Source organism: Stenella coeruleoalba (genome assembly GCF_951394435.1).
Source record: "Stenella coeruleoalba genome assembly, chromosome: 3".
NCBI classification, from domain to species: Eukaryota; Metazoa; Chordata; class Mammalia; order Artiodactyla; family Delphinidae; genus Stenella; species Stenella coeruleoalba.
Genome location: NC_137148.1, coordinates 135,408,786 through 135,552,964, shown reverse-complemented (window position 1 = coordinate 135,552,964; position 144,179 = coordinate 135,408,786). Strand labels below are relative to the sequence as shown.

Below are 144,179 nucleotides of genomic sequence, written 5' to 3'. Positions count from 1 at the left end.
TGTTTTTCTCCATTTTATATCCTTGCCTCCTTTGTCATAGATTAGTTAACCATAGATGCATGGGTTTATCTCTGGGCTTTCTATCTTGTTCCATTGATCTATGTTTCTGTTTTTGTGCCAGTACCATATTGTCTTGATTACTGCAGCTTTGTAGTATAGTCTGAAGTCAGGGAGTTTGATTCCTCCAGCTCGGTTTTTTTTCCCTCAAGACTGCTTTGGCTATTCGGGATCTTTTGTGTCTCCATACAAATATTAAGATTTTTGTTCTAGTTCTGTAAAAAATGCCATTGGTAATTTGATGGTGATTGCATTGAATCTGTAGATTGCTTTGGATAGTAGAGTCATTTTCACAATATTGATTCTTCCAATCCAAGAACATGGTATATCTACCCACCTGTTGGTATCATCTTTAATTTCTTACACCAGTGTCTTATAGTTTTCTGCATACAGGTCTTTTGTCTCCCTAGGTAGGTTTATTCCAAGATATTTTATACTTTTTGTTGCAATGGTAAATGGGAACGTTTCCTTCATTTCTCTTTCAAATATTTCATCATTAGTGTATAGGAATGCAAGAGATTTCTGTGCATTAATTTTGTATCCTGCAACTTTACCAAATTCATCGATTAGCTCTAGTAGTTTTCTGCTGGCATCTTTAGGATTCTCTATGTATAGTATCATGTCATCTGTAAACAGAGACAGTTTTACTTCTTTTCCAATTTGTATTCCTTTTATTCCTTTTCCTTCTCTGATTGCCATGACTAGGACTTCCATAACTATCTTGAATAATAGTGGTGAGAATGGACATTCTTGTCTTATTCCTGATCTTAGAGGAAATGCTTTCAGTTTTTCACCATTGAGAATGATGTTTGCTGTGGGTTTGTCGTATATGGCCTTTATTATGTTGAGGTAGGTTCCCTCTATTCCCACTTTTTGGAGAGTTTTTGTCATAAATGGGTGTTGAATTTTGTCAAAAGCTTTTTCTGCATCTATTGAGATGATCATATGGTGGTTTTTTTTATGTTTGTTTTGTTTTTGCGGCACGCAGGCCTCTCACTGCTGTGGTCTCTCCCACCGTGGAGCACAGGCTCCGGACGCGCAGGTTCAGTGGCCATGGCTCACGGGCCCAGCCGCTCCGCAGCATGTGGGATCATCCCGGACCGGGGCACAAACCCATGTCCCCTGCATCAGCAGGCGGACTCTCAACCACTGTGCCACCAGGGAAGCCCTATCATATGGTTTTTATTCTTCAATATGTTAATATGGTGTATCACATTGATTGATTTGCACATACTGAAGAATCCTTGCATTCCTGGGATAAATCCCACTTCATCATGGTGTGTGATTCTTTTAATGTGTTGTTGGATTCTGTTTGCTAGTATTTTGAAGATTTTTGCATCTATATTCATCAGTGATATTGGTCTGTAATTTTCTTTTTTTGTAGTATCTTTGTCTGGTTTTGGTATCAGTGTGATGGGGGCCTCATAGAATGAGTTTGGGAGTGTTCCTTCCTCTGTAATTTTTTGGAAGAGTTTGAGAAGGATGGGTGTTAGCTCTTCTCTAAATGTTTGATAGAATTCACCTGTGAAGACATCTGGTCCTGGACTTTTGTTTGTTGGAAGTTTTTCTTTTTTCTTTTTTTTTTGCGGTATGTGGGCCTCTCACTGTTGTGGCCTCTCCCGTTGCGGAGCACAGGCTCCAGATGCACAGGCTCAATGGCCATATCTCACGGGCCCAGCCGCTCTGCGGCATGTAGGATCTTCCCAGACCGGGGCACGAACCTGTGTCCCCTGCATCGGCAGGCGGACTCTCAACCACTGAGCCACCAGGGAAGCCCTGTTGGAAGCTTTTTAATCACAGTTTCAATTTCATCACTTGTGATTGATCTGTTCCCATTTTCTATTTCTTCCTGGTTGAGTCTTGGAAGGTTCTACCTTTCTAAGAATGTGTCCATTTCTTCCAGGTTGTCCATTTTATTGGCATAGAGTTGCTTGTAGTAGTCTCTTAGGATGCTTTGTATTTCTTTGGCGTCTGTTGTAACTTCTCCTTTTTCATTTCTAATTTTATTGATTTGAGTCCTCTCCCTCTTTCCCTTGATGAGTCTGGCTAATGGTTTATCTTCTCAAAGAACCAGATTTTAGTTTTATTGATCTTTGCTATTGTTTTCTTTGTTGCTATTTCCTTTATTTTTGCTCTGGTCTTTATGATTTCTTTCCTTCTGCTAACTTTGGGTTTCGTTTGTTCTTCTTTCTCTAGTTCCTTTAGGTGTAAGGTTAGATTGTTTATTTGAGATTTTTCTTGTTTCTTGAGGTAGGCTTGTATAGCTATAAACTTCCCTCTTAGAACTGCTTTTGCTGCATCCCATAGGTTTTTGGATTGTCGTGTTTTCATTGTAATTTGTCTCTAGGTAGTCTTTAATTTCCTCTGATTTCTTCAGTGATCTCTTGGTTATTTAGTAACGTATTGTTTAGCTTCCATGTGTTTGTGTTGTTTACGTTGTTTTCCCTGTAATTCATTTCTAATCTCATAATATTGTGGTCAGAAAAGATGTTTGATATGATTTCAATTTTCTTAAATTTACTGTGGCTTGATTTGTGACCCTAGATGTGATCTATCCTGGAGAATGTTCCATGCGCACTTGAGAAGAAAGTGTAATCTGCTGTTTTTGGATGGAATGTCCTATAAATATCAATTAAATCTATCTGGTCTATTGTGTCATTTAAAGCTTCTGTTTCCTTATTTGTTTTAATTTTGGATGATCTTTACATTGGTGTAAGTGAGGTGTTAAAGTCCCCCACTATTATTGTGTTACTGTCGATTTCCTCTTTTATAGCTGTTAGCAGTTGCCTTATGTATTGAGGTGCTCTTATGTTGGGTGCATATATATTTATAATTGTAATATCTTCTTCTTGGATTGATCCCTTGATCATTATGTAGTGTCCTTCCTTGTCTCTTGTAACATTCTTTATTTTAAATTCTATTTTACCTGATATGAGTATTGCTATTCCAGCTTTCTTTTGATTTCCATTTGCATGCAATATCTTTTTCCATCCCCTCACTTTCAGTCTGTATGTGTCCCTAGGTCTGAAGTGGGTCTCTTGTAGACAACATATATATGGATCTTGTTTTTGTATCCATTCAGCAATCCTGTGTCTTTTGGTTGGAGCATTTAATCCTTTCACGTTTAAGGTAATTATCGATATGTATGTTCCTGTGACCATTTTCTATTTTTTCTTTTTTTTTTTTTTAAGCGGTACGCAGGCCTCTCACTGTTGTGGCCTCTCCCGTTGCAGAACACATGCTCCAGACGCTCAGGCTCAGCGGTCATTGCTCACGGGCCCAGCCGCTCCGTGGCGTGTGAGTTCTTCCCGGACCGGGGCACGAAACCGTGTCCGCTGCATCGGCAGGCAGACTCTCAACCACTGCGCCACCAGGGAAGACCCCTATGACCATGTTCTTAATTGTTTTGGGTTTGTTTTTATAAGTCCTTTTCTTCTCTTGTGATTCCCCCTTAGAGAAGTTCCTTTATCATTTGTTGTAGAGCTGGTTTGGTGGTGCTGAATTCTCTTAGTTTTTGCTTGTCTGTAAAGCTTTTGATTTCTCTGTCAAATCTGAATGAGATCCTTGCCAGGTAGAGTAATCTTGGTTGTAGGTTCTTACCTTTCATCACTTTAAGTATATCATGCCACTCCCTTCTGGCTTGTAGAGTTTCTGTTGAGAAATCAGCCGTTAACCTAATGGGAGTTCCCTTGCTTGTATGTTGTCATTTTTCCCTTGTTGCTTTCAATAATTTTTCTTTGTCTTTAATTTTTGCCAATTTCATTACTAAGTGTCTCGGCATGTTTCTCCTTGGGTTTTTCCTGTTTGGGACTCGCTGAGCTTCCTTGACTTGGGTGGCTATTTCCTTTCCCATGTTAGGGAAGTTTTCAACTATATTCTCTTCAAATATTTTCTCAGGTCCTTTCTCTCTCTCTTCTCCTTCTGGGACCCCTATAATGTGAATGTTGTTGTGTTTAATGTTGTCCCAGTGGTATCTTAGGCTGTCTCCATTACTTTTCATTCTTTTTTCTTTACTCTGTTCTGCAGCAGTGAATTCCACCATTCTGTCTTCCAGGTCACTTATCCGTTCTTCTGTCTCAGTTATTCTGCTATTGATTCCTTTTAGTGTATTTTTCATTTCAGTTATTGTATTGTTCATCTCTGTTTGTTTTTAATTCTTCTAGGTCTTTGTTAAACATTTCTTGCAACTTCTCGATCTTTGCCTCCATTCTTTTTTTGTTTGTTTGTTTGTTTAATTTATTTATTTATTTTTGGCTGTGTTGGGTCTTCGTTTCTGTGCACAGGCTGTCTCTAGTTGTGGCGAGCAGGGGCCACTCTTCATTGCAGTGCATGGGCGTCTCACTGTAGCAGCCTCTCCCGTTGCTAAGCACAGGCTCCAGACGCGCAGGCTCAGTAGTTGTGGCTCTCAGGCCTAGCTGCTCCGCAGCATGTGGGATCTTCCCAGACCAGGGCTCGAACCCATGTCCCCTGCATTGGCAGGCGGATTCTCAACCACTGCGCCACCAGGGAAGCCCCTGCCTCCATTCTTTTTCCGAGGTCCTGGATCATCTTCACTATCATTATTCTAAATTCTTTTTCTGGAAGGTGCCTATCTCCACTTCATTTAGTTGTTTTTCTGGGGTTTTATCTTGTTCCTTCATGTGGTACATAGCCCTCTGCCTTTTCATCTTGTCTATCTTTCTGTGAATGTGGTTTCTGTTCCACAGGATGCAGGATTGAAGTTCTTCTTGCTTCTGCTGTCTCTGTAAGTCTCTAAAGTACATTATAGGCAGACTTTTTTCCTTTATTTTAAAGATATATTTTGTCTTTAATTGGTATAAGGTTGTAATGGTAAAAGAAAACCCAGATCCCCAAGAATCCATATAGCATGATTGACATAAGAAAATTGAGAATGTACCTTTTTCCTAGATTGCCTCTTATAAGTCATACAGAAGAGGAAATTATTTTAACACAGCTTTTTTTTTAGCTAAAATTTGTTTTGATAAAGACATTAGTCTTTAATTAGAGTAAATTCAGCCTCTGGTATAAAGAACTAGACTTTGAATTTCAAATGTCTCTATGTGTTATAATTGCTCATGTAAAACTCTTACTACAACTACAGTTCATGTTATTGAGGACTTTAAAGTAAACAACAAGAGTTGAAATACTGTTTTCATACTGTCTACAGATAGAAGAAGATGGCATTCACTTTTACATAAATTTATAAACACTATTTTTAAAATTACAGTTCCATTGATTTTCCATTTGAGCAATTGTGTAATCACATAACTACAGCAGAAAAACTAAAGAAGAGAACGCTGAGAAATACTTTAAGAGAAAAGATTATTGTGTTTTGCTCAACCAATAGAAGAGACTTGTTAAATAACAACATCAAAAAATAGTATATGTAGATATTGAATAAAATGGAAGCAATTTACTAATAAAACTCCCATTCATATAATGTATGTGTGTAAAACATCCTGAGAATATTTCTATCATGCTTCCATTTGAGCACTTTTATATCAGTTAACTAATAGCAATGAAACTAAAAGAGAATATAATCAAAATTATTTTAGAAGACAAAATTCTTACTGTGTTTCTGGATTATTTTAGTGGATGTGTCAACAACAAAAATACTGTAATTACTCTACCTACAAATATAATAAAATGGAAGCAATTTACTTTTAAGATTCACATTTAAATAGTCTACAGTTGTAAGACAGTATCTTAAGAATTATAATTCTATCTTCCATTTGAGGCTTGGAATGATCATTTAATAGGAATGAAGCCAAGAGAGAAAATATCCAAATTACTTTAGGAGAAAGCAAAGATGCATTTTTCCTATGATTCTGATCTTCAGAAATAGGCTCATTAGAAGCTGCATCACTTCTGTTTTCAAGTTGTGTGGACAAAAACCAAAATCCAGCACTTGTCTAGAGATGTTTATTGTTGAAGTGAAGGATGTGCTGGGCCATGCTGTGAAGGTAGTAAAAGACATTGAGCTGGGCTTCCCTGGTGGCGCAGTGGTCGGGAGTCCGCCTGCCGATGCAGGGGACGCAGGTTCGTGCCCTGGTCCGGAAGGATCCCACATGGTGCGGAGCGGCTGGGCCCGTGAGCCATGGCCGCTGAGCCTGCGTGTCTGGAGCCTGTGCTCCGCAACGGGAGAGGCCGCAATAGTGAGAGGCCCGCGTACCGCAAAAAAAAAAAAAAAAAAAAAAAAAGACATTGAACTGTAAACTTTAAAATGATTAATATGGTGAATTTTATGTTATTTGAATTTCACCTCAATAAAAAATTTTGTTAATATTCTATGAAATCTCCACTGTCTGAAACATTCATTATATCCAATTCCAAGATCCCATCCATGTTCCTTTCTCCAATGACAGCAGCCCATTCTCCCATCTTCTCCAACCTTTTCTGTTTATTAAGTTCACTCATTCTTTCCTTCTAGGATTCTGTCCTTGGTCCTCTTTCTATCTCATTTTACTGGGTGACTTTAGTGGGTGATTTCATGACTTTCAACTTCCCCTTAAGTAGTGATGATTCACAAATTTGTGTCTTTCCTAAACTCCAGACCAGTGCTGGTGTCTTTCCTAAACTCTGAATATAGCTATTCATTAGACCTTTCCACTTGTTGATTCTGTAATGCCTCAGATTCAGTTTACCTAAAACGTAACTCATCACCAACCAGATTCACTCTCCCAGTATATTTTTCCTGAATTTTACTCAGTTGCTCATGGACAGTATTTAGAAATCACCCAATACATTCCTTTCCTCTGATCTCTTTCCCAATTATAATAAGTCACCCCAAGTCCTGTCAGTGCTACCGCATTTACATCTCTCAAAGAGGCACTCTAAAATTTTATTAAACGTATATAAAAAGTATTAAAGATATGATATGAGTTGAATTGTGTCCCCTCAATTTGTACGTGGGAGTCCTCACATCTAGTACCTCGATGTCACCTTCTTTGGAAACAGGGTCATTATAGATGAGGTCATACTGGAGTAGCATGGCCCCCTAATCCAATATGACTTATGACCTTATAAAAAGGGGAAATTTGGACCTGAACAGGCACACAGGGAGAGTGCCATGCGGAGAGTAAGGCTGAGATCGGGGTGATGCAGCAGAAGGCAAGGAACGCCAAAGATTGCCAGCAAACCACCAGAAGCTAGGAGAGAGGCATGGAGCAGATTCTCCTTACGGTCCCCAGGAGAAATCAACCCTGCCAACAGGTTCATCTTGGATTTCAGGCCTCCAGAACTATGAGACAATAAATTCCTCTTGTTTAAACCACCCGGGTGTGATACTTTGTTTCATCAGCCCTAGAAAATTAATGTAGTATGTGTGCTCTTTGACCAGAGTATTCACACCTAGTAATTAATCATATGAACATAATTGCACAACTGAATAAAGGACAACAACAGTGTTTATAATTGTATAACAGAGGAAACAACCTAAGTGTCTTACAGTGGAGACAAAGTTCATAAATTATGGCATATTCAAACAATGGAATGTCATGTAGCTCTTAAAATTGATGATGTGCATATAAAGCGTAAGACAGAAAGAAATTCATAATATAGTTAAGTTGCTTGAATGGGGCTACAAAAGTATATATATTACGAAGCTATTTTTTGTCATTTATATTTTGTGTGTTATAAATAGGAAAAAGTCTGAAAGTATATCAATGTGTTTACAGTAGTAGAATTTCAGGTAATTTAGTTTCCTCTTTTGCTTATCCATATTTTCTTAAGAGATGTGGTTAAGAAATTAACCTTTAAGTTTTTCTAGTTTTCTCTTTCCCCACTATCCTCTTATAAAGGTGCTGCTCTCTTTGCCTGAGTAGATTCACAATTCTTCTCTACCTTGGGAGGGAGGAAGGAAGAAAAAGAGAAAGAGGAGGAGGAGGGGAAGAAGGAAAGGGAAGTTAAATCGATCTACTAAAAAACTAAGAAAGAAAGATTAGGGAATTTAGAAAGCAAAATATCAGTGCAAACTGTAGGTATGAGGAGAATGTGGAAGAGAGAAAAGCACAGAGGAAGAATGTTCCTGGAGGGTTAGAAGATTTTTGAGCAGTGCAAGCTAAAGCTCAGAATTTCATTTGCATTGTTCTTAGCTGTTTGGATTGTACTTCTTTGAACACAATGTCATATAGTGAAAAGAGCCAATGAGTCTCAGATTTACAAAGTTTACGCTGTTTTTTTTCTATAATAATAAACATATGGATTCCAGTGCACAAACTTAAATATGTAAGAAATGTGACTTTATTTTTCTATATTTGGACCTTAATTTTATTTTTTGTTATTATTCCACCCAGGGACAAAAACTTATCCTTAGATAATGTGAGTTTTTCTGAGATAATATTTAAGTGGAGGCAGGGTGGGGGGCACAGACTGAAGTAATGTTGAGTCACATGTGGGGAACATCCGGGCCCCAGCTCTTAGAAAAATGGCATCTTCTGAGAGTGCCTCATCCCACCTTGCCTTTGGTCATCCGTCCACCTAGGATCCTGACTTTTCTGGTCTGGTGAGTCTCTTTGGTGGGCACACGCTGTTTTTAAGGCAAGGGAGACACTCACCGGGCTCCTGAGCCATACTGGGCCATGTCCACTTTATTCCCTTACACCCTGGCCTGTGGGTAAACTCTGGGATCTTGTCACCTCCTGGGCTCAATATGGGACTTGGGTAGGGAAACCATAGATCCACTTAAGCCATATAATGAGAGTCTGTAATTCTCAAATGCTTCTAGGGTTTTTGCCATTGTATTCCCAACCTTCTAGCCACCTCCCAATACAGATACTGCGAGTTTGACCTCTTTCCTCAAGGACACTTACTGATATTTAACTCTCTGGAATTATCTTAGATTCTCTCTCTCCCCTTGGTCCTGGGAAGTCTTGCCACAGTTTTGTGCTATCCAGATTCTTCTCAGGTCTTTGAGCATCCCTTCACTGTCTCTTTCTTGGACTTTTGTTCCATCTTTTGCCCATGAAATTTTCAGCTTCTCAGTGTTCCTTCTTTGGCCCACTGTCTCTCTCAGTTTTTCCAGGTTACCTCTTCCATTCCCAAAGATTTAACCACCACCTCTAGGTTAATGACTCCTGAATCTACAGTTCCAGTGCAAAATCTATGTCCAGTTGCTATATATCTCCTCTTGATCTCCCACAAGCCAATAACAACTCAACTAATCCCGAACTCTATGTATCTTCTGGAAACCTTTCTCCTGCATTTTCTTTCTCTCTCCTTCATTTGGTAGATACGATTATAAACTGCTAAAGTTACTAAGGAAAAGTGTTTAGTGCTCTGAGGATGTTCACTGGAGGTGCTCTTCATCTGTCTGGGATGGTGAGTAGGGATAAAACAAAAGGTTCTCTCACTGACATGTTACTGCCACCAGGATCTCTGTATCTGCATGGGTCAGGAAGCTGATTATGTCACTTCCTTGCCCCAGATCTTCAGGAAAAACATGCAGTGGTGCATTCAGTGGGGTGGCCACCTTGAAAGAGAGGAGTGTGTTTTATTATTGTTTAGAATTGTTGGCAATTTAATCATTATTGCTTTCAAATACCCCACAGATAGTGCACCCCCTTTTTGCCTGCACCTGGGGCAAACCACTCCAGTTGCCCTCTCCTTGATATACCATTGAAAATTTGAAAGTCTCCAACCTCCTCACTTATTTCATCTGCCTTTCAGGTAAGGATCTAAAGCTGCATCACTCTGTCATTTCTCACTTCTGTGTCTTTTGGCATGCTCTCCTCTCTGCCTGGAATTTCCTCACTCCATACACACATTTCACCTGGTTAAGATGAAGTTTAAGATTCAGATTAACATCATCTCCCCAAGAAGCCGCCTCTGTTCTTCCAACACTGAGTTGTGTGCACTGCTTGGGCTTCCGTAGTATCTTCTAAATACTGAATTCCTTCATTGTCCACATTGTACTCTAGTCTGTTTATGACTCTATCTTCCCCAATTAGTGTGCCCAAATTATTCATTTTCCTATCTCCATGATCTAGGGAACTACTTGTCACATGGAAGCCTTCAACAAAGTTTTGCTGAAAGAATTAAGAAATAACAAAATCATTATCACTTTATTTCTTTATTTTGGTTTTTTTCCAGTTCTATTGAGATATAATTGAAATACAGTACTGTATAAGTTTAAGGTGTACAGCATGATGATTTGACGTACATACATCATGAAAAGATGACCATAATAAGTTTAGTGAACATCCATCAACTAAAATAGATACAAAATAAAAGAAAAAAACATTTTTCCTTGTTATGGGAACTCAGGATTTACTCTCTTATCAACTTTCATATATAACATACAGCAGTGTTAATTATATTAATCACCTTCTACATTATATCCCTAGTACTTATTTCTCTTATAACTGGAAGTTTGTACCTTTTGACCACCTTCATCCAATTTCCCCTCACCCCCACCTCTGGTAACCACAAACTTGATCTCTTTTTCTGAGTTTGTTTCTTTGTTTTTGAAGTATACTTGATCCACAGCACTATGTTAGTTCCTGATGTACAACATAGTGATTTGATATTTCTATACATTACAAAATGATCACCGTGATAAGTCTTGTTACCATCTGTCAGCATACAAAGATAGTACATTATTATTGACTATATTTCCCATGCTGTACATTTCATCCCTGTGACTCATTTTTGAAACTGGAAGTTTGTATCTCTTAATTTCCCTCACCTATTTCCCTAGTTCCCCTCATTCCCCTCTCCTCTGGCTACTACCTGTTTGTTCTCTGTATCAATGACTGTTCATTTGTTTTGTAGACTCCACATATAAGTGAAATAATATGATATGTGCTTTCTCCGTCTGACTTATTTTACTTAGCATAATATCCTCTAGATCCATCCTTATTTTTCCAAATGACAAGATTTCATTCTTTTTTAAAGCTGAGTAATATTCCTTTGTGTATATATTATATGTGTATATATATTATATATTATATATATATATATTATATATATGTATAAAATATCACATCTTATTTAACCATGCATCTGTTGATGGGCAGTTAGCTTGCTTCCATATCTTGGCTATTGTGAATAATTGTGCAATGAACACAGGGGTGCATATATCTTTTAGAATTAGTGTTTTTATTTTCTTTGGATAAATACCCAGGACTGGAATTGCTAGATTGTATAGTAGTTCTATTTTTAATGTTTTGAGGAACCTCCAAATGTTTTCCATACTGGCTGCACCAATTTACATTCTTATCAACAGTGTAAGAGGATTTCCTTTTCTCCACATCCTCACCAACACTTATTTGTTGTCTTTTTTTTTTTTTTTTTTGCGATACGCGGGTCTCTCACTGTTGTGGCCTCTCCCGTTGCGGAGCACAGGCTCCGGACGTGCAGGCTCAGCGGTCATGGCTCATGGGCCCAGCCGCTCCGTGGCACGTGGGATCCCCCTGGACTGGGGCACGAACCCACGTCCCCTGCACCGGCAGGCGGACTCCCAACCACTGCGCCACCAGGGAAGGCCATTTGTTGTCTTTTTGATAATAGCCATTCTTACAGGTATAAGGTGATATTCATTGTGGTTTTGATTTGCATTTCCTTGATGATGAATGATGTTGAGCATCTGTTGGTCATCTGTATGTTTTCTTTGGAAAAATGTCTCTTCAGGTCCTTTGCCCATTTTTTAATTGGGTTGTTTGGTTTTTTTGGTGTGTTGTATGAGTTCTTTATATGTTTTAGATATTAACCCCCTTTATGAGTTATATCATTTGCAAATATCTTCTCCCATTCAGTAGGCTGCTTTTTCATTCTGTGGATAGCTGCCTTCACTGTGTAAAAGCTTTTCAGTTTGATGCAGTCCCATATGTTTATTTTTGCTTTTGTTGCCCTTTTCTGAGAAGACATACCCCAAAAAAGTATTGATAAGACTGATACTGAAGAATGTACTGCCTATGTTTTCTTTTAGTTTTATGGCTTCGGGTTTTACATTTAAAGTCTTTAATCCATTTTGAATTTGTTTTTTAATGTATTTTATATATTTATATGTTTTTATGTAATTATATTTTTAATATTAATTAGGAGTTAACACATTTAGTACCTCTGAAACGCTGGATGTATGAGTTTATGATAAAGGGTGTTTAGTATTATTCTCGGGACATAAGTTTTCAATTCTACAGAATACTTATTTTCATGTAAAAAAATGTTTGGAGCAATCCCTTAGTATCTCCTTCTACTTCCTTGGCTGATGCCCTTTAGAAGCCCTTATGTGAACTTTCCACACATCTATTTAAAGCCAGGGTTTGTCTCCACCCATGCTGCCTTGATTCTGAGACATCACAAAGTGGAAGATGTTTTTGAGTTTTAAAGAATGTTCTTCTCCAGATCACTGCAGAGCTTTTGTTTTGGCAAGACAGTTACACTCAGTGACTCAAAGTTTGGGATTCAATTATTATTCCATTCATTTAATTCCACCAGTAAATGGTGATAGAATTCAGAACTCTGAGCTACAATAATGTGGAATTTTAAAAAGGTACTTAAAATCCTTGACAGCTGAAGCAGGAACATTTAAAATACATATGACAGGGAACCAAACTGTGTAATGTTCTCTCTGTTATCTTCACCAGATATGGAAATGATTCCTTATTCCAGGTGATAAAATACAATCTGTTCCTCTCTTCCCATTGCTGCCATTTATAAACCATCAAATCTTACAGAATTTTTTCTTCCCAGTGTCTCTCATAATTATCTCTTTCATTTTAACTATAGCAGCCTTGTGACTGTTCCATAACTTCAAACCATATCTTATGCACTGATTCTATAAATAGTATTCTAGTGCTGAAATATCAAAAAGAGCTGGAAGGAGTGGTATGCTGGTAAATGTATCACAACCAATTCTTTGGAGAAAGAAGCTCCATTTGTAGCACTTGCCAATTTCCATGGTTTAAATATCCCGACCAAGACAGATTTCAGACTATTAACTTGGTGTCACTGAATGAGGAATTAAGGAGAAGTGTACACAATTAGCTTTAATGAGCCAGTGTGTGCTGCTACAGATCAGCTCTGGCCTGCCACTGGCTGGAAGACTAATTTTTCTGAAGCACATTTAAAACAGGTTGCTCTCAAATTTAGGAATCTACCTGAGCTTCTACTGCCTACCATGGAAACAGCAAATATGATCTGTCCAATTTTCCTTATCACAAATATTATGCTAGACCACTTGATTGAAGACTGCATTAGTCATTTAAATGAGCTCCCTGCTTCCACTCTGGCCCTATAATTCTTTTCCACACAGTACCCAGAGTGTTCTTTTAAAAACCCTAATTTTACTGTGTCACCTTCAGGGAGGCAATGTGCCACACTAGGGACTTTTTCAGCAGTGTCCCATGGAGTGGTACAGTGCCCATACTCAGCACCTATGGCCTCTCTTTAAAATCCTCAGTGGTTTTCCGTTACATTTAGGAATTTGTATAGTATTTGTATTTGTATAATAGATTACTTAACATGACCTCCGAAGGTCTGTATGACCAGGCCCAAACTCCCTCTCCATCCAGCCCCATCTGTGTTTCTTTCCCTCTGATTCATTTTGTTCCAGGTACACTGGACTTGTTCAGTTCCTCCACCCCACAAAACTCTTTCCAGGATCCCACCTGGAACTCCCCTCTCCTTGTTCTTCTTTCCCTGGTAAGCCCTTTTTCTGAGGTTTCTGCTCACGACACATTTTCTTAGAGAAGCCTTCCTTGAACCCCTAATCTAAATTAAACTCCTTCAATTACTCTCTTTCATGGCATCATACTCTTTGTCTTCAAGGCACTATAGTGGGTTGTGTCAGTGTAAGATTTTTGGTGGCAGTTTTTGTGTCTAGAAAAGATTAGCAATGATTAGTTTGATTTTAAAATTTAATACTCCACCTAAGGTTATAATATCAAAAATCTCAAATAGCTCATAAAACTTAAGGGAGGAACCAGGATATATAGGAGTTCTGGCTGAAAAAAAAAATAGCTGTCAAACATGAAAAGATTGTTGCTAATCTTAAAAAAAACAGACATTTCAAGTTAATGATTTTAGTGCTTCTCTAAGTATGGGAAGATGCAAAAGTCTGAGCTAACTGAAATCATTCCTTAGATATGCATCTTAACTATCTAGGGCCGGCATCCCGTTTTCTCCATCATGAATTCCCGTCAGGGTGTACCGTTGGAGACACCTGCAGTGGCTGATGGCTTGATTGTGGGCAACATTCGTAGTTTACTGGAATGGCAGTCAACATTCTTTGTTTACTGAAATAGCTGGCAATATTTTTTGTCCACAAGCCTCTGAATTCAAAATAAAAATACATTGCTCTATTTATAAGTAGACAAGACTTTTTTTTTTCCCATAAATAAATTTATTTATTTTTGTCTGTGTTGGGTGTTCATTGCTGCGCGCGGGCTTTCTCTCGTTGTGGTGAGCATGGGCTACTCTTTGTTGTGGTGCCAGCTTCTCATTGCGGTGGCTTCTCTAGTTATGGAGCACGGACCCTAGGCGCACAGGCTTCAGTAGTCGTGGCACGTGGGCTCGGTAGTTATGGCTCCTGGGCTCTAGAGCGCAGGCTCAGTAGTTGTGGTGCACGGGCTTAGCTGCTCTGCGGCGTGTGGGATCTTCCCGGACCAAGGCTCAAACCGGTATCCCCTGCGTTGGCAGGTGGATTCTTAACCACTGTGCCACCAGGGAAGCCACTAGACAAGACTTTTTGCATTTACTTTTAAGGAGACCTTCATTAATGTGTGAGGTCATTTACAAACTTAATTTTAGCTTCTCAAACATTTTAAATTACATTTATAAATTTAGTGTAATTGTTATTTTGTCATTCAATTGTCTAACAAAAATAATTTAAGTAACTAATATATTAAACACATAAATATGGTGAATATTAGATTCCCTTAAGTATTTCAATACTGTCTTTAAATTTAGTAAAATGTTCTTATTAACTGAACTTAAAATCACAAATCAAATGATTGTTCAATTTATACTACAATTTGAAATCACAGGCAATTCTGTTTGATTTGCTAATATACAAAATTCTCCAAAACACTACAAGTATTCTAAACAGCAAGCATACCCCTATTACTCCTCTACTTACCACAATATATCAATATAATAAGTTTGAATTAATCAGTTATCATCATTTACTCTATTATCTCTAATTGCAATTCTAAACCTTCCTGGAATTACTTAGAGAACGAACTTACGGTTACCAGGGGCAAAGTGTGGCAGGGAAGGATAGTTAGGGAATTTGGGATTGACATGTACACACTGATATATTTAAAATGGATAACCAACAAGGACATACTGTATAGCACAGGGAACTCTGCTCAATATTCTGTAACAACCTACAAAGTCTTTTGAGAAAAGAATTTGAAAAAGAATAGATACATGTATATGTATAACTGAATCACTTTGTTGTACACCTGAAACTTAACACAACAATGTTAACCAACTATACTCTAATATAAAGTAAAAAGTTTAAAAAATATATATGACAGTTCAGAATGCACCCATACTTTTATAAATATAAGACAGTCATAGGACTTTCCTGGTGGCGCAGTGGTTGAGAGTCCACCTGCCGATGCAGGGGACACTGGTTCGTGCCCCGGTCCGGGAGGATCCCACATGCTGCGGAGCGGCTGGGCCCGTGAGCCATGGCCGCTGAGCCGCGCGTCCAGAGCCTGTGCTCCGCGGCGGTAGGGGCCACGGCGGTGGGAGGCCCGCGTATCGCAAAAAAAAAAAAAAAAAAAAAAAAAAAAAAAAAAAACTTCCTGGAATTAAAATGGGCAGATGGATGAAGCAGACAATTACACTAAACCAAGCAATTTGGGGTTATCTTTCAGGCAGGATGGCAATTAGGATACAAATTGACCCATGATTTGTCTGGGACTTAGGCTTTTGTGTTCTCCCAGCACACTGAGGCCTGTTTGTTCATTATAACAGGGATTCCGTAGCCAGAAAGGGTCCCATATCCACTTCCCTAATTCTAACCAAATTTGAGTCTATAGTCCCTCACCTAGGTTGTTTCACTTTATAATTGAACTTATTTAACCTCTTAAACTATCTTCTAAGTTAAATTATTTCTAAATTACCTTATTCTTCCTAGCTGGTCCAGCTCATCTCTTATTGATATTTAAATAGCATCCAATTGGATTTTCACATATCTCGTACAGTTTCTACAGCCCTGTTTAATGACAGAGATGGATCTCCATCTACAAACTCAGTTCTGAAAAAACTCTTACTTTTTAAAAATATAACTGACCTTAATTAATAATATGAGCCTCCATTCAACCAGAAATTAAAAACAATATTAGAATCATTACTCACCCTCCTTTTCTTCCTGGGGTCCCAGGGACTTACTTAGCACCACGACATTAGGGGAGGGGGAATATGGTCCTTGATTGTCATTCATTCAAGCTGATGACTGCTGTGAAGTCCCTTGTCACCTCAATTTCTCAGTAACAGCCTACACTGGCCTCTTCTGTCACCTTCTGGCTCCCACCTATAGGACCCTCCAGGTACAGCTCTGCCTGTCTTCTTCCATTTATCCCTTAGGTGTGGGGCAATCCATTCTGCTGCTCCTGCACCACGCTAAGTTATGGAAAATTCTCTGTGTGTATTATAATAAAAAAAAAAATATATATATATATTTGGTTTTTGTTCCTGGTTCCTGGCAGAGAACTCCTAAAACCCTGGGAATTTCTGATAGGAATGTCTTTTGTTATTCATAACAAGCCCCTTTCCTGCATACCTGAAATTATGCTCATGAGGTGATTCTTGGCTTCTAGATAGCTTCAGGATGGGGGCTGGTCACTAGAGGAACCAACCACATGATTAGAAGGTTGGAACTTTCAGCCTCACCTCCAACCTTGGGGAGGGAAGAGGGGCTATATAGATTGAGTTCAGTCACCAGTGGTCAGTGACTTTATCAATCATGCCTATGTAATGAATCTTTAATAAAATCTTCGGAGCAACAAGGTTTGGGGATCTTCCAGGTTGGTGAACAAACACATCCATGTGCTGGGAGGATGGTGCACCCAAGGAGGACATAGAAGCTCTCTATGTACGCCTCACACCACCCCCACCCCTTGCCTCATACCTCTGTTCCATTTGGCTGTTTCTGAGTTGTATGTTTATAATAAAACTGTAATGGTAGGTATAGAGCTTTCCTTAGTTTTATGAGTTGTTCTAGTGAGTTACTGAACCTGGGGAAAGGGGAAGAGTGGGAATTCCCAAATGTGTAATCAGCTGGGCAGTTGTGAGTAGCTTGGGGATCCCATTTGTGGCTGGCATGCAAAGTAGGGGCATTTATGTTGGACTGAGCCACAAACTCCCTTAACTTATGTGTAGGCACTAATTCCACATAGTTAGGATCAGAATTGAATTGAATTGTTGGACACCCTGTTGGTATCAGAGAATTAGAGAATTGGTTGTTGTTGGAAAATGACAGGCTTGCTGTCAGCAAAACAATACTAAGCTTTTTTTGAGTTTTATTCCTCCGTGCCCTTGGATCACTTTGCTTTTCTGCACCAAAGAGAAGCACTGGCGACTAAGTGAGGCTTCAAAAGTCAAGTGCCTAGACCTATCACAAAGCCATTTCTACTCTGAGGTTGGTCGGCTTGCTGGGCTCCATGTGAGAAGGGGACCACCATTCTCTTCTGGTTTCATGCACCACAAACCTACCTTGGATTTCTGTCATTCACCAGATCATGGGCTGGCAATGAGAGAGGATAGAGGCTCCTTTGCCCAGAGATCCAGCAACATCTAAGCTCTAATCACTTCCCATCTGATTCTCCTCTTCTCCAACCTGGAAATGTGCTAGTCTTTGGGCCAGGAAGATTTGCTTTGACTCATCAAGTATTTTCCAAAATCACTCTTCATGCCAGAGTTATATTCTGTGCCTCCTGAAGACTGGAATTTTAAAGACAAAAGCTGGGACAAGATTACTGTTAGTTATATATTGGGTTCTGCTGTGTCATACCTTTTCTGAGTCATTACATACAGAATACTAAGCTGAGTGAATGAGTAAGGACCAAAGGGGAACAGAAAATACTGGGAACAGAAACCACATTGATTAATGTTATCAAAATATTAACCCAGCATACACTTTCATGGTTTATTTGGCAATTGCAAATGTTTATGGAATATTATTATTTGATGTCAATCTTCCACTAGACTGTAAACACCATGAGGACAGAGATTATATCTCTCTTGCTCATGATTGTATAAAAAGCACCTAGATGGTACCTAGCACCCAGCAGAAACTCAATAAATATCTGTTGAAGGCATAAATGAATTTAAACTCCTTAAGTTGACGTTCAGTATGATTAACCAAATGATGATGACTTCCTGCTCTGATAAACTAATTTTACTTGGGTATTGACCAACTTTCCACATCACCTGAGTTAGTATGGTTACTAGCCTCTGTTTGTCACTTATTCAAGACTGGATCACTTCTTTGAATATCTTCTTTGCTAAAAATGTCCTTTCTCCACTCTAATAATTCATCATCTTCCCTACTTTCAGACTATGATTTAAAACTGACCTCCAAACAGCCTTCTGTGATTGACCTCACTCATATATTCACTCATTTTCATTCATTCATCCATTTAAAAATATATACAGAACAGTTGTTATGCCTTGGACACCATTCTAGGCATTGTGGATATAACTGTAATTAAGACAGAGGATGTGTCTATTCAAATAAACAAATATATAAATAAGGTATTTTCAAATAGTGATAAATGTTATTAAAACACAAACATAGGGCGGTGTGATAGAGAGTGACTGGGGAACAAAATTAAACAAGGGTTCAGAAAAGGACTCTGAGCTGAGACCTGCATAGTGGGAAGACGATATTAGGGTAGAGCATTTATGACAGCATTTCCAGCTTGAAGATGAACAGGTAAAAAGGACCTGGTACAGGCACAAGGTTAAGGTGTTCTGGAAAAGCAGGGGTGAGGGCGTGCCTGGAGCTGCATGAGCAAAAAAGAGAGTGGTAGGATTGAGGGCAGAGTGGTGAGCAGGGCCAGATCAAGCAGGGACTTGTAGGCTAAGAATAAGAGTGTGCATTTTATTCTAAATGTAAGCAGGTACTTTGGAGGCTTTGAAACTTGGGTGTGTCATTCTGATTTATGTTTCAAAAAACTAATTTAGCTGCTGGATTACAGATAGACTACAAAAGTGAAAGCAGAAAGACCAGGTAGAAGGTAATTGCAGTAACTCGAGAGATGATGATAACTCAGTGTGAGCTGGAATGGTAGTGAAAATGTAGAGAAATGGACAGATCAGGGATTTATTGATTGATTGATTGGCTCACTGATGGATTTGTTGGGGGTGGTAATGGAGGAAAGGGTGGATGGGGAAAGAGCAGAATCAAATTTGATTTCTACACATTTTAATTTGAGCAACTGGGTGTTGGTGGTGCCATATACTGAGATGGGGAAACAGGGAAGGAAAGATTAAGCTGGTAGTTTAAGATTAAGGGACATTCTATTTAGTTCATGTCTAAGATGTCCATTATAGACATCTAGGCGCAGATGTCAAGTGTATAGTTGAATATGTGAGCCTGGAGCCCAGTAGAAAGCCAGAGTATATAGTGGTCAAGAGAGAAGACTTTGGACCCAATTTACCTAGCTTCAAATCCTGGCTTCTCCTTGCTATGTGGGCTTGAACAATTTACTTAACCCCTTTGTGCTTCAGTTTCTTCATCTATGAATTAGGGATAAAAAGAGTACTCAACCCATAAGTTTGTTTTAAGGATTAAATGAATTAATACATATAAAGCACTTACTATAGGACCTGGCACATGGTAAGTATTCAATAAATGTTAACTACTATTATCAATATGTGGCTGGGATTTGAGTATAGGTGAGGGCTGGAGCATAAATTTGGGAGTCATCAGTGGAATTTCAAAATCATGGTATTAGATAATATTGCCTCAGGAGAGAGTGCATTTAGAGAAGGCAAGGAGACCCTGGGCCAAGACTTGGGTGGTTGCAACATTTTGAGCTGAGGCAGGGGAAACAAAGTTGCTACCAAAGAAGAGCAAGAAGGAGCCAGCCAGGAAGTAGGAGGAAAGCCAGCAGACTGCACAGTCACAGAACATGTACTGGGTTGAATAGTGTGTCTGTGTGTGTGTGTGTGTGTGTGTGTGTGTGTGTGTCCCTGTCCCCCCACCCCCCGCAGAATTCATGTCTATCTGGAATCTCAGAATGTGACCATATTTGGAAATAAAGTTTTTGTAGGTATAGTTAGTTAAGTTCAGATGAGCTTTTTACTAGATTATGGTGTGCCCTGGATCTAAAGACTGATGTCCTGTATGAAGGCCACGTGATGATGGATACATCATCTATAAGCCAAGGGACACCAAGGATTTCTAGGGGCTGCCAGAAGCTAGAAAGAGGCAAGGCGTGAGTCTTCCCTAGAGCCTTCAGAGGGAGCATGGCGCTGTCAATACCTTGATTTTGGACTCTCAGCCTCCAAAACTGTTAGGAAATAAATTTCTGTTGTTTTAAGGCACCCATTGGTGGTAATATGTTACAGCAGCCCTGGAAATTCAATGCAGAAATCAAGAAATGGAAGTGTTTTCCAAAGAAGGATTGATGGACCCATGGGATGCTGCTGAGAAGTAGAATAAGATGAGGTCTGACAAGGGACCATTGGATATGACAACGGGGAAGTCTTTGATGCCCTTGCTTGGAACAGTTTCAGCTGAATATTTGGGATGGAATTCTGATTGGAGCTGATTGAGGGGAGAATGGGGGGTAAGGAAGTTGAGACAGTAGCTATAGACAGCTTTTCAGAATATGTTCACTGTGGGGATGATGGTAGTGGGGCGTGAAGTCAGGAAAACGTTTTTCTAAAGATTGCCAACCTAAGTATGTTTATATTGCTAGTGGCAATCATCCAGTAGGGAGAAAAGTTGACGGTACAGAGGAGAAAGGGAATTACTGCAGATTTTTAAGTCCTTAGAAAGCCAGGGAGGCTGAGACTCAGATCACTGGTAGAGAGCTGGTCTTTGATAGGAGCAGGGAACTTTCTCCCACTGTAGGAAGAAGGAAGGCCCAGAATATCATTCTAAAGCTGGTAGATTCCCAGTGGAATGATGAGGAGTTTGATAGATTGTTTCTATTTTCTCAGCTACTCACTCAGCTGAAAGTGAGTGGAGGAGACAGAGGGTGGGTGGTATTGGAGGTTTGAGTAGAAAGTAGAGTGAGCCACTCTGGGGAATGAAGAATAACTTATCAGAATAATGCAGTGGGCTTGTGGAGCAGTGCTGAGGGCTAAGCTTTGAGATTAGTGATCGGTTGTGCAGTTTATCCAGCAATATCAGCTTCTCAGGTGCAGAGCTGATAGAGGGGAGAGAAAGTTAAGAACATTTACAGGCAAGAATTTAAATGGTAGACTATAGAATTTATGGTGGGTAAAGAGAGATGTAAAGACCTAAGAGGGGTATATAAAGAGTTGGTCTGCTCAGTGGATTGGAAGCTTGATGCTGAGAAGAACACGAGTGTAAGCACTATAAAAAACAGAATCAGAATGTTTGTAGGAGTGACCAGAGAGAAAGATGCTTGAAATAAAGGTTTTGGAAGTTGATGTTAAAGACAATTTGAGAGGTAACTATGGATGTAGGTGGGTTGGAGAAAAAGATCATTTAAGTGGGAGGGTTAAACTAGGAGATTGGGAAGGGGAGAATGGGAAACAATTGTTTAATAAGTATGGGGTTTCCTTTTGGGGTGATGAAAATGTTTTGGAACTAGGTAGAGGTGGTAGTTGTACAACGTTGTAAATGTCACTCAATTTTTCACTTTAAAATGGTTGATTTCATCATATGTAAATTTCACCTCAATAATAATTAAAAAGAGAATAAAAAACACATGGATTATCTGTGTGGTTGTTGAAGTCACCAAGAATGAGGACATAAGCAGAGACAGAGAGGGACTCAGTGAGCCAGGTGTAAAGTTATCAGTGAATGGGAGAGAGAGACTAAGCATGAAGTCATTCCATTTACACTGTCCCAACGGTGTGTAACCCTATAAATTTGTTCCTCATTTGCTTCATGTTCACTCAACCAGATTTTAAAAGACTTAGCTATATACAATATCCTAAGCGGAAGGGAGAGAAGGTGAGAGATTCAAAAGAAAAATAAACATTGGTTCATACCTTGAAAGAGTTTATAATCAAGCAAAGGAGAAAATACACACAAAGTAAATTTAATACAAGGCATCATAAGTAGTCCATCCATCTAACATCAATAAGAGGCTTGAAGGCAGGAAGTATCTGTTTCATTTATATCATACTTAACATCTGCAGGAATTGTGTGTTCTGATTCATTTATATCCTATCTACCATCTAACAAATGGCTATGAATGTGCTTAATAAATATTGACTGACATTTCGTATCTTTATATCTTTGAATAGTGAAGTTATTAGCAAGATGAGCCAAAATAGAAACAACAATAATAACAATAACAATAGTTACTGCTGTTTTTCTTGTGCTAGGCCTTGTTCTAAGCAATATATGTATAGTGCGTGTGTGTGTGTATAAAATTTAATCTACAAGGTAGGTGTTATTACATGGGAAATTAGGCACAGGAAGGTTGAATAACTTGCTCAAACTCACACAACTGGGAAGTGGCAGAACCAGGCTGTGAATCCAGGTGGAATAACTCCCGACTCCACTCTCTTAACCACCATCTCTATTTCCTATTTAAGAAAAGGCAATTTTCCACACTGTACTCTGAAGTCTATGGCCCAAGGCAAACTTTCTCAATTTGTGCAACCTTGTACAGACATCAAAGAGTGCTCACGGGGAATACTCCTGAAGTGTTACTCTCCTTCCGGTTTATATAGATAGTTTAGGGAAAACTAATACCAATGTATTCATTACCAAAGGGAGACCAGCGGAGTTTGCGTTCTAGACTCTGAGATGTGCCTCGTGAACAAACTCAATTAGCTCTCTGGTACAGTCAGTCCAACAGAGGTCAGGGTACAGTGTGGTCAGGGACACAACACAACCAACCCAGATGTGTCTGCGTTGAATCTGAGCTCTGTTCTTTTTTTTAACATCTTTATTGGAGTATAATTGCTTTACAGTGGTGTGTTAGTTTCTGCTTTATAACAAAGTGAATCAGTTATACATATACATATGTTCCCATATCTCTTCCCTCTTGCGTCTCCCTCCCTCCCACCCTCCCTATCCCACCCCTCTAGGTGGTCACAAAGCACCACTGAGCTCTGCTCTTGACTACTTAGTTGTGTGACATCAGGCAAGTTACCTGACCTCTCTCTACCTCAGTTCCCTCACTTTAAGGATGGAGATAATTATCCTATCTACTTCCTAGGGTTTTTGTGAGATTAAGTGTGATAATTCATGTAAACCACCTAGTACAGAACCTAGAGCAGAGTGAATGCCCAATACAAACTACTCTCCTGCACAAACTCCTCAGCGGTGCTCCATTTCCTGTTAAAGTCCAAACTCCATAGTATGGCTTGGAAAGTCTTTCCTTAACTCCCAAATAGACCCCAGTTTACCTTATCTCTCCCCACTTTCCCTCTGTAAATCTGAGATCCTGTCATAATTGTATGCTTGTCATTTCTTGCATGTACTTCACTTTCTGGGCATACCTAACAATATTCGTGATGTAGTCAAAGCACAACCCAATTTTGTCACCCACTAGCCCTTAGCATTTTTATTCAGAAGAGCTAATTTTGCCCTGCCCTCCAATGCAAACTTGGGCAAATCCCAAGACATCTTAATTAATGGACAGTGCTACTCATTTTAGGTCACAAATAACAGTCTTGATTTGTAATTAGAATGTGTCTAGTTAAGAGATTAGTTAAATACCTCCATCTCTGTTCAAAAAGTGAGAGTTCTCTCCATGTGTGAAGGCCTGTGGTCAACCAGCAGCTACATCAGACCCCACCTGGGTGGAGGCCACCTGAAGCTTTTTATTGAAAAGGATATATGGACATATAACAGAAAGTGATATAATTGATAGAAGAGGACTCACAGTATCACTGATTCTCTAATCGCCCTGGGAAACTACTGCATACAGTGACTAGAATAGGGCCCTGGCTGCAGAGTGCGCAGGCTGCTTCCACACTGGTTACTAGTTATTTTGTAGAATCTGAACAATCAGCACCCTACTGCTACTGCTACTTCAAGTAGAGGAAGCTAGCTGGCTTTTTTCGTTTTGTTTTGTTTTTTAACTGACTTATAGTTGATTTACAATGTCATGTTAGTTTCAGGTGTACAGCAAAGTGATTCAAATATGTATATAGATTCCATATATATGTGTTAGCGTATAGTATTGGTTTTTCTCTTTCTCACTTACTTCACTCTGTATGACAGACTCTAGGTCCATCCACCTCACTACAAATAACTCAGTTTCGTTTCTTTTTATGACTAAGTAATATTCCATTGTATATATGTGCCACATCTTTATTCATTTATCTGTTGCTGGACACTTAGGCTGCTTCCATGTCCTGGCTATTGTAAATAGAGCTGCAATGAACATTGTGGTACATGACTCATTTTGAATTATGGTTTTCTCAGGGTATATGCCCAGTAGTGGGATTGCTGTGTCATATGGTAGCTCTATTTTTAGTTTTTTCAGGAACCTCCATACTGTTCTCCATAGTAGCTGTATCAATTTACATTCCCACTAACAGTGCAAGAGGGTTCCCTTTTCTCCACACCCTCTCCAGCATTTATTGTTTGTAGATTTTTTGATGATGGCCAGTCTGACTGGTGTGAGGTGATACCTCATTGTAGTTTTGATTTGCATTTCTCTAATGATTAGTGATGTTGAGCATTGGAGAGTCTTGGAACTAGTTGACTCACATTCCTTTTATAAATTATGGCCATGGGGGAATTTGCCTTATACTTATGCTAGTCTCTGAATCTGTTGTTTTGCCACCTCATTTGTCACTGAGGTAGGAAGTGTTCCATCTTACCATTCTGAAATGTGTGTGTGAAGTATGTTCTCTCCTCCCCCTCTGTTTGCCTTACCTTTTACTCACCTATCTGACCCTTGTCTATTTTCAACACTTAGAATGTCTCTCCCTTCCTCTCACCCCATGACCCCATAGAATGGGCTAATCTCTTTTATTTGTATTTCCATGGTAACCTTTGCCTACCTGTCATAACCAATGCAGTCCACTTCGTATTAAAGCCATTTCTGTGTTTGTCCTTAACCTCATGAGACTGGAAGTTCTGGAAGGCAGGGACTCTTGAGATGTACTGTTATATCCTCAAAGTCTAACAAAATACAATTTAAATTATCATTAGTGATAGCATAAAAAATCCTCAAATATCTTAGGAATTTATGTAATAAAAGATATGCAAGACCTCTATGCTGAAAACTTAAAATCTCAGTGGTGTCTTGGAAAACTCAACAAGCCAAAATTCCAAATTTGACTCCAAAATTGATAAGAAAATGCAAAGAGCCAAGATCCTCTTGAAGAAAACAAAACAGAAGAAAGGAAACCTGGTGCGAAGACTTGTTCTACCACATATCAAGACTTCTTCTTTAGCCAGAGTAATTGAAACTGTTGGTATTGGCACAAGCATAGACAAACAAATCAGTTGTTTGGAACAGAAAGTTCAGAAACAGAGCTCCTCAGATATGTACACTTGATTTATGACAGGGAAGGCTCTATGGAGAAGGAGGAAAACACGCTTAAAACAAGTATTAAACATAAAAATATTAAATTTAAATGAATAAATTATGTTCATCAAAAAAAATACCACTTAGAGAATGAAAAGGGAAGCTACAGAACAAAAGAAGATTTTTGCAGCATATATAATTAACAAGGGGTTTGCATTCAGAATATACAAAGGATTACGAAACAAAAAGCAAAAGATAAATAACCCAGGAGAAAATTGGGTAACAGACTTGAACAATTCACAAAAGAGGAAATATAAAAGGCCATCAAATATATGAAAACATACTTGACCTCATCAGCAATTAGGGAAATGCAAGCTAAAAACTCCCCTGGAATGGCTAAAATTGACTGACAATCTTTTTTTTTTTTTTTTTTTTTTTTTTTGCGGTACGCGGGCCTCTCACTGTTGTGGTGGCCTCTCCCGTTGCGGAGCACAGGCTCCGGACGCACAGGCTCAGCGGCCACGGCTCACGGGCCCAGCCGGTCCGCGGCATGTGGGATCCTCCCGGACCGGGGCACGAACCCGTGTCCCCTGCATCAGCAGGCGGACTCTCAACCACTGCGCCACCAGGGAAGCCCAGGACTGACAATCTTAATTGCAGTCTAGAATATAGAGTAATAGGAACCCTGACAGAGTGCTGTTGAGAGTGTAAATTGGTGCAAACATCTTGGAAGACAGTTTGGAGTTATCTAAGAAAGTTGAACACCTGCGGACCCTTGGGCCAGCAGTTCTCTTCAAGAGAAATGTGTGCACATGTGCACCAGGAGACAACTGCAGAAGTGTTGATATCAGCATCATTCATAGTAGCATCAAACTGGAATTTGGGTGTTCCTGAATCCAAATGTTCATAAATAGAAGAATAAATAAATAATAGTGTTATACTCATAAGATAGAATTCTATACTGAAGTGAAAATGAATGAACTGCAGTTTCACCCAAGAATATAACTGAATCTCAAACACAATGTAAAGCAGAAAAAGCTTGACACAAAACAACAGTTACCATGTTATTTCATGTATAAAAAATTCACCAACAGGCAAAGGAAACAACAGTATTTAGGGATTCATACTTAGGTGGTCAAACAAAGAAGAGAAAGTCACTATATTACATCAGAAAAATGGTTACCTTTGTGGTTACTGAGACAGTTTTGAATAGGAAAGACTACATGGGAGACTTCTGAGTATTAGCAAGGTTCTATTTCTGGATAGTAGTTAAATGGCTGTGTTTCTCAATAACTTGTTCAGTTGTACAATTGTGTTTCTTTGTACTTATCATCATCATTTTTTGTAGTTACTTCCTTATCTTCATAACAGCATATTATACTGATCAGCAAATTAAAAGGATTGAAGGCCTTGGGACTTTTTTCACTGCAGATAACAGAAAACACAACCCAAACTGGTTTAAGCAAAAAAGATAATTTATTGACTAATATAATTAAAGAATAGGGGGTGGACATGCTGGCTGCAGATGAGGCTTAGATCAGTGCTTATACACTGTGACCAGGTCCTGGTTTCTTTTTACGCCTCGGGTTCTTTTACTTCCTCTGGAAAATTTTCAGACTGGCTCTTCCCTTTTGGATCCAGGATGGCTGCCTGTAGTCCATGAACTTATAGGATTCCTTCTTTAGGTCTAGCAGGAAAGAGAAACTTTACTCTCTCAATAGTTCAGTCATAAGCCCTATTGTGTCTTCCCTGATTGGCTTGACTTGGGTCATGGATCCTTCCCTGGACTAATCACTATGGGAGATAGGATAAACTGATGGATCCATCCATGGCCAATAACCAATAGGCTACATGGCTAGAACATTCAAGGTAGTATTAAAAAAAGAGAGAGAGAGAGAGAAATAGATATTGAGGAGGCAAAATAAGTAATGTCTATGACAATCAATATCCATTCTGTTTAGTTGGATATTATCATGCTTCAAAAGTAACACACAGTTTTATACTATTAACCATCTCAGGCTTACTCAGAATCAAGACAAAGAAGGTGGCTGGGTAGGATAGAGGTACACCAGCTGAGCTTAAATCTTAAAACAACAACAAAACATTTTTTTTCTCTGCTGATGTTAGAGATTCAAAATAGCCACAAGCGCTCAGACTGATTAAAAGCAAAGCTGGCTTGTAAGACATAACAATAAGGCAATGAGTGAAACTTGATTGGATCTAGGTTAGAAAAGATCTTGACTGGATCTTTGTTCTAGTTATCTGTAAAAGATATTTCAAGGAGAACTTGGAAAAACGGAGTATTGGCTGGACAGTAAAAGATTTAGGGACTTATACCTCATCTTCTTAAGTGTGGTAATGGCATTTGGTAATATTGGAAAAAGCTCTTATTTTTAGAACAGGCAGGCTAGAGCATTTAGGGGTGCAATGTGTTGATGTATGCAACTTATTCTCAAATAGCTTAACAAAAGACACACACATATAGATAAAGCAAATGCTCAAAACTTTAACAATTGTTGATTCTAGATGGTGAGTGTGTGAGCGATGATTGTAATATTCTTTTAATTTTTCTGTATATTTGAAATACTTCAAAATAAAAAGTTGGGGAAATAAAAAAAAAATGTTTGAGGGAAAATCTAAAAAATCTTGACCAAACAAAAAGCTGATGTGTTTCTATGCTTTTTCCTCCTGTAGTCTAGGTCTTAGTTCCACAAGAGGTAGAAAAAAATAAATTTATTTTGGTATTAAAACAATATACAGGGCTTCCCTGGTGGCGCAGTGGTTGAGAGTCCGCCTGCCAATGCAGGGGATACGGGTTCGTGCCTCAGTCTGGAAGGATCCCACATGCTGCGGAGTGGCTAGGCCCGTGAGCCATGACCGCTGAGCCTACGCATCTGGAGCCTGTGCTCCGCAACGGGAGAGGCCACAACAGTGAGATGCCCGGGTACCGCAAAAAAAAAAACAAACAAAAAAAACAATATACAAGTGCTATTGCTTTTCCAACTATCCATGAAAAATATTTACTCAGCACCAACTATGTGTATGCATCGCATTGTTAATAGGGAGTTATAATTTTATCTCTATCTGACTTTATTACAGAATAAATGTTGCCAACCAAATACCAAAGGCAGAAGGAAGGGAACTAATAACATTTACTGAGGGCTTACTTTGTACCAGGAATATTAGCATACATCGTTTCATTTATTTTTCATTATAACCCTGTGAAGTAGATACTATCATTATTCCTGTTTACAGATGACAAATGGAGGCGTTTGTATACTTGGCGCAGGGTCCCACATCTAACAAATAGGGGGCATCTGAATCTAAGAGTAAATCTTTCCTTGTCACTGCTGGTGGGAATGTAAAAATGGAGCAGCCACTTTGAAAAACAGTCTGGCAGTTCCTCAGAAAGTTAAACATTGAGTTACCATATAACCCAGCAATTTAATTCTACTCCTAAGTATATACCCAAGGCAAATGAAGATTTGTTCACACAAAAGCTTATAGTACATGAATGTTTATAGCAGCTCTATTTCTGAGTCAAGAAGTGGAAACAACCCAAATGTCCATCAGCTGACGAATGGATAGATGGAATGTGGTATACTCAAACAATAGAATTTTATTTGGCAATAAAAAGAAATGAAGTACCTATATATGCTACAACATGGATGGACCTTGAAAACATCATGCTAAGTGAAATAAGCCAGATGTGAAAGGCCACATCTTATATTACTTCATTTATACGAAATGCCTAGAATAGGCAAATCTGTAGAGACAGAAGGATTAGTGGTTGCCTAAGGCTAGGGGGAAGGGAGAGTGACCTCCTAATGGATGCAGGGATTTTTTCAGAAGGGAGATAGTGATGAAAATGTTCCAAGATTGATGGCAGTGATGGCTGCACAACTCTGTAAATATACTAAAACCCACTGAATTTTACAATTTAAAATAGGTGTAATGTATGGTATGTGAATTATATCTCAATTATATCTCAAAAAGAGTGACTCTCCCCTTTACTGACCCATGTTACCGGAGAAAACTATAGTTTTTCTCTTAGAATTGGCTTTCAAAATCAAACTGTGGAGGTGCCAGGTTGAATGAGATTTTATATATCAAGACTCTTCTATTCTAGAGAGTTAACTCTTTGAATTGGACAGAGAAAACCCTTGAAGTTCCCAGAAACCATCAGGAATGAATAAAATGAGTGAATAAGTGAATTCATGAAAGTTTTCCTTTCCCCGTATTTCCAATGTTGGCTATCCAAGTTCTTTGGATTTTGGCCCCATTATGTGAAGTCTGGTATATGAGCTTTTATCTCTGGATCTAAAAGGCAGGGCATAACTGGCCACCGCTTATCTGCAGGTTGGAACCAAAGGAGTATTTCTATGTGATTATTAGCAAGAGTTGGTTCTATAAGGAATTCAGAGACTTGCCTTTTGGAATGGCTTCAACTGTAAAAAATATGCGCTCTTCCAAACTTGGAACTGACTTCCTCCTCCATGTTGAATACAGTTAGTGAACAGTAAGATAACCTTTAGAAACCTGAACTGTTTATGACTATTCCATAGTCATTAACATTCCACTTCTTTCCTTCTAGCACATGAAGCTAATTCCTTCTATGACTAAGCTGTGGCATTTGGGTATTTCCTTAAGCTTGGTTCCAGGTACTTACCATGTTTTTCTCCTGACCTTTCCTGATTGTGTGGGTTTGGGTGCCTCTAGAAAGTACTTACTCTGCACTGTGATTGCTTTCTTTTATTTGAGCAGTCCTCTCTAATACCCCACCCCCCTGTTCTTTTTCCCTCTGCTTTTCTCTTTAGTTTGATTTGGTTACCTGTTTCTGGCTATGTGGAGCTTTCCCGAAACTGGATTAGCAGCAATAACAGCAGTAACCCTTTAATTACCAGAGTAATTTTCTTTGCTTGTTTTGAGCTCCAGCGTTTTACAGGAAGCTGCTGTAAAAATCAAATGTGAAAAAGACACGTGACTTTTTCCTGCTTTTACCAGTCCAGAGAACTTACAGTGAGGGTTATAGGGCTTCGCACCAATGTGTTTTTCCCTTTAAAAAAGGAAAGGTGAGAGCTGAGGTAGGCGTCTCCTCCATTTAAACAAAACACACAAATCCAGTAACAATGCTAAAATAATACTGTCAAGGTTCTGTAATTCACCCTAGTAGAATAAATAAATCCAGTTCGAATCTGTTTATATAGGTTTTGACTTCATTGTAATCTTGTTTCTGGCCTTATGTTTTCTTGACTGAGTCAGTAGTAAAATTGTTAAAACAGGGAGGAAATCAAAGGAAAGGCCTTGCTATCTTGGGCAGTTTCCTACTCCAGTCATTAGTCATGTGGCCTCTGTAATTTCTCATTTACCAGGCTATATAAAGAGACTCATAAAACTGCCTCCTGGCAATGTAGCAGGCTTCACGATTAATCTTAAGTAGTCTAAGGCACCAGGATGAAAGGGGGCTATAAAGAGTTAACGCAATTCCCAGGAATTTTAAAAACTTGTTTTCTATAGAGCTATCAAACTGGTGGAAGGGAAATTACTCTGAATTTGATTGATTGATGCCTACAGGAATTACATCTGCTAAATGTTGAGTTTGCATTTACAATTTTAGCCAGATACAAAGGTTGCTCAGGATTGGGGATTTATCATTTAGAGTACAGAAGCCAGAGGCTTGAATTTCCAAGGAGAGCCGGCAACACGAATCTAGGTTGAAGGATGTTAATTTCTTTTCTAACACACAGAAGTTGAGGCTTTACAATTTCAAGATGCTCCAATCTAGTGGCAACATTTTATCCACTATTAGGTGTGTATCTTCTGTGTATGTAGGCATTGCCAACCTCAAAGGCCAGACTGGTTTCTGGTAGCAACTGGCTCTCTAGGAACTAACCAAAGACAAAGCAAGGAACAGTGTAGGGGTATTTTTGGGAAGGGGCCGAGGGAGAGGGCATTTGTGGAGGGTCGTGGTGAGGCAGGAAAGTAGAAAAACTGGAGAATAAGGAGTCCTGCCAAAGCCCAGAAGACCAGCAACATCCTTGATTCATTCTGTGCACAACGTGTTTCAGGCTTTGTATCCTGGGTAAGTGTGGAACAGTTCCTGCTGCACAAGGTGTGTTCACATTTAAATTAAGGTACGAATGCTGGTCAGTGCTAGGGACTTGGACAGAACAAATGGATTTCCTAACCTTGGGAAGGGGGTGTGTACACTAATCTGTTTTTAACTGTGGACTAAAAGACAAACACATACTACTTGATTTCATACTACAGTAAAATTCTTTGAACAAATTCTTTAAACCAAGGGGTCGGAATTTTAAAATTACAGATAGTGAATAGGTCTAATTCATTTATTCATACATCCACTCACTTATTCAACAGAAGTTTATTGAGCGCCTATTCTGTGCTAGGCACTGCTGAGCCATCACAGATGTGGTCTCTGACGCTAAGGAGTTGACAGTCTAGGCCAGTAAGTAAGGGGGTTAAAAAAAATTCTGGCATCATTGCTACTCTGCGGCTGCATCGGGTGAGGATCAACCCTTCTAACTAACTCTCCCACGTGGTCCTGTCAGGTAAGTATAGGTGTGAGCGCGTGTGGCTCCTGATGTTTGGGGAGTGTGAAAGAGCACGTGTCAGAATGGCGCGTGTCACAGTGCGCGTGCAGATGTCGGCGTGGTACGCGTCTCCATTGCGGCGGGAGCCCGCCTGTGTGGGCTGCGGGAGGCTTGTGTCTCCCGCCCACTTACCGGAGGCGGCGCGGGAACCACCCGGCCAGAGAGACTGCGAGTGACCGCGTGTGCGCGCGCGCGCCCGTGCGGGGGAGGGGCGCGCCGCGCTGGCAGCGCCGCGCGCAGGCGCAGAGCGCGAGAGCCCGGCCACAGCCGCCGCAGAGCGCCGGGGGCTGGAGGAGTGAACGAAAGAGGCTATGGCCGCCGCCGGCTGCTGAAGAGCTCGGCCCGCGAGCGCCTGCCGCCGCGTACGATGGTGACCGCACGGGTCGGGCCGCTGCCGCCGCCGCTGCCACCGCCTCCCAAGACGCTGCATCCAAGGCCTGGCGCGGAGGAGCCGCCGCTGTGAGCCCCGCCGTCCCGGCCCCCGCCAGCGCCGCCCGAGGAGAAGAGGAGGGCAGGCGAGAGAGCCGGGGAGTTGCGGAGTCCGTCTGTCCGCCGGCGGCGCTGCCCCGCGGGGAAGGAGGCCGCAGCCTGAGGTGACCGAGCCGTCCGCCCCGGCCGGCCCATTCCTATCCCGGTGCCCGGTCCGCATGCCACATCCTCTCTTACCCCGCTTCCCCTTCCCTCCTCCCTTCCCCCATCCAGTCGCCCGCTCTGTCCTCTTCTCCCCCTTCTCCCCTTCCCCCGTTCGCCTCCCTCCTCTTCTCCCAAGCTTCGGCGGCGTCCACATCCCCTCTTCACCCGCAGCGCCCCTCTCTCCCTCCCAACCGCCAGTCCCTCCCGCCGTCCTCCTGGCCCCCCCCTTAGGCTGTCTCCGACTCTGCCCTCCCCTCCCGGGGCCCAGCTTAGAGCCCCCTTTCCCGGCTCCCGGGCCTTGTCTGCCGCGTTTCCACCCTCCACCCTCCTGGAGCTATCTCTCATCTCCCCCGGCATTCCTAAGATGCCCTCACTCCGAGCGCTCCCCCATCGCCTCTCCAGTACCCCATTTCGGGGCCTTTTGTAAGCCCCTTCCTGAGCTGCCCCTTTCCTAGCTGCTCTTTTCTAGCTCCTTTCTTCCAGTTCCCACTTCCAACTTTCCTTCTTTTTCGTTTTTGTCCACTTTGCTCACAAGCTTCCCTCCCTCTTTTATTTCACCCTAGTCTTCTTCGGTTTACGCAGCCCCAAACTCAGCTTCTCCCCTTTCATTCGGTTTGAGGTTGTTTGGGGGTGCGGAAAGGCCTGCCAAGTCATTCTTCAATTGGGGACCCATTTGCTCTGCATCGCGTCTGTCAGTCCTTTTTTTACAGTAAAAGGGGTCCTCATCCCTTTTTGTCCCCATCGCTTACTCTCTCGTTTGCCATCCTTTCTGCATCCCCCTCCACTTATGCTTTTACTAACCAAGGACCCCGAGACCCTTGCCCTCCTCCATCAATGGGTCCCCTTTCTGTTAAGGGATGAAGAACTTCGCCCGTGTCTTTCTTCAGAATCTTTTTGGTGCGTGGCGCGGCGGAGCCAGCACCCTTGGCCAGACAGGAGGGGAGCTCCCTGGCACGGGCCTCTCTCCTGGCAGAGTTTTTGTGGACGTAATCCCTTAGCCCCGCGGCAGCGCCTGCTTTGCAGCGAGCTGGGTTGGGGTTACTATAGTTCAAACGCAACTGAGATCAGCAGGCGTGGGGGGCGGGGGAGGAGGTGCGGGGAGAGAGGAAGGGGGCTTTGCAGTGAGAAGGCATCAAAGATTAATGGATGGCTTTGCATCTCAGTCTGCAGTAAACAGGAAACTAGTTTGAAAGGAAAGGAGAGGGACTGTGTGTCTTTTTATTTTTTAAAATACGGACTGTGCAGTTCTGGTGAATCTTGAATCCTGCCCAAAGGATGAGCTGTCGGTGCTGCAGTCATGACCCAGGCTGAGTGCCCAATGACAGAGATAGCAGTTTTTATTTCCTCTGTCTGGCTGCTTAAGTTGAAGGATGGCCCTTGTATTCAGAGTGGACTCCCTATCTTTGTCGATTTGGAGATGACCAGAAACCACAGAATTGCTAGTAGTTTATGTGGAAATCAGGTACATACAAAGTTAGCTAGCAATGAGTGGGAGTGGGGAGGACCAGCTATATTTAAAACGTGTGCCAATGCTTATGTAAGAAGTGCGTTCTTCTCCCTGGTATCTAAGTTTTTGGCTGAGTTTACTTATGATTTTAGGTTTTTGCTCTGCCCTCTGACATTTTCAGGGATATGGACAGCCAGAAAATCTGTCTTTCTGAAGATTGGCTTTAGCTGATGGTAGAATTTTGTTTTGTTTTTCAAATTGGATTGGACAAAGAAAGGGGATTGATGATGAATGATAGTTTTTCTTCTGTGCTGAGGGAAAAAGGTGTAAAAACTTTTGGCATTAAATTATCTAATACTCTACTGAATAATTTTAAATTGGATTATATGGCATTCTTTGTTTTGTCCAGGAGATGTGAATTCTGTTCATTTTTTGGGTAAGATAACATTTTCATTTCTTTTTCTTATTTAACATAATTCTTCAGCAGATGAGAAGAGCTATGACTTTAAAAACTTAGGTTTTTTTCATATTGTTGATGATTTGTTTGATTTCTTCATATTCAAAACCAAAATGTAGTGTTTTCAGGGAAGTATAGAATGAGGCCCCCTGTGTTTCCTAACCACAAACATGAAGGATGAACTGTGCAATGTTATACTTGTACAGGGCATTCTTGTGTTTGTAAGTAGCAATTTGCTGCTTCCAAGCCTGGGAATGTCATTTAATGAAATCGTTTGGTCCTCTTTTTGGTTAGCTTTTGTTGAGCCTTTTTTTTTTTGCCGTTATTGGAAAGAAAGGATGGATTTTTTTCTTTAAAGCTGTTTTACTGTGTAAAGTATCTATGAGTCGCATTTAGTTTTCATTACTTTCTGAGATGGTGTGGTGGAGTGTTACTTTCCCAGTTCTTTCCACATTTCAAGGAGGAAATTTAAAAATCATGCACATTTGTGACCTCCTAGAGGGGTGGGATAGGGAGGGTGGGACAGAGACGAAAGAGGGAGGAGATATGGGGATATGCCTATACGTATAACTGATTCACTTTGATATAAAGCAGAAACTGGTGCACCATTGTGGAGCACTTATACTCCAATAAAGATGTTAAAAAAAAATCATGCACAGAAAGCAAAATGTACGTAACTGCACAAGGCAGGAAGTATCTTATATATTTGGCTTTAGAGAGTGTCAGGCCTTTGAATTTTCTTTGCCTTCAGCTCTTGTGCTTATTTTTGAGGCTTATTTGGTATTGTTTTGGTTTTAAGAGAATTTTGAGCTCCCTCTGACTTAGAGTATGCTCATTAGCACTAACAAATCTAAGAAAAAGATAAATTAGGCTTGAACCAAACATCTTAGTGGTATAATAATCTCTTTACCCCAGTAGAGAAGGCTCCATTTTTATTTCATGTTTTTAAGTTAGTCATTTGGCACGTGTGAGTGATTTCAGGTATCTGCAAGTAAGATATATTTCAACATTTTGTTTAGGTGTTGGTTTAGTGTGTGGTGCTGGAGTGTGGTGTATGGTATTTATCTGTGATGGTCACCACCCTATCATGTGGCACTTCTGCTGTAGAAAGGTTCAAAATGTGTTTTTTTTTCCCCCCTCTTTTGTTTCCACAGCTCTTGTGGGTAACATTTTAGATTTGGTTTTCTATGTGTTAAATTTGTTTCCTCCATGTCCCTCCCTATACATGGCCAGTTTGCCAGCGATGTACTGAAATATCACTCATATACAGAAATAAATGAAACATTTAGTAAGCAATATATTTGTTATTAAAGGGGATATTTCGTTCTCTGCAGGCAGTAGAGTTTAGGGATCTGTCTTGGACGTTCTTCTGTATCAATAGCTTTAGGAACCCAAGATTTTCTTTTTATTCTTCCGTTTGTGAGGCAGAAGTAGTGGTAATTAAGAGGGAATGTATACCATTCTGATAATGGCCTTTTGTAATAGAAATATGGTCCTCTGTAAGAACTGGGAGATTTTTTCCTTAGCATTTCAAATTTTGATTTCTAATGCAAGATTGGTTTAAATTTTTTCTTTACCCCTGTAAGAGCTACAATAAATAGTGAAGTGGGCACAGTTAAAAATAACGAAAACATTAAAAACGTACAAAGGCTCTAAGTCAGATGAAATACATATGGACCACGAATATTTAAAATTTATGTATGTATGTATGTATGTATTTATGGCTGCGTTGGCTCCTCGTTGCTGCGCGCGGGCTTTCTCTAGTTGCAATGAGTGGGGTCTACTCTTTGTTGCGGTGTGCAGGCTTCTCATTGCGGTGGCTTCTCTTGTTGCGGAGCATGGTCTCTAGGGCTGCGGGCTTCAGCAGTTGTGGCTTGCGGGCTCTAGAGCGCAGGCTCAGTAGTTGTGGCACGTGGGCTTAGTTGCTCCGTGGCATGTGGGATCTTCCCAGACTAGGGCTCAAACCTGTGTCCCCTGCATTGGCAGGTGGATTCTTAACCACTGCGCCACCAGCAAAGTCCTGGACCACAAATATTAACTCAGTAATTGTCTCTTTTTGTTGTTGTTGTTACTTACAAAAGCAGTAGTGATTTATATTGGATTCTAGAATATGGAAAAATACTTTTCCATTATAGAATAAAGCCTGTCAGTGATATTTTTACCTAGGTCCAGTCACACTGGTGACTGGTGGTTTGTGAGAAAAATCTATCATTTGTGTATTTTGTTTTTGTTTTTTGCGGTACGCGGGCTTCTCACCGCTGTGGCCTCTCCCGTTGTGGAGCACAGGCTCCGGACGCACAGGCTCAGCAGCCACGGCTCACAGGCCCAGCCGCTCCGTGGCATGTGGGATCTTCCCAGACCGGGGCATGAACCTGTGTCCCCTGCATCGGCAGGCGGACTCTCAACCACCGCGCCACCAGGGAAGCCCCATTTGTGTACTTTGAAATGAACTCCAAGAGTGCATTCAGTTATCAGTTTGACCACCAGAGTAAGTAGTTACTTTCTGTGTATTTCCTTAAGTCATCTAGTTAGCTTAGGCACATTACATTACACTTTTTACCAAGAATTTATTTTTTCAAGTTGGCTGCTCCCCACCAAATAATACATGGGTATACTGAAACATTTGGCAAACAGAAAAAGATAGAGGGAAATAAAAACCACGCCAGGGCCACTGTTGGAAGGCTGTTAATGTGAATATTTTGGTGTATTTCTTCCCAGAATATATATTTTTTTCTTTATGATATCATGAGCTTTGAGAAATTTAGGTTCCTAAATGGCATAATTTGTAATAAATGTTGATTAGAGATTTTATTTCTCAGTGCTTTTTTCTCCTTAGGACACAGCTATTTGGTTGTGATTCTCTCACAATATTATCTTTTTCTTATGTAGGAAAATTATTAAAGCAGTCTTGTTCTTTTAAAGTAATCAGAATTATAGTTCTTATTTATAAAAATGTTAATTCTACATTATTGATAGGATATACATAACATTTGGGTAGTGGGAATGATATATAATAAATCAGTTTTTAAGTGATTGAAAAACTTATATTAATCGTTTGCTAAGTTGAGCTGCCTTTTTTTCCCCCAGCTATCTGAGCTAGGAAGCTATGAAAATTAGAGGGTGAAATGGAAATACTGACAAATATTTAACCATAGCATAGCAATCTGTCACTATAATTTTCTTCAGAAATCAATGTTTTCATTTGTCCTGTAATGTCTGAAATTACTGCCAAAGCTAGAAGTGTGTTTTGCTTTCTCAGCAAAGTTCTTAAAAGAATATTGTCAGAGCCAACAATCTAGAATTATCATTAGTCCTAAAATTGTCCTTTACCACTTTAGTTTGTTCTGTTCTCTTGTCTATAATTCCTTGGATTAATTTGCATCTGTATCATATAAAGCAGTATTACGCCAAATTGTCCTTTTAAATAGTAGATTGTCTGGGAGATCCTTCATTTCCTTTCTTTTTTTTTCTTCTCCCCATTCCACCACTAGTAATCAACAGCTAAGCAAAGACACAGGCTGCAGACTCACAATGCCTGACTTCTTCCATGTGCCAGCATGTTGGTGTGTCAGGGGAAGAATTTAATGAGCTTTTTCCTACTTTGAAGGCAGATTGTGGGAATTTCAGACTAAGAATTTAATTTTAATGATTCAAGGAAACAATGTTGCAAATAATGTTATCTTTACCTATATCATGAGTTCTCTGAACTGTATCTATATCACGTAAATTCAGTACTTCAGTTTTGATTTTAAGTAATAAGGAAAAGGATAGACTACGAGAAGCTGTGTGCTAAATGTGCAATCATGAAATGCTTGTTGAGTAACTTAGGCTTTTTCATGTAATAACTATTTAAAATTTGCCCTCTTTTTTAAAAGCTGCATAAATCTCAAAGATCTTTATAGGAGTGAATTTTTCTTTTCAAGGTAATTGGACAAAGGTTACAGTATTCTTATAGGGTGTTTTGTTAAATGCCTAAATTTGGAATTAGGAGCTTTTTTTTTTTGACCATGCCGCGCAGCTTATGGGATTTATTTATTTATTTATTTATTTTTGGCTGTGTTGGGTCTTCGTTGCTGTGGGCAGTCTTTCTCTAGTTGCGGCGAGCGAGGGCTGCTCTTTGTTGTGGCGCGCGGGCTTCTCGCTGTGGTGGCTTCTCTTGTTATGGAGCACGGGCTCTAGGAGCACTGGCTTCAGTAGTTGTGGCACGCAGGGTCAGGAGTTGTGGTGCGCAAGGTCAGGAGTTGTGGCGCACGGGCTTAGTTGCTCTGCGGCATGTGGGATCTTCCTGGACCAGGGCTCAAACCCATGTCCCCTGCATTGGCAGATGGATTCTTAACCACTGCGCCACCAGGGAAGCCCAGGAGCTTTTTATGATGAATGTCTGAACATTTCATCAGTCTTAAAGTTGAGCAGACCTGAGAGAGTCCATGTGAAAACACAATACAAAGCTTATTTCCTAAATATCTAGAAGTAGTAGATGTGTCTAAGGAGCTTTTTTTACATTGTAACATAGTTTTTGTGTAGTATGTGAGAATCCATTAGATTGATAAGAGGATATCTGAAAGCTATTTGAGGTGACTTATTTTTATATATTGTATCTCCTGAATTTTAGGTCTGCTCCAAGAAAAAAACATGGCTGCAAAGGAGAAACTGGAGGCAGTGTTAAATGTGGCCCTGCGGGTGCCAAGCATCATGCTGTTGGATGTCCTGTACAGATGGGATGTCAGCTCCTTCTTCCAGCAGATCCAGAGGAGTAGCCTCAATAACAATCCTCTTTTCCAGTATAAGTATTTGGCTCTTAATATGCATTATGTAGGTAAGTGTCTACAGCATCTTTCTTAAGCTTCTAGTGAGCATTCTGATTTATTTTATGTCTTTGAATATTCTTAAATTTGGGTAAAATGAAGTCCTTTTACATTGAGATGACAGTAATATAGTCGATGAGTATGAATCTTGTTTATGGTCTTATTTGTCTTACAACTGCACATGAATTATTAGGGGTAGAGGAAAACAGATAGTGTTGGATTTTACTGTATGAAACTAGAAGGCAGAAGAAAACATTTTATTTTTTAATTTATTTTTTTCTTCTAGGTTTATAAGATATAATTGATGTACATAGAAGAAAACATTTTAGATTTTAATATGAATAAAATAAATAACAGGAAATACCTTTCCAGGCATTTGGCCTGTTCTAATTTGTCATTATTTTGGGGTTTGGTAGTAATTCAGAAAGTAAGCTTTTTAAAATGCAGTATTTTTATTGTTCTAAAACATTAGTATCATTTGAAGATAAAGTATTCATTTCAGTTAAATGAAATATGGAAAATGATATTATAATATTAAAGTACTCCTTGAAATATAATTGATATGATTTGGAGTTAGTGGTAGAAATAATGTGGAAAGAAATTAGAGTTAAAGGTTAAAGAAATTAAAGTCAAGAGATAGAGGCAGGAAGCAGATAAAATCCATCTAGAATAAAAGTCATGATTCTTAATTTTTAGGTTAGTTTTTGTTTTATATGTAATGATAGTAACAATATATTTTCATTTAACATTGCTGTTTTATAATTCAAGATGTGGTGTGAATGATGTACTGTAGTGGTTTTATTAATATTTTTATTATTAGAATTGTCAGCAAGTATATCTTTTTAAAATTTGTGAAGGTTATCTTTATAAAATTGTTAAGGGTTGTCCTGTCTCTATGAGACTTATTTTAATCTATAAAAGAACTTTCCGCGTTTCAGAGCTTAGCCCTGAGAACCCCTTACAGCTCTAAGAGATTACCAAGTAAGCCATTGTGGGAAGGAGTATGGTATAGTAGAAAAGACAGTGCACGAGAGGCAGAACATCTGGGTACAATAACCTCATCTCTGTTAGTTGGCACTACCTTGGGAAAGTCTCTGAAATGAGAAGGTTCTTTTATGCTGCAAAACACTAATTCTCAGCCCTTTATTCAAGGCTTGTATGTTAGCCAATATATGGAAAATAATTCCAGTCTGTAGTAGAACAGTTGGGTACTTGGCTTAGAGTTTTAGCTTGATCAGCTAAAGTAATTCGTACTGTGGTTTTAAAAATGTGGTTATCGGGGCTTCCCTGGTGGCGCAGTGGTTGAGAGTCCGCCTGCCAATGCAGGAGACACGGGTTCGTGCCCCGGTCCGGGAGGATCCCATATGCCACGGGGCGGCTGGGCCCGTGAGCCATGGCCGCTGAGGTTGTGCGTCCGGAGCCTGTACTCCACAATGGGAGAGGCCACAACAGTGAGAGGCTCGCGTACCGCAAAAAAAAAAAAAAAAAAAAAAATGTGGTTATCATATGTATTATTTCTGAATAGATTGAAATATTTATTATAAAAACAGCTGCCTAATAACCAGAAACATCAATTGCAGAAATTGTATGGGTCCTAGTACAGTTGTAGTTCATACTCACCAGCTTATAACTTTGGGAACTCAACTGAGCCTTCTTTTTTTTTTAAGAATTTATTATTTATTTATTTATTTAAAAATACAGTTTTATGCAAATAAAAACAAAGGACAGATCATTGGAATTTCTGCCCTCCTTAAGGAAAGACATCAATACTTTTACAAGCTTAGCCTCATTCAGATAGAATTTGGAGGCTTTCAGTCGTCTTTTATTCTTATTTATTTATTTATTTTTCGTTGCTGCCCGTGGGGTTTCCCTAATTGCGGAGAGCAGGGGCTACTCTTCCCTTGCGATGCGCGGGCTTCTCATTGCGGTGGCTTCTCCTGTTGCGGAGCACGGGCTCTAGGTGCACAGGCTCAGTAGTTGTGACACACGGGCTTAGTTGCTCCACGGCATGTGGGGTCTTCCTGGACCAGGGCTCAAACCCGTGTCCCCTGCATTGGCAGGCGGATTCTTAACCACTGCACCACCAGGGACGCCCCAATTGAGCCTCCTTAAATACATTTAATTACATGGTATGGTGGAGTAAGCTCAGTGATTACATGAGTAGATATTTTCAGCTTGAACAGTTTTTTGGTTAGAGTAACCTCTGTGTCAGTATTATGTAGTGTTTATGTAATGTTCCAGTTTACAGAATTTCACCCTTAAATAAATTTTTTAAATTGGTAGTTTATGGTTCATAAACCAAAAAGCATAAAAGGTACACAGTGAAAAGTGCCTTCCTCCTATCTCTGTTCCTCATCCACTAAGTTCTCACTTTGAGTCCCAACAAGTAGCTCTTTTTATTTCCTTGTGTATAATTCTATGGATATTTTTATGCATGTATAAGTAAATATAAAGATATATTGGTATATAAATGTAAGTATAATATAGAAGTACAAATGTATATATTTCCCTTTTTAGTACAGATGATAGCATAATACTACTCTTCTGAAACTTTTAACTTAATGATGTATCATAGAGCCATAACTGCTGTTTTTAGATATTTACTGTTTTTTTACGTTGACACTATCTGTTCTGCCAAATCTTAAGATTCTGATTAACTGTTGAGGCCTCACTCTCCCCCCAGCCCTCCAATTCTGTTTCATAGTGGCATAATACCCTTGTATGGCTGTACCGTAATTTATTGCACGAATTACTTCATTGGAGGACGTTTTAGATAGCTTCTGTCTTCTGCTGTTTCATTCAGTGTTGTACTAAATAATTTTGTATAGCCATCATTTCAACAGGTGCAAATATAGCCTTGGGATAAGTTATTAGAAGTGAAACTGCCGGGTTAAAGAGTATATATACATTTGTACTATTGACTGATACTGCTCTCCATAGGATTTTACTATTTTATACCTCCACAAATGGTGGATGAGAGTTCCTGAAATCCTACATCCTTATCAAAACAGAGTTATCAAACTTTAGTATTTGGCTGCTCAGTAAGTGAAAAATGGTTGTTTTTTAATGTAGTATTAATTTGTATTTCTCTTATGAGTGAGATTGAATTTATTCACGTGTTTTAAAAAAACGTATTTCCTCCTCTGAGAGTTGTCAGTACATGTCCCTTGCTCACTTTTCTATGGGTTTGTTAGCCTTTTCTTACCAATTTATGGGAGTTTGGTATAAGGGAAATAAACCCTGTGTGATGAGTTGGAATTATATTTTCCAATTTCAGTTCTCTTGATTTTGCTTAAGATTTTTTTGACATGCAGAATTTATTTTATGTGATTGAATTTATCATTTTTTTTCTGTAGCTTTAGGATTTTGAATCAATTTAAAAAAGCCTTTTCTGTTTTTGAGTTTATAAAGAATTGTCATGTTTTATTGCATTATTTTTGTTTTTACATTTAAGTCTTTTGCTCCATTTAGAATTTATCTGCTTGTACAGTGTGTTTTATTCCATTTCTAAACATGTTTCTGTTTTTTTAGTTTCTTATTGAGGATTTAGATTATATTTTACTGTCTGATAGAATTAGTTTCTTCATTTTTCTTTATTTCCCTCTCTGAGTTTTTTTGTTATTATTAGTTTTCTATATAAACTTCAGAATTATCTAATCTTGTTCCAAAAACAACCCTGTTGACCTCTTTGCTGAGATTGCAAACTATTAAAATTTTAAGTTAGGATGAAGAGAGAACTTAAGGATGCTAACTCTTCCTTAACACAGAGAGACTTGCTATGTTCAGATTTCTTCTGAGTCCTTCTGGGGTGTTTTAAAGTTTCCTTTATATAGGTCTTAGGCTTATCGTTAAGTTTGTTCCTAGGTATTTTATCTTTTTTATTACTATTATAAGTTTTTTTCCCCTTTATAGCCTCTAATTGTTTGTTATTAAGAGCTTAAAAATCAAGGTGAGCAGTGTTAATGTTTGTGCTTATGGAGTATAATTGTACCTTTGAACTTAGAAGCTTTCCAGTGTTGGTTCTGTCTGAGAACAACAAAGAAAAGTGACTGTCCAGATGTAATTGGTGGAATGTTAATTATAGAACTGTTTTGCAGCATATGAGATATAAAAAGGGGAATAGAAATAATATTGAAAAGGAAGAATGGGGCCATTTGTGAAAAGCCCTGAATACAGATGTTAGGTATTGTGCTTAATCTGGTAGCTAATGATGGGTCAGTAAGGAATTTAGAGCAGGTGAGCTGCATCTTAAAAATGTTGTATAGGGTAATGGGTTGGGGAGGGGAGAAACTGGAGGTAAGAAGACCAATTAGGATTTTAGGCAAGAGGTAATGAGAGCCAGAGCTAGCATGGTAGCAATAGCAAAGGAAAGAGTGGATGTGAGAATAGTTCTGTTGTAACTGCAGTCACTAAAATCATTAGTGACCTAACATGTAAAACTCAGACTTCGTTTATATCCCTATTCTGCAGACCTTTCCATGTTTGTGAAGCTGTTGACCACTTTCTCTTTCTTAAAAATATTTCTGGATTCTTCTAACTTATTGACCATTCCTTCTGACTCTTTTGCTGTATTTTTTTCTTTGGACTTCTTTAGTCTTGATATTCCAGAATTTGTGTTTAATTTTCATCTTCTGTTGTTTGGGTGATTTCACATAGTTTTGGCTACAAATCTCTATCTACATTTTTCACAGCTTTTTTGAGCACCTTAGTCTATGGTAGTGTTCCTCCTCTTTGATGCCACGGTATCCAGTTCGTACCTCCACCATAGCACTTATTGTGCTGAATTCTAAGGGTCCATATGCTCATCTATCTTCCTAACTAGATTGTTAACTCCTTTAAGGTAGGATTGGGGTTGTCTGTTATCTCAGTATTCCCAGTACTGAGCTAGTGCCTGATGCTGAATAAATGAATTTCTAACTACCGTTAGATATCTCCACCTAAATATTCTACAGACACCTCAACTTATTACTGAACTCATCATCTTTACTTCAACTCAATCCTCTTCCTTCTTGTGTATTTCCTGTCTTAATAGCAAAGCCATCCTCTCAATTATCTAAGCTAAAAACATCAGAACCATCTTCACTTCCTTGTTCTCAACCACTCACCAGTAGATCACCACTAAGACCTATTTGAATATGTATCTCATAGCTGACCCTGCCAACTCTATATTCAAAGCTACTGTTTTATTCCATGTCCTCATTTTTTCCCCCACTGCTAAAATAATCCTTTAAATAGCAGAAATTTCTATATTTTGTTAGGAAGATTCATCAATGTTATTTTAAGCAGGTCATCATTTTTAAATACTGCCAGTCTTGCTTTTTAAATATGCATTACTGTTGGGTTAGCTTCATCATTATCAATTTAGTTTGTTGTGTTCTGTTTGGATAATCCTGTAGCATGAATAGTGATGCATATTTGCATCAGCAGTAGTTTTGTATTTTTCAAATAATTAGATTATGTATACAGTTGACCCTTGAACTGTGCAGGTCCACTTATATGTGGATTTTTTCAATAGATACGTACTACAGTACTACATGATCCACAGTTGGTTAAATCCGTGGGTGTGGAACTGTGGATACGGTGGGCCAACTGTAAAGTTACACTCAGGTTTTCTACTGAAGAGGAGGGGGAGGGGTTGGTGCTCCTAACCCCGGCATTGTTCAAGGATCAACTGTTTATTGTAGTCAGATGATTTATTCCTACTGCTCTTATATCAGCATAAGTATTCATAATCTCTCAAAAATCTTCTTGTGTGATATATTTTATTATCACAGAATTATTTTTTCACTGGATTGTGAAAATGGGGGTATAGGTGAGCCATAGGGTTTTTGTTGTTTTTTGTTTTCTTACCTCACCAAAATGGTATCTAAAGGATCTGAGAACATTAGCCCAGGCTAAGCTCCTTATTATCATATTTTAGTCTTTATACTGAGGCTTTAGCCACCAGTTCTATCAGCATCATCTCCCAGTACCCTCCCAATACTCTTTCTGTTTACACCAGAATTTAGTCTAGCCTATAGAATTTACTGTCTCCTGAAAATATCCTTCGTGCTTTCATGGCTTTTGGACCTGCTGTGTTCTTTTTTCTTAGAATGTTTCCCCCTTTTCTTAGCCTAGTAAAGATCCTTTCATTCTTTGAGGTCCAGGTCAAACTTAATCACTTAACCATAGCCCTTCTAATTTTTGTTTAATAGAGCACCAGTAATGTATCATACTTTTGTTCTTGTTTGTTTTTTCACTAGACTGTGAATCTTTTTATTTTTTCTTTGGATTTTCCATGTCTAGGAATGCATATGGATCATACTTTACACATAATAATGTTGGTTGAATGACTGAATAATTGAAAGAATGAATGAAATGAGTATGTTCGATCTAGATGATCTAGAGTTCATTTTATGAGAGGTGCTGGAGAAGGGAAAGATAATATATGGAAAGGAAAATGATAGTTCATTAAAAGTCAAGAATTTAAGGAAACGTTTCATGCAATAGACTGATTAGAAAATCCTTCAGCCACAAACAGTAAAAATGCTTGCTAGATATAATAAATATCCTTTTAAATACTTCTAAGGTCCTGTGAGATAGGGATTAACATAATTATTTTGGGGAAATTATTTTAAGAAGTGAAAAGCAAATAGAAATATATATCTCTGGCTTCTGCTGGGTTGTTCTTGAAGTTAGGATGTGTGGGAAGTCTGTAGTCTCTAGCACCACTCCTGTTTGTTTAGCTTTAAGTATGATCGATTCAGCCTGAGCGAGACATTAGGTGCTAAGAAGGGACATCTGTGCCCTAATAAAGACTCATTCATAAGGGGAAAATAAACTAGGATCAGATTTTTGCAAGACATAGAATGTTACACTGAGAGGTTCAATACTTTTGAAGGTTTTAGAGCAAGAGGGTTGTGTCAATGAAAGTGATAGTTTTGGGAATATTACCCTGGTAACAAAGCATAGGATGGATAAGGATGGGAAGAGACAAAGAAAAATAGCAATTAGTATCAATAAATTATGACATTACAGAGCGGATTAAGATGGGGCATAGGGTCTGGAAAGGAGGGGTAACGTAAGAGATCTGTTGAGGAAGACTCAGTGGGACTGGGTGATAACAGGGGACTCAGGTTTGAGTCAGAGTGAATGGGATTTAGGAGAGTGAAAGAGGGTGAGGTGAGCTAGCTTGTTGAGGGAGGAGGATTTGTACTCATTGTATATGAGGACATTTAAGTGGAGTATATCTCAGGCATCATGAGCTACGAGATGTCTACTTAGAATAGGAAATGATTAAAGGTTTTTTGCTTATGTAGTGGGTTCTCAGAACTATCGTGTCATCTGGAATGGTATATTTGAAACAAGAAAATAGATTCTTTGAGCTAGATACTTTATATAGAGAATAGAAGTTGTTCAGGAACTAAATTTTCTATGTTCACTTGAGAGGGTGAAAAGAAAGTAGAGAGAAGGATTTAGAGAGTAAAAGGAAATCCACGTCACAGAGCCAGAGAATAAGTTTTTTGTTTTTTTTTTTTTAAATGAAAGCTTATTTATTTATTTATGGCTGTGTTGGGTCTTCGTTTCTGTGCGAGGGCTTTCTCTAGTTTTGGCAAGCGGGGGCCACTCTTCATCGCGGTGAGTGGGCCTCTCACTGTCGCCGCCTCTCATGTTTCAGAGCACAAGCTCCAGACGCGCCGGCTCAGTAGTTGTGGCTCACAGGCCCACTTGCTCCGCAGCATTTGGGATCTTCCCAGACCAGGGCTCGAACCCGTGTCCCCTGCGTTGGCAGGCAGATTCTCAACCACTGCGCCACCAGGGAAGCCCTAGAGAATAAGTTTTGAGGTCAGTTGCTTCAGATGCTGGGACAAGGATTAAACTTGAGTCTTAGATTTGTCAAGTAGGTAATTGTTGACTTTCAAGTTTCTTTAGAGAAAAGAAAAGGGGATTTGTAGAGGATCTAAGATTGTAAATGGTAAAGAGGGAATAATAGTTAGAAAATAGAGGCTTTGGTACAGATAATTTATAACATTTGTCAGTGGAATGAGAAAAATAGGTAACAGGAAAAGGAGAAATCTGTGGAGAGAAGTTTTTCTTTAAGACTAGGGAGAAGAGCCCTGCACATCCTTTGAAAAGAGAGGTGAGGATGGTGTCAGGGGAATGATTGAAGATATAGGAGGTAGAGGGTCCTTCGGAGTTGGAAAAATAAAATCTGAGTCACAGAAGGCACAGTCATAGAGAGGGACAGTAAGACACTCAGTTCTTCTTGGACTAGAGAATGAGAGAAATGGCATAGAAGAAATAAGGAGACAAGGAAAGGTAGATGATGGAGTAATCCTCTTGTACCTTTGGGTGATATATGTGATTATAAAGTAGAAAAATCTACAAAGGAAGTGAAAAATGCTTTATATTTTTAATAGAAAAATCCATACTGATTTTGCTGTCCTAAACTTGCTTTGGTAGTGAAGTAAAAAAGCTCAAAGTTGTTGAAACCTAATTGGGAAGTAATTTACTTCAAGCTCTTTTTATTATTGTAATTAACTGGAAGACTAAATTAGAATCGAATTTTATTTGTATTTCTCTTAACTTCTACTACAGGTTATATCTTAAGTGTTGTGCTACTAACCTTGCCCAGGCAGCATCTGGTTCAGCTTTACTTATATGTTTTGACTGCCCTGCTCCTCTATGCTGGACATCAAATCTCCAGGTAAGAATGTGAGCCATTTTTGAAATGTATGACTGAATTTAAAGTTTTCCTTTACCAGTAAAATACTTTTCATGAACACTGTTAAGAAACTGAGGCTTTGGTAGGTATCCAAAACAGATTTTTATTTTTGATACTTGTTTTCTAAATGAATATTATCGTACAGGATTAATAGCTGGGGTTATGTCTCAAAATTTTTTTCTGCTTTTACAAACAGTCTTACTATGAAATGGACCTTAAGGGTATGTTTACAAAGATACCCATGAGCTTTTCTTTATTACCTGAGAAAAGAATATCCAAAGACAGGCTATAGGAACTATTTAACAATTATGGACTTCATTACTGTCATCATTTTAGGAAGTCGGTTTATGATGCATGAGTTATCAGCGTAAGGTGCAACCATGTATATAGTGGATGATTGATATAAATTATTTCATGAGGTTAATTGTATAGCTCAGAACTTCTGCCTCTTTAGAAGTATTGTCTGTTTGTCTTGGTCTGCTGGTCCTAAATTTTAAGACTCTGGTCTGCCAATGAATATGAGCTTCTTACTTTGAAACAATATTAAAATTGTTAATATTGTTAACAGTAAATGTAATGGGGTAGAATAAGTTTTGTGGGTACAATACTTCTTTTGTTTTGATTGAAATGTATAACTGTAACAAAATGTACTCCCAGTTCTAAGAAGAGTGGCAGTTACTTTGCATATATAACAAGATATAATTTTCTAGAGGTTTGAAACACAGATTTTGGTGTACGTTTGAAATTTAATCTTAGAAATAGCATTTTTGTATTACTAGAATTGAATGGTTGACTTTTAAAAAACCTTTTTCCCCCTGATTATAAAATTATACTGTTCACTGTAGGCAGTTTTTGGGAAATATAGAAAATTTAAAGGCAGTAGCAATCACCTGAAATTATGCCACCCTGAGATAGACCTGTTAAGATTCTGTTATTTCCTTCCAGTTTTTTAATACCTTCTACTTTTCACCACTTCATTGGTGTCCCCCAAATATTTCCCAGAAACTCAGTCTTCTCAGATTCCTCTCCTCTGTTCCTATCTGGTTGATTTCCTCTGCTCAAAATGGTACCTGGAGGGTGGCATCTTACTCTTTAACTTCTGCGGCTATCCTTGCCCAGGGTATGTTCTTGGATGTCAGAATTGCAAAATATGGAGCTGCAAGAGCAGTGCTGCGTGTTTGTAATTGTCACAGTGTTTCAAATCAAGCTGCTTTACTCTCGGCTTTTCTAATTTCGTGTCACACAAGTATGTCCCTGTTTCTTAGCCTCCTTCACAGGACCAACTTGAGCCTTTTCCTGCAGCATCTTTCTCCATAGATCCTAGACTAGGAGTCCAAGGGCCAGCACTGATTCAGACAACAGGATATCCTTCCCATTCCAGGACCACCAGCCCCAAACCCTGACACAGTCTGTTCCTGTGGCCTTACCCAGACACTTCTGAATCTCAGCTCAAGCTGGAGACACTAACCTATCTTAACTTATTCATTTTTAAATAAAAATGGTATCTACGGAGTATAATGCAGTAGTTAGAGTATGGGCTCCTTAGTCACCATTTTAGTGTGTAAAATGAGTGTTTGGGCACCTAAGAATGACATATCTTTTGGAAGAACGGATGGGGATTGGATAGGTTCAAATCCATGTTTCTCATTTACTGCTCTGTAACCTTAGTGTCACTTATCAGAAAGGTACATCCCAGTTTCTTCACCTGTAAAATGCTGATAATATTTTAAGGGGCTATTATAAAGATTCATTAAGATTAAGCATGTAGGGCTTCCCTGGTGGCGCAGTGGTTGAGAGTCCGCCTGCCGATGCAGGGGACATGGGTTCGTGCCCCGGTCTGGGAAGATCCCACATGTTGCGGAGCGGCTGGGCCCGCGAGCCATGGCCGCTGAGCCTGCGTGTCCGGAGCCTGTGCTCCACAACGGGAGAGGCCACAACAGTGAGAGGCCCGCATACCGCAAAAAAAAAATTTCTGACGCATCATAGTGCTCAGTGAATTTTAACTTCCTTATGTCTTGCTTTTATTATGCGGCGATGTTTTGTGAGCATTTTCCTGTGTTGTTAGTCTTTAAAAAATGATTTTTTTTCATGGCAGGGTATTCCATGGTATAGCTATATAATGCTAGCTTTTTAGAGTTGATAGGATTTTGATGATTAATCAAAGAAATCTGAAAGTTGAAGGTAGAGCTATTAAAATTGTTATTTTTATATGTTATTATAATTCCTGGTGAAAGAACAGTGAACCAGCACTTTCCCCTTATGTTTTTTTTGTTTCCATGAGGTTTAGTGATGTAGTGATGGCTAAAACCTTGTAGCTCTATTTTTATCTGCAGTATTATCATCCAGGCTTTTCTAGAGAGATCAAAATTCTGTTATGTAGGGATAAAGGGGACCCTAACAGTGTCAGAGATAAAGAAAGCCTTTTTCTAACCATTTTTCTTTGCCAATTTCAACGTTTTACTTTTAGTTTATAGGAATGTTTTTTCCAATATTTAAAGTTTGTTTTCATTATCAGAAAATTTATATTTATTTTAAACAGTAAAAAGAATTGTAATAAAATTTTACAGTGTGCAAAAATATTTCTTGTTTTTTATTTCATTTTGATCCTTCTTATAATCCTTTGAGATTTACAGATAAAAAAATTGAAATTGGCCAACATCTAGGAAGGCATGATCCCAGACTTTAACTTGAATCCAGGTTTTCGGATTCCTAGTTCTGTCCTGTTAGGGAAATAGCATGGTTAGTGGAAAGAAAATTAGTTTTACAATCAGTAGGATATGAAGTAGTTTCCCTACTTAGTAAATATGTTACCCTGGCAAGTTGATTCTTCGAAACTGTAAAGTAAGACAATGCCTATCTTATGGAGTTAGTTTTGATGTTAAACTAACAAATTTCAAGTTATGGAATATTTTAGTATTTCTCTTTTTAGTATAATTTACACTACATGGTACTATCTCAAAAAGATTAGCAAAGATGTGTTATTCCTTGAATTATTAATAAAATGTCACGTTTAATAAATTTTGTGTCTTGAAGGTGTCTCATTTATAGACTATTAAGGCTGAATTTTTTAGTTTAAAAAGCATAAAGGTTCATATTTCATGTGGCAGCTTCCTGAACAAGTATCTTTTTTAAAAAGTAACAGCTTTATTAAGATATAATTCACATTCCTGTTTCAAGTGTACAGCTCAGTGGTTTTGAATGTGTTCACAGAACTGTGTAAATCATCACCCCAAACAATTTTAGAACATTTTTATCACTCCAGAAAGGAACCCTGTATCCATCGGCAGTCACTTCCAATTTCCTACCAATCCCCTTCCCCTAGCCCTATGCATGTCAGTCTTTTTTCTGTCTTTATGGATTGGCTTATTCTGGACATTTCGTATACATTGAATTGTATAGTATGTGATCCTTTGTGCCTAGCTTCTTTCACTTAGCATGTTTTCAAGGTTCATCCATGTTGTAGCATGTATCATTACTTCATTTTACTGTCCAGATCATATTTTGTTGTATGAATATAACACATTTTGTTTATCCATTCATCCATTGATGGACATTTGAGTTGTTTCTGCTACTTGGCTGATACGAATGAACATTTGTGGGTTTTGTGTAGGTGTCCTTTTTGTGTGGGGGGTGCATATACCTTGGAGTGGAATTGCTGGATCATATAGTATCTATGTTTAAACTTTTGGGGAACTACCAGACTATTTTCTAAAGTGGCTGCACTATTACATTTCCACCAGCAGTGTAAGAGTGTTCCAGTTTCACCACATCCTTGCTAATACTTGTTGATATCTGTCTTTTTCAGTATAGCCATCATAGTAAGCGTGGAGAGATATTTCATTGAGCTTTTGATTTGCATTTCTCTGATGGCTAGTGATGTTGAGCATGTTTTCACGTGTTCATTAACCATTTGTAAGTTTTCCTTGGAGAAATGTTTATTCAGATCCTTTGCCCATTATTTAATTGGGTTGTCTTTTTTAAAAAATTGAGTTGTAGGAATTCTTTATATATTCTAGATACAAGTGCCTTCTCAGTTAAATGATTTGCAAATATTTTCCAGCAGTCACTCCAGTCTAGTTATATCAAGGTAGAGTGTAGTATGATCCTGAGAAGGAAAATCAATACTTGGATAATTTAAATAATTAATTTGATACGTCAAAAATTGGCTGTAGAAAAAGACATTTGCAAGTATTCCTTATATTGAAAGTTTCATAAACTCTTGAAAAGCTGGGTCTCTCTTTGCTTTAATTCATGTACAGGCGTACCTTGTTTTATTGGAGTTCGCTTTGATTTGCAGATATTGCAGTTTTTTTTACAAATTGAAGGTTTGTGGCAACCCTGCATCAAACAAGTCCATCAGTACCATTTTTCTTTCTTTATTTTTTTTTAAGAAGATGTTGGGGGTAGGAGTTTATTAATTAATTAATTTATTTTTGCTGTGTTGGGTCTTCGTTTCTGTGCGAGGGCTTTCTCTAGTTGCGGCAAGCGGAGGCCACTCTTCATCGCAGTGCGTGGGCCTCTCACTATTCGTGGCCTCTCTTGTTGTGGAGCACGGGCTCCAGACGCACAGGCTCAGTTAGTTGTGGCTCACGGGCCTAGTTGCTCCGTGGCATGTGGGATCCTCTCAGACCAGGGCTCGAGCCCATGTCCCCTGCATTAGCAGGCAGATTCTCAACCACTGCACCACCAGGGAAGCCCCAGTGCCAATTTTCTAACAGCATTTGCTCATGCTTCATGATTCTGTCACATTTTGGTAATTCTTGCAGTGTTTCAAACCTTTTCATTATTATATTTGTTATGGTGATCTATGATCAGTGACCTTTGATGTTACTATTGTAATTATTTTAAGTCACCACAAACTGCACCCGTATAAGATGGCAAACTTAAGAAAATGCTCTGTGTTCTGACTGCTCCACTGACTGACCTTTTCCCATCTCTCTCCCTCTTCTTGGTCCTCCCTATTCCCTGAGACACAATAATATTGAAATTAGGCCAGTTAATAACCCTACAGTGGTCTCTTAAGTGTTCAAGTAAAGGAAGCGTCATGTGTCTCACTTTAAATCAAAAGCTAGAAATTATTAAACTTAATGAGGAAGGCATGTCGAAAGCTGAGATAGGCTGAAAGCTAGGCCTCTTGTGCCAAACACTTAGCCCAGTTGTGAATATAAAGGAAGGGTTTTTGAGGGAAATTAAAGTGCTACTTCAGTGAACACATGAATGATAAGAAAGCTAAACAGCTTTATTGCTGATATGGAGAAAGTTTTAGTGGTCTGGAGAGAAGATCAAACCAGCCACAACATTCCCTTAAACCAAAGCCTAATCCAGAGCACGGCCCTAATTCTCTTCAATTCCCTGAAGGCTGAGAGAGGTGAGGAAGCTGCCCAAGAAAAGTTTGAGGCTAGCAGATATTGGTTCATGAGGTTTAAGGAAAGAAACCATCTTCATCACATAAAAGTACAAGGTTAAGCAGCAAGTACTGATGTAGAAGCTGCAAAAAGTTATCCAGAAGATCTAGCTAAGATCATTAATGAAGGTGGCTACACTTAACAGATTTTCAGTGTAGACAACGCAGTGTTATATTTATAAGGAAGAAGATGCAGTCTAGAACTTTTATACCTAGAGAGGTCAGTGGCTTCAAAGCTTCAAGTGACAGGCTGACTCTATTAGGGGCTAATGCAGCTGGTGACTTTAAGTTGAAGCCGATGCTCATTGACCATTATGAAAACCCTAGGACCCTTAAGAATTATGCTAAAATCTACTCTGCCAGTGTTCTATAAATGGAATAACAAAACCTGGATGACAGCATGGTTTACTGAATATTTTAAGCCCACTGTTGAGACCTACTGCTCAGAAAAAGATTCCTTTCAAAATATTACTGATCATTGGCAATGCATTTGGTTGCCTAAGAGCTCTGTCAGAGATATATAACAAAATTGAATGTTTTCATGCCTGCTGATATAACATCCTTTCTGCAGCCCATGGATCAAGGAGTAATTTTGATTTTGATCTTCAAGACTTATTTAAGAAATATATTTCATAAGGCTGTAGCTGCTGAAGATAGTGATTCCTCTGATGGATCTGGGCAAAGTAAATTGAAAACCTTTTGGAAGGAATCCACCATTCTACATGCCAGTAAGAACATTTGTGATTCATGGGAAGAAGTCAAAATATCAACATTAACAAGAGTTTGGAGGATGATTCCAGCCTCATGGATGACTTTGAGGGGTTTAAGTCTTCAGTGGATGTAGTCACTACAGCTGTGGTAGAAATAGCAAGATAACTAGAATTAGAAGTTGAGCCTACAGATGTGACTGAATTGCTGGAATCTAACAACAAAAACTGAAGCACTGTAGCTTCCTATGAATGAGCAAAGAAAGTGGTTTCTTGAGACGGAATCTACTCCTGGTGAAGATGCTGTGAAGAGTATTGAAATGACAACAAAGGATTTAGAATATTATATATTACATAAACTTAATTGATAAAGCAGCAACAGGGTTTGAGAGAATTGATTTTAATTTTGAAAGAAGTTCTACAGGCTTCCCTGGTGGCAGAGTGGTTGGGAGTCCGCCTGCCGATGCAGGGGACGCGGGTTCGTGCCCCGGTCCGAGAGGATCCCGCATGCTGCGGAGCGGCTGGGCCCGTGAGCCATGGCCGCTGGGCCTGCGCGTCCGGAGCCTGTGCTCCGCAACAGGGGAGGCCGCGGCAGTGAGAGGTCCGCGTACCGAAAAAAAAAAAAGTTCTACTGCCGGTAAAATGCTATCAAACAGCATTGCATGCTACAGAGAAATCCTTCATGAAAGGAAGACTCAGTGTGGAACACTTCATTCTTGTCTTTTTTTTTTTAACATCTTTATTGGAGTATAATTGCTTTACAATGTTGGGTTAGTTTCTGCTGTATAACAAAGTGAATCAGCTGTACATATATGTGTATCCCCATATCCCCTCCCTCTTGCTCTCCCTCCCACCCTGCCAATCCCACCGCTCTAGGTGGTCACAAAGCACGGAGCTGGTCTCCCTGTGCTATGCGTCTGCTTCCCACTAGCTATCTATTTTACATTTGGTAGTGTATGTATGTCAGTGCTACTCTCTCACTTCATCCCAGCTTCCCCTTCCCCCACCCAGTGCCCTCAAGGCTGTTCTCTACATCTGCGTCTTTATTCCTGCCCTGCCATTAGATTGATCAGTAGCACTTTCTGAAATTCCATACATATGCGTTAGCATGCAGTATTTGTTTTTCTCTTTCTGACTTCATTCTGTGACAGATTCTAGGTCCATCCACCTCACTACAAATAACTCAATTTCATTTCATTTTATGGCTAAGTAATATTCCATTGTATATATGTGCCATGTCTTCTTTATCCAGTCATCTATTGATGGACACTTACGTTGCTTCCATGTCCTGGCTATTGTAAGTAGAGCTGCAGTGAACATTGTGGTACATGACTCTTTTTGAATTATGGTTTCTCAGGGTATATGCCCAGTAGTGGGATTGCTGGGTCATATGGTAGTTCTATTTTCAGTTTCTTCGGGAACCTCCATACTGTTCTCCATAGTGGCTGTATCAATTTACATTCCCACCAACAGTGCAAGAGGGTTCCCTTTTCTCCACACCTTCTCCAGCATTTATTGTTTGTAGATTTTTTAATGATGCCCATTCTTACTGGCATGAGGTGATACCTCATTGTAGTTTTGATTTGCATTTCTCTGATGATTAGTGATGTTGAGCATCCTTTCATGTGTTTGATGGCAATCTGTATATCTTTGGAGAAATGTCTGTTTAGGTCTTCTGCCCATTTTTGGATGGGATTGTTTGTTTTGTCGATATTGAGCTGCATGAGCGGCTTGTGTATTTTGGAGATTAACCCTTTGTCAGTTGCTTTGTTTGCAAATATTTTCTCTGATTCTGAGGGTTGTCTTTTCATCTTGTTTATGGTTTCCTTTGCTGTGCAAAAGCTTTAAAGTTTCATTAGGTCCCATTTATTTATTTTTGTTTTTATTTCCATTTCTCTAGGAGATGGGTCAAAAGGATCTTGCTGTGATTTATGTCATAGAATGTTCTGCCTATGTTTTCCTCTAAGAGTTTTATAGTGTCTGGCCTTACATTTAGGTCTTTCATCCATTTTGAATTTATTTTTGTGTATGCTGTTAGGGAGTCTTCTAATTTCATTCTTTTACATACAGGTGTCCAGTTTCCCAGTACCACTTATTGAAGAGATTGTCTTTTCTCCATTGTATATTCTTGCCTTCTTTATCAAAGATAAGGTGACCATATGTGTGTGGGTTTATTTCTGGGCTTTCTATCCTGTTGATCTATGTTTCTGTTTTTGTGCCAGTACTGTACTGTCTTGATTGCTGTAGCTTTGTAGTATAGTCTGAAGTCAGGGAGCCTGATTCCTCCAACTCTGTTTTTCTTTCTCAAGATTGCTTTGGCTGTTCGGGGTCTTTTGTGTTTCCATACAAATTGTGAAATTTTTTGTTCTAGTTCTGTGAAAAATGCTGTTGGTAGTTTGATAGGGATTGCATTGAATCTGTAGATTGCTTTGGGTGGTATAGTCATTTTCACAATGTAGATTCTTCCAATCCAAGAACATGGTATATCTCTCCATCTGTTTGTATCATCTTTAATTTCTTTCATCAGTGTCTTATAGTTTTCTGCATACAGGTCTTTTGTCTCCTTAGGTAGGTTTATTCGTAGGTATTTTATTCTTTTTGTTGCAGTGGTAAATGGGAGTGTTTCCTTAATTTCTCTTTCAGATTTTCCATCATTAGTGTATAGGAATACAAGAGATTTCTGTGCATTAATTTTGTATCCTGCTGCTTGACCAAATTTATTGATTAGCTCTAGCAGTTTTCTGGTTGCATCTTTAGGATTCTTTATGCATAGTATCATGTCGTCTGCAAACAGTGACAGTTTTACTTCTTTTCTGATTTGGATTCCTTTTATTTTTTTTTCTTCCCTGATTGCTGTGGCTAAAACTTCAAAAATTATGTTGAATAATAGTGGTGAGAGTGGGCAACCTTGTCTTGTTCCTTATCTTAGTGGAAACGGTTTCAGTTTTTCACCCTTGAGAACGATGTTGGCTGTGGGCTTGTCATATATGGCCTTTATTATGTTGAGGTAAGTTCCCTCTATGCCTACTTTCTGGAGAGTTTTTCTCGTAAATTGGTGTTGAATTTTTTCGAAAGCTTTTTCTGCATCTATTGAGATGACCATATAGTTTTTCTCCTTCAATTTGTTAATATGGTGTATCACATTGATTGATTTGCGTATATTGAAGAATCCTTGCATTCCTGGGGTAAACCCCACTTGATCATGGTGTATGATCCTTTTAATGTGCTGTTGGGCTCTGTTTGCTAGTATTTTGTTGAGGATTTTGGCATCGATGTTCATCAGTGATATTGGCCTGTAGTTTTCTTTTTTTGTGACGTGTTTGTCTGGGTTTGGTATTAGGGTGATGGTGGCCTTGCAGAATGAGTTTGGGAGTGTTCCTCCCTCTGCTATATTTTGGAAGAGTTTGAGAAAGATAGGTGTTAGCTCTTCTCTAAATGTTTGATAGAATTTGCCTGTGAAGCCATCTGGTCCTGGGCTTTTGTTTGTTGGAAGATTTTTAATCACAGTCTCAGTTTTCAGTGCTTGTGATTGTTCTGTTTATATTTCCTGTTTCTTCCTGATTGATTCTCGGAAGGTTGTGCTTTTCTAAGAATTTGTCCATTTCTTCCAGGTTGTCCGTTTTATTGGCATAGAGTTGCTTGTAGTAATCTCTCATGATCCTTTGTATTTCTGCAGTGTCAGTTGTTACTTCTTTTTCATTTATAATTCTGTTGATTTGAGTCTTCCCCTTTTTTTCTTGATGAGTCTGGTTTCTCAATTTTGTTTATCTTCTCAAAGAACCAGCTTTTAGTTTTATTGATCTTTGCTATTGTTTCCTTCATCTCTTTTTCATTTATTTCTGATCTGGTTTTTATGGTTTCTTTCCTTCTGCTTTCTTTTTTGTTCTTCTTTCTCTAATTGCTTTAGCTGTAATGTTAGGTTGTTTATTTGAGATTTTTCTTGTTTCTTGAGGTAAGATTGTATTGCTATAAACTTCCCTCTTAGAACTGCTTTTGCTGCATCCCATAGGTGTTGGGTCATCGTGTTTTCAGTTTCATTTGTTTCTAGGTATTTTTTGATTTCCTCAGTGATCTCTTGGTTATTTAGTAGTGTATTGCTTAGCCTCCATGTGTTTGTATTTTTTACAGATTTTTTTTCCTGAAATTGATATTTAGTCTCACAGCTCTGTGGTCGGAAAAGATACCTGACACGATTTCAGTTTTCTTACATGTAGCAAGACTTGATTTGTGACCCAAGATGTGATCTGTCCTGGAGAATGTTCCATGACCACTTGAGAAGTGTATTCTGTTGTTTTTGGATAGAATGTCCTATAAATATCAATTAAGTCCATCTTATTTAATGTGTCATTTAACGCTTGTGTTTCCTTATTTATTTTGATTTTGGATGATCTGTCGTTTGGTGAAAGTGGGGTGTTAAAGTCCTCTACTATTATTGTGTTACTGTCAATTTCCCCTTTTATGGCTGTTAGCATTTGCCATATGTATTGAGGTGCTCCTCTGTTGAGTGCATATTTACAATTGTTATATCTTCTTCTTGGATCGATCTCTTGATCATTATGTAGTGTCCTTTTTCTCTTATAATCATCTTTATTTTAAAGTCTGTTTTGTCTGATATGAGAATTACTACTCAAGCTTTCTTTTGATTTCCATTTTTTCAGTCTATATATGTCCCTACGTCTGTAGTGGGTCTCTTGTAGACAGCATATGTATGGATCTTGTTTTTGTATCCATTCAACCAGTCTGTGTCTTTTGGTTGGAGAATTTAATCCCTTTACATTTAAGGTAATAATTGATATGTATGTTCCTATTACCACTTTCTTAATTGTTTTGAGTTTGTTATTGTAGGTCTTTTTCTTCTCTTATGTTTCCTGCCTAGAGAAGTTCCATTAGCATTTATTATAAAACTGGTTTGGTGGTGCTAAAGGCTCTTAGCCTTTGCTTGTCTGTAAAGGTTTAATTTCTCTGTTGAATCTGAATGAGATCCTTGCTGGGTAGAGCAATCTTGGTTGTAGGTTTTTCCCTTTCATCACTTGAAATATGTCCTGCCACTCCTTTCTGGCTTGCAGAGTTTGTGCTGAAAGATCAGCTCTTAACCTTACGGGGATTCCCTTGTATGGTATTTGTTGCTTTTCTGTTGCTGCTTTTAATATTTTTTCTTCGTATTTAATTTTTGATAGTTTGAGTAATATGTGTCTTTGCATGTTTCTCCTTGGATTTGTCCTGTATGGGACTCTCTGTGCTTCCTGGACTTTAGTTTGACTGTTTTCTTTCCTGTATTAAGCAAGTTTTCAACTGTCATCTCTTCAAATATTTTCTCAGTCCCTTTCTTTTTCTCTTCTTCTTCTGGAACCCCTATAATTTGAATGTTGATGCGTTTACTGTTGTCCTAGAGGTCTCTGAGACTGTGCTCAGTTCTTTTCATTCTTTTTTTTACTCTGCTCTGCAGTAGGTATTTCCAATATTTTATCTTCCTGGTCACTTATCCATTCTTCTGCCTCAGTTATTCTCCTATTGATTCCTTCTAGAGGATTTTTAATTTCATTTATTGTGTGGTTCATCATTGTTTGTTTGCTCTTTTGTTCTTCTAGGTTCTTGTTAAACGTTTCTTGTATGTTCTCCATTCTATTTCCAAGATTTTGGATCATCTTTACTATCATTACGTGAATTCTTTTTCAGGTCGACTGCCTATTTCCTCTTCATTTGTGAGGTCTGGTGGGTTTTTACCTTGCTCCTTCATCTGCTGCATATTTCTCTGTTTTCTCATTTTGCTTATCTTACTGTGTTTGGAGTCTCCTTTTCACAGGCTGCAGGTTCGTAGTTCCTGTTGTTTTTGGTGTCTGTCCCCAGTGGCTAAGGTTGGTTCAGTGGGTTTTGTAGGCTTCCTGGTGGATGGGACTAATGCCTGTGTTCTGGTGGATGAGGCTGGATGTTGTCTGTCTGGTGGGCAGGACCACGTCCACTGGTGTGTTTTGGGATGTCTGTGAACTTATTATGATTTTAGGCAGCCTCTTTGCTAATGGTTTGGGTTGTGTTCCTGTCTTGCTAGTTGTTTGGCTTGGGGTGTCCAGCACTGGACTTCTCTGGTCTTTGAGTGGAGCTGGGTCTTAGTGTTGAGACAGAGATCTCTGGGAGAGCTCTCGCCGATTGATATTACGTGGGGTCAGGAGGTCCCTGGTGGACCAATGTCCTGAACTTGGCTCTCCCACCTCAGAGGCTCAGGCCTGAGTCGCGGCTGGAGCACCAAGATCCTGTCAGCCACATGGCTCAGAAGAAAAGGGAGAAAAAAATAAAATAAAATAAAGTTATTGAAATAAAAAATAAGTAAATATTATTAAAATTTAAAAAGTAATTTTAAAATAAGAGAGCTGCCAAACGAATAAACAAGTCCACCAGTGATAATAAGCACTAAAAACTATACTAAGATAAGCATAAAAATCAGAAACTAGTCTGTCACATACAGCAAACCCCAAGTCTACAGTTGCTCCTAAAGTCCACGGCCTCAATTTTGGGAAGATTCCTTGTCTATTCAGGTATTCCGCAGATGCAGGGTACCTCAGGTTGTTTGTGGAGATTTAATCCACTGATCCTGAGGCTGCTGGGAGAGATTTCCCTTTCTCTTCTTTCTTTGCACAGCTCCTGGGGTTCAGCTTTGAATTTGGCCCGACTCTGTGTGTAGGTTGCCCTCTAGTGTCTGTTCTTTGCCCAGACAGGAGGGGGTTAAAGGAGCGGCTGATTAGGGGGCTCTGGCTCACTCAGGTTGGGAGGAGGGAGGGCTACGGTAGTTATAATTGGAATGTGGGGCAAGCCAGCATGATGTTGCACCAGCCTGAGGCGCGCCATGCATTCTCCCGGGGAAGTTGTCCCTGGATCACGGGACCCTGGCAGTTGTGGGCTGCACAGGCTCCCAGGAGGGGAGGTGTGGATAGTGACCTGTGCTTGCACACAGGCTTTTTGGTGGCTGCAGCAGCAGCCTTAGCGTTTCATGCCTGTCTCTGGTGTCCACGCTGATAGTCGTGGCTCATGCTGTTCTCTGGAGCTCATTTAGGTGGTGCTGTGAATCCCCTCTCCTCGTGCACCCCGAAACAATGGTCTCTTGCCTCTTAGGCAGTTCCAGACTTTTTCCCAGACTCCCTCCCAGCTAACTGTGGTGCACTAGCCCCCTTCAGGGTGTGTTCAGGCAGCCAACCCCAGTCCTCTCCCTGGGATCCGACCTCCAAAGCCCGAGCCTCAGCTCCCAGCCTGGTCGGCACCGATCCTCTGTGCGGGAATCTCTCCACTTTGCCATCTGCACCCCTCTTGCTGTGTCCTCCTCCGTGGCTCCAAAGCTTCCCCACCACCCTTACCCCAGTCTTCGCTCGCGAAGGGGCTTTGTAGTGTGTAGAACCCTTTCCTCCTTCACGGCTCCCTCCCACTGGTGCAGGTCCCGTCCCTATTCTTCTGTCTCTGTTTTTTCTTTTGCCGTACCCAGGTACTTGGGGAGTTTCTTGCCTTTTGGGAAGTCAGAGGTCTTCTGCCAGCGTTCAGTAGGTGTTCTGTAGGAGCTGTTCCACATGTAGATATAGTTTGATGTGTTTGTGGGGTGGAAGGTGATCTCCACGTCTTACTCCTCCGCCATCTTGAAGGTCCTCCATCCATTGTTGTCTTATTTTAAGAAATCGCCACAGCCACCCCAACCTTCAGCAACCACCACCCTGATCAGTCAGCAGCCATCAACCTTGAGGCAAGACCCTCCACCAGCAAAAAGATTATGACTCGCTGAAGGCTCAACTGATGGTTAGCTTTTATTTAGCAACAAAGTATTTTTAAATTATAAGGTACGTACTTTTTTTTAAGACGTCATGCTATTGGACACTTAGTAGACTACAGTATAGTGTAAACGTAACTCTTATATGCACTGGGAAACCAAAAAATTCATGTGATTTGCTCTGTTGTGGTATTCACTTTATTGTGGTGGTCTGGAACTGAATGAACCCCCAGTATCTCCAAGGTATGCCTTTACTCATATAATGAAGCTGATTCTCCTTAAGTGAATAAAAACTAGTTTAGAATATGTTTATAAAATGGGTATAACTTGCATTTCACAAGAATTAAACTTTAGAAAATCCATGGGCACAGCTCAGTATGAACATTTAATATTAATATTCTAATTGAACTCATTAGAATTTGATAAATGTCAGGTTCTTTAATACTTAAAATTCTAAACTATGCTTTTCATTTTGAGTGATCTAAGGAATGTATTTTACAGCGTCAACCCTACTTTAAAATTGAGACAATCCAGAACTACAGGGAAAAAAAGAGAAATTGTACAAAGTGACATGACCATTACTGTGAGAGTGTTTTCATGGTTTACATCCACAGTTAAGTGTTTTTCTCTAAAATTTTAAACTTCATTATTCTTAAATGCCTTGTGTTATTGTTAGGTTTATGAACCAATGTATCAATTTTGTACATGTATGACTTAAGAGCCCATGGGTCTCAAATGATAAAAGTGTACTCTTTTTCATCCTTGTCTTGGGTGTGTAACTATGATTTCAAATGTAAAACTTTCCCAAGAGTTACTTATGTGTCAATACAGATAACTAGGTCTCCATTTTATGAAAGCTTGTGTAATTCAAAGCTATAGATGAGGGGTTGTCTCTTTTGGAACTGTTAGCATTTTGGGCTGTGTCATTCTTTGCTATGAAGCAGTTGTGTGCATTACAGGATGTTAACAACACCCTGTCTCTGCTAACAGATTGCAGAATACCCCTTCTGCACAATTGTGAAACCAGAAAGTATCACTAATTGCCAAACGTTGTCACCCGGGGAACAAGATTTTTTCATTTGAGAACTGTTGTTAGATAAAGGAATTGTAAAATGAATTTTATCATTATACACTCAACTCCTAATTTTGACAGGAATAAAATTGGTCCATTTCAGTGTCAGATATGTTCTCTTCTTTTGAACATTATCAGATCAAGGCACTAAATATTTAGTAGGTGGTCAGAAAGAAGCTGAAGAGAGAAAATAGGGTGGCCGTGTGGCAGAGAAGATTTAAATGATGAAACTGGGTAGATGAACTGTTCAATTGCTAGTACAATGCTTAGGGTGTGGTAGGTACTCAAATCCCGGTGTTTGAACATCTCGGAATTCCCTAGTGGCCCAGTGGTTAGGACTCTGCACTTTCTGGTTGGGGAACTAAGATCCTGCATGCTGCACTGTGCGGCCCAAAAAAAAAAAAAAAAAAATCTCATTATCTGGGATCTCTTAAATTGAGCAGTGCCTTTTTTTCGCACATGTTGCGAAAGATAACTTGGAGGGCTCACCACTTTGTTCTGTGTACAAATAGATTAGGTTTCTTTGGAATTAATATTGTTTGAAAGCTTTAAGTGGCCAGAATGTACAGATTGTTCCTAGGTTGTTCAGTGACGCAGCCAGGTTGCTTGAGAGACTTAGAAATAAAGGTCTTTAATCAGCTGATGAATTGATAAGCTCCTAGGTTTTGTTGTTATTTATTTTTTTATAACTTGTATACTTCTCTTTATAGCAAGAGTTTTTCCTATTGTAAGCTATCCTTGGGGCTCTTTTTATACATCTTACACATTCCTTATGCCCCCAAATAGTTGCAACAACAGGAAAATAGCCTACCACAAGGGGTGTAGAGAAGTGGATTTTCAAAGTGTTCAGTTTACTGGTGCTCAGCGTTAATTGTTAGCATTGCACAGATTGCACAAGTGAGAAAAGAGGTTTAAGAAGGGGAAGATTTTATTCAGTTACAAGCAGAATGCAGGAATTCTTGTTTCTGACTAACTTAATGCATTCTACTCTTTAAATCTAAATTTAAAAATTCTGATACTGCTTTTGAACATTCCATCTGATTCAGTCTTAAAATAGGTATAAAATTCTGTTAAAAATAGAATTTCATGGCTCTTGCCTCAGAATAAATTTTGGCCTAAAATGACTCATGGAATTTTGGATAATTCTTTCTCTGGATCCTTCTTATTTAGGCTTACTGTCTTGTTTTTTACTGTTGTAAGTGACCCACTCCGTTGAAACTGAGTAACCAAGAGTTTTCATTGCCAGCATGAGATTCCCTGAAGTTGTACATCACTTAGATATAGAGATCTTTGTTAATGTTGCCAGTTTTGTTTTTTTTTTTCACCAGTTTTTCTGTATAGTTTGGGAGGCAGTGCTCAGATTCTTCTCTCAGAAGAGATAGGTAAGTAGTGGCTGCTTGGCAAGACGAGTAGTTTAGCCTCCACCAAAGCCACTGCCCTGGCTCTGGCAAGCCAAGCTCGGCCAACCCAAAGGGACTGCAGGCCTTCTGGGTCTGGCTGTCTTTACTGAGGTGGGGCCTATTGGTGAGTCAGCCAAACAGAGAAATTCTGAAGACTGTCTTGAGAGATAGGAGTTGAGCAAAGGGGAGAGGGTCTGAGGTGCCTAGGAAAGATGTTAATTTCTTTGGTAGGGTGATTGATGCAATGATAGGTCGGGCAGTCCTGGGAGAGGCTGCAGCATTGAGAGAGAGCTGTTCATAGGGTCTTAGAAGAGGGCAAAGTGGGAGAGCTAGTGGGCAGAAACTGCTTAAACTCAGGGTGTTGTCATTGTGGCCTAAAGGTTGGTGATTATTCTGGAATGTAGTCGTCCCTTAGTGTCCTATAATCTCAACAAACCACAGAGTAATGAAACATGGAAAGAGAAAAAGAACTAAAAAGAAAATCATAAAAAGAATTAGAAAGTTAAGAGGAAACTTTAAAAACAACAACAACAGGGCTTCCCTGGTGGCGCAGTGGTTGAGAGTCCGCCTGCCACCTGCAGCCTGCTGATGCAGGGGACACGGGTTCGTGCCCCGGTCCGGGAAGATCCCACATGCCGCGGAGTGGCTGGGCCCCGTGAGCCACGGCCGCTGAGCCTGAGTGTCTGGAGCCTGTGCTCCGCAGCGGGAGAGGCCACAACAGTGAGAGGCCGCGTACCGCAAAAAAAACAACAACAACAACAACAAAACCACCAAAGAAACATAGGGTAGGATAAAAGAAAAGGAAATAGTTGCATTAAACCCTTTAAAATAACCCTATGAAATAGAATGAGAGGTAAAATAAGTGATATTTAAAATAAAAAGACAGAAAAAACTAGCTAAATGGAAAAATATGAATCTAGAAATGAAGATAATAGAAGATAATTTTTAAATAGAGTTGTGAATATAAAAATAAAAATTTAAAAGACCATTACAGCATTCTGTATTTTTTTCTTACAGCATTTGTCACAATTGTAATTTAATAATGGTTAGCATGAGTATTTGTTTAATGTATGTCTCCTCTCCTGGTTTGTAAGCTTCATCCTAACAGCAACTGTGTCTTTCTTGTCTACCGCAGTATTTTCAGGGCCTAGCAGTGTGCTAGCAACATAGGTATACAGCAGATTCTTTTTGAGTTAGAATAAAAACGTATAGAAAATATTAATTTTCCTTAGAAGTTTTGTTATGTGAAATTAGAATTTAAGGTAAGGGAGTAAAGAAAAAGAGGCTTTTAAAAAGAGGGTAAGCTGAAGTAGGCTAGGAAATAATACAAAACAATTAGCAAATGTCTCAGCAATAAGAAATTCTTGATAATGTTGAGTTTCCTGAGTTTCTTATGAAACATCAGTAATATGATGACAAAAGCAAATGTGAGAGAAAATAAGACAGGGAACCCAACTCTGTCATCTCCTCCCCTCACCCCTCTCTGTGAGAGAGCTCCTGGGACTGAGGTCCTTTTGGTCCATCTTTTGGCTTTTCCCCTTGGAGGTAGTGCTCTTGTAGGCCCCCCTTTTTTACTGAGGTGAAATTCACATAACAAAATTAACCTTTTAAAGCGAACAGTTCATATAGTACGTTCATAATGTTGTATAACCATCACCATTATCTAATTCCATTTTCATCACCCCAGAATGAAACCTGCAACCCTTAAATAGTTGTTTCCATTCCCCCTCCCCCCATCCCATGGCAAACACCAACCTGCCTTTTGTCTTTATGGGTTGTCCCTGGCCTCTTTTTACTTTTTAATTTAATTTTTTTAAAGTCTTTATTGGATTTGTTACAATATTGCTTCAGTTTTATGTTTTGGTCCTTCAGCCGCTAGGAATGTGGGATCTTAGCTCTCTGACCCAGGATCAGACCTGCACGCCCTGCATTGGAAGGCGAAGTCTTAACCACTGGACTGCCAGGGAAGTCCCACGTGGCCTCTCTTTAAACTGGATCTATTTGAGAGGGATGTGCTATGGCCAAAAAGAAATTATTTGGCTTTAAAGGCCTAGGTAGTACTGGGACTCAGAGCTACATCTCTTTAAAATATAAATTTATTTCTTTAATAGCATTTTCAAAGACTTCGTAAGCGTACATGGTAGTTATGTGTCTATTTTATTTTAAACTTCATAATTCTCTTAATTCTTTAGCTTTCTATCTTAAAGCTATATAAAATATAATAATTACATTGACGGTTACCTATACTACTCTAGTAATCAGATATTTATATATAATTTGCACGTGTAGCGTTTGTGTCTCTCTACATTAAAACAGGATTTCAACCACTGACCTTCTGGAGTGGGTAATTCTTTGTTGTGGGGGCTGTTCTGTGCACTGTAGAATGTTTTAGCAACATCTTGGCTTAGGTGCCAGTAGCACCCCTCCACCCTTCCAAGCTGTGACAACTAAAAATGTCTCCAGACATTGCAGACTATCCCTTCAGGGGCAAAATCACCCCTGGTTGACAGCCACTGCATTAGAATCATTCCCCTTGAGAATTTGGCTTTCTCTTTACTAGAAAGAGACTTTATTTGTTAAAAATAATCCTCCTAGAGTTATAGAGGAGAATTGCAAAATCACCCAAGAAGCTTAGTCATTCATTGGTTTTTATAATTGTTCCCAAAACTGCTTTAAATTTTTATTTTAGTTTTTAATGTTGATTTTTGGCAATACTCTCCTTGCTGATTATGTAAAGGTCATTTCTTGTTTGGCTATGTTATGCTGAAGGAATTCAACTTGATTGCCTAATAGGAAGTAATTTCATGGAAAAAGTAAATACAGCCATCTGAGTTTTTCAGAAATACTTGAAACATTAAAACTATTAAAGTACAGTGAATAAAGCATTCAGCAATTGAAGAAAAGGAGAATTTTTTTTAACACAAACTTTCCTACTTTGATGTCAGAAGAACTTAAGACAACCATGTTCTACTATTACCACTGAACTTATTGATAATAAAGTAAATTCTCCCTTTTTGTGCTTCCTGCCTCTGCCCTAAAAGTTCTGTTTTCTCATAGTGTAAAGACTCTTTGGCCAATACTTAAATCTTGTTATTTCTCAGTGATCAATGTTAAATGAATTAAATTTTAAAAGGAATATTTGATTTGATTTAAAATTTATCTCAAAATAAGTTTGTAGCCTACAAAATATTATAATTCTAATTATAGATTCCCTGTAGACTTGAAAGTGACAGTTTTTAAGGATTGTCCTGCTACAAGCTAGTTTGCTAGCTAGTTTGTGATTTTACCTGTAACTAGTTAAGTATAACTTGGGACAAAACTTTGGGGAAAAGAAGATGGGAGGGATGATGGAAGCTAGTCAAAAGAGGGGAAATTCAATGTAATAGTATTAGGTGTTATCAGTTAAGTAGTAGGGTTGAGAGATGGCATCTCAACTGGCTTTTTCCTGGGCATAAATTATTTAATAAGGTTGTGGGAAGAAAGAAAATCCCACAAAGTAGAGCCTTGGCTGCTTCTCTGCATAGTAAAATTCAGTTTCAGTAAATTCTCTTTCCAGTGCATGGACGAAGGAGATGAAGGCCATCCCTCTATAATTTTTTGTACCTAAAGTTTTCCTTAGTATAGATGTGGATAGAGGTGTTATTAACATAATATGCTTTTTATAAGAATGCTGTGCTATAGCAGCTTCTATCTCCCATATGTGCTTGGAATGTATCTAATACATTCTTATCATTTTACTTATTTAGGGACTACGTTAGGAGTGAACTGGAGTCCGCCTATGAAGGACCAATGTATTTAGAACCTCTCTCCATGAATCGGTTTACCACAGCCTTAATAGGTAAGTATTATAAAAGAATTAAAAGTGTACGTCGAACCAACCAACCTTAATTACTATTTTCTAAAATTGGTTCATACTTAATACAAAAAACTGGAAAACTCAAAAGTTATTCATGATGACTTTCAAAACATAGCCATTGTTAAATGTTAGTCTTTTTCTTTCATACATAGGTGTTTCTTATTTTACATGTTTATGATCACATATAGCCTGTAGTTGCTTGTGTTTTTTTAAGGGTAATGTAAGTATTTGGGAAGATTAATTTTAAAATAAAGCTAATAATTACTTTGTAAGATTAAAATGAAATACGTAATGTCTTAGTATTGTTTACTGTTGTTGAAAGCCATTATCCTGTAATCAAAAATAAAGTGCCAGAAACATCAAGAACTTGAGACATGATTGAAATATTCAGGTAGCAGAATGCTTAAAACAGAAGTGTTGGCTAGGACCCCAAAACAATATAGATACAGTCCAAAGTGAAATACTAGACCCTACCATGCCAAAGTTGCAAAAAACAAAGTGAGAGAAGACCTCTCACTGTTGTGGCCTCTCCCGTTGCAGAGCACAGGCTCTGGACGCGCAGGCTCAGCGGCCATGGCTCACGGGCCCAGCCGCTCCGCGGCATGTGGGATCTTCCCGGACCAGGGCACGAACCCGTGTCCCCTGCATCGGCAGGCGGACTCTCAACCACTGCGCCACCAGGGAAGCCCATAGTATGTAATTCTTAAATTCACCCATGTAGAGGGTGTTAAGAGGTTGAATGTTGGGATTTGAAGGAGGATTTCTTTAGGGAGCTGTTTTCTCTAAAATACCTGCTGGGCCCTTCTCATTTAGAGAATTTAGTGGTAGACCATTTGGAGACACATTTTTTTGTGGCTTAGTGGGGATACTACAGACTGGTGTCCAACCTAGGCCTGCAATATCTAAAGCTACACCATCCAAAACAAGCCACATGTGGCTTGTGAGCCCTTGAAATGTGACTAGTCCAAATTAAAATATACTGTCGTGTAAAACACATCCAATTTCTCAAACGTAGTACAAAAACGATGTAGACTGTCTTGTTAATTTTTTAATATAGATTGAATGTCTATGTGATAATATTTGGGAAATATTAGATTAAATAAAATATATTATTAATTAATTTTACTTTTTTTTTACCTTTATAAAATGATGCTACCAGAATATTAAACATTATATATATGGCTTGTATTATAATTCTAGTCTGATATAAAGGCCAGCACTGGGCTGGCTGGCTGGCTGTTGAGTTTCTGACCGTGGAGTGAAAATGTCTTGAGAGGTTCTCCTGTATCATCTAATCTGTGTAGGCAAAGGATGTTAGTTTACTATGGACTAGATGAGGGCCCCAAGAGTCAATGGAATTTTCTTAGGTCCTCCCAAGACGGCCCTTAAAAAGGATGAGAAGACTCCAACAGGGATTGAATTTAAGGAGCTGAGGAAAGAACCAAAAACAGCCAGAGGAGGGTACATAACAAGCATCAAGGGTACTGCAGATGAGAGATCCACAGTGATGGGAACAATCAGAAGAATCCTTAAAAGTGCCCAGGAGAAAGGAGATCCATTTTAAATACGCCAGCTGTAGGGAGCACCAATACCATACCATTGTAAGAACATAGTTCAGTAAGAATTTTCTACTTCCCTCCCTCTCCTTCCCTGCCTGCTTCAGTCGTGAGTAAGTCAGGAAAAGTGTGAGATTGTGCTGGCAGAGAAAGAGGAAGAAGATTGCCTTAACCTCTCTACTCCCTCTCACAATTGCAGGTTTTCTGTTATGCCGTAGGAGGCCTCAGCTGGAATAAAGGAAAACCCTCAACTTTAAATCAGTTTCAAAGTTTTGTTTGTTATTAGATTGAGATTAGATTAGATTAGATTAGATTGTATAACCTGTGCTAGATTAGAAAAGGTATGGGACTTGCCTTAGGGGCAGGAGAACACTCAGTTCACAGAGTGGCTTTTAAGACAGTAGGACACAAAAATAATGTTGCTTTATGGCTATATCCCATGAATTGGTATATTCAGTAGTGGTGACATCCAAGTATGAAAATATTTGCTAGGTTAGAAAACTCATAAAGTGTTCTCTTTTATTCTATAATGGACGCAATTTAGTATAAATCTGTATATTTCCTTAAATTTTTCCTATCAGTGGTTATGATAGTGTGTTTACTCAACTAAGATTCAATTAATTGGAAATAAAACAAAATCCGTAAACTATTAAGTAGCAATTTTCTTTAGACTTTGATTTTAAAGTAACTTTCTACTCCTTTTCTTCCATTTCACTAATGAACTTTTAATGAAAAATTAAGTAATTTGAATATGCCATCATTTCTTAGGATTACAGACTTCTTGGAGATAGTTCTTACAGTGGAATTCTGAAATCCAAAGAGTACATTGTGATTTTGATTTATTCAGAATTGTCAGTTGGAATAGGCATGTCAAGTTAAACAACTTCCTTTTCTCCTGGAGCTATAGGAAAGATTTCCACTAACAGTATGACTCCTTCCTTCTTTCATCTAAATAAGAGGAGTAGTCTTCTCTTAAAGAGAATCACAGCATATGAGTCATAGTCTTCTGTGAAAGAAGATAAATTAAATGAAGCCTGTAACCCCAGAGCTGAACACCGAATGTGCTGTCCTAGACTTATGGGAATTTTCAGAGCTTAAAGGAAGTTTACAGCATGCTGAACAAGGAAATTTTTTTTTTTTTTAAGAAGAAAAAAGAGAATTTTATTTGAGCCAAACTGACGATTATAACACAGGGAGCAGATTCTCAGAAAGCTCTGAGAATTTGAAAAAGGAAATTTAAATATCATAGCTGTGAGTACAGTGAAAGTAAGACATACCAGAATGAAAATTCCTAATCATTCTTAATATTAAAGCATTTCCTCTGAGTATTTTATTTCTTTCAGAGTTTTAGCTAATTTTTTAATCAAAGAAATATACTTTTAAAACTCAAGAAATACCACAATTTTATGATAAAAATCGGTTTTCTCCTGTACCACTCCTCTCTACTCTCAGGTATCATTCCGCAGAGGCCTTTCTCCTTTCAACTCACCTAACTTTTCCCTGCTGTTTTCTCTTTTGTCCCCTTCTGGAAATTCTCTTAATTGGTAAGGTTCCTCCCACATTGAGCCCCTAATTTTCTTACTGTTCCATTTTCCTTTTTCTCTCTCTCTGTCTCTCTCTTTGTCTTACTTTCTGAGATTTCCCAACTTTATCTTACAACCCTTTTGTTGTTATGTATTTTAATATCCTGGAGTTTGTTTTCTTTTTATTGTGACAGTCTTTTAAATTTCTTAGATATATTATTTACTTTGAAGCTTTCTTTTTTTTTTTTATGGTACGTGGGCCTCTCACTTCTGTGGCCTCTCCCGTTGCGGAGCACAGGCTCAGTGGCCGTGGCTCACGGGCCCAGCCACTCCACAGCATATGGGATCCTCCCGGACCGGGGCACGAACCCGTGTCCCCTGCATCGGCAGGCGGACTCTCAACCACTGCGCCACCAGGGAAGCCCCTGAAGCTTTCTTTTGTTCCTTGCGTTCTCTCCATTTGTTTTGGCCTTTGCCTTACCTGGGACAGCAGTATTTCTTAAGCCTGGATTAGAATCACCTGGTTATATTACATAAAAAATTATAAATACTGATGCCTAGACCCCATATGAGGCTGATAAACTGTAAGTTTTACTTAAATATCCTTGTGTGATCATTTGTATTAAAGTGAGTTATTAAGTTGTCGATTGGAATCTCTTTAAGGCTTACCAACGGGTATGTTTCACATTTGGTGTCAAGTGCGACTGGCTGTTTTTGGGGGGACCCCTAAGTGTGTGTATTTGTAGGTCTTTTCACTTGGACTTGGGTCAGTTTCCCCAAAGAAGAATCTTTCTGTCTCCTGTAGGGGAGGCTAGTGTCAGTGACAAGAGCTGGGTGGCAATAAACATGGCAGCAGTGTTTGGAGATCTAGAGTGATCTCATCCTTCTGGGTGCAGACTTTTATTTTAATCTCCGTTTTTCATTTGGGCACTGCACCTCACCTCTGCCCTGAGCTGTGCACAGTGCCCAGGAGCCTATTTCAGCCTTTCTGGAGAGCAAAATTCAGTCTTCTTCTCAGGGTGGGGAAAGAGTAGTGGCCTGATAGTTGTTTTCTAGCCCCTAAGATTTTGTTGACTTATCTTACTAGGTGGCCTCTTCTCAGTTTTCTTTTTCTATTTCTTTCTTTTTTTTTTTTTCTGAGGGTAGAAAGTGAGATTTATTGAGTACACTGCGGGGGAGACCAAGAGGGGGTCTACGCTGGGGGAGAGAAACTGGGCTTCTTTTATGGTCCCCTCTGGTCACCCTTGGGTTAATGTTCCACCCATTTGGTGGTTAGGGCTGGGTGTGTCATAGCTCTATCTGCCTGGAATGCCAACTGCTTGTGACTACTGATAATTTCCCGTTGGGGGGAGAGTGCATTTGTCTTATCTTAAAAGGACCGCCCCAGCCTAAGATGGCTGTTCTTTTGTTAAGCTCTACATTTCCCCCCTGTCAGATCAGCAGAGTGAAATCATTGACATCTGGGCAACGACATCATCTTGGGCTACTTCCTGCTGAGAAAGGGTGACATTGGGTCCCAGTTGGCTTTGCTGGTCGGCTGTGGGGCTGTGGGATTCTGTGTGAATAGAAATTTTGGGAGGGCTGTTTGAGAGTAGTCAACTGTATTGATTCTAGAGGTTGGAATCCTTGTCTTGTCACCATTTGTAGCTTGATGGAATGAAGTTGGTTTTGTAGCAACTTGTTTGATGTACTTGGTGACGTTGGTGGATCAGGATGGAAAGAGAAAAGAGGATCTCACAGTGTGCCTGGATTTGCCCCAGACGAGCTGCCGCTGCCGAATGCACCAGGTGTTAGAAGTGAGGAGTCCCAAAGCTAGGCCCAAAGGACACTACTACCCCATCGGGCAGGGACAGTCAGTCGATATGGGACTGGGCTTTAGGTCCGCCAGAGAGTCAGGATGTGCAATCCCTGGTCTCCAGGGACCTTAGACCATCGGCAGTGTTGAAGAGGAGAAAAGACTTTCCAGAATGTAGCCCTTGGGGTGACAGTGAGTTGGAGCCCGTCTGGAGACCTTGGGTCCCGCTGAGCAATAACCCTGGCCGGGGACCTTCAATTGCCCCAAGTCATTAGGCCGATCACTACTATTGGAAGACTGATTAGAAAAGGCAGACAGAGGCATTCCCTGTATGGGCCACCAAAATGCTGTGGAATGTGGTGATGGGGCTGGCAATGTGGGTGGTAAAAGAATTCACCGAGCCAGAAGTGAGGGTAGAAAGCGAGATCTATTGAGTACACTGCAAGGGAGCAGAGGGTGAGAGCAAGCTGTGGGGGAGGGGATCTGCCTCAGTTTTCTTTATTATTAGGTGTTTTTCTCTTTCTTAATGCCTTTATGAATGTTTTTCATGTGATTTGAATATCAGTTCTTTAAAGGCTAAAATTAGTACTTTGTGGGAAAAAATACCACATATGTTACATACAGTGTAGTAGATTGTTAATAAATTTTCAGCTTTGTATAAAAATAGTTGCAGTTTTTTAATTCTTCTAACAATAATATGGATAGAACACAAATTAGAATCTAAAAATATTGTTTTGCTTTTCATTGGCAAGAAGGAAGAGAATTTGACTGATTCCTAAATTAATTTGGAAGATGACATGTTCAAGAATTTCTAAGAAATTCTGAGAGGAGCAATAAGAGGAGACTTGTCCAGTCAGTGAAAAGGAATAGTGGGCACTGTCATCCGAGTAGAGCACTGAAAAAAATTAGCAAGTTCTGACACAGACACAAAATACACAGAAGATTCTGAAGTATACCAAAGTGGCATTTCAAATTAATGAGAAAAGAATTGGATGATTCCAATAGCTAGTTTTGAGACAACTGACTACACATCTGGAAAAACAAACATAGGTCTTTACTTTTTACCTTATTCTAAAATAATTTCCATATATATTAATTTTTAAATTAAAGAAAATATAGGTGATTACATGTATGATCTTGAGTAGGGGGAGCCATATAATTAACCATGGCACCAGAAGTAGAAACCATTAAGGAAAAGATTGATAGGTTTGACTCTTTATAATACAAACTTCTATACTATGAGAGAAAAAGTTATTAAAATACTCAAATGACAGATTGGGAAAATAGAATCATATGATAAAGGAGGTTAATATCTTGATCAAACAACAGAAGGCTACATATCCTAGTAAAAGAATAGACAAAGAATGTGAACAAACGTTTTGCCAAATAATTGCAAATGCGTTTACATGTTGATTGGGCAAAAAGTTCGTTTGCGTTTTTCTGTAAGGTTACGGAAAAACCTGAACGAACTTTTTGGCCAACCCATTACTTATTGGTAATGTTCAGTGCTACTGGTAAACGACAAAATACAAATTTAACAAAAACTTAGAAAATATTCCTTGCCCTTCCCTTTCTTAAATTATTTTCACTGTTGACAGGTAGGTGAGAAAATGGGCACCCCTGTACACTGTGTGTTTTGTGTCTGTAGGGCAATTGACAGTATGTGTTAAAAGCCTTAAAAAATGTTTCTTCTGACTCAGTAATCCCACTTATAGGAATTTAGGCTAAGAAAATATTAGGAAATGTGCTCCAAGTAGTTTATACAATGATGTCATAAATGTACAGGCTTATTCATAACAAAGCATTTTATAATTATGAAACATTTGAAAATAGCCAAATGCTAATATTGTCATGTGCATTCAGTTTTTTAACTAAAAAAACAACAAAAGCCTTTATTTATTTATTTGAGAGATGTATGCATAATATGTATTAAATGAAAAAAGTTGATTGTGTGTATGCTATAATCTCCTTTATATAAAACATTTGTGTATATTCACATGCATAGAATAAATCTGAAAAGGTAACAATATGAATAACTTTGAGCACTGCCTAGGTTTCAGATAAAATGCTAAGGCTTTACGTGCAATACCTTATTTAATGAACACGACATTAACAGTGCTACCTTTGGGTGACAGGATTGTAGGAGATTGAGGCTTCTTTTTCCTTTTTCCTTCTCTGTATTTCCTAACTTTTCTATAATCATGCATAATCCTCTGTGAGAAGAATTTGTTGTTTAAACTTCTCAGTTTTAACTTCTCATTATTGAGTCATTTGGGAAGGCTTGCATGGTCCTGTAGAAACAATTAAAGATTGAAAACCTCAGAATAAATCTTGTCACAGCATGATCTTGGACAAGTAACTGTATCTCTTGGATTTTATACTTTCACCTCTAGAGGAGAACAGTTAAATATTGAGGGCCTTTGTAAAAGGAGCTAAATATATTTAGTTGTAACTGAATTCTTTTTTGAATGAGACATTTTAAAAAATTGCCATATTATATATGTCATCTGGAATGTGATGAAGACCAGTGGATATTTGTGCTGCTTCTTTTAAGTTAGTCCTAGGGAATGGGTGCCCAAAATTCACAGAACATGTAATTTTGGTCAGATGAAATTAAAATTTGATTTAAAATATTATCTAAGAGATCCTAACTAAACTCCTTCAAAAGCTGTGTCATCATCCTTTTCAACAGTGTTTTGTTTTTATTTTGTGATTACCAAATCTCGAAATTAAATATGTTCTCCCCCCCATTTTAGGTCAGTTGGTGGTGTGTACTTTATGCTCCTGTGTCATGAAAACGAAGCAGATTTGGCTCTTTTCAGCTCACATGCTTCCTCTCCTAGCACGCCTCTGCCTTGTTCCTCTGGAGACAATTGTTATCATCAACAAATTTGCTATGATTTTTACTGGATTGGAAGTTCTTTATTTTCTTGGGTCTAACCTTCTAGTACCTTATAACCTTGCCAAGTCTGCATACAGAGAGTTGGTTCAGGTAAGACTGTGTAGATAAAATTCTACATAAATATTAAGTATATTAAAGATTTAGTTCACTTTTATTTCACAGTCATGGTCATGGTAACATTATGTTTGACAGTTTCAAAATAGTAACTGTTTTCAACCTAATTAGGAGCATCTGAGATTCTTTATTAAGTTCTATTGAGAGGCAGTAAAGTGAAGTAAGTGCTTCTCCAGAAGCAGATGGTCTGGGTTCTCACTCTGATGCTGCTGTTTACCAGCTGTGTAACCTGGGGTTAGTCACTTAAGTTTACTTATCTGTAAAATGGAGCTAATAATAACTGTTGTACTTAACGCATAGGGTAGCCGTGAGATTTGAATGAGTTCAGTGCCAGGTAGATGATATTCAGTGTTAACTATGATAACAAAGACAAGAATGATGTAGAATTGAATACCTAGAGGTCAAATCCTGTTTTTTTCCTGATTATAGCCCTACCGTGAGTACAGTTTTTTCCTTACGTTTGTTTAATAGACTGAGAAGTTAAATAGTTCTGGGCTATGGTATGACAGATTTCATTTAGATGTGGTGCTTGGACTGATTTTGCCAACATAACGTGCTTCTGTCTCTCCTACTTTTATCAGCCTTTGCTCTCAAACAGATTATTTCCAGACACAAACAGTAGGTATTGAGGAGATAAATAGTTCATTTGATTTAATCAGTGAATTTCAGTATATAAAATAGGTCTTAAAACTGACATTGGTATAAAGAGAGTATTAAAATGGGCATTCTCTCCTAGCTCTTTACTGTGTGCCTGACCCTAAGGTACAGGAAGCTTTCAGATTGGTCAAACTGATACTACTAAATGAATCCTTTCCTTGTTGTTATTGTTGTGGCCCCAGGGGCAGATTTTCCCAGAAAAATTTCCTAAGCTCTCGGCCTTACCCTGATTCTACTGATTTCTTCATCTTACATAATGATTAACTTGAGCAACTTTCTTGAAAGTAGATCTTCAGAGGAAGATGAAGTTATTTTCATACACTCATTGAACAGTTTCTTCGTGGGGAAGGATTGTTGTATGCAGGGTCAGAATGATGAATTTATGTATTTTTTATTTGAATTCAATCTTGTGGAACTACGCTGGTTTGTAAGAAGTGGTAGATATTCAGTAAATATTACTTGGATACTGTTTATTTAGTTACCATAAGGACAAAGCCTCCGTTTTTCAGTGTCATGTTTACCTTCTTGGTTGCCATAAGGTTCTTGTAGCACAAGGTGTTGCAGTTGAAAATAAAGTATAGGTTATGAAATTCGCGACCTGGAAAGAATTGGATAGACAAGAAGTGGAAACTGTCAGGTATTTTAGTGGTCTTTTCCTTGAATGGAAAGAAGGAAAAGTACTCTACCTCTCAGTGATTAGTTTGCTGCTAATAGTAATTTTGCAGCTAGCTGGACAATTTCCTTTTTCTTGCAATATTTTCTAGTTGAGAAAAAATGGGGGTTAATCATGACTCAGTTTTAGAAAAAATATTTGATTTACAGATGAAAAAATGTAAATTTAGAATAAGCTACAAGTCAGTGTATTTTTATTTAAGGTCTTTATAGTTTTTGAAAAATTCTGGTGTCACACCGAGCATTCCGGCAAGACCAATTGGCTGCTTAGGTTAGAGCTTGTAACCTACTTGGCAGAACCTTGTTGTGTTACCAGGGTCCAGTCCCTGGCTTAGTAACTCCAGAAACTTGGTTACAGCTGTACTCCTAGGCTGAATCAGATTATGAGAATTAATTCCTCCTAATCAGTCTCATAAGGAATTGTTTTATAAACTAGACAGCTAATTTATTGACTTATAGTAGTTTAATAAACTTTTTTTAGGTGTACCTTTTTCTCTGGTGTTAATACACTTGGCAAACCAAATCATTTGAGAAATGTTGCTTGATAAATACACAGTAGGAGCAAGGGGAAGTGATTTGTCTGAGGGAACAGACTTCCTGTCTTTGCTCCATCATAAACTTCTCCAATGATTATTCTGTCTTCCATCAAACTACTTCTCATCTGTGACCTTCCTGAATAAACTCTGGAAAATTCTTTTATATTTCCCTTCCTCCTAGCCCCTCAAGCAGTATTGCATTGTTCATGCTAGTCCTGATCATTTTGATTAGACATGAGTAAGTTTACCAAGGCTCCTCACACTCCCTTGACGTAGTTTAGCTCTGACTGTGACTTTATTTTGACATTATCCCTGAACTCTTAGGGCAGTTTACTGTTGCCATTTGATGAATGTGTGTCAACAGTTAATAATAATTCAAAGTCAGAAAATTAACAAAGACATGCTAATTCCTACTTGTATGTATAGAGCTAACTTTGAAGGAATTTAGTTGAAATAATCTTGCAAGAAAAGAAAAGCTACTCAGTTTTTCTCTTTCAGTACTTTAGGTTAAACTCTTTTGTGTTTAAATGTGTTTATTGAAGTGATACAAGGTGTTTTCCTAAAGTCCTATTTTCTTACTCAGGTAGTGGAGGTATATGGCCTTCTAGCCTTGGGGATGTCCCTGTGGAATCAGCTGGTAGTCCCTGTACTGTTCATGGTTTTCTGGCTCGTCTTATTTGCTCTTCAGATTTACTCCTATTTCAGTACTCGGGATCAGCCTGCATCACGAGAGAGGCTTCTTTTCCTTTTCCTCACAAGGTAATTAATAAGAGTATACGATACTATATATAACCCTAGGAAGAGAAAACTTTGATCTAGGAATAGTAAGTTTTTCAAATTAACTTTTGTCACTCTTTTTATAGTGCTTCATATTCAATTAAAATAGGATTTTCACTCAGTGGATGCCTAGGTCTGGCAGTGTAAGGAGGTGCTAATATAATAATGGTGGTATATTTGGCTGCACTGTAGACCGTAGTACAGCAAATGATTTGTGGAAAGGTATGTAGCAAATTGTAAAAATGTTTTTTCAATTTCAAGTTAAACTACTGGAAAAGAAATATGTTACTAAAAATAACTATCACTTTGAGTATTTAATATGTGCCAGCCACACTAATAAACACTTCTTCATACTTACTTTTATAGCAGCCCTGCAAGAAAGGTACCTTATTATCATTAGCATTTCAGAGGTAAGGAAATTGTACCAAGAGTAACTTGCCCAGGTGCCAGTGCCAAAAGAAGGGATGCTGACACTCAAACCCCATCTGAGTCCAAATCCTATGACTTACCTATACACTTTCACTATGCCCTGTTATTTTCAATGTTTTGCTTCCGTATTAATATAGAGTCAAATAATGGTAAAATGAGTATATCATAGTATTTTACTATTTGACCTAAAGGAATTCTAAGACTTGGTTTCTAAAATAAATTATTTAAAAAAAATCTTAAGTCATTAGAGTCCTTTTTCTACCTCATTATCTTTGTTGTGAGCTTATCTAGACATTTGTCACTGTTAAATTCCAAGTTTCCATCTCAGTCCCTCAGAATCTAGCAGATGGGTCTACATCTTCATTCCCTGGCTCATTGTCACTTTAAAAGGCAAGAAAGAAACTCTCCTCCTGGGAAGTATAGGCGAATACAACTTTAGAGTTTTAGTTAGTAGAGCTGTTGTTTCGCAGCCATCCAAAATGATGGAGTGTTGTGCACCAAGTGGTGTAGGGGAGGAGAAGTTTAAGACAGATTTACTCTCTTTAAGGAGCATGTTACTTGTTAAGATTGAAAACGTTACAAAGTTAAACAGCAATAAAAATGTCATGGGGCGATACCTATTTTGACAAGTAAGTAAAATAAACTTATTGGTACTGAGTCAGATTTTGTATTTTCTGAGACTTTTAATTAAAAAGTAGCTTTTATAAACATGCAATAAACTGATATCAAACACATTTTAATGGCCAATTCATTGTTTCACTGCTATTTGTTTTTATGTAAGTATCATGGAGATTTTATGCAGAGTTTTAAAATGGTCCAAAAAGTAACTGAATTTAAAGAGAAAGAGAGATATACAGTTCAGTGGTTAGGATAACCTAAGTGTGGGACTGGGATTGGTCATGTTTTAAACCAGATTATTATCCATTGTGAAGCACAATCAAATGAAGCATAGTATAATGTAAGAGGCTTAACAAATCAGTAAGCTATGAATGAATTTGGACTTAACAAAGTAAGAAAATAATGCTGCAATTTTAGGTGAGGCTTAGATATCTTGCCAAAATAATTTTCTTCTTTATTCCTTTTCCATACATAGGATAGATTGCCCCTTCTCTATATAAGAATATTTTAATTTGGTGTTTTATAGAGAAGTTCCTGTGTGGTTCTTTCATTAATTTGTGTCTCTGTAAGCATTGTTCTTTGTCCTTCTTGATGCACTTGTGCGTTAGGTTATGTGTGTATGTTGCTTTGCCAATGAACAACTTACTCTCAAAAAGGAGGATCACAAGTTTACCAGGATACCCTGACTAAAACAAACCAACAAAGCATGGCAAACAAACTGAAAAACAAAAAGAAGGGTTTTTTTGCAGCCAGGAAATAGAAACTAAAATCAATAAAATGTCTCATCGAGGAGAGATGGGAAGAAAAGTTTTATAAATTTCCCAGCCTCTTTCACTTCCCCAAAGCTAGGTTGAAACCTTTTGTTTTCTTTAGTATGCTCTTGAAAAATAGCACCACACATTTTTTTTTCCCCCACACATTTTTTTAAAGTAAGAGAAAAAGAATGTGCTCCTCTTGAAAATGTAATTAAATCATACTGTTTGGGTAAAAAAGATTTCTTTAAAAATAGACACAAGAATAGAGAAATTGTTTGGACATTCAGTAAAACTATCAGACTTTTCCAATGGCAATGAAGTAAAATTTTTAGTGTTATTTTTAGCCATGATCCTCATATTTTTAAATTACTGGACAATTTGTTGAAACATGGTATATAATGATTTTTCTGAGAAAAATATCAAACATTTCAGAAATTAGACTTTTAAGAATGCCATAAAATTATTTATTCTTTAGCTGTCAACTACCATGATTGGTAGATATTTTGGCTCCTAATGGAAAACCAGACATTTTTTTCCTCATCATAATGCACAGTGGTCTACGTAAAATTAGATGTTTTCACATAAAAAGTAACTTAAAAACAGTTGTGTAAGAAGGATAACCGTGTAGCAGAGGCATGGAGCTACATAGTAAAGGGCAGATACTGATTTGCCTGGATGAATTCCTCATCCATGCAAGACATTATTCACTGAAATTTCAAAACTTGATACCATGCTTTGAATGTTTTTTTATTAGTTGCTTTGTAAATGCTAAATCCAAATTATTGGTACATAATATTACATATATTTGCAAAATACTTGTGAAATTATTCTCAAATGTGTTCAATAAAAGTATTGAATGTATTTCTATAAAATATGAAAGTATTTCCAAGGTTTAGTGCAAGTCCAGTTCTCCTTATTAAAAATTGCTATTAAAATTATTTTGAAATGGTCTTGGGCTATATTCTTGGACATGCTTTTGAAATAACCCAGAAAAGACCTGCATTTACCTACGCCTAAATTAATTAAAATGTAAAGCACCAGTAGCATGGAAGACATTGTTGGAGTGAGAGGAGTCAGGGGCTGCAGAGTCTGCACAGGCCCTACCCCATAGCAGTTTGGTCAGAGAAGGAGTTTTGACAAGGAACCACATTAGCAGTACAGTCTGATCAATTTGAACAGCCAGAACCTTTCAGAAGAACAATGGGCAACTATATACATTTCTTTTGAATATTATCAGCATGTTAATTAGATTTTCTTAAGGTTTGAACAAGATTTAAGCCTTCAGAGTTTTACTACCTTTGAAGGAGATGATAGTTAATAAAAATAAAAAAGACTGTGTTTCAGATTTGGTGCTATGTGCTGAATATTTGCCAAAGAGTTAGAAAAATGAGGTTAGGATAATAATAAGAATGGATTTAAATTATTAACAGAGTGGTTAGGTGATTTCATCTCAAATTTTGGGTGTTTTCATTGAGGATCAGATCAAGCTTGGTGGTTATTTAAAGGCCTAAGATGTTTCAATTCCAAATAAACAATTTTTATCGGACAATATTTCCCCCCCTTTTTTTCTAGTATTGCTGAATGCTGCAGCACTCCTTACTCACTTTTGGGTTTGGTCTTCACGGTTTCTTTTGTTGCCTTGGGTGTTCTGACACTCTGCAAGTTTTACTTGCAGGGTTATCGAGCTTTCATGAATGATCCTGCCATGAATCGGTAAGTTCTTCACCCTGAATAGCTCTAGACATTTAAATCTTATGTAACTTGAAGAAGGAATGATGAATTTCTTTGTTGATGAATTTTAGAGGAAATGGAATTTTGAGGACTTTTTTTTTGGAATGGTTGCAATATTTAGATTAAAATACTATGAAAAAATAACTAAATTTCTGTGTATAAAAGATGTATTTTTATTATATCTACATAACAGTGTATATTAGACACTTTCCTTTCCTAGATTTATTTAAGAGATTTTTGGATAACTTGCTTTTTCCCATTTGACGTTTGTGTTGCTCTGCTAAAATCAGATTTCTAAATTCGATACTTTCTTAAAGATTTTTTTTTATGTTTGAACATAATTTTGATACTGATTGAAGTTTCAAAGGATGCATTAATGAGGATGCAGAATAGTTATTCCAGTTGTTATTAAATCACTAAGATCAGGTATTAGGAAACTACTTCTAGAACTTGTCATGATTTCTGTTATCTGAATTAACATAGAGGTTTAATGGTTTCATTTATATAAGTTTATGTAACCTCTTCTTAAAGTATTTAAATTTTTATGGACTATTTCATGATTAGTAGATGCTGAGTACCTTGTAAATTGAGGGGAAATTTTAATTTGTTGTGTATTAGTTTTTTAATGACAGAAAAGAAAAAACCTATGCTCTGTAGTTTTCCTGCCAGTCCCAGCTAACACCTTTATAATGGAAAAAGGGAGTGGGGACAAGACAGAAAAATAATTCATGTTTAAGTTCACAGAATTCATACCATTCAGAAAGCACAAAATGGAAAATGACAACTTTCTTCCCCTACTTCCCATTTCCTCTCCCCAAAGGTAACAGCTATAGATGGTAATTTAAAACATTTCTTATAGGGAAAAGTATCTATAGTCTTTTCCACATACTATACACATTGTTCTGTACCTTATCTTGTCACTTAATATGGTTTAGATAGGTTTTTTGTTTTGTTTTTATGTCAACACATACACCTCATTCTTTTCGATGAATGCATAGTATTGCAAAAATAATGTATCTTTTTTTTTTTTTTGCTATTTAAAAATAATGCTGCTATGAGTGTCTTTGTTCATGTCTCTCTTTTTAAACCCTTAATTAGGAAAATTTTAAACCAGTAAAGCTGAGAAAATAGTAAAATGAACCCCTATGTATGTACCTGGCACCCATCTCCAGTAATATGGCCAGTGTTGTGTGTTGTGTGCCCCTGTCAATTCCACCTACCTTGTCCCATAACACCCCCTCCCTAGCTGCATTTGTTTGGAGCAAATCCCAGATATAATATTATTTTACCTCTAAATCTTTTAGGAAAAAAACATAACTACAATAGAGCATTCATTTCTGATAGAAGAATTCCTTGACATCAGATACCCAGTTGGTGTTCATATTTCCCTAATTATCTGTCTAAATTTTAAAAAACATTTTGTTTGCTCAACTCAGGATCCAAATAATGCCCATGTTGTAGTTGACTGGTATGCCTCTTAAGTCTCTTTCAATATTTAGTTTCCTGCTATCTCTTTATTTTTTCCCTTTAATGTTATTTGTTGAAGACATCGGATTGTTTGTCCTACTTAGTTTTTCAGTCTGGATTTTACTGATTGTATCCCCATGATGTCACATAACATGTTCCATTGTTCACTTTATCTCTCAAATCTGTGTGTGTGTGTGTGTGTGTGTGTGTGTGTGTGTGTGTGTGTGTGTGTATCTTAAAAATCTATATCTATATATCTTAACTTTTGTAGTACATCCATAGGGTAAATTACTAGTAATATTATTGAATTGAAGGATATGTACATTTTAAATTTATTAGCAATTCTTCTCCAGAAACATTTTACCTGTTTATATCTCAACATTAGTCTGCCCATATTTTTTTACATTCCTTGTCAGTACTTGGGTCATCAGGCTTTGAAATATTTGCTAATTTGTGTATCTGAAAACTGTACCTGTCCTTGGCTCATTTCTCGTTTATTTGTAAGATTCTTTATAATTCAAGTCAATAGGATAAAAAGGTCTTAGGACTTTGTATATATTTTCCATATGGAAATTGAATTTCAAAAAAAGTAGTTTTGTTTACGTTTCTGGTTCTTATGGTCTTCTTAAATAGACCTTCCCTACTCCAAGGTTATAGAGACATTCACCTGTGGTTCTCTATTTTATAATCGGGATATAGCTCATGATGTAAATATGTATATAATTCAGTGGATATCTAAGAATGGTAGGAGTGTCTGACTCGTTAGCCAAGCCTGGTTTGAATACTTTTATTTATCTGAGAAGTTGCTTTTTTTTCTTCTCACTGTATGCTAAAATTATAGCTATTATGTTTTGCACATGTAGTGATACATTATGCTTGTATATTATTACACTGACATTAATATTCTGATCAAGTTCTTTTGTCGAAGTCAGAATATATCACAAATATGTAATAACAGTCTAAGCCTTTGGATTATTTTCCCTCGGAATTAAATGTGATTCTGATTATTGTTTGTTTTTCCAAAAATGTGTGCTTTTCTAGGGGCATGACAGAAGGAGTTACGCTGTTAATCCTGGCAGTGCAGACTGGTCTGATAGAGCTGCAGGTTGTTCACCGGGCATTCCTGCTCAGTATTATCCTTTTCATTGTTGTAGCTTCTATCCTGCAGTCTATGTTAGAGATTGCAGATCCTATTGTTTTGGCGCTGGGAGCATCTCGAGACAAGTAAGAAACTTCCTAAAAGAAATTTTTGTCATATTGTTTACATAAGTTTGTTGTCTGAAGATCTAGGTATTGTTTAGAGACAAGATGGATAAATAATTGGTATTAGCTTATTAACAAGTTTACCTTTTTATTTTTTGTATGTATTTGACTTTTCTGTTTTTTTTTTCTCAACATTCTTGTATATAAAAAGTCACATTAAAGGCCAAGTAATTACAAATCAGCTTTTTCTTCTTCAGAGGAATGTAGTACTTTTTTATACTTATACAGTTTTAAAATTAAGAATGTAGAGCATAAAATTCAGCACAGTAAATATAACAAATAATATACAATTTTATTCTGTGCAGTGCTAAAGGAGAGGAAGCATTGAGAGAAAGGGCAAATGAAGGAGAGAAAAATAAAGGTTTCAGACAATCATAAAGATGGGCATTTATGGGGCTTCCCTGGTGGCACAGTGGTTGAGAGTCCGCCTGCCGATGCAGGGAACACGGGTTCGTGCCCCGGTCCAGGAAGATCCCACATGTCGCCAAGCGGCTGGGCCCGTGAGCCATGGCCGCTGAGCCTGTGCGTCCGGAGCCTGTGCTCCGCAATGGAAGAGGCCACAACAATGAGAGGCCCGCGTACCGGAAAAAAAAACCAAAAAACGATAGGCATTTATGGAATAACAGTCTCATCTGATGGCGTTTTGCAACTAACTGAGGTTATAATGGGGGTTCTTGACACCTTATGGGACCAGCTGGATTCATATTCATCTCATATTACAGAAATTTTCATAAGGAATAAAAGTCAAATTATTTGGCTCTTTAAGATACTATGATGTAAATATGTATAATTCAGTGGATATCTAAGAATGGTAGGAGTGTAACCTACCTAATGGTAAGCTTATGGTAATTTATACAAGGATTTTCTATAAGGAATTGCTTAAAACTCAGTGCCACTATTTTTTTCCAGCATGCTTCTACATACTCTGATTATTGATTATTGAAATACCCGATTTAATTGCTTCCTTGGTGGTGCTTTATAAGTAAGGAAATTAACATTTTAATTATAGTTAATCAGATTTATCTTTCTATCCCCATATCCCATATTGCCAAATATTCTGAAAACTTGTCAAACCCATAGAATGGCTGAAAGAGTCAATTTAATTTAAATAAGCTCAAAGCTCTTGGATATGTTTCAGATAATTTTAATCATTATACTTATTTGAGATTTGGTTTTTAGGTTTAAGGTTTCTCAGCAGAAGCATTTAAGATGTTGAATTCAATGGTGAACTTAGTTAAATAGTCACTTAAATTGGGGTTTTGACCTAAGTACAGTTACTATTTTGTCATCTCTGGCAGTATCCTTTAGTAGTATTAATTATACCAATTAAAAGACTGATATAATACAATAGAAAGTTTGGAAAAGAGAGAGAAATAAGACCATAATTTCACTGCCACAGGCACCAGTAAATTCAGTTCTGGGTCCTTCCAGGGTGCTGAACTAGCATCATTACTGGCTTCTTCCTCCAAGATCAAATACAGAGGAAATTTAGAGGGAAAGAAGCAAGACTGAGAAGCCCTGTGTGTTGGTGTGGAGTGGTTATTTTGGATTGGTGTCACTGTTGTTACTCGTGTCTGTAGCAGCATTAATTGGCCTGAGGCAAGAGAGGCTCTTGGCTGTGACAGGATGAGATAGGAATGAACAGTTACGGTTCTGTTCTTACTTCTCTCCCACTACTGCCTATGGTAATTAGAATGTACAATCAACAGTTAAATGGCAGTACTTTTTAAAACAAATGAAATGGAAAAGTTGTGAGAAAAATGAAACTTATTAGAGCTGACTTAAGAATTTAAAAGCTTGGATAGTTCTGTTAAAGAAATGGAAGCAAATGGTAAACATCCTAACTCAGATGGTGTTATAGGCAAGTTCTACCAAACTTTGAAGGAGCAGATATCCCTGTTTTAAACAAATGCTTTCAGACAATAGAAAGACTATCCCCCCACCCCTGCTCATTCTTTGAAACCAGTATAAATCCATATTGAAATCAAACAGACAATTTGAGAAAGATAAAGTTTATTTCACTCACAATAGGAGATACTGTGAAGTTTTTATAATAATTGGCTCAAGTATAGACAACTTGACCAATGGAACAGAGCCCCCAGACAGGTCCATATATATATGGGACTTTGGTGTATGGCCGAAGTGGCATGTTAGATGAGTGGGGCAGGTGGTTCTCTTCTGTAATGTAGCTGGAAAAAATTGGTTTCTAATTGGAAAAAGGTGGAATTGGATTCCTGTCTCACAGCCGTAAACAAAAGAATCAACTCCAGAATGGTAGAGCCTTAAATGTCAAAATAAAAAATTAAATCTGCATAGAGTAGTATATTTTGGACCTTCAAGTAGGAAAAAAAAATTATTAAACTGATGGAACTGGCCGTGAAAGACTGAGACTAAGAATGACTATGATTATGAAAGAAAAGAATGATAAATCTAACTATCAAAATTAATAACATTTTCTAAACCTAAAGGAAACTTGTATTAGAAATGATAGTTACAAACCTGGGAGAAGATATTTATAGTATTCACACTTCCTCAAGAATTACTATCAAGAATATATATGTAAATAGCTCAGATTGGTGAGAGAAGTGGATAAAATACATCATCAGCCTTTTAGTGAAAGCGGAAACAATGAATATGAAGAGAGGTTCAGTGTCTTTAGTGGTCAGAGAAATGTGAATCAAGACTGCTGTGAGATACTGTTTTAAACCTGTGGAAGTGGCAATGAATAAATAATAGAAAAGAAGGAAGGAAGGGAGAGAGAGGAAAGAAAGTCAGCTGATACCTAGGGTAGAAGAAAACATAGGTCCCCAGATATCCCACGTTTCTGGTGGGAGTGTAAATTAGTGTAATCACTTTGGAAAACAGTTCAGCATTGTCTCCTCCTACGTAGATACTCAAGACATTCTTGTGCATGTTCAGGAGGGACATGTAGAAGAATGTTCATAGCACAACTCACAATAGCAAAAACCTGGGAACAAATCATGTGCCAATCAAACAGGAAAGGGGGTGAATAAATGTGATAATAGTCACAGTGGAATGTTAAAAACATAGTGATGCATTAAACATTTTGAATGATTCATAGCAATATATAAAGTAAATCCCCAAAGATGACAATATAGAATGTTTTGTTTTGTTTTGTTTTGTTTTGCGGTACGCGGACCTCTCACTGTTGTGGCCTCTCCCATTGCGGAGCACAGGCTCCCGACGCACAGGCCCAGCGGCCATGGCTCACGGGCCTAGCTGCTCTGCGGCATGTGGGATCTTCCCGGACCGAGGCACGAACCCGTGTCCCCTGCATCGGCAGGCGGACTCTCAACCACTGCGCCACCAGGGAAGCCCTAGAATGTTATTTTTATGTCAAAAACAGAATTTTAAAATACACTCTTTAGGAGTACATATGGATAAACAAAACTGTAGAAAGGGAAGCAAGCAAGAGAGTGAAGAGTACAGGACTCATGAAATGGTTTCATTGGGTGGAGGGAGGCAGGACATGGACTAGGCTGGCCTGCCACATGGTCCAGGGCCTCTTTTGTACGGGGAGATGAGTTCATGAATGCTTGCTACATTTCAGGTATTTAAAATAGCTAATTGGATTACGAACTAATAAAAAAGGGGGACATGCACAGACCAATGACGATAGTGCATTCTGAACAGAGGATTGTGATTAATTCAATTAAGTGTACCAGGTTTGTAATTAATTCAATTAAGTGTACCATTAAAAAAGGAAATGGAAAAATTTCCTAATTCTCACATTAGGTTAACAATTAAATGGTAATATTGAAACTCTGCTTCTCTCTGTCGTTAAGGAAGTAACTATTAGGGGAAAATCCTCACACATCTTGGTGTTGCTAAGACTGGAGGTAATTTCCAGTGTTTAAACTTAAAAATGTGTCTCAGATAGTTTTAGCTGTAGATATAATTGTTACTTTTATCCAGGAATTTTATTACATTTGTTAGCAAGGAATTTTACAACTAGAGTCTACTGTATTCAAATGATATAGCAGAGTTTCAAATTCCGCTATTCGTTTTTGGTTTTTTTTTTTTTTTTTTTTTTTTGCGGTACGCGCGCCTCTCACTGTTGTGGCCTCTCCCGTTGCGGAGCACAGGCTCCGGACGCGCAGACTCAGCGGCCATGGCTCACGGGCCCAGCCGCTCCGCGGCATGTGGGATCTTCCCGGACTGGGGCACGAACCCGTGTCCCCTGCATCAGCAGGCGGACTCTCAACCACTGCGCCACCAGGGAAGCCCCACTATTCGTTTTATGTTTAATTTTAAATTAGATTTTTATTGAATTTTAACTGCTTAAATAAGGATAAATATGTATGTAATGTTTGTGTATATATAAAACATAGAAATCAGACGTAAGTTTAAAACTGTTGGCATCATGTTATATTTACTTTTCTTTGTATATGTATAAATATATGTTTGTATATATATGTAAATTATATAAGTGAATCACAGCTAGCTTGATTTTGAAAAATATATTTAAAGTTTTAGGGCAAATTGCCCTATTATAACTACTGCCTGCTTTTCTTTAAAAAAAGTAAAAGTTTGGAATCTCAAAGCAGGGCTACTGTGGCAGGTTTATATTTGTCCCTTAACTTCTCATAAGAAAAATGTGTGACAAGAAAAGATGTAAAACACTTTCCAAAGTACCTAGCTTTAATTTTAACCAGAATAATAATTTACTTTCTTATCAGACTTGCTAACGGTGGACAGTCCCACACAGTATAGCATTTAACTTAGTGTGGTTATTTTTCCTCCCACCTATGTTGTAGTAGAGTTAAAGGTAGGCAGGATGATTTATGTTACTCTTCTGTCTCCTTGAGATACTTCACATGGACTTGAGAACATACCACAGATGCTGATATTTAATTAAAACAGCATAATTATTGTGGCTATGAGCTTTAAACTATATTGGTTGAAATTCATGTTTCCTCGTAATGTTTTTAAATAATCTGTGTTTGTTTTTATTAGAGAATCATTAAATGATTTAGGACTTGATATTCAGTTTACATAGATTGTAATTGAGTTTTTTTAAGAGAGGGGATGGCTGTTTGGGGCTCATGCTGATTTCTTTCTAGATTTGTGATCCTTATGTTAAAAAATTACTCCAACTTTGGCTTTTATTTACCAAGGAAATGGAAGTATCTAGCATCTTTTTTTTTTTCCTCTTTAAACCCCTTTTGGGGTAATAAGTCATTACATCATCATTTGTCTTATAAATGGGATATATAAAGTAAATAATAAACTTGTAGGGGGTGGAAATCATACCTTTTTTATTATTGCACAAAAAGATTTTTTCAAGGTTCTGCTTAAGGCACTTGTTGGGGGAGGGTTTTGTGTCATTTTTCTTTTAGAAGTTGGTTTACAATCTGTATTAAATTTGGGGTATATTTAAGGAATGAGCTGTTAGAATAGTACAATGTACGAAGAGCTAAATAAAAGAAAAGATTATGTTCCTTCTCCTTTTGCCATAACTAGGGGACTCCTGCTGTGTATTCCACTATTGACAAGGAGGATTCAAGTGGAATCAGAAGCTGAAATCTAAGTCTAAGAAATTTCTTGACTTGTTGGGTGTCTTAAAAGCATAAAGTTATACATGGAACAGTTCTGCTGTGTAATGACCACAATTAACTTTTGTCCTGCTTATATCATAGGGCTTTGCACTTGGGTGGATAGATGGGTAGGTAAGAAAAGGTAGTAATTGATGGAAAATAATTTGAAAAATATCAAGCAGAAATAAGTTTTCAAGTTTTATTTGGCACTTATTTCAAACAAGCCTCTGTGCTTAGGAGCTGGAGTTATCCTATTTTTGAGGAGATTAAATATGGGTGATAAGACTTTTTTTAAATGTGTGTATATATATAAAATATTTTTATTTAAATAATAAATATAAAATAAAAATATAAGTAAGAATGTTTAGGTGTATATGATACATAATGTATAAAATATTATATATAAATATCTATATATTGAAGCAGTGCTTCAATTTATTGTATGATTGTTTGGTACAGATGTTAAGAATTCTGAGAGGGTAGGTGATTCCTGGGGAAAGGATATCATTACCTGTATAAATATATTTGTTTAGCTTGAGCTAGTCTAAAGCATTTAGAAAAGGAGAGAGTGGAATGCAGGCATTTCTGGTGGGATTTTTAAGAGTGCTTGTGTCTTTTTGGGAAGAGAGTTAACCATCTTTGCTTGTAGTGAGGGACAGATGTTGGCAAGTTTGGACCAAAAAATTGGGAGTGATAGGGACTTCCCTGGTGTCACAGTGGTTGAGAATCCACCTGCCAGTGCGGGGACATGGGTTCAAGCCCTCGTCTGGGAAGATCCCACATGCTGCGGAGCAACTAAGCCTGTGGGCCACAACTACTGAGCTTGCATGCTGCAACTGCTGGAGCCCGTGCTCTGCAACAAGAGAAGCCATCGCAATAAGAAGCTCGCACACTGCAACAAAGAGTAGCCCCCGCTCGCCGCGACTAGAGAAAGCCCGCGTGCAGCAACAAAGACCCAACACAGCCCCCGAAAAATAAATTTAAAAAAGGCTTTAAAAAAAAAAATTGGGAGTGGAGGACCTAAAATGCCAGGCTAGGAAGTTTAGAGAAGGTATTGACAGTATTATGCTAGCAGAGCTTTAGAACGATTAATCTCTCTAGGAACAGGGGCTAGAAGGGAAGGAAGATCAGCTAGTAGGTCTTAAAGTGCAGTGGTTCATAGTTTTTCCCCAACCTCAACAGATGTGAGGGGTAATACCCCTGCTCATAGGAGAGCCATTCCTCTTAGTAACACTGCACTCACGGCTGCAGAGATTTTCATCCAGGGTGGTGCAGGTGAGGAGAGGACGTCACAATTTAAGACAGCACATTACTGTTAAAATTGTTGAAGTTTAATGCTATAAAAGCCTGACATCGCTTTGAGATTGCTTGGAATGGGAATGAGATTGAAAGCAAACTATTCAGAAAAAAAAAAAAGAATTGGTGGTACTTGTCAATTGACTGAGTATGGGGTGTTAAGAGAAAAGGTGCTTTGAAGCCTTTGACATGACTTGCCCTGAAATCTAGCACTGTGACTGGCATGGAGAAGGGTGTGCAGTAAAATGCTGTGAAATTGAAGCATGGCACAAGATTGGTTAGTGGTGCTGCTAGGTTACAGGCATGTTAAAAGGATACTTTTCTTTCTCTAGGAGTTTATGGAAACACTTCCGTGCCGTGAGCCTTTGTTTATTTTTACTGGTGTTCCCTGCATATATGGCTTATATGATTTGCCAGTTTTTCCACATGGATTTTTGGCTTCTTATCATTATTTCTAGCAGCATTCTCACCTCTCTTCAGGTAAGCCCAGGATTAATTAACTTTATATAATAACTGATTTTCTTACTTTTCCTTCCAGGAAAGGAATTAAACTTTTTCAAGATTAATGATGATAAGTGGTCTATTTAGGTGATTACTTCCCATCCTCTTTACTAGAGTGCATTACATTATTTGAGCATAGGCGTTAGAAGGTAGGTTATTAAAATACTAAGCCTATCTGTCACTGTAGTTTTTTTTAATCAAGGTAATTAAACTTTGCAATATCTCTTTTTCAAAATGATATGATACAGAACTGTCATGTAAATCTTAAATAGATAAGTAACTATAAAATATTAAAAGATTTTAGTGCTTGTTTGGAGCACATTTTGCCCACTCAAAAATATCCATAGTTTCATAATGTATATAAATAAATGATACCTGTGTATGTATTACATGGACATGATATATACTTTACACGCACACACACACACAATGTTACCATGGAATGGATAAACTTACTGTAACTTAAAAGTGTATCTTGGCTGCCTAATCAGTAACAAGTAAAAGAAAAACGTAGCACTGGCAATAAAGATTTATTCATTGTTTCTTGTAGAAGTAAAGGTTCTTTGAAAGTTGAGGAATAGATATGAGTACAGAATTAGGAAATTTTAGATAGAATTGTGAGGGTTTTGGTGACCAGGGGAAAGAAGGAAAGAATGTCAGAGAAGACTGATTACTAATCAGAATCATTTTAGTAAAGTTATATCTCAGGGTACTTTTCAGTATCAAAGATCTGTATTACTGAGATCACCCACATTTTAATTGTACCAGTGTCTCCTATGGATATGAAAGCTGGTATACTAAAGATACTAGTAATGTGTTATCACTTAAAGTCTAGGAAAAACTTTATTAGTGATTATATACATCTTTTTTTTTTCAGGTTCTAGGAACACTTTTTATTTATGTCTTATTTATGGTTGAGGAATTCAGAAAAGAGCCAGTAGAAAACATGGATGATGTCATCTACTATGTGAACGGCACTTACCGCCTGCTGGAGTTTCTCGTGGCCCTCTGTGTGGTGGCCTATGGCGTCTCCGAGACCATCTTTGGAGAATGGACAGTAATGGGCTCAATGATCATCTTCATCCATTCCTACTATAATGTGTGGCTTCGGGCCCAACTGGGATGGAAGAGCTTCCTTCTCCGAAGGGACGCTGTGAATAAGATTAAATCATTACCCATTGCTACGAAAGAGCAGCTTGAGAAACACAATGATATTTGTGCCATCTGTTATCAGGTAACTCATACAGTAAGAAGCCATTTGGGTGGTTCATACCATGTATCCCTTGCAACTTTAACCACATTATCCAAATTCAAGTTAAATTTCCAGGCAGAAATTATCTCCTGGGTAAAAAAAAAGTGGGCCTCAGATATTATTAAAGACCTGATAAAATATTTCCATTTTATTTCTAAAGTAAGTTTTAAATTTAGTTCCTCAAGTTCTAATTTATTGTTATTTTCAACATTATTGCTCACCCATAAATAAAGGAAAAACAGGTCAGGTGTATTTTATATTTACTCCTGAATATACACACATACACATACACACACACACACACACACACACGCGCGCGCGCGCGCACACACACACACACACACATGTACTATCAAATACATATTATCATTCAGGAGTCAGCAACTTCTGAAAAGTGGTGTGCCAAGATTCTGACTCTTTCCCTCTGGTATTTCCAGGGTAGGGAGTAAACGTTCATTCACTTGACGTAGGTGGAGAGAGTATGCGCTTCCCTGTGGGCTGAGGTATATCTGAGGTGGATGCAGCCTCTGTGTGGAAGTGGGGTGCAGGAGATATGGCAGAGGCACCCAGTTGGTGTACATTATGGTTGGCCTCCCTGGCATCTTTGGCACGTGAGCCCTCAATAGCTGATGACTGCCTTCTAGCAAGAATTGAAAGATAGTATTTAAATCCGCTTGGAAATACAACAGTAACAAACAACAGGCCTAGAGTTTAGTCACCAGTCACCTGTGCAGGAGGGTGATTGAGTAAGAAGCTTTTTACAGCTAACTGTACTGTTGGAAGTATGGGCAGAAATTCTGGGCCACAGCACAAACTGTTCCTTTCAAATCACTCTTAAAAAGTGTGGGCTGGTGGGAAAAAAACTATAGATAGTGTTAATGAGTATACAGAGGAGGTACTTGCTCCAAGGCTGCTTTACAGTGTAGATGGGATGTGTATGTGTTTGTGCGTGAAGGCCATCTAGAATAAGAATTTTTCCTAAGAGTAAAATTAAGCAGCCACTTTTTGATTGTTATTAGAGCATACTTTTGGGTACTAGCAAAATAATATTTTCCAGGTGGTTGTTGCATTTGCGGGGATTGAGGAGCAATGTAGATTCCCCCAAAGTTAAGTGGTCATTGTCTTCTTTTGGGTCCTTTGTGCTCGGTAGCCTTGTTGTATGCAGGACAAAGCATATCCAATACAGATTTGTGGCACATCAACTTCAACAGCCTATGTCTAAATATACCATCTCTGGGATTTGAGAGTCCTCTTTTTGTATTTCCTGTTGTCACATCACTTTTTTTGAGGTGCTTGAACTACCTGCTGATATCACACTGAAAATAAAACTCAAATTGCTTACCTTCCTAGCTGGCTGCTCTTCCTTGGATGGCTTTCTGCTTAAAAGTTGACTCCCAGGTGTTACCAGTTCTTGGCAAGGAATTTCTATTATAGCCACAACTCCTTGTTTTGGGACTTTAAACAAAATTAATGGTTGCTCAACCAAATGTATGTTGTTACAATTTAAACTTCATATCCCTAGCCTTCCCTCCCCAAATATATCTTATGCAAGGACTACTAGTGCAAAGTATACCATTTCTTATTCCAGTGGTTATTAAACTTAAGTGTGCATTAAAGTCACATGGGTGGCTTGCTTTACCTATGGATTTGTGAATGCCATCTTCAGATATCCAGTAGGTCTGGGGTGGCCCCAGAATATGCATGGTTAGCCAGCACTCCAGGTGATTCTGATGCACTTTGAAAAAACACTGGCTTATATCGTGAAAACTGGGATGTACATTGTCCCTAATGAAGTTTCCACTTCCTTGCCAATACCCTGGTGTTATGTGGCTGATTTTGTCTCCTTGCCAATAATCTCATCATGGAATAATGTGTTGAGCTGTGTTGAAGGAAAAAAGTGGAAAAAGTCCAATCTTCATCAGATTTCCTGAGGTTATAATTATACTCGTGGAGACCCAGTGATCATACTGCTACAGTTTTATAACCTTTGTTTCATACTAAGTCCGAACCCCGTTACGAAGGTCGCTTCTTCCTCATTTTTGGTTTTTACTTCTTTTTAAAAATTGCTTAGCCAGTGGTTCATGTATTATTTGTATAAAGGGGTCTCTGATGGCAAGAAGATTATTACAAAAATATAAAATGAGTTTTATTCTAAGATCTGTGTTGCAAATTTTCTCTGGAGAATTTGTGAGAAAGAAATGTTGGAACTAGAACTCAAGCATAGCAGCAAAGATTTTAGATAATATACATTTACGAATTATCTTTTTCCCCCGTTTTAGGACATGAAATCTGCTGTGATCACACCTTGCAGTCATTTCTTCCACGCAGGGTGTCTCAAGAAGTGGCTGTATGTCCAGGAGACTTGCCCTCTGTGCCACTGCCACCTCAAAAACTCCTCGCAGCTGCCAGGGTTAGGGGCTGACCCGGTTCCACAGCCTCCTGCTGGAGCTGAGCAAAATGTGCTTCAGGAAGGTACTGTACCCCCAGGCCAGGAGCATCCTCAGGGGACTGGAGTGCAAGAAGGTTCTAGGGACAATGACGAGTGCATTGCCAGAAGATCAGATAGCCAGGAAGGGACTTGTGATCCCAAGGAAAATCCTCTTAGCGCAAAAGATGCAGCACATCCTGTTGAGGTCAGCCTAGAAGAAAAGCAGCAGGAGTAATGCTTTGCTACTCTGGAGGAGAAGTTAACTCACGATGGAGTTCGTGCCCAGATTTGAGGAGTGAATGTATGAGGTGATTAGGCAGGAAACTTGACATTCCAAGGATCTAATCCAGGAAGTACTCTCAGTGGAGACCACCTGCTTTCATCCCCTTGACTTTGTGGGAGAAATTTTGCAAAGTATGCTAATCAAAATGTATTTATATATCCTATGCTGATGTTTGGTAGAGGTTTGCCAAGAAAATTCAACCTCAGCAACTTCAGAAACGGCCCCTGATTTGTAAGGGATAAATAAAATCAGATTTGAGTGTCTGAAAGGGGCTAAAGAAAGGAGGATAAAGAGCGTGAGGACACCGTGGGAGGAGGCAGGCAGAAGTGGAACTGATATTTCACTTTCTATGGGACAGGACCATTCTTGTTACAGAGTATGAGTGGTGACCAGCCCTTTTCTCTACCCCCTTTTCCCTCAGTTAATTGGAACTCAGTCAAGTGATTATTTGTACAGCACTGAAATGAAATCAAAGACGTAAAAGCATTGATTGTATTCAAAGATTGAAGCACGCTCATACTTCGTATGTGCTTTGGGGGAGGGGGTGGGTGGGCACTTGGGCCTTGCGGGTGCATTCATGTAATCTGAGACTCTTGAACTTTATGATGGAGTCTTCAATATTTTGATGTATATGAAACTTTTGTTAATACATCGTATACTGTGTTGGCTGTGTGAAGTAAACTAAAACTCTAATGAACACTTTGGAGTCCACGTTAGTATAGGAGACCAAAGTGGGAAGGGCTTTAGGGCACTGATAAAGGCCCTAAGTGTACTTTTCAATCCTGTGTAATGTTTAATTCTTGCAACTGAATCAAAACAGTGTTAAATTATGGCAATATTTGCACTTTGGGAATGAGTACATAACTGTATGATCACACTCTGCAAATGCCACTTTTAAAGCTGTTAATAGACTTTGCACCTTTTCTTTGACAAGGATTTGTCATATTTAAATTTTTACATTCATCATGGCTACAGGTAGAACTGGGGAGGGGGGGAATGTAATTTTTTATGGGAATTTTGATATGAAAAGAAACTAGTCATTTATTTATACAATAGGCTTGGCTCAAAAAGTGTTTTTCAGACTCGGTATTCCTAATGTGGGACGTGACTTTATTTTATTTTTAGTAGCAAATTTGGATGTAGACTGACAGACATAGCTGAATGTCTTAATAAATTTAAATTTGAAGATAACAATGTTTTATTTCTGTGATAATTATTATTGTAAGGTGTCTTAACGAAATTCTGTTTTCAGGAGGTTTTGCTTATCCAGCTGGGCTTCTGATATCTTGATCCCTGTCAAAAAATGCCCTGCAGATGGCAAAACATTTTGATTGAAAAGGATCAGTTCTTTGAAATCTTCTACACCAGTGGTAGCAAACCTAGCTCTGCATCAGAAGTATCTAGGGAACTTTTAAAAAAAATTACGCATTTCTGAACCCCACTTCAGACCTACTGAGTTAGCCTTTGGGGTGCCTGAGAATGTGCATTTCATAGCTTCCTGGGTGATTCTATCCAACTAGCCTGACACCAGCATGATTTTACAATTAGAAAGGAAGTGGCTAGACCAGAATGGATTTCTCCCCAGGTATAGCCGGAAGTTTCTCACCGTCCTTTTGGTGATCCTGGTCAGGCAGAAAACAGCAGATGGCACCCTCTGGTGGTAGTCAGGCTGTTGTCCAAAAACCTAGCAGCAATCTTGGATTTAAAACTGAATGTCAAAAAAAAACAACAACAACTGAATTTCAGCCCTTGTGTAAAAGGTACATATTCAAATATTAAATGTTTGGTGCCTTGTTTAAAGGAATAAAATTGCATATGAAGTTGAAATTATTTATGGCACAGCGAACTCGGCCATCCTTAAGCACCAAAGGACTGACTCTCTCATATAGACTTCAGGAAAAGTTCTCAGATGTTTTCATAAAACTTTCTTTGTCATAGTTTCATATTACAAAACAGTTTTTTTTAAATAAATTTATTTTATTTTATTTATTTTTATTTTTGGCTGTGTTGGGTCTTCGTTGCTGTGCACGGGCTTTCTCTAGTTGCAGTGAGCGGGGGCTACTCTTGGTTGTGGTGCACGGGCTTCTCACTGTGGTGGCTTCTCTTGTTGCGGAGCACGGGCTCTAGGCGTGTGGGCTTCAGTAGTTGTGGCACACGGGCTCAGTAGTTGTGGCTCGTGGGCCCTAGAGTGAAGGCTCAGTAGTTGTGGCGCACAGGCTTAGTTGCTCCGCGGCATGTGGGATCTTCCTGGACCAGGGATGGAACCCGTGTCCCCTGCATTGGCAGGTGGATTCTTAACCACTGCGCCACCAAGGAAGCCCCTACGAACCACTTTTTTTTTTTTTTTGCGGTACGCGGACCTCTCACTCTTGTGGCCTCTCCCACTGCAGAGCACAGGCTCCGGACGCGCAGGCTCAGTGGCAATGGCTCACGGGCCCAGCCGCTCCGCGGCATGTGGGATCCTTCCGGACCGGGGCACGAACCCATGTCCCCTGCATCGGCAGGCGGACTCTCAACCACTGCGCCACCAGGGAAGCCCTGAAGAAACCATTTGATTTAGTTGCCAACCATTTAAAAGTTGCAAGACTATACATACAAATTTTCTAGCTTCTTTTGGAAAATTGGAAGAGCTGGCCCCTTGAAGTTACTCATTCCTGCCTGGTGGCAGTTGCCAGGAGTTGAGGTGGGTCTAGGGGGCTTTCTAATCCACCCCAGATACCCTCCCCACCCCTACCTGCTCTAGAAAATTAGATTGTAGTCATCAAACCCCTCTGTTCACATGAGAGATGCTGTGATTAATGGGCAAGTTTGGCTTCTCATTTAATAAAATCGTATAGTGCAAATATTCTGTATTGATCAAAATGAAAAATATGAGAACCAGAAGCAATGTGGATAAACCTCATTTGCCTTTAATTACATTAGTCATTAAAAAAAATCAATGACCAAGTGTTTCACTTGAACGTATTTTCAGTTTGGATCTACATCTGAATTTTGCATTGTTGATATCACCAAATTGTTACAGTGTTTCTCCATCTTTTTTAGGCATTGGAAGCAGGTGGAAAGCTTGTGAAAAATACAAGTGCCTGGGCCCACCCTGTAGCTTCTCATTGGGTAGGTTTGGGATGGAGCCTGAGTATTTACCTTTTTACAGATTTTGCAGATGATTCTGATTCCACTGGAAGGTGAGAGTGTTTGATCTGGAACAAATACTCCTGCTCTTTTGGTGAGGGGTGGCGGGGGTCCTTGTTTTTGGAACTACTGCTTTTACGGAAGAAGATTCTTAGAGAAGAAATAGACATGAAGATGTTTGCCTCTGAGGAACACTTGTGGTTAAGGATTGCAGCTGATGTAACAGTCTACAGGGCTTCTGCAGTGAAGCAGCAAAGCCTGGCTGGCACATCAGTGCAGGTGCACGCATGAGATCTGACCTAGGTTACTGACCGCTTTGTTTGATTAGCCACCCAGAAATGTCTGAAACTATTTATATTTGAAGGTAAAACATTGTCAGTTTCTTTTCCACAAGCATACAGAATTAAAGAACCATAGAATTTTTGGAGGTAAACCAGCCTTCAGAGATTTCGATCATTTATCCTATTTTATAAGAGAGCAAACTACCAACTCGTCCAAGGCCACACAGTTGATGGCAGAGCTGGGAACATTGCTTGGATATCCTGAATTCCAGTCTGGTGCTCTTTCTTTTATAATCTGCTCACCTCAAAACTATATCCAAATACCTGTGACTATTACGTTGCATTCACGAGAGCCGTTTCATTACATTTAAAGGTATTATATGTAAGCTTTAGTGAAAAGATAAAGCAGAATTTCTGGGATATTATAAAATTTAAAACTATCAAGTTGACATCAAAATTTTGGTGAATTGCTTAAAAAGGGAAAAGGGCAAGTAAATAAAAGTTGGGGTGCAGAATAAATCAATGTATGGCAAGCTACAGCCCATCAAGACATGGAAGTTGTAAGCTGCTGGCTGTAAGGTGTCCTTGTACCATTTATTTGGAAAATGCTGTGCATGTTGTTAGAACCACAAATCATGCAGACCCTGTGATCACACTGTGAGGACAGATGGAAAGTAATTAAGACTGGGAGTCAAGTCTTGGTTTGGAGAATTTTAAAATAAAACTGCTTCCTTCCCTAGATAAGTATTAACATAGCTCTGAGGGACAACACGTGAGGGATAGATGTAAATATATACATAAATCCCTGTCTTCTCTCTAGTTGTTTAATCTTTTCCAAAGCCTTCCCTAAATTACCCTGAAACTCCTCCCTCTCCCTTAAAAAAAAGCAGCACAGTTTTTTACATTTGTAAAAACCAAATGTGCTACTCAAACAGAAGTCAGCCTGAAAGATGGGAGCCTCTGTGTTTTCGTGTTGCTGACAGTAGAGGGTTGATTCCTAAAAGGCCATGTGTGTGAGGAAGTATGTTGCCAAGGGAAGGAAACCAATTAACTGAGCTACTTTGTATCATGAGAACATTTAAAACTTTCAATCTGTATCTCACAGGCCCACAGCCTGCCTTCATGCCACTGCCATTTATTTTATGTTAGGGGTTTAGGTTTTTGTCATTTCTATCACATTTAAGAAAAAAAAGCAAATAATAGCTTGAAGAAATGATACCTAAGAAATGCATTTGCGTCTAGAGTGGAAAGTGAAAGGAGCAACCAAAGTACACTTGGTCATTTGGGAGGAAGAAAAAACCCCAACTTTTATTTAAAAAAAAAAAAAAGCAGTATTAACTACTTAGAAAAAGAGTCCTTTTACTGAAATATGGAGCAGACATTTCCTAGGTCACAAATGCAAACACAAACATTTTGCTTTGTCAGATGGATGTGCATACATTTTACATTACCTCTGAAGACAGAGGTGGAGGGAGTTCAGTGGACTCAGGTCCAGTGTTATGCCTTTAGAATCCAATGTGGAGGCACAATTAATAACACACCATGGACGTTGTAGGACATGGACTTTGAAGGTCCCCGGCTGACCACCCCCAGCATGGGGGTGAGGGGATCAGTGTGAGCACAGTCATTTCACTGAGCCACCCCATCTTTCTAGTGACTATTGCCTTGTATTTAAAGAGAGTTAGATAGGGCCTGAGAACCAGGGAACTGAATCCCCTCCCTTTTCCCTTAGGGTTGACCCCAAGGCATTATGAATACCTGCTTTCTAGTTAACTGAGCTCGTGGTCCATGTTTTCCAAATATCTGACATGTTTAATCCAAAGTAGCATTACATCCTCTATTTTTCTTGTATTCTCCAGCAAAATAATGGCTATCCCTTGCCCTATGCCAGGTTCTCTTTTAATCTCTTTACACACAAAAAAAACCTCCTTTGTCCCTTATACCCATCTGTTGAGGGTAGGTATTATCATCCCCATTTTCCAGATGAGGAAACTGAGGCACAGAGGAGTTCAATGACCTGCTCAAAGTCCAAAGTGCTAAGTACTTGAACCCAGGCAGTCTGGCTTCAGAGTCTACTTAATAATTACATTATGGTGCCTGCCTGTTCACAGATGCATGCTTTTAGAATTTTTCATTCTTATCCTTAAAATCGGTGGAGGTGATAAGGAAGACATCTCAGGGACTACCTCCTGGACACTTCTTTGTGCTGGGTACTTTGTAGGTTTCATTTGTTCAGTAGCTGACAGATGATCTCCAAACTCCGCCTGTGTTCTTTGATATGAATAACTGATATTTTCTCAGTTCTGTGTAAGGTGTTGTAGAAACATAGCTCCAACCAGTATCCCATCTCACATCCTCCCCGTTCCCCAACTAGTTTACCTTCCCTGTGTCCCCAGGGCATCTAATCAACACGTTTGTAAGTAACTCCTGGGCACCAGCCATGAGCTCAATGCCAGGTGTAGTCCCTGCCTTCTTAGAGCTTTCATAGTCCATTCAGAAGATATACAGTTAAATAAGAACAATAAAGTGTGATGAGTTCCTTTATGGGGGGCCCAGTTTCTCAGCTTACCTGTGGCTGTTTGTGAAGTCCATTGTTCTTAGTCCGAAGTGACTAAGGAGGGGGTTTAAGCTTGTTACTCCTGGATTCATTTTCCACCAAATGTGAGAAACCGTCAATATTTAAAATTGAAATAGTCTTCTTGCCTTCTGTAAGGCATATTGAAGCATGTTTTACTTCCAAAGACCAGCTTTATCAATGTTGTGGAGACAGGTTCTTGGAATCATAGAGCATCCCTTAGCATAGTGGTTCTCAAACTTTGCTGCACATTGGAATCCTCTGGGGTCCCCCCTTTCCCGCAGACATTCTGTTAGGCTGAGATGAGACCTGGACATCAGGATTTTGAAAAGCTTCCTCAGGGATCCCTATGTGCATCAAAGTCTGGGAATCAGTGTTCAAAAGATCAGCATTCTCTACTGCCCTGTCACTTGAATGCCCTGCAGTTGGATCTTGATGAGGTGGGGGCCTTTGCAATCAGGGTCCCTGGGTTTTGCACAATTCCCCCCACCCTAAACCTTCATATTCTCAATGTCCAGTCTTCTCTTGACTTAGCCTGGCAAGTGGATCTCTGCTGCCACCACCAAACTATGGACTCAGACTTGGCAAACTGGTACCTGGGGACCAAATCTGACTGGTAAACTTGTTTTATTTTGCTTGGACAGTGTTTCTAAAAAATTTGAGTTAATATTTAAAAATTAGGAGATTTCACATACAGAATCTGGGTTCCTGGGCTTCCCTGGTGGCGCAGTGGTTGAGAGTCCGCCTGCCGATGCAGGGGACACGGGTTCGTGCCCCGGTCCGGGAAGATCCCACATGCCGTGGAGCGGCTGGGCCCGTGAGCCATGTCCGCTGAGCCTGCGCATCCAGAGCCTGTGCTCCGCAACGGGATAGGCCACAACAGTGAGAGGCCCGCATACCGCAAAAAAAAAAGAATCTGGGTTCTTGAGTTCTCTGGAAAAATCAGAAAGTAGAAGCCCACTCCCACTTGTAATATTCAACAGGAGCTTAGGGGCTCCTGCCCTTTAAGCTGGCATTGACTCCCCTGACCCCCTACTTCACCGAGTCCTACCAAGATGCCGTGATTTATGTTACCTTTGACCCCTGCAGGTCACATACTCAGGAATTACTCCATTTGACAGGTGCTGTTGCTCACCTTTTGTTGAACATTGATTACATATGCACAGCACTTTCTAACCACAGTTTGCTTCCTGCTTGAATAGTTTCTACCAAGGATCAGACACACACACACACACTATCCAGGTTTATTATCTCTACTTTTGTAATCACTTTTTCAGATCACTTCTAGCTCTTACTCCTTTTATACTTTCATGACCAGATAAGGTTGGTGGTATTTTCCAAAACATTGCAAAACTAAGCAGAAACCCTAACGCACGTGGTAGTCAAGGTTCTCAAGTTCAAATGCCTACAGGGGTCAGGGAGGTAACATAAAGGGATGAAGTGGGCTGGCTGGGGACCACAGAGACCTGAAGAGCTGTTTCTCCAACTGCGAGAGGCAGCCCTCCCACTACCCTCCAGGTAATGCAGCTCAAGAGCACATTTTACGATGAAGGAAATGGCCAATAGGGTAACCTTTAGCCAGATGTGGCTTGAGCACTTGAAACGTGGCTAGTGAGACTGAGGAATCGAATTTTCAATCTTATTTAATTTTTATTAATTTAAATATAAATAGCCACATGTGCCTAGTAACTACCACATTGGAGAGAGTCCAGCTGGTTGTTGCTGAGCAGAAGTGAATGTGGGCCCAGATGTTCCAATCTCGCCAGAGCATCCAGCCGGGAATCCAGATTTTTAGTGAAGTCTCTTCCACTAAATTTTTTTTCATAGCCAACTTCTATTCCAAATTAAGGGTAATCACGGTTGGTTGGTTGGGTTCAGTGCCAGACCCAGCCTTGATAAAAGTCTTTTGTACATGATGATATTAAATGTGTGAGCTTTTATAAAATATGTGTACCTTTGAGGGATTCTTCAGGCATCTGAGGAATTTGAACCAGTAATTTATAATAGATTTCCTTGACTAGCAAGATAATTCCCTAATGAAAAGAGCAGCAGTGGAAAGAAGCTTAGTAGCTAAAACTTTGAAATTCTAAAGCCTCTAGGTGCAAGTTTATGTATTTACTTTGATCTTTTTTTAAATTTGTTTTTTAATAAGACAAATTCCTTAAAACATTTTACCTTTTTTTGTCATTACTATTTTGATGTAAATTTTAAACTTAAAGAAAAGTTGCTAGAATAGTACAAAAAAATCTGTGTACCCTTCACCCAGATTCACCAATTGTTCACATTTTGCCACATTTGCGTATCATTTTGTTTCTCAGTACACGAGTAATATTATTATTTTTTGAACCACTTGAAAATAAGCTGAAGATATAATGCTGCTTTACCCCTCAGTATTTTACAGCATATTTCCTAAGACAAGGATGTTTTCTCACATAATCACAGTAAAATGATCAAGACAGAGAATTTAACACCAGTACAGTATCATTATTTAATCCATGCTAGGTGATTGACAGGATTACTCAAATTTCATTAATTATCCCAAAATGTCCTTGATAACTAAACTGAATCCAGGATTAAACATTGCATTGAGCTGTCATAACTCTTCAATCTCCTTAATCTGGAACAGTTTCTCATACTTTTTTTTTTTTTACATCTTTATTGGAGTATAATTGCTTTACAATGGTGTGTTAGTTTCTGCTTTATAACAAAGTGAATCAGTTATACATATACATATGTTCCCATATCTCTTCCCTCTTGCGTCTCCCTCCCTCCCACCCTTCTCATACTTTTTTGACTTTCATGACATTTGTATTTTTGAAGAGAAATAAAAGTAGTGATATAGTATAGATTATGTATAGTAAACATTATAATTTATAATATATACATGAATATATAATCTACAACATATCTAACATATATAATGTGTACCATATAATGCATACATGAACATACTCATTAATTCTTTCATAATCTATAATCTATTGGGATTAGGTCTTCGAGTGAGAGGGAACAACAGCAAAGACAAAGTTCCAGAGGTAAGAGAAGACATAGTTGGTTGAAAACCTAAAGAAATTTTTTGTTTCTGCTGTCCAGTATGGTAGCCATACTGAATATCTGTACATATAATCTATTGTATAGGTGATAGATGATGTAAGAATTCATGAATCCAGACTAAGGAACATAAACATAAATAAGAGAATAGGGAAATCTCTTCTTTCAGTAAAATAATAACTAATACAAATGTAGGAAGGAATGACAGAATTATGGAATTATCATTTTGCAACCATTATAAGTAATAACCGATTCAGGCAAGAGTCATCAATGAATATTAAAACTAGCGGAAGAAAGTTTGAAAAAGAAATTTATATAGCCTCAAAATATTGCTCCATAAATCATTTATTAATTAGAAAGGAAAAGAGAGTAACTTTAAGGCGGGTAAACCAAGTCATCAAAGTTAGTATCACCAATGATGGGGACCATGTGTCCCCAAAGGAACACTTTGTGGTTACAAATGGATACATGGAGCACAGGGATAGTTTCTGAGTTGCCAATACCATTCTATTCGTTGACTTGGATGGTGGTTAGCAAATCTTCACTCTATAGCTGTTTCTTAAACAATGTATATAATTGTATGAATGTTTCTGTATGTATATTACAGGTGACCCCTGTAAGGCCAACTGGCCCGAGGCAGGGGAACACAATCAGATTCACAGGTTGCATCAGAACGAAATTCTCCGGACCACCCAGTTCCAGAAGCTGCCCTGGAGACATTCCGGACCACCCAGTTCCAGGAACTGACCTGGGGACTTTGAACCCAGCCCAGCCTTCCCGCCTTTCGAGGGGCGGGACCAACGGTCCCCCAGGATACCCGAAAAGACCACCAAATAAGAAATACCCTGCGCGCTCCCAGATTCACCACACCCCTTTCCCTTCTTCCCCTATAAGATCTTGCCCAACCCTCGCCCGGGTGCGACTTCTCTGGCCCCTTTCTCTCGGACCAGTGAACCTCGCCCGGGAGCGCTCCCTAATAAAGCTCACTTGAAGCTTTCCTCTGTTTCGCGGTGCCGTTTGTTAAGATCCGACCTTACAACCCCTGCACAATGAGGGCATGTATCACCATGTGTCTTTCGGTGTGATGCATTAAGGAAGGCACAACTTCATGTATGTTATATTTCTGTTAAAAATTAATCCTATTTATGAGAAAGCAGACCAACCCCAGATGACAGAACAATATTTGGTTTTTTACGACAAGCTTGCTTAAACCGAGGGTTGCATCAAAAGTTGCATTATCAAATAGCACCACTAGATGTCACTGTGGTTTTGCAAGTTGCACAAGTTTTAACTGTCAATAAAGAATATAAATTGCACCGTGGGGGGCTTACCCTGGTGGTGCAGGGGTTGAGAGTCCGCCTGCCGATGCGGGCGGTTCGGGTTCGTGCCCCGGTCCGCGAGGATCCCACGTGCCGCGGAGCGGCTGGGCCCGTGAGACATGGCCGCTGGGACTACGCGTCCGGAGCCTGTGCTCCGCAACGGGAGAGGCCACAGCAGTGAGAGGCCCGCCTGCCACAAAAAAAAAAAAAAAAAAAAATTCCTCTGTGGCCTGCCTCCTGACACCTTTGTGGACTGGCCACATTTAGCCAGTTCTAACACGTATGGCTTTTGAGAGGAGTACAAGTTAAATAACGGTACAGCGCTGGAGGAGGAGGTAGCAAGCTTAGATTAAAGCTTGTCTCTGCCATTACAGGCTGTACTGTCAATTCTTTGGCAGTCCCTGCCCTGTCCCTGGGCTTCATGTAAAACGAGGGCATTCAGATTGTCTGCTCCTAGTCTCCTCTAGCTCTGACAGTCTATGATTTTAAGTTGATATTTTCTTTTAAAAAACATTTATTTATTTATTTATTTGGTTGTGCTGGGTCTTAGACGCAGCCTGCGGGCGCCTTAGTTGCGGCTTACCTGCTGATCCTCACTCCACTTCCTTGAGTCCATCCAAAGCAAATCCTTCAGATGTTTGATGTTAGCTTGCAGGTCCTTCCCGTGTCACTTTTCCTTCTCCAGACTTTTCTGAGCTCTGAACTTATTTTCTCTCCCTGAAAGGCACTTCCCCTAAGTATGTGCCTTTCACTTACTCCAAATTATTATATGAGGCACCTCACTCTCCATTTCTCAAATGTCATCTTCTCAGAGAGTCCTGCTCTGACAAATCTGGCTCAAGGCTCTCATCCCCAACGCCTCCTTCTATTGTATGTAGCCCTGTTTTTTGTACTCTTTATAGTAATCTGAAATTACTTTTTATTGGCTTACTTTTTACTATCTCCCCACAAAGCTGTAAGTTCCATGAGAATAGAGACCTTCTCTTTCTATTACTGTATGCTCGTTGGAACTGTGCCTTTCATCCTAAAGTTGCTCCATAAGTATTTATTGAATAAATTAACAAATTAATAGTATGACTCGTACAATTTTTTATTGTGATATAGATAGCTAAACCTTGAACAACATGGGTTTGAACTGAATGGGTCCACGTAATATGCAGATTTTTTCCCAATAAATATAGTACTTGTATTTTCATTTTATAGATCTTTAAGTGTGGGGAAAAGTTTGTGTTCAATTAGAAATCACAATATGTGGAATCAAAAGAACTAGGGTTTGAGTCCTGATGCTATCCAAACTGTTTCAGCTTCATGCCCTTGGGTGAGTCATTTATCAATTCCTTTGTTTTTGAGGCGCAGATTAAAGTACTCCTATTTTTGACTGCATGGGGTTGTCACCCCTAATGCCCTCATTGTGCAGGGGTCACCTGTAATATACATACAGAAACATGCATACAATTATATACATTGTTTAAGAAACAGCTATGGAGTGAACATTTGTTAACCACCATCCAAGTCAAGGAATAGAATGGTATTGGCAACTCAGAAACTATCCCTGTGCTTCATGTATCCATTTGTAACTACAAAGTGTTCCTCCTCCAAAAGGTAACTACTGTTCTCACTTATATGATAATTATTTACTTGTTTTTCTTCATAGTATTTTACCACTTAGACACACATGCCTAAGCCATGTAGTTTAGGAATTATGGAATTATATTGTATGTACTCTTCTGCACCTTATTTCACTCAAGGTTATGTTTTTAGAGGTGGGAACCCCAACACTGACAAATGTGGAGACCAGGTGACTTTTCCAATCTCTTCCAGCCCAGAGGGTCCACCATCCTTTGGGCACTGAGGCATGATTTAGCTGTAGGGGGTCTCGCCTGGACCTGGAGAATTTGGATCCTTGTAGTGGGATCAGGCAGTGCAATTCCGGGGGTGCCTCATTTGCTGGCACTACTTCCCCAGTTCCCTCAGCCCCATGACAGTGCCACCTGGGGACCAAAGCCAGCTCTGGATCCAGGGATGTGAGGCCAGGCTGGGTTATGGGCACCTCAAGAAAGTTAGTAACCATTTCTCTCTTTTTTTTTGGAACTTAATTTTAATTGTATAGAGGACTATAGCTGTTTTACAATGTTGTGTTTCTTTTTGGTGTACAGCAACTTGAATTACTTATACAGAGACATCTATGGATTCTTTTTCAGATTCTTTTTCCTTTGAGGTCATTGCAGTGTGTTGTGTCGAGTTCCCTGTGCTACACAGTAGGTCCTTATTGATTATCTGTTTTCTCTCTATAAGGGTATGTATGCTAATTTAAACCTCCTAATTTATGCCTCCCCTCATCCCCCACCTTCCCCGTTGGTAGCCATAAGTTTGTTTTCTAAATCTGTGACTCTGTTTCTGTTTTGTAGTTTGTTCATTTGTACCAAGTTTTAGATTCCACCTATAAGTGGTATCATATGATATTTCTCTTTGTCTGACTTATGTCACTTAGTATGATTGTGTATAGTTTCGTATAGTATAGTTTCGTCTGAGTTGCTGCAATGGCCTTATTTCATTCATTTCATGGTTGAGTAATATTCCATTGTATATATGTACCACATCTTCTTTATCCATTCATCCTTCAGTGGATACTTTCGTTGCTTCCAATTCGAGGCTCTTGTAAACAGTGCTACAGTGAACGTTGGGGTGCATGTGTCTTGTCGATTTATGGTTTTCCCTGGATTGACACCCAGGAGTGGAATTGCAGTATCCTCTGGTAGCTCTGTTTTTAGATTTTCAAGGAACTGCCATACTGTTCTCCAGAGTGGCTGTTAGCAATTTACATTCCCAGCAGCTGAGTAGCAGGGATCCATTTTGTCTACGCCCTCCACAGCATTTCTTCCTTTTAGATTTTCTGATGACAGCCATTCTGACTCCTGAAAGGTGATACCTCCTTGTAGTGTTGATTTGCATTACCTTCCTAGTTTGCCATGTTGAGCAGCTTTTCATGTGCTTTATGTTTTTCCAAACAGTGGGAGTAAAATTTACCACTTGAAATCCGGTTCCTGAAATTCTGCCTTGTTCCGAAGTCATTTTAGATGACTAGCCCCAAGACACAGGTGTCATGTACAGTCTTGAGGGCCTTGTGAATATGCAGTGTTCTTTTTTAAAATTTTTTAATTTATTTATTTTTTATACAGCAGGTCCTTATTAGTTATCTATTTTGCAGTGTTCTTAAGCACGAGTTTTCAAGTTGTTGTTTTGGGAAATGACCACAAGGCAGCAGGATTTCTTCATGCCTCACTTTGTTTATTGGGGCAACCTGAGCCTTAGGGAGAATCCTTTTCCTGATTGGAAATTAGAGGGGAATGTGCCAGCCCAAACATTCAAGGACTTGTATCTCATTCCTTCTCCCCCGCTACCCATCATGCCCTGGACTAATTCCAAGCCCCGCCCAACTGCCTGTTGAGGATGCTGTCTCCTGCAGGTGGGGCGACTGTAGAAAACAAAAGGCTAGCTGTGGGAACCCCAACACCAGGAGATGTGGAGAGCAGGTGACTTTTCAAATTTCTTCCAGCTCAGAGGGTCCACCATCCTTTGGGTGTGCTAGGCATGATTTAGCTGTAGCCGGGCTTGCCTGGACCTGGAGAATTTGGTCCCGTGTAGCTGGCACCAGGCAGTACAAGTCTAAGGAGGCTGAACTTGCTGACACTACTTCCCCAGCTCTCTCAGCCCCATGACAGTGCCTCCTGGGGACCTAAGCCAGCTCTAGCTCCAGGGATGTGATGCCAGTTTAGGTCACTGGGACTCAAAAAATTTAGTAACCATCTCTCTCTCTCCCTCTCTTTTTTGTAACTTAATTGTATGGAGGAGTATAGCTGTTTTACAATGTTGCATTTCTTTTTGGTGTACAGCAACTTGAATTACTTATACAGAGACATCTATATTTTCTTTTTCAGATTCTTTTTCCTTTGAGGTCATTGCAGTGTGTTGAGTCGAGTTCCCTGTGCTATATAGCAGGTCCTTATTGATTATCTGTTTTCTTTATATAAGGGTATGTATGCTAATTGAAACCTCCTAATTTATGCCTCTCCCCTCCCCCACCTTTCCCGTTGGTAGCCATGAATTTGTTTTCTAAGTCTGTGATTCTGTGTCCATTTTGGAAGTTAGTTCATTTGTGTTGATTTTTAGATTCCACCACTAAATGATATCATATGAAATTTATCTTTCTCTGTCTGACTTATGTCATTTAGTATGATGATATCTAGGTCTGTCCAAGTTGTTACAACTGGCCTTATTTCATTCATTTCATGGTTAATATTCCATTGCTTATACGTACCATATCTTCTTTATCCATTCATCCTTCGACGGAGACTTTTGTTGCTTCCAAGTCGAGGCTCTCATAAACAGCGCTACAGTGAACGTTGGGTTGCATGTGTCTTGTCGATTTATGGTTTTCCCTGGATTGACACCTAGGAGTGGAGTTGCAGTATCCTCTGGTAGCTCAGTTTTTATTTTTATTTTTTTAACATCTTTATTGGAGTATAATTGCTTTACAGTGGTGTGTTAGTTTCTGCTTTATAACAAAGTGAATCAGTTATACATATACATATGTTCCCATATCTCTTCCCTCTTGTGTCTCCCTCCCTCCCACCCTCCCTATCCTGCCCCTCTAGGTGGTCACAAAGCACCGAGCTGATCTCCCTGTGCTATGCGGCTGCTTCCCACTAGCTATCTATTTTACGTTTGGTAGTGTATATATGTCCATGCCACTCTCTCACTTTGTCACAGCTTACCCTTCCCCCTCCCCACATCCTCAAGTCCATTCTCTAGTAGGTCTGTAGCTTGGTAGCTCTGTTTTTAGATTTTCAAGGAACCACCATACTGTTCTCCAGAGTGGCTGTTAGCAATTTACATTCTCAGCAGCCACTGTAGCAGGGTTCCTTTTTTTCCACTTGCCATCCAGCATTTCTTCCTTTTAGACTTTCTGATGAGAGCCATTCTGACTCGTGAAAGGTGATACCTCATTGTAGTGCTATTTTGCATTTCCCTCCTCTTTGTGATGTGGAGCAGCTTTTCATGTGCTTTATGTTTTTCCAAACAGTGGGAGTAAAATTTACCACTTAAAATCCAGTTCCTGAAATTCTGCCTTAATTTGAAGTCATTTTAGATGGCTAGCTTCGAGACGCAGCTGACATTTACAGTTTCGAGGGCCTTGTGAATATGCAGTGCCACTAAGCAACGGTTTTCAAGTTGTTGTTTCGGGAAACGGCCGCAAGGCGGCAGGATTTCTTCATGCCTCACTTTGTTTACTGGGGCAACCTGAGCCTTAGGGAGAATCCTGTTCCTGATTGGAAATTAGAGGGGAATGTGCCAGCCCAAACATTCAAGAACTTGTATCTCATTCCTTCTCCCCCCTACCCAGCATGCCCTGGACTAATTCCAAGCTCCCAACCGCCTGTTGAGGACGCTGTCTCCTGCAGGTGGGGCGACTGTAAAAAAAAAAAAAAAAGGCTAGAGGTGGGAACCCAAACACCGGGCGATGTGGAGACCAGGTGAATCTTCAGATCGCTTCCAGCCCAGAGGGTCCACCATCCTTAGGGTGTTGAGGCATGATTTAGCTGTAGGGGGGCTTGCCTGGACCTGGTGAATATGGATCCATGTAGTGGGGACCAGGCAGTACAAGTCCAAGGGGGCTGCAGTTGCTGGCACTACTTCCCCAGCTCCCTCAGCCCCATGACAGTGCCGCCTGGGGACCCAAGCCAGCTCTGGCTCCTTTGATGTGAGTCCAGGATGGGTCACTGTACCTCAGGAAACTGAATAACCATTTCTCTCTCCCTCGCTTTTTTTTTTTTTTTGCGGTACGCGGGCCTCTCACTGTTGTGGCCTCTCCCGTTGCGGAGCACAGGCTCCGGACGTGCAGGCTCAGTGGCCATGGCTCACGGGCCCAGCCGCTCCGCGGCATGTGGGATCTTCCCGGACCGGGGCACGAACCCGTGTCCCCTGCAAAGGCAGGCGGACTCTCAACCACTGCGCCACCAGGGAAGCCCGTCTCTCCACCCTTTCCTTATTTGTAATTTAATTTTATTTGTATAGAGGAGTATAGCTGATTTACATGTTGTGTTTCTTTTTGGTGAACAGCAAGTTGAATCACTTATGCAAAGACATCTATATATCTTTTTAGATTCTTTTTTCTTTGAGGTCGTTAGTGTGTTTTGTTGAGTTCCCCGTGCTACACTGTAGAAACTTATTATCTCTTTTTTCTATATAAGGGTATGTATGCTAATTTAACCCTCTTAATTTATGCCTCCTCCCTCCCCTACCTTTCCCGTTGGTAGCCATAATTTTGTTTTCTAAGTCTGGGATTCAGTGTCTGTCTTGTAAGTGAGTTTTTTGTATCAATATTTAGATTCCACCACTAAGTGATATCATATGAAATTTATCTTTCTCTGACTTATGTCACTTAGTATGATCCTATCTAGGTCTGTCCGAGTTCCTGCAAATGGGCTTATATCATTCATTTTAGGGTTGAGTAATATTCCATTGTTTATATGTACCATCTCTTCTTTATCCATTCATACTTGAGTGGACACTTTTCATTGCTTCCAAGTTGAGGCTCTTGTAAACCATGATACAGTGAATGTTTGGGTGTATCTTGTCGATTTATAGTTTTCCCCAGATTGACACCCAGGAGTGGAATTGCAGTATCCTCTGCTAGCTCAATTTTTAGATTTTGGAGGAACCACACCCTCTCAGCATTTCTTCCTTTTAGACTTTCTGATGAGAGCCATTCTGACTCGTGAAAGGTGATACCTCGTTGTAGTGCGGATTTGCATTTCCTTCCTTCTTGGCATTGTTCAGCAGCTTTTCATGTACTTTGTTTTTCCAAACAGTGGGAGTAAAATTTACCACTGGAAATATGGTTCCTGCATTCTGCCTACTTTTCAAGTCCTTTTTGATTACTTATCCCATGACATTTTTGGAGCACAGGTGTCATTTACAACCCTGCAGGCCTTGTGAATATGCAGTGCCCCTGAGCATCAGTTTTTGAGTTGTTATTTCGGGAAAAGGCACAAAGCGGAAGGATTGCTTCAAGCCCCATTGTGGTTACTGGGGCACCACGAGCCTTCGGGAAATTCCTCTTACTGATTGGAAATTAGAGTGGCAAGTGCCTGTCCAAACACCTAGGGGTGGTGTCTCATTCCTTTTCCCCCTTCCCCTTCATCCCCCGGACAAATTCCAAGCCATGCAAAACTGGCTGTTGAGGGTGAACCTTCCCCAAGCGGGCAGACTCTAAGGAAAGAAGCTGGAGGGGGGAACCCGAGCACCAGGAGATGAGGAGATGAGGTGACTTTTCAAATCTCTTCCCGCCCACGGGGTCCACCATCCTTTGTGTGTCCCAGACATGTTTTAGCTGTAGGTTGGCTCCCGTGCAACTGGAGAGTTTGTACCCATTGAGTGAGGATCAGGCAGTATAACTCCAATGGGGCTGCATTTGCTGGCCCATCCTCACCAGCTCCCGCAGCCCCATGACAGTCCAGCCTTGGGACCCAAGCCAGCACTGGCTTCAGATGACGTGACACCAGGTTGCCTCACCACCCCTGAACAAATAGTAACAATTTGTCTCTCACTCTCTTTGTTTATGTACTTTAACTTTATTTTTATAATGGAATGTAGATGATTTAAAATGCTGTGTTTCTTTCTGGTGTACATCCACTTGAATCACTTACAGAGAGACAAATATATATTCTTTTTCAGATTCTTACCAGTCTTATATATTCTTTTTTGGTTATTACAGTGTGTTGAGTCCAATTCTATGTGCTGTACAGTAGGTCCTTATTGATTACCTATTTTCTCTATGTAAGGGCATGTATGCTAATTTAAACTTCCTGGTTTATACTCCCCCCCATTCCTTTCCCCTTTGGTAGCCATAAGTTTGTTTTCTAAATCTGTGACTCTGCTTCTGTTTTGTAAGTTTGTTCATTTGTATCAGTTTTGAGATTCCACCTAGGTGATATCATATGATATTTCTCTTTGTCTGACTTATGTCACTTAGTATGATTGTATCTAGATCCATCCGAGTTGCGGCAACTGGCCTTATTTCCTTCATTTTATGGCTGAGTAATATTCCATTGTACATAAATACCATATCTTCTTTATCCATTCTTCCTTCCAAGGAGAGTTAGGTTGCTTCCAAGCCTAGCATCTTTTTTTTTTTTTTAATTTATTTTTGTCTGCATTGGGTCTTCGTTGCTGCGCGTGGGCTTTCTCTAGTTGCGGCGAGTGGGGGCTACTCTTCGTTGCGGTGCACGAGCTTCCCATTGCGGTGGCTTCTCTTGTTGCGGAGCATGGGCTCTAGAGTGCAGGCTCAGTAGTTGTGGCGCACTGGCTTTGTTGCTCCACGGCACATGGGATCTTCCCAGACGAGGGCTCGAACCCGTGTCCCCTGCATTGGCAGGAGGATTCTTAACCACTGTGCCACCAGGGAAGTCCCGAGTCTAGCATCTTTTAAACAGGGCTGCACTTCATGTTGGGGTGCATGTGCCTTGTCGATTTATACTTTTCCCAAGATATGTGCCCACGAGTGGAATTGCCGTATTTTCTGTAGCTCAGTTTTTTAGATTTTTAAGGAAACTCCATAATGTTCCCCAGAGTGGCTGATAGCAGTTTACATTCCCACCATCAGCATAGCCGGGTTCCCTTTTCTCCACGTCCTCTCCAGCATTTCCTGTTTTTAGACTTTGTGATGATGGGCATTCTGACTGGTGTGAGCTGATACCTCTTTGTAGTGTTGACTTGCATTTCCCGAATATTGGGTTGGCCAAAAAGAGCATTTGGTTTTTTCGTTAATACCTTATGGATAAAGCTGAATGCCGTTTTTGGCCAAGCCAATCATCAGCGATGTTGAGCAGATTTTCATGTTTTTTAATGGCGGGTCATATGTACCTCTTGAAATCCGGTTCTTGCAGTTCTGCCTTTTCAAGTCCTTTTCAATTACTTACCCTAAGTCTTGTTTCGAGGATAAGTGTCATTTACAACCCTGCGGGCTTTGTGAATTGCAGTGCCCCTGAGCACCGGTTTTCAACTTGTTGTTTTGGGGAATGGCCACAAGGTGTCAGGAGTTCCTGAAGCCCCATTCTGGTTACTGGGGCAACCTGAGCCTTTGGGAAAGTCCTCTCCCTGATTGCAAATTAGAGTGGCCTGTGCCTGTCCAAACACTCCAGGGCTTAAGGTCTCCTCCCTTCCCCCACAACCCTCCATCCACCGGAAAAATTTAAACACGTGCGAAGCTGGCTGTTGAGTCTGTTGTGTTGCCCTAGTGGGGAGACTCTAAGGAAAGAGGTTGGAGGTGGGAACCCCACCATCAGGAGATGTGGATATTAGGTGACTTTTAAAATCTCTCCCCCCCCGCGCCCCCCCACCAAGAGGGTCCACCATCCTTTGGGTTTCCCAGGCATGTTTAACTTTAGGTTGGCTCCCCTGCACCTGGTGTTTTGGGACCCATGAAGTGGGGATTAGGCAGTAGAAATCCAATGGGGATTATCTGCTGGCAGAACCTTATCAGCTCTCTCAGCCCCACGGCAGTCTAGCCATGGGTCCCCATCCAGCTCTGGCTCCAGATGATGTGACAGCAGGTTGGGTCACTGCCCCTGAATGAATTTAGGAACACTTTCTCTCTCTCTCTTTGTTTTTAAGTTTATTTTTCTAATGGAGTGTAGCAGATTTACAATGTTGTGTTTCTTTCTATTGTACAGCATCCTGATTCACTTACAAAGAGACATCTATATATTCTTCTTCAGATTTTTGCCATTCTCATATATTCTTTTTTGGCTATTACAGTGCATTGATTCCAGTTCTATGTGCTATACAGTGGGTCCCTATGGATTAACTATTTTCTCTATGTAAGGGTATGTATGCTAATTTAAACCTCCTGGTTTATACCTCCCCCCCTCACACCACCCTTTGGTAAATATAAGTTTGTTTTCTAAATCTGTGACTGTTTCGTAAGTTTGTTCATTTGTATCAATTTTTAGATTCCACCTAAGTGATATCATGTGATATTTCTCTTTCTCTGTCTGACGTATGTCACTTAGTATGATCGTATCTAGGTCCATCTGAGTTCCTACAAATGGCCACATTTCCTTCATTTCATGGCGAGTAATATTCCATTGTATATAAGTACCACATCTTCTTTATCCATTTTTTCTTCCAAGGACATTTAAGTTGCTTTCAAGTAGAGGCTCTTGAAAGCAGGGCAGCACTACACATTGGGTGCCTGTGTCCTGTTGATTTATGGTTTCCCTAAGATACACCCCGAGCAGTGGAAGTGCTGTATCCTCTGTAGCTCTATTTTTTTCGATTTTTAAGGAAATGCCATACTGTTCTCCAGAGTGGCTGTTAGCAATTTACATTCCCACTATCAGCTTAGCAGGGTTCCCTTTTTTCCTGGCCCTCTCCAGCATTTCTTGTTTTTAGACTTTGTGAGGATGGCCATTCTGACTGGTGCGAGGTGTTACCTCTTTGTATTGTTGATTTGCATTTCCTGCATATTCGGTTGGCCACAAACCTGAACGCCCTTTGTGGCCAACCGAATCATTGGTAATGTTGAGCAGCTTTTCATGGGCTTTAATGCCAAGTCAAATGTACTTCCTGAAATCCAGTTCCTGCAAGTCTGCCTTATTTTCAAGTCCTTTTCAATTTCTTATTCCAATACATTTTTCTAGGACAGGTGTCATTTACTACCCTGCAGGCCTTGTGAATAGCAGTGCCCTCGAGCACTGGTTTTCCACTTGTTGTTTCGGGAACCTGCCACAAAGGGGCAGGATGCTTCAAGTCCCACTCTTGTTACTGGGGCAACCTAAGCCTTCGGGAAATTCCTCTTCCTGATTGGAAATTAGAATGGCTTGGTCCTGTCCAAACACCCTAGGGCTTGTGTCTCATTCCTTCCCCCCTTCCCGTTCATTCCATGCTGTACAACCGGCTGTTGAGGGTACTGTCTTAATCTGTGGGGTGGCTCTAAAAAAAGTCTAGAGGTGGGAACCCCAACACCAGCAGAAGTGGAGACTAGGTGACTTTTTAAATCTCTTCCAGCCCAGGGCATCCCCCATCCTTTCGGTGTCTGAGCCATGTTTTAGCAGTAGGTGGGCTTGCCTGGACCTGGGGATTTTGGATCCTTGTAGTGGGATCAGGCAGTGCAATTCTAGGGGCACCTCATTTGCTGGCACTTCCTCCCCAGCTCTCTCAGCCCCATGACAGCGCAGCCTTGGCACCCAAGCCAGCTCTGGCTCCAGGGATGTGATGCCAATTTGGGTCATTGCACCTGAAGCAATTTAGAAACCATTTTTCTCTCTCTCTCTCTGTTTTTTTATTTTTTTTTTTTTTGGAATTTAATTTTCATTGTATAATGGAGTATAGCTGACTTACAAAGTTGTGTTCCTTTTTTGAGTACAACAACTGGAATCAGTTATACAAAGATGTCTATATATTCTTTTTTGGATTCTTACATATTCTTATGTATTCTTTTTTGGTTATTAGAATCTGTGGGGTCGAATTCCCTGTGCTATACAGTAGGTCCTTCTTGATTATCTATTTTCTCTACATAAGAATATGTATTCCAATTTCAACCTCCTGGTTTATGCCTCCCCATCCCCCCCCCCACCCCCGCCACCTTTCCCCTTTGGTAGCCATAAGTTTGTTTTCTAAATCTGTGACTCTCTGTCTGTTTTGTAAATTAGTTCATTTGTATCAATTTTTAGATTCCACCTCTAAGTGATATCATATGAAATTTATCTTTCCCTGTCTGATTTATGTCACTTAGTGTGATCATGTAGGTACATCCAAGGTGCTGCAACTGGCCTTATTTCATTCATTTCATGGTTGAGTAATATTCCAGTGTATATATGTCTAACATCTTCTTTATCCATTCATCCTTCTGTGGACACTGTCATTGCTCCCTAGTCTAAGCTCTTGGAAACAGTGCTACAGTGAACGTTGGGGTGCATGTGTCTTGTCAATTCCTGGTTTTCCCCGGATTTACACCCAGAAGTGGAATTATTGGATCCTAAGGTAGCTCTAATTTTCTATTTTTAAGGAACCTCTATACTGTTCTCCAGAGTGCCTGTTAGTATTTTATTCCCAGCAACAGTATAACATGGTTCCCTTTTCTTCACACTCTCTCCAGCGTTTATTCTTTTGAGACTTTGTGGTGATGGTCATTCTGACAGGTGAGAGGTGATATACCTCGTTGCAGTCTTTTTTTGCATTACCTACAATTTCCGATGTTGAGCAGCTTCTGGTGGGCATTTTAAAAAATAATAATAAAATCACTCTGAGGGAAATTTACATCTTGATATCTGGTTCCTGAAATTCTGCCTCGTTTTGAAGTTGTTTTCTATAAATAACCCCAAGACACATGTGTCATTTACAGCCTCGAGGGCCTTATGACTATGTAGTTCCCCCAAGCACCAGTTTTCAAGTTGTTGTTTTGGGAATTGTCCACAAACCAACCTGATATCTTCATGTCCCGCTCTGGTAATTGGGGCAACCTGAGCCTTAGGGAAAGTCCTTTTGCTGATTGGAAATTAGAGTGGAATGTACCTGGACAAACACCCAAGGGCTTGTGTCTCATCCCTTTGCCGCTCCTTTTTGTAGTTAGGATTTGTATGACCCTAATAATTTGTGATATTGAGCATTTTGCCATGTCCTTTTTTTTTTTAAGTGTGAGTAAAATTTACATCTTGAAATTGTCTTCTTGAAAATTTGCCCTGTATTGAACTTTTTTGTCTATTACCGACCTCAGGACAATTTTTGAAAAAAAAATTTGTTTGTTATAGGTGTAGAGAATCTGGTTCCTTTATACATATACATATATCTATTCATCTTCAGATCCTGTTCCCATGTAGGTTATTACACAGTGTTGAGTAGACGTTCCTTGGTACAAGGTGGTCTTTGGTGATTACATATGTTACATGTGTTAGTATATGTATGTTAACTCCCGTATCCTAACTTATCCATTCCTCCCAACTTTCCTTTTGTTTAACCATAAGTTTGTCTTCTAAGTCTGTGAGTGTCTTTCTGTGTGAAAATATGTTCCTTGGCGCAGGCTCAGCGGCCATGGCTCACAGGCCCAGCCGCTCCACGGCATGTGGGATCTTCCCTGACCAGGGCACGAACCCGTATCCCCTGCATCGGCAGTTGGACTCCCAACCACTGTGCCACCAGGGAAGCCCCCTTGGTATCAATTTTTAGATAATCCCATAAATGATATCATAGGATATTTGTCTTTCTCTTTATGACTTATTTCACACAGTATGATTATTTCTAGGCTCATCTATGGTGCTGCAAAGGGCAATCAATGTTTCATTCTTTTTCCGGGCTTATATACCACTGTGTACATGTATCACTTATTCTTTGTCCATTCATGTGTCGATGGACATTTTCGTGGCTTACAAGTCTTGGCTGTTGTAAATATGCTGCAGTGCACGTTTGGGTGTCTCTGCCTTTTCAATTCTGGTTTCCTCGAGTTATAGGCCCAGTAGTGGGTCTGGCAGATCATATCATAACTCAATTTTTACCTTTTAAAGACACTTCCATTTTGTTCACATTAGTGGCTGTTAAAAGTTTACATATCTCCAACAGCATAGGAGGGTATGCATTTCTCCACAACCTCTTCAGCACTTACTGTTTGTAGACTTTTTGCTGATGGCCATTCTGCCTGGTGTGAGGTGATACTGCTTTGTTGTTTGGATTTGCATATCTCTAATTATTCATGATGTTGACAATTTTTTCATGTCTTTTTATTATTTTTTTTAACATCTTTATTGGAGTATAATTGCTTTACAATGTTGTGTTAGTTTCTGCTGTATAACAGTGTGAATCAGCTATACAGTATACATATAACCCCATATCCCCTGCCTCTTGTGTCTCCCTCCCACCCTCCCTATCCCACCCCTCTATGTGGTCACAAAGCACAGAGCTGATCTCCCTGTGCGATGCAGCTGCTTCCCACTAGCTATCTATTTTACATCTGGTAGTGCATATATGTCAGTGCTACTCTCTCAATTCGATCCAGCTTAACCTTCCCTGTCCTCAGGTCCATTCTCTACATCTGCATCTTTATTCCTATCCTGACCCTAGGTTCATCAGAAACATTTTTTTGTTTTAGATTCCATATATATGTATTAGCATATGGTATGTGTTTTTCTCTTTCTGACTTACTTCATTCTGTATGACAGACTCTAGGTCCATCCACCTCACTACAAATAACTCAATTTCATTTCTTTTTATGGCTGAGTAATATTCCATTGTATATATGTGCCACATCTTCTTTATCCACTCATCTGTCGATGGACACTTAGGTTGCTTCCATGTCCTGGCTATTGTAAATAGTGCTGCCATGAACATTGTGGTACACGACTCTTTTTGAATTATGGTTTTCTCAGGGTATATGCCCAGTAGTGGGATTGCTGGGTCATATGGTAGCTCTATTTTCAGTTTTTTAAGGAACCTCCAAACTGTTCTCCATAGTGGCTGTATCAATTTACATTCCTACCAACAGTGCAAGAGGGTTCCCATTTCTCCACACACTCTCCAGCATTTATTGCTTGTAGATTTTTCTAATAATGGCCATTCTGACTGGTGTGAGCTGATACCTCATTGTAGTTTTGATTTGCATTTCTCTAATGATTAGTGATGTTCAGCATCCTTTCATGTGTTTGTTGTCAATCTGTATATCTTCTTTGGAGAAATGTCTGTTTAGGTCTTCTGCCCATTTTTGGATTGGGTTGTTTGTTTTGTTGGTATTGAGCTGCATGAGCTGCTTGTATATTTTGGAGATTAATCCTTTGTCAGTTGCTTCATTTGCAAATATTTTCTCCCATTGTGAGTGTTGTCTTTTGGTCTTGTTTATGGTTTCCTTTGCTGTGCAAAAGCTTTGAAGTTTCATTAGGTCCCATTTGTTTATTTTTGTTTTTATTTCCATTTCTCTAGGAGGTGGGTCAAAAAGGATCTTGCTGTGATTTATGTCATGGAGTGTTCTCCCTATGTTTTCCTCTAAGAGTTTGATAGTTTCTGGCCTTACATTTAAGTCTTTAATCCATTTTGAGCTTATTTTTGTGTATGGTGTTAGGGAGTGATCTAATCTCATACTTTTACATGTACCTGTCCAGTTTTCCCAGCACCACTTATTTAAGAGGCTGTCCTTTCTCCACTGTACATTCCTGCCTCATTTATCAAATATAAGGTGACCATATGTGCGTGGGTTTATCTCTGGGCTTTCTATCTTGTTCCATTGATGTATCTTTCTGTTTTTGTGCCAGTACCATATTGTCTTGATTACTGTAGCTTTGTAGTATAGTCTGAAGTCAGGGAGCCTGATTCCTCCAGCTCTGTTTTTCATTCTCAAGATTGCTTTGGCTATTCAGGGTCTTTTTTGTTACCATACAAATTGTGAAATTTTTTGTTATAGTTCTGTGAAAAATGCCAGTGGTAGTTTGATAGGGATTGCATTGAATCTGTAGATTGCTTTGGGTAGTAGAGTCATTTTTTCACAATGTTGATTCTTCCAATCCAAGAACATGGTATATCTCTCCATCTATTTGTATCATCTTTAATTTCTTTCATCAGTGTCTTATAATTTTCTGCATACAGGTCTTTTGTCTCCTTAGGTAGGTTTATTCCCAGATATTTTATTCTTTTTGTTGCAGTGGTAATGGGAGTGTTTTATTGATTTCACTTTCAGATTTTTCATCATTAGTGTATAGGAATGTCAGAGATTTCTGTGCATTAATTTTGTATCTGCAACTTTACCAAATTCATTGATTATCTCTAGTTGTTTTCTGGTAGCATCTTTAGGATTCTCTATGTATAGTATCATGTCATCTGAAAACAGTGACAGCTTTACTTCTTCTTTTCCGATTTGGATTCCTTTTATTTCCTTTTCTTCTCTGATTGCCATGGCTAAAAATTCCAAAACTATGTTGAATAAGGGTGGTGAGAGTGGGCAACCTTGTCTTGTTCCTGATCTTAGTGGAAATGCTTTCAGTTTTTCACCATTGAGGATGATGTTGACTGTGGGTTTGTCATATATGGCCTTTATTATGCTGAGGAAAGTTCCCTCTTTGCCTACTTTCTGCAGTGTTTTTATCATAAATGATGTTGAATTTTGTCGAAAGCGTTCTCTGCATCTATTGAGATGATCATATGGTTTTCTCCTTCAATTTGTTAATATGGTGTATCACATTGATTGATTTGCATATATTGAAGAATCCTTGCATTCCTGGAATAAAGCCCACTTGATCATGGTGTATGATCCTTTTAATGTGCTGTTGGATTCTGTTTGCTAGTATTTTGTTGAGGATTTTTGCATCTATGTTCATCAGTGATATTGGCCTGTAGTTTTCTTTCTTTGTGACATCCTTGTCTGGTTTTGGTATCAAGGTGATGGTGGCCTCGTACAATGAGTTTGGGAATGTTCCTCCCTCTGCTATATTTTGGAAGAGTTTGAGAAGGATAGGTGTTAGCTCTTCTCTAAATGTTTGATAGAGTTCACCTGTGAAGCCATCTGGTCCTGGGCTTTTGTTTGTTGGAAGATTTTTAATCACAGTTTCAATTTCAGTGCTTGTGATTGGTATGTTCATATTTTCTATTTCTTCCTGATTCAGTCTTGGAATGTTGTGCATTTCTAAGAATTTGTCCATTTCTCCAGGTTGTCCATTTTATTGGCATAGAGTTGCTTGTAGTAATCTCTCATGATCTTTTGTATTTCTGCAGTGTCAGTTGTTACTTCTCCTTTTTCATTTCTAATTCTGTTGATTTGAGTCTTCTCCCTTTTTTTCTTGATGAGTCTGGCTAATGGTTTATCAATTTTGTTTATCTTCTCAAAGAAGCAGCTTTTAGTTTTATTGATCTTTGCTATCATTTCCTTCATTTCTTTTTCATTTATTTCTGATCTGACCTTTATGATTTCTTTCCTTCTGCTAACTTTGGGGCTTTTTTGTTCTTCTTTCTCTAATTGCTTTAGGTGCAAGTTTAGGTTGTTTATTCGAGATGTTTCCTGTTTCTTAAGGTAGGATTGTATTGCTATAAAATTCCCTCTTAGAACTGCTTTTGCTGCATCCCATAGGTTTTGGGTCATCGTGTCTCCATTTTCATTTGTTTCTAGGTATTTTTTGATTTCCCCTTCGATTTCTTCAGTGATCACTTCATTATTAAGCAGTGTATTGTTTAGCCTCCATGAGTTTGTATTTTGTATAGATCTTTTCCTGTAATTGAAATCTAGTCTCATAGCATTGTGGTCGGAAAAGATACTTGATACAATTTCAATTTTCTTAAATTTACCAAGGCTTGATTTGTGACCCTAGATATGATCCTGGAGAATGTTCCATCAGCACTTGAGAGAAATGTGTATTCTGTTGTTTTTGGATGGAATGTCCTATAAATATCAATTAAGTCCATCTTGTTTAACGTTATCATTTAAAGCTTGTGTTTCCTTATTTATTTTCATTTTGGATGGTCTGTCCATTGGTGAAAGTGGGGTGTTAAAGTCCCCTACTATGAATGTGTTACTGTCGATTTCCCCTTTTATGGCTGTTAGTATTTGCCTTATGTATTGAGGTGCTCTTATGTTGGGTGCATAAATATTTACAATTGTTATATCTTCTTCTTGAATCGATCCCTTGATCATTATGTAGTGTCCTTCTTTGTCTCTTCTAATAGTCTTTATTTTAAAGTCTATTTTGTCTGATATGAGAATTGCTACTCCAGCTTTCTTTTGTTTTCCATTTGCATGAAATATCTTTTTCCATCCCCTTACTTTCAGTCTGTATGTGTCTCTAGGTCTGAAGTGGGTCTCTTGTAGACAGCATATATATGGGTCTTATTTTTGTATCCATTCAGCCAATCTGTGTCTTTTGGTGGGAGCATTTAGTGTATTTACATTTAAGGTAACTATAGATATGTATGTTCCTATTCCCATTTTCTTAATTGTTTTGGGTTTGTTATTGTAGGTCTTTTCCTTCTCCTGTGTTTCTTGCCTAGAGAAATTCCTTTAGCATTTGTTGTAAAGCTGGTTTGGTGGTGCTGAACTCTCTCAGCTTTTGCTTGTCTGTAAAGGTTTTAATTTCTCCATCAAATCTGAATGAGATCCTTGCTGGGTAGAGTAGTCTTGGTTGCAGGTTTTTCTCCTTCATCACTTTAAATATGTCCTGCCAGTTCCTTCTGGCTTGCAGAGTTTCTGCTGAAAGATCAGCAGTTAACCTTATGGGGATTCCCTTGTGTGTTATTTGTTGTTTTTCCCTTGCTGCTTTTAATATGTTTTCTTTGTAGTTAATTTTTGACACTTTGATTAATAAGTGTCTTGGCGTATTTCTCCTTGGATTTACCCTGTATGGGACTCTCTGTGCTCCCTGGACTTGATTAACTATTTCCTTTCCCATATTAGGGAAGTTTTCAACTATAATCTCTTCAAATATTTTCTCAGTCCCTTTCTTTTTCTCTTCTTCTTCTGAGACCGCTATAGTTTGAATGTTGGTGCGTTTAATGTTGTCCCAGAGGTCTCTGAGACTGTCCTCAGTTCTTTTCATTCTTTTTTCTTTATTCTGCTCTGCAGTAGTTATTTCCACTATTTTATCTTCCAGGTCACTTATCCGTTCTTCTGCCTCAGTTATTCTGCTGTTGATCCCATCTAGAGTATTTTTAATTTCATTTATTGTGTTGTTCATCGTTGCTTGTTTCATCTTTAGTTCTTCTAGGTCCTTGTTAAATGTTTCTTGCATTTTGTCTATTCTATTTCCAAGATTTTGGATCATCTTTACTCTCATTATTCCGAATTCTTTTTCAGGTAGACTGCCTATTTCCTGTTCATTTGTTTGGTCAGGTGGGTTTTTACCTTGCTCCTTCATCTGCTGCATATTTCTCTGCCTTCTCATTTTGTTTAACTTACTGTGTTTGAGGTCTCCTTTTTGCAGCCTACAAGTTCATAGTTACTGTTGTTTTTGTTTTTGGTGTCTGCCCCTAGTGGGTGAGTGGCTTGTGTAGGCTTCCTGGTGGAGCACACTAGCGCCTGTGTCTGGTGGGTGGGGCGGGGTCTTGTGTTTCTGGTGGGCAGGGCCGCATCTGGTGGTGTGTTTTGGGGTGTCTGTGAACTTAGTATGATTTTAGGCAGCCTCTCTGCTAATGGGTGGGTCTGTGTTCCTGTCTTGCTAGTTGTTTGGCATGGGGTGTGCAGCACTCGAGCTAGCTGGCCGTTGGGTGGAGCTGGGTCTTAGTGTGGAGACAGAGATCTTTCGGAGAGCTCTCGCTGATTGTTATTCTGTTGGGCCGGGAGGTCTCTGGTGGTCCAATGTCCTGAACTAGGCTCTCTGACCTCAGAGGCTCAGGCCTGACACCAGGCCGGAGCACCAAGACCCAGTCCCTGGTCAGTGTTGGAGTCCAGCCACTTGGTGGGAGGCGGTGAGTACTCAGCAGGGTGCAGGCCCTCGCCAGCATAACCATCCTATTTTAAATTTTGTCCGGATGCTTCTACAAAATGAAGATTTTTAAGAAGACTGATAGAAAGGAACTTTTTCACAAATATGTTTCTGATAGCCTTTAGATAATATCAGTGGACTGGGCAACAAATGACAAAACTAATGGGAAACCTGATTATTTCATCCAGATCAACAGGAATTAATGACATGGGACTGAATAAACTGGTAAATATGATTTATAACTTTATGACTTTGGGAAATATATTGGCTTTAATCTTTGTTTTTCGGAAAAACATTTTCTCTTCTGCTGTGACCTACAACAAGTTGATAAAGTATGACTTTGTAAACAAAGACAAAACTTTTATCTTTTTCTCTCTACTGGATCCTGTCAGAATTTGTCATCTCCACCTGGCTTTCCTGTGGACTTGATATTATGATAATCATAGTCTTATTTGTTTTTACTTCCAAATTCCAAGTGTCTCCCTGCTGCACTCTGTCTTTGTCAGTGTTACTATCTGCATTACTTATATCCTGTCTATTTTATAGTATTGTTGTCTCTTGCAGTACCCAGTGTGTAACCAGGCCTCCAGCAAAACTTCTGTGGCTAAAAATCTTAAGGAAGTACATCACTTTTATAACATAAAATAATTGTAATAATGTGATTCTAATTATGGGAAGGAGCAACAAGGGAAAATGTTGACTTTATCATAATTAGACAGAGGAGCCAGAGAATCTTTAATTATCAATAGGGCCTAATCCGAAAATTAGCACCTGGAGTGGCATATTGAGAATTTTTGCCTGACCTGGGATGGGCCTCCCAGCACCAAGGGACAAAATTTGATCATGAAATGTCTCCCTAATATTGGTCAAATTCCTGACCAGGAGGAGAGGATCAGTCATCAGTGATTGCAGCACTCCAACATGAACCGGTGAGCTCTGAGGAAACTCAGGATATGCAAATATAGGATACAGGTCCCAGATAGCTGTGGTACATATCAAAAAAAATGATTTTGGTGAGCCCAGACTCTTGCATCTTCCTATACATAAAAAAAAAAAATGCTAAATTCCTTAACTTGAGATGCGGCCTCCTGGGCTTGAAGCCCTCAAAATTCCTGAGGGCTGTGAATATTAAAAATATTCCTGTGAATATTTTTAAATCTACAGGTGTAAAGTAGACACTTCCAAAGCGGAACAAAAGACAAATCTCACCATTTGGAACACTGACACCAATGGCGGACACTCCCAGAAAGATCCATCTGACTGGGCAGTTAGAACGTTGTCATCCCTTTTTCCACAAGACTGTGGAATGGACATTGACAGTGGGGAATTTTAACAGGGAAGAGCTAAATAGGACTCCAAGTTCGATCTGTTTCTTTGACTTTAACCTTTGCTCTTTGTTGCTTTTGTTATTATAGTCATACATAATGGCCTGCCTCAGGGAACCCTGCCCCTCTGCCTGAATGTTAAACCAAAGTGCCTTCGTACATTCTGACCCTGTCTACCTGTGTATGGCATCGAGAAAGAAGAAATTGACACATCACCTCCCCGAGGCTGGCCATTCCAGGGGACATTTGCAAATCTTATGACGTTTTTACTTTACTTCCTCATCTCCTCCCCTTCTGTTCCATAAAAGAAGCTGGCATCCAAACCCCAATAAGATGGTTTTTCAGAGACACTAGTCTGCCATCTTCTCGGTCTGCCGGCTTTCCGAATGAAGTCATATTCCTTGCCTCAACACCTCGTCTCTGATTCATTGGCCTGTCGTGCAGCGAACAGTGTGAGCTCGGACTTGGTAACACCCTCATGGTGCATCTCATATCCCACCCCAGTGTGGTCTTTCTGAAGCATAAATGAGACTGTGACTCTCTCCCTCCTGTGATTCCCCCCAAAGGTTTTCCCTCATTTGCTGTGGTGTCTGGTGAGACATCTGCCATTGCCCTGAGAGTCCCCGGCATCCCTACTAGACTGCTGTCTCCTTGGTTCCCTGACACTGAGCACCTCAGGAAGCCAGGCAATATGGCACAAAACCCCAGAACTGCTCACCTCAGGAAGGGGCTGGCACTGCTGCTGTGTGATCAAATAGAGCAGAGAAGGGTTCCCCAGCTGGGACACAAACACTGCAGGAGTGGCCTCTCCCTGAGCCATCGCATGATTCCCATGTGACCTGAGGGAAACAGGGACCAAGACATGTGTTTTTTCCTAAGCAGGATGGTGTGGGCTCAGTCGTGTACTCCAAAATTCATATGCTGAATCACTAACCCACAGGACCCCAGGGTGTGGCTATATTTGGAGATGGAGTTTTTAAAGAGATGATCAAGGTAAAATGCAGTTAGTAGGGTGGATCCTAATCCAATAGGACTGATGTCCTACAAGAAGAGATTAGGACACATTTAGGCACAGGGGGAAACCATGTGAGAACATGGGGAGAAGATGGCTGTCTATATGCCAAGGAGAGAGGCCTCAGGAGAAACCAGCCTGCGGACAGCAACCAGGGCTAGAGATTGGTCTGTTGTTTAAGCTGCCCTGTCTGTGGTATTTGTTATGGCATCCCCGAGCAGACTCACACACAGGGTAACTCAGGGCTCAGACTGGACAGAGCCCACTCTCCATTCCCTTGCATGTGAGTTACAGGAACCTCAGGAACTGAGGAGGGGGTCCCTGAGGAGAGGCACAAGATAGAAGATTTTAGGCACAACATGACTGCATTCATGTTAAACGTGCCTGAACTACATTCACACTAGATGGTTTTGTTCTGTATGTACATCGACACCTTCAGTCTGAACTGCAGACCTTTGGCTTGACTACCTCCACTGAGAATATTAGCTTTACCGGCTGTGAACCACCTCCTATAAGATTTCCAGAACCACAGAGCATCGAAGAGATCATGCTGATGTGTAATCACATTTCACAGGACCCAGAGACTGTGTGTTGGTGTCCGGGTGACCCTCACGGCAGGGCTGCCTAGCTGCCCACAAGAACCCACTTCCCTTTTCCCTGTTCATGGCTCCCCTGCACCTTCCAGCCTTCCCACCCCTTGCAGCTGGGGCACAGTGTCTCCTGTTACAAAGGGGAAGTGTTGGAGGAGGTGAGGGCCTTGGCCAGTCTGCATGGTAGGACAGAGGGCTTGGTGCCCACATGGTCATCCCACCTTGCTGGTTGGAGCTCTCCACCCAGAAGCAGGGAGGAGAAACAAGGGGAACAGAGCCTGGGCCCTGACACCCACCTGCCCTGGACTCTCGCATGAAGGGGAAAGAAACACCTTGAGGCTCGGCCCATTTTGGGAGACACTTGGTTCCAGCAGTGAACCTTTGCCCTAAAAACCAAGGTACTTTACAAACCCCTCCCCAGCTGTCACAGAAATTAAGGCTTAGTCTCATCACACTTTTCTCAAACCACAGCTCATGCTGAGACCACCACTCAGGTAATGGTGCTTCAAAGCAGTTTCCTTGACAACCTGAACAAACCTGCTTGGTTTCCTTGACAACCAGGGAAGATTGGTTCAAAATCTCCCTAAGAAGATTCCTCCACAATCTCCCAAACTCTTCTCCTTCAGACATTCCTATTCTAGGTCTGATGAACCTAAAGTGACAGTGCCGTCATCACACACCAGAAAGCGATTCCTCCAAGACCATAGTTATTGGTTACATGATGCTATTGATGATGAAATCCCAGAAGAGCCAGCTTTGCAAGGTAACTACTTTTGGACTTGGCACTGGGACCCTTTCCACGGACAGAGTGGAGTGGCTGTTTTCATGGCCCCATGGTGGAAGAGCTCACCACGACTTGATCCTTTCCAGGTGCTTCTTGGGTCCTCATTCTCCCCAGACCCCCACTCACATGGTTGATGTCTGTGCCAGTCTATACAGGACCTTGGCAATCTCCTAAAATGAGAGGGTTATTTCATGCACAGATAATGGGTTGAATGGTGGCCCCAAAAGATGTGTCCCCCCAGAACACATGAACAGGACCGTATTTGGGAAAAGGGTCTTTTCAGATGTAGTTAAGGATCTCGAGATAAGGTCATCTTGGGTTAGAGTGGCCCTAAATCCAATGACAGGGTTCTGGTAAGAGACAAAAGAGGAGAGACACAGACACAGAGGAGAAGCCATGTGAAGATGGAGGCAGAGACAGGAGGGATGCAGCCACAAGCCTGGGGATGCCTGGAGCCCCCAAAAGCTGGAAAAGGCAGAAAGAACCCTGGAGCCTCTAGAGGGACTTTAGTTCTGCAAGACCTTGATCTCAGATGTCTGGTCTCCAGGACTGGGGGAGGATGAATTCCTGTCGTTTTAAACCACCCAGCTTGTGGTCATTTGTTAGAGAAGCTACAGAACAGTCACACAGACCCTGCTCTGTAGGATCCTGGAAATGTGGGTCTTACTTAAGGCAGGCAGAGGCTGGATTATGGAACCCATAGAGTCAGCACTGGGCCCCCAGAAATCCGAAAGCAGTGGTTGGACACCAGAATGTGGAGGGGTCAATTTGGAAGCCCTAAGGGTGCTGTGTGCACACGGCCTCCCTAGGTTCTTACACCTGTACATGTGGGGGGTAAGTATTTCAATCCTGATTCAGGACTTTTGATATCACCATTCAAGCTGCTAATTAAGAACCCGCCAGTTACACAGATGAAAACCTTATCAGTCAGGAAGAAGCTAGGGGCAAGATGGTAATAAAGACACAGACCTACTAGAGAACGGACTTGAGGACACAGGGAGGGGGAAGGGTAAGCTGGAACAAAGTGAGAGAGTGGCATGGACATATGTACACTACCAAATGTAAAATAGATAGCTAGTGGGAAGCAACCGCATAGCACAGGGAGATCAGCTCGGTGCTTTGTGACCACCTAGAGAGGTGGGATAGGGAGGGTGGGAGGGAGGGAGATGCAAGAGGGAGGGGATACGTGTATACGTATAGCTGATTCACTTTGTTATACAGCAGAAACTAACACACCATTGTAAAGCAATTATACCCCAATAAAGATGGGAAAAAAAGAGAAAAGGTAAACCCTATCAGGACACTTGCTACACTGATGAACAATTCTGAAGTTGGTCAGAGGTGGGGAATTTTCTCACATGCAGCCAGCAGCCTGCCTGCTGGCACCCACCTCAGCCCCACAAGGAGCGTCCTCATTGCAAAGCTGGTGTGGAGGTCTCTGAGTGAACGTTAGCTGAGCCCCAGGCCAGCTGCTCCTGAACTTTATCCACCCTGCCCAGGGAAGCAAACCTAAATATGTGTAAGGACCTTACAGGCTGGAGGAAAGGGCTTGGAGCCACGCCAGTGACAGCACGCTTGCTGAGTTGGCTCCCGCAGGCCAGGCAGGATGGTCCTGGCCCCGGGCGCTCTTCTGGAAGCTTTCCATTTATCTACCTGAGCTACCCCTCCTCTCCTGACCCCCACTGCCTTTTTTCTTGCTTCCTCACCTCTGCCCGGGGAGAAATTCCAGCAGCAGGTATGGGTGACACATCCTCTTCTTTAGCAGGTGGCAGCCTGGCAACTGCTGCAGAAAGTCCAGCAGAGCCCCACTCACACTGGGCCACCCACAAAGCCGTGGCCTCTCACTCCCTCCCACCAGTCCAGCCCTGAGACTGCTGACAGGGCAGAGAAAATGGCGTCAGGCACAGCTGCAGGGGCTCTTGCTGCCTGGAGCGGTGTTTATATTGACCTAAACCCAGGCACACCTGGGGAGGGCTGGCCCGCACGGTCAGGCTGCCCAGGTCAGCCAATCATCACCCCTCAGGGGCTCACAGTTGCAGAAAATGGAACTTGCTGAACCGGCCAGGTCCAAGGAACAGGTGTGGGCTCCTGAGAGTCAGGATAGACAAGGGGCTGCAGCTCTGGCTTCTTTTCTAATCATTTTATCTGGCCCATGAGTGGGAGACAACTTCAAGAAAACCCTCTCCTAATGAGAGGAACCCAGCAGTCAGGGAGAGGAGGGTTGGGTGGTGGGTGGAGACAGAGGCCTGGTGCCCCGGGTGCAGTGGAAGTCTCTGGAAGACCAGGTGGAGGGAGGCCGCACAGAGTGATGCCCAGGGTCACAGACCTGTCGCAGCTGCTGTTTGTTAGTTCAAGTCCTGCTCTGAGGTGCTCTGTGTCAGTTCTGAGCGACAGGTGGGCTTGGGGTGCTCTGCAATGAGGGTTACATGCACGGTTCCTGTGTGCCCAGCCCTGTAGTGGTGCCTGCCCAGATGGCCCCTGTGCCCTTGAAGGGGCCTGCCCACGTGAGCCCCGTGGGCTGCTGGGTGCCTTCCCAGGTGTCCTCCATATCCTGGGAGGGGCCTGCCCACGAGAGCCCTCTGTGCTGGGAGGGGCGTATGAATGAGTGTCCTCTGATTCTTTCCTGAGAATATTGGTGGAAGGGGGCATTCAGGTAACAGGGCAAACCACTTGCTCTGGATGTTCTTGTGGGGAAGTGGGGGCATAGCAACAGGGGCTCAGCCTACAAAACCCCAGGACCACTGCCAGATCAGCTCCAGAACCACTTCTGGAATGGCAAGGAGAAGTGCGTATTTCACCTACTAGGTTTGGAGGAAAGGGATGGGGTCTGCAGGTCTGCCCTCACCTTCGGGGACTTGCTGGGTGGCTTACACGAACTCAGCACACATTTGTGTGCTCACAGATTGGTCATGGCATACAGCAGGGATGCACAGGTGGGAGGGCCCCGCCTGCTCCAGTCACCTCATCACCCTTCATGCCCCCTCCTTCCCTCAAGGTTCTCTAGGGTGTCTCTTTCTCCAGTGACGAAGAGCAGAACCATGACATTTACCCACACCCCCAGGGAAGCTCATTAGAGCTCTGGCACCCAGCTGGGGGTCGGGTCACGTGGTGTTGTCTGCCCTCACCCTCCAAAATACCAGTGCCCAGAAGGGGAGCCGGGGTTCAGCATGAGCCACATGACTTGTGCACACAGCACAGGCGCAGGGGGCTGCCCCTAACAGGAGGCGGGAGGGTTTAGATCAGGGCAGGGAGCTGCTCACCAGCTGCGTTAACTTCCTGGGGCAGCTGTGACAAACGACCACAAACTGAGGCTCAGAACAACAGAAACCTGTCCTCTCTCAGCCCTGGAGACCAGACGTCTGAGATCAAGGTTTCCCAGTGCCACCTTCCCTCCAGAGGCTCCAGGGGAGGATCCTTCCTGCCTCTTCTAGCTTCTGGGGGCTCCAGGCGTCCCTGGGCTTGTGACCACATCTCTCCCATCTCTGCCTCCGTCTTCACCTGCTGTCTCCTCTGTGTCTGTGTCTCTCCTCTGGTCTCTTAGAAGGACACTGTCATTGATTTAGGGCCACCTTGATCCAGGATGACCTCATCTCCAGATCCATAACTAATTATACCTGCAAAGACCCTACTTCCACTAAAGGTTCCATTCTCAGATTCTGGGGGGCGTGATGTGGACATAACTTTTGGGGGGACCCCCCCCATTCAACCCACTATAGCACCCAGTTCCCAGATGCCAGCCGACCTTCTTCAGGACAGCATCAGGCTGGTGATGTTCTGTCTATCTGCACCGAGTTGTCTTTTGTTTCCTGTGGTGACAGTGAGGTTGGGTCAGGGGCGTTGCTGGCTGACCTCCTGGTCATTCCAGGGACCACGCTGGTCCTTCCCGGGAGTGTGCGATCACGGCCAGGGCTCCCTGTGAATACCCTACACTGACCACTCGGTGGTCAGACACCTGCATGGGCTGGACTGGTCCCTGGACCACTGCACCTTCTACCACATCCACAGCCTGGTGCACTGTGTGCAGGCCTATGACCATGACATGTGGACCGGCAAGATGGGTGGGTGCTCTCCTGCCTGCCACGTGGCCTCCAGCCCACCACAGACCCTCCAGTTCTGCTGTGGACACCCCCATCCAGTCATGGATCCCTGCTCCTGCCATGGAACCCCCATCCCATTAGCCTTCAAGAGGCCTTCTGGGAGGGGTGAGAACTTGGCCATGAAGAAGACAGGGCAGGCCCTAACTGCAGCAGGTGTAGGCAAGTACTGGAGGTGCTTGGGTATTTGTCTCCCAAATGCCCAGAATATGGGTGTCTGAGCCATGAGGGTTCTGACTTGAGGGGTCCACCTCCACCTGGGCTCACCTGGGGGGTCGCTGCAGGGAGAGCGCGTCCTTGAGTGATTTTCCAACTCTCCCCACTCCCAGCTTCACCCCCTGGGCCCCCCTGGCCCCATTAATAGTCTTTAAATTGTGTCTTTCACCCAACAGGCCTGCGTGGGAGATTTTAATATTGTGTGGGAGTCCAGCAGCCAGCGCCCATGTGTCCTGTGTGTCTTGGGAGGTGAAGGAGCCTCACTCTCACATTTCTGCCCCCAGTGTGCCTGGGGTTGGGGGCAGGGTGGGGTGGTGGCAGACCCAGGCTTTGTTCTGGCAGAAGCTCCCTTTCTGTGCACAAGTTTTCCCTCACTCCCGTTATCCTCACTGGAGGCTCAGGAGGCCACATCATCAGGGCACCTCCAGCACCAGGACCCCACCCTAGGGAATTTCTCAAGAGCAGGGACCAGGCCTGGGGGCTGAGGGGAGGAGGGAGCTGGCCTCTTTGTGATCCACGGGGGGCCAGGATGCCTCCTACCCAGGAGGGCCTAGGACTTAGCTTAACTCACCCGGGGTCTCCTACCCCTCCCCTGGTAGGGGGGCCCTTCAGATTCCAGGGCCCAAGACCTCCCCTGACTTCTGACCCTGACTGCAGAGTCGGGGACCCAGAGAACCCCTCCCCGGCTCCTTTTTCTTGGAGGCTCCCGAACTCCCTAAAGCTGTTACAATCTGGGTTTATTATGGTGAAGGATGCAGATGAAAATCAGCAAAGACAGAGGTGACGAGCAGGGTCCAGCATCCTTGGCTGTGGCAGCCCAGGGAAGCCCACTTGAGTCCTGAGGTGCAGGGTTTACTGGGGTCTCTCATGTCAGTGTGGGGACCACCATGTGCCTAACCTTGGCCTCCAGCCCCCGGGGGGCTCAGGAAGCGTCACTATGCATCACGCAGTCAGCACAGACCAGCCTGGAGCGAGGCCCATGGAGCACAGACACTCCCGTCAGACTCAAGGTGACCTCCCGGAGTCAGGAGCAGGGGCCCGGCCTCTCTGTAGGTGGGTGAACCTGCACTGCACAGGCCCTGGTGCAGTGCCCATTCCGTGTGCTCAGCATGGGTGCACGAGGGTCAGCCAGTGCCTGTGTGCCTCAGCCTGTGACCTCTGACCACACTGTCCTGCTCTGCTCACAATAGTGAGGCCAATGGAAGGACAATAGGGTTGGAAAAAAAGCCGATCACAGTCAGGCTGGGTGAGAAAGGGTCCAAGGAGCAAGAACCCAGCTGCCCTTGCCTGGTGAGCAGAGAGCTGACGTCCACCCTGCAGTCAGTCGTCTCCCCACATGCCACTGTAGGGCTGCTTTTCTTGAGTGCTGGGGCAGGATCATGCCTGTGTATACAGCAGAATGCACAGCAGTGCACATAGCAGGCCTGATGCCTGCCCTCGCCATGGAGTTGGGGTCTTGGTGATGGTGGAACATCCCGACAGGACACGGGGCCCACCCTGGGGAGGATGTTGGGGTGAAGCGTTTGGGAGCATCTGGAGGGGATCCTCACCTGTCTGCACAGGTGGATTGAGGACACCGACCAAGTCTGGGCAGGCGGGGGAGCCCAGGAAGGGTCCTGGGTCACCCCTGAGGCTGGACGAGGGGTGTGGAGCTGGGGGTGAGAGCGGTGGGGAAGAGGGGAGGATCGTCGGACAGTGTGGAGCGGGACCATCCGAGGCAGCGGGGAAGGTGAAGACTGTGCCTGATGGGAGGACGGAGAGACCAGCAGGCGACGCTGTAGGCGTGAGTATCAGGGCTGCTCCCTGCTGGGCGGCGCCTAGCCCCGCACCGCTGGAACCCACCTGGTGTCCCAGACCCCAGCCGAGAAGAGAAGGGAAGCCACATCTACACTGCTGAAAACACCAGTGCCGGGCATTCAGCCTGTCCTTCACCCAGCGGGGAAACAGGCAAATTGAAGTGGAGAGTGATGGGGTGGAGGTGGGAAATGTGAGTGCTGGGAGCCTGGAGAGGAGGGTTTCCGGAGGGGGTGAGGCCACAGGGCGCAGAAGAGGGACAGGGGGATGGGCAGGGGGACGGGCAGTGATTGTCCGGTGCTGGAGCAAGTCCGTCCTCTCTCAGGCCGGCCCCGCCTCCCCCGAAGGCTGGGTCTATTAACACAGGGGACCCTGGAAGGGGGTTTTCTGTCTGGCTGGTTCACTGAAGCTGGGTGTTTATGGGGACATGGGCCAGTCGGGAAGCCCCGGTGAAGACATTGTTCACTCTGAGGGAATGAGGCGGACACTCAGTCCCTGGTCTGTGGATGGTCTAGTCCGCTGGGTGTCATGTCTCTTCTTGGGGGTCACTGGGGCTTTATCCTCACTCCGTGGGGTACAGCAGGGGAGGGATGGACACGTCCTGGGCTCACTGTGCCTGGGCTCCTGGGGAGGACCTCTCCGGCCCACATGTTTACAGGCCTCAGTCACCCCTGCTCGACACCCCCTTCCAGGAACTCGGCACGAGGATCTGCCCTGTGAAACGGGTTGCCTGGGTCGGGGGGCTGGTAGGTCCCTTCTCAGATGGCCACACTCAGGTCTCAGGGTAGGTGCGGTGGCCTGTGGCCACTTACCGTGGTCTCCACTCCGCTGCGGGTCCTTTCTGGGGTCTGAGATGCCCCAGGGGTGGCTGGGTGAGGGGGGGAGGTCGCCGTGACAAGGACGTGTGGGACGGGGGTCCTGAGCCCTGGGTCCCTCCTCGAGGAGGAGTGGGGGTCATGCCCAGAGGGGCGGTGGCCGGTGACTGTCTGGGGTGTCAACGAGCACAGCGCCGCCCCCCGCAGGCCGGGTGTGGGATTCCTGCGGCCCCGTCACAGAACACCGCGGGGCGGGTTGGAACAGGGGATGCTTATTCTCAGGTCTGAAGCCCGAGGTCAAGGTGCTGGGGGCCGTCTCCTCTCGCGGGTTCTGGGGTCAGTCGGTCCCATGCCACTCCCAGCCCCAGCTCTGTCTCTGCTGTCACATCGCCTTCTCCCCCATGTGTCTGTGTCCAAATTCCCCCCATGAGGACCCCCCCCCCACACTCAGGTCAGTGACCTCGTCTCAACCCGACCACCTCTGCGGTGATTCATCTGCACACAAAGTCACATTCTGATGTCCTGGGGAGTCCGTCTTCCGGGGCCTCTTGAGGTGACCAATCCTGGTGGTCGATACAGCTCGTGGGGGCGTGGGGGGTGTGTGGCCCCAGGCCGGAATCCAGGAGCCTCACGGAGGAAGTGGTGTCCTGACTCAGGGAGGATGGACGGACAGGCAGAGGTGAGAGGGTGGCCGAGGGGCGGTCAGCCCTGACCTCCGGGGAGTGAGGAGTCTCTAGAGGGCCGAGCCGGAGCTGGTGGAGGGATGTGGCGGTCAGAGGCGGGTGGCCTGGTCTGCGCCGGGTGGGGTCACTTAGGGGCAGAGGCACGGGGGCCTCAGGGATGCCCTCTGTCTGCTCCTACGAAGGCGGCCGGCCGTGGGATCCCAGCCAGGTTGGGACAAACGTGGAGCGGTTTGAAGACACATCCCAGGGCCGCCTTCGAGAAGGGTCTTGTGCCTGGGGACACAGAGCCTCCAGCCTGCCGGGGAGTGTGTGGGCTGGTGGCACTTGGGGCTGCATCCAGGGCCCTGAGGAGCTCGAGGTGCCTGCTTCAGGCCTCACCTGGTCTGGGACGGAGGGCGGCTGCCCAGGGCCTCCTGCTTCGGGCACCGACCCTGGGCTGGGCGGGGCCAGCGGGTCCCCTGACCCGTCACTGCAACCAAGCTGAGGCTGCTGAGCGGCCACAGCCGGAGCACGGCCTGTGGGTGGGAGGTGCGCGGGGACGTCGCAGGACAGCGGTGGGGCGCCTGCATCAACAGAGGCTGGTCATCCACTGGACATACGACAGGAGCAAGCGGGACAGCAAGGCAGCCCGACGCCCAGCTCGGGTGGGGAGGCGGCTGCGTGTCCTCCATCTTCAGGACCCAGGTGTTTGTAGAGATGCTCATCCAGATACCGAGGGGCTCTTTCCTCAGATGCCTCGTGTCTCATCATCTGGCAGGTGTGGGGGTCCTGGGGTGACCGTGGCAACATGCCACAAGCCGGGGGAGTCACAACAGCAGAGATTTTTCTCTTGCAGCCCTGGATGCTGGAAATACAAACTGAAGGTGTGGTTGGTTCCTGCTGGAACTTCAGGGAATCTGCCCTGGCCTCTCCCGGCTTCTCTGGTTTCCAGAAATCCTTGGCGCCCCTGGACTTGGGGCTGCATCACCCCCACCTCTGCCTCTACCGTCACGTGGCTTCTCCTCTGTGTCTGTGTCCAGATTTCCCTCTTCTTATAAGGACACCACCTGTTGGATTTAGGGCTCTTCCTAATCCAGTATGACCTCATCTTAACCACATCCGCAGAGACCCCTGTTCCAGAAATAAGGCCTGATTCTGGGGTCGGAATGGATATAAATTTGGGGGGGGAACACTACTGAACCCACAGTACTAGCTGAGGTGTTAGAGGATGGAGGGAACGAGAAGTGCCCACCGAACTGACAGGGCATCGTGAGACCGAAAACCGAGGCAGGAAGCTCCAGGTAATTAATGGATCAGTTTATTATTGGGTAGTTTACTCACAGGGTGGGATTGGGATGTGGTGGACAACGATCGGAAGCATGTGCAGCCGCACTCTGCATGGCCACGGGGTCACCGGGACAATTTATGGTTAACTTGTGGGTGGAGGGTGCTTGGAAACAGGACTTACATTCCTAAGTCAAGGTTCATGAATGGGTAACTGGCCTCATGGGCGCCGGGAACACGTCAGCAAAGGTCTTCCTTGTTTGGGGACTAACAAAGCGTAGAGGCCACCTGATAATTACTAAACAGCCTCTATTAACTAGAAAAGCCTTGAGGACAGAGAAGTGATTGACCACACAGTACAGTCCTTGGTAAGGTCAGCGGAAGGACGAGCCCAGATAGCATCAGTTATGCTGATAGCCTTACATGGTGGGGAGGCAGGGCTGGGGAAGGTGCAGGCTTGAGTCCCACAGGTGCCACAGAGAAAGGGACGTGGGCCAGCAGTGGGGTGGGCCTTGCACCTCGAGTGGGACAGGGTGTGGCCCTCAGAAGTGACCTGACACTTGTTCGTAGGGACCCCTCTGTGTAGTGTGGACATGCCTGTGTCCAGGGTCACATCCTGCTGCTTTGGATCCCGACCTCTGCGTGACCTCTGCAGGCTGGCCTGAGTGGGAGTATATTGTGTCAGGAGCCTCAGGCAGGACACATCCTCAGGGTTTGGGGAGGACCCCCAGTAGGCCCTGGAGGTCAGTTCTGGTGGGGGAGGGGTAAGGGTTCAATTCTGCCTCCATAAGGGCGGCATCCACACATGGAGGGGGCTGTGTTATCAGTTTACCTGAGAAAACACACTTTCAAGTCTCCCGTGCGTTACGGGAAAATCCTGTTTCTAACATGTGGGTGTTCAGGTAGCTGGAAGTGCTCCGGCCTTACTCTGTGGCTGGGCCCGTGCTCCTGCAGCTCCCGAGGACTGACTGAAGCGCCGTTTGCTTCACCCGGAAGGTCCCAGCCTTGGAGCGAGAGTGATCGGGCCACGGCCCCGGTGTCCAGGGCTGCAATCAGGCAGTACATGGCCACCGGCCCCATGGGACTGTTCACAGTGCGATGATAAATCCAAATGGATTCTGTCCTGTGCTATTGGGGACGAGCCCTGGGTCTGCCTCTGGATCGTCCCTGTGAGGGGTTGTTCATGCCCTCATTTACACTCCATGGCCCCCACGAGGTCACCAGGGGTCCCAGGAATCACCTGGGCAAGCAGACAGGGTCTCTTGGCAGAAATGGAAATTCCCTGAGGTGTCAAGTTGTTGATGTGATGAATAATTATTTTTTTAGTTGTGATTAAAATATATGTAACATAAGATTCACCATTTACCATTAAATTGAACAACTCAGTGGTATTTATCACATTCACAGTGTTGTGCCAGCACCACCTCCATCTGGTTCTAAAACATTCGCATCCCCCCAAAAGGAGACCCCCCTTCCCCTTCCCTTAGCCCTTGGCACTAACCCCCTTCCTGTCTCTGTGGATTTGCCTGTTCTGGACATTTGATATAAATGGAATCAGTTTGTGGTTGTTCTTGGCTGAATGTTTGTGTCCCTCCAAAATTCACATGTTGAAATCCTTACCCCCAAGGAGATGGTATTAGGAGGTGGTGCCTTTGGGAAGTGATTAGGTCATGAGCGTGGAGCCCCTATTATGGGATTAGTGTCCTTATAAAAGAGACGTCAGAGAGCTCCCTCACATCTTCTCCCTGTGAGGACACAGGGAGAAGATGCCACATACAACCAAGAAGAGAGCCTCACCAGAACCTGACCGTAGTGGCACCCTGATCTCAGACTTCTGTCCTCCAGAATTGTAGGAAATACATTTCTGTTGTTGAAGCCCCCAGCCTGGTAGTTTGCTATGGCAGCCCAAGCCGACTAAGACAGTGTCCTTCTGTGTCTGGCTTCTGTCACTGAGCATTGTGTTCTCGAGGTTTGTCAGCACTGTAGCGAATGTCAGTGCTTCACTCCTTTTCATGGCTGAGTAATATTCTATTGTGTGGATGGAGCCCATCGTGTTTATCTGTTCTCTGTTTCCCTGTTGATAGTCATTTGGGTGGTTTCCACATTTTGGCTGTTGTGAATCATGCTGCTATAAACATGCATGTACAAGTGTTTGTGTGGACGTGTGTTTTCCTTTCTCTTGGGTTTATACGTAGGAGTGGAATTGCTGGGTCTTGTAGTGACTCCATGTTTGACATTTTGAGGAACTGCCAGACTGTCTTCCAAAATGGTGGCACCATTTCACATTCCCACTAGCGCTGTTTGAAGGTTCCAAGTTCTCTTTCTTTCTATTGTCTGTCTTTTGGATTCTAGTACCTTAGAGGGAATGAAATGCTATGTCATGGGTGTTCTGTCAGCCCATCAGACACACCCCTTTTATACCAAGTACTTTGTAACGCTCCCCTCACTTTCTGAAATCAGAAGCAGAGATAAGATAATCTCTCTACACATACAATTTAAGTATAATTATGTATATGTGTATATGCAGCTACAGTTACAATAGAGAGGAGAATTAAAGACAAATACATTTTAATGAAATAATACATAATTTAATAGGTGAATGCTTGGCTTCAACTACACTAAGTAATTAGATGTTTGCTTAAATTTTTCTTCAATTTAGATTTAAGAAAAGGCAGGTAACATTCAACTCGCTTCAAACTTTATATTTAATGTTTTTAAATGAGGACAAATAGGCATTGTTGTATAGAATTCGAATTACTGTGGTGACAGCAATCCTGGTGCATTAACTGGCGATTCAGAAACTCTGAGCCACTTTACCAGGAGATTTGACTTTCCAAACTGTCAGAGAATTCTTGATAAAGTTCTGAATAACTGTGTGAACAAGCTTTCCTAGAATCACGTCGTTGTTCTATTCCTGCAAAATTCAGCCTATCTTAAAGCCATATAGAAATAACTTGTGTGTAAAGTAGAACAGAGTCAGATGCGCAGCTCAGAAAATCACGAGCAGGTCCTTCCCAGGAAGGGCGGGCAGGCACAGGACAGTGTCTAAAACAATTGTCAAATACATAGTTCTATAAGATCAGTGATTTTACTAGTATAACTCTAGATATGGGAAGACGCTACAAGAGGGAACCGTTTCCTGGACCATAACAGACTTGTAGGACAGGTAACCCAGTGGCTTTGGGCTACTGTTAACAGGGCCTAGTCCAGTAACAGCACATTGAGTGGCCTATCAATGAAATCCTCACCTGAACTGGGAATGAGTATTCCAGGTGCCGTGGGATAAATTGGTCATGAAATGCCTCCTAAACCTTGGTCAAAATTACGACCAAAAGAGGGGGGATTGTAACATAAGGAAAGTTGCCCACCATTCAGTTGTACAAGAATTAAGTCCTCAACCACCACAATCGCTGACTTACAGGACACCCTGAAAGGAATTCAGGGCTAAGATCGGGATGAGACACTTTGTACCCTGGGCCAGAAGTGGCCCTCAGAGAGTTCCACATTTTCAGGAGAAAATTTGTATGAACCTGGATTCTTGCCTCTTCCCACATTTAGAAAAGCACTAAAACCATTAGGGTATCGGTCCCTCCTGAATAGCAGTAACCTCCTACCAAGCTGTGTGCTTGGTTGCACGTACCCCTTCGTCAAATTCACACAAATGGGTCACTTTTTAAATAGCCGTGTGCTTGGTTGCACTACCCCTTCGTCAAATTCACACAAATGTGTCACTTTTTAAATACAAGCCGTTCTTTTCAGCTTTCACGTAGAGAAAAGCCGGTTATGAGCAGCATTTCACAAGAGTGCAAACTGAATTGGCCAAGCGACAGTGGTGACATGGTCCTCGACACGCGCCTTGTCCTACGTGGTCTGAGGTCCCACATGGCTTGCGGGAAGATGAACTAGAATGTCTGGCCCTGTGTGTCTGACATGCCCCTACTGGCCCCCCTGGATATGGGGCTCCTGGTGGGAGAAAGCGCAGCCCCTCAAGTCCTTCTCTTTGGTCTCAGGTGCAGGGACCAGCCCTCTGTGGCCCGGATGCCTTGGTGCAAACTGCCACTGTCAGGGGCGGCCCCCGCTGAAGCAGCAGAAGAGGAAGGTCGCCGTCACCACGGAGGTGACCCTTTTCAAGAAGTACTTGCCCAGGGGAAGTACTCTGCGCAGGTGCAGCCACTGCGCGGTTGCGGACGTGGGAGCTGCTGGGGCACGTGGTGGGGGAGGGATGCTCCACACCAGGCAGGGTCAGTGGCTCGAGCCCGTGGCAGCACTGCAGCCCTGTGGTGCCCTGCCCGCTAAGACGCCACATGAACCTGATCACGTGAGTGTGTACCTCACCTGATCTCAGACATGTGTGCTCACTGCTGACCCATCACGTGTGCCTGATGTCATACACACAGATGTGCTCACCTGCTCACTGCAGGCCCGTCACATATACTTCATCACACACCCACTCACTGCTGCCTGTCGCCCCCACTCCACCTGGGTCGAGTCCTCTAAGGAGCTCGGGGTTGCCCTGCTGGACCTCATGAGCTGGTCCAGTGCTGCAGCTGCGAAGGGGAGCCTCACACGGGTGCTTCCTGGTGTCCTTCACACTGGGGTCCTGAGCCACACTCTCCTGCCCAGTCAGTTTCCAAGAAACCAGGCAGGCTCAGACCTCTTCGAGGGGCTGGCTTAGGTAAGGGGTTGGCTTGTTTCCTGGGCAACATTACTGTTATCTCAGACTGAAGGGGGATTGTGTACCCCCAGGGAAAGAGACATCCATGTCCTGACCCCAGGGGCTCAGGCCAGGACCTCATTTGGAAGTAGGGCCTGGTCGGGTAACTAGGTGAGACAGGGGCCTTAGGGTGGTCCCAATCCTGTGTAACTGCGTCCTTATATGATGAGTGGAGACACAGACACAGAGGGGAAGCCCCATGAAGATGAAGGTGGAGATGGGAGGGATGCAGCCATAAGCCCAGGGATGCCTGGGGCCCCAAGAAGCTGGAAGAAGCAGGAAGGACCCTCCCCTGGAGCCTCAGCACTTTCCAACTAGACAGTTAGTATGAGTGGGCCTGAACTGAAGGCAGCACCGTGGTCCCTGACCAATCTGTCTTGCCCGCTTGGCACGGTGGGGAGCAGCTCTCATGAGACGCTGACGAGCGAGTTGGTTTCCCATGAGACCGTAGGACGCTGGTCCCGTAAACAGGCAGGCCCATCTC

At 41.0% G+C, this 144,179-nt stretch overlaps 1 protein-coding gene across 3 annotated transcripts; it reads left to right on the top strand.

Moving 5' to 3' along the window:
- The first annotated feature begins 32,717 nt into the window (after positions 1–32,717).
- Positions 32,718–98,681, top strand: RNF145 (ring finger protein 145). 3 transcript variants are annotated; one of them, XM_079916711.1, is made up of 11 exons: positions 32,718–32,856; positions 39,413–39,616; positions 48,183–48,291; positions 68,383–68,474; positions 76,123–76,358; positions 78,831–79,006; positions 82,399–82,539; positions 85,066–85,248; positions 92,474–92,621; positions 93,520–93,876; positions 96,174–98,681. In XM_079916711.1, the coding sequence occupies exons 2-11, from the start codon at positions 39,433–39,435 to the stop codon at positions 96,555–96,557; spliced, it is 2,010 nt and encodes a 669-aa protein (XP_079772837.1). In that variant the 5' UTR covers positions 32,718–32,856; positions 39,413–39,432; the 3' UTR covers positions 96,558–98,681. The 3 variants fall into 3 exon arrangements, with proteins under 3 accessions (XP_079772837.1, XP_079772838.1, XP_079772839.1); XM_079916712.1 differs by lacking the exons at positions 32,718–32,856; positions 39,413–39,616 and adding exons at positions 62,073–62,234; positions 62,666–62,777 and having other exon boundaries at positions 48,181–48,291; XM_079916713.1 differs by lacking the exons at positions 32,718–32,856; positions 39,413–39,616 and adding an exon at positions 62,073–62,777 and having other exon boundaries at positions 48,181–48,291.
- The last annotated feature ends 45,498 nt before the right edge of the window (positions 98,682–144,179 follow it).

Bases quoted from the DNA above. Each gene is read 5' to 3' on its own strand.
- RNF145 (XM_079916711.1), top strand. From the start codon at position 39,433: ATGGCTGCAAAGGAGAAACTGGAGGCAGTGTTAAATGTGGCCCTGCGG. The intron at 39,617-48,182 runs GTAAGTGTCTAC...CTTCTACTACAG, and splicing joins TCTTAATATGCATTATGTAG to GTTATATCTTAAGTGTTGTG. The intron at 82,540-85,065 runs GTAAGTTCTTCA...GTGCTTTTCTAG, and splicing joins AATGATCCTGCCATGAATCG to GGGCATGACAGAAGGAGTTA.